Source organism: Eumetopias jubatus, unplaced genomic scaffold, assembly GCF_037043125.1.
Source record: "Eumetopias jubatus isolate StellerSeaLion01/CBP00866 unplaced genomic scaffold, mEumJub1_p1.0 scaffold_9, whole genome shotgun sequence".
Classification (NCBI taxonomy): Eukaryota; Metazoa; Chordata; class Mammalia; order Carnivora; family Otariidae; genus Eumetopias; species Eumetopias jubatus.
In genome coordinates, this window is record NW_028274815.1 from 113,904,190 (window position 1) to 114,044,580 (window position 140,391).

The 140,391-nt window shown below is 50.2% G+C and overlaps 4 protein-coding genes and 1 pseudogene across 10 annotated transcripts; 4 read left to right on the forward strand and 1 right to left on the reverse strand.

Annotated features, from left to right (window-relative positions):
• The first annotated feature begins 9,038 nt into the window (after positions 1 to 9,038).
• On the forward strand, positions 9,039 to 9,132 carry LOC114220856 (U6 spliceosomal RNA; annotated as a pseudogene).
• A 4,945-nt stretch (positions 9,133 to 14,077) lies between these two features.
• DEFB124 (defensin beta 124) lies at positions 14,078 to 17,392 on the reverse strand. The gene is made up of 2 exons (XM_028118517.2): positions 17,335 to 17,392; positions 14,078 to 14,232 (listed from the first exon to the last, which is right to left on the reverse strand). Exons 1-2 carry the CDS (start codon positions 17,390 to 17,392, stop codon positions 14,078 to 14,080), a joined length of 213 nt encoding a protein of 70 aa, XP_027974318.2.
• A 2,649-nt stretch (positions 17,393 to 20,041) lies between these two features.
• REM1 (RRAD and GEM like GTPase 1) lies at positions 20,042 to 27,150 on the forward strand. Of its 2 annotated transcripts, XM_088026261.1 has the most exons (5): positions 20,042 to 20,381; positions 21,456 to 21,538; positions 23,826 to 23,873; positions 25,443 to 25,644; positions 26,879 to 27,150. In XM_088026261.1, exons 1-5 carry the CDS (start codon positions 20,042 to 20,044, stop codon positions 27,148 to 27,150), a joined length of 945 nt encoding a protein of 314 aa, XP_087882387.1. The 2 variants fall into 2 exon arrangements, with proteins under 2 accessions (XP_087882387.1, XP_027974754.1); XM_028118953.2 differs by lacking the exon at positions 23,826 to 23,873.
• Positions 27,151 to 49,194: 22,044 nt separating this feature from the next.
• Positions 49,195 to 88,817, forward strand: HM13 (histocompatibility minor 13). 6 transcript variants are annotated; one of them, XR_003611599.2, is made up of 13 exons: positions 49,195 to 49,489; positions 59,068 to 59,166; positions 64,124 to 64,206; positions 69,222 to 69,310; positions 70,998 to 71,137; positions 71,234 to 71,359; positions 72,589 to 72,646; positions 75,857 to 75,940; positions 78,969 to 79,005; positions 80,986 to 81,088; positions 85,456 to 85,541; positions 87,300 to 87,502; positions 88,362 to 88,446. XR_003611599.2 is itself a non-coding variant. In XM_028118573.2 (13 exons), the coding sequence occupies exons 1-13, from the start codon at positions 49,307 to 49,309 to the stop codon at positions 88,462 to 88,464; spliced, it is 1,284 nt and encodes a 427-aa protein (XP_027974374.1). In that variant the 5' UTR covers positions 49,196 to 49,306; the 3' UTR covers positions 88,465 to 88,817. The 6 variants fall into 6 exon arrangements, 4 of the variants coding, with proteins under 4 accessions (XP_027974373.1, XP_027974374.1, XP_027974371.1 ...); XR_003611600.2 differs by having other exon boundaries at positions 49,196 to 49,489; positions 71,052 to 71,137; XM_028118573.2 differs by having other exon boundaries at positions 49,196 to 49,489; positions 71,052 to 71,137; positions 87,300 to 87,446; positions 88,362 to 88,817.
• A 26,368-nt stretch (positions 88,818 to 115,185) lies between these two features.
• ID1 (inhibitor of DNA binding 1) lies at positions 115,186 to 116,343 on the forward strand. Its single transcript, XM_028118883.2, has 2 exons — positions 115,186 to 115,712; positions 115,949 to 116,343. The coding sequence occupies exons 1-2, from the start codon at positions 115,290 to 115,292 to the stop codon at positions 115,988 to 115,990; spliced, it is 465 nt and encodes a 154-aa protein (XP_027974684.1). The 5' UTR covers positions 115,186 to 115,289; the 3' UTR covers positions 115,991 to 116,343.
• The last annotated feature ends 24,048 nt before the right edge of the window (positions 116,344 to 140,391 follow it).

The following is a 140,391-nucleotide window of genomic DNA, read 5'->3' on the forward strand; positions in this document are numbered from 1 at the left end:
TTTTAAAAATCATTACTTTGAAATTCCAAAATGTTCCTTTGTACCTGTGTGCAAACCCAAGGAGAGCGAAGAACACTTTATTACCTTGGTTTGCAGAGGCTATACACTCCCTGAGTGAAAACAACACTTACTCTACACTCCGCAGGTCTTTCAAATACAATTTCTAGCACACAATTGAAAAATATTAAAAGACCTTCACAAAGGAAGGAAAATAAGATCCATAACCAAGAATAAAAATCATGGGTGCCTGGGTGGCTCAGTTGGCTAAGCGACTGCCTTCGGCTCAGGTCATGATCCTGGGGTCCCGGGATCGAGTTCCGCATCGGGCTCCCTGCTCAGCAGGGAGTCTGCTTCTCCCTCTGACCCTCCCCCATCTCATGCTCTCTTTTTTTCTCATTCTCTCTCTCAAATAAATAAATAAATAAATAATTTTTTTAAAAAGTCAATAGCAGCAAATCCAAACATGGCACAGGTGTTGGATTTCACAAACAACTTTAAAATAACTATTATAGGGACACCTGGGTGGCTCAGTCATTAAGCGTCTGCCTTCGGCTCAGGTCATGATCCCAGGGTCCTGGGATCGAGCCCTGCATCGGGCTCCCTGCTCAGGGGGAAGCCTGCTTCTCCCTCTCCCATTCCACCTGCTTGTGTTCCCTCTCTCACTGTCTCTCTCTGTCAAATAAATAAATAAAAATCTTAAAAAAAATAAAATAACGATTATAAATATGTTACAGAAATTAGAGGGAAAGATTGAAAGGATGAATAATTTAAACCAATATACAGAAAAATACTCTATCAGTTTTCTATTGCTACATGACAAATCACTCCAAAACTTAGTGGATTAAAATAACAACTATTCATTAATTCTCAGATTTCTGTGTGTGAATTGAGTGGTTCTTCTGATATTCTCACCTGGGGTCACACATATGACTGCATCTCTGTCCATGTGACCCTTCCGTTTCAAGGAAGTTAAAGCTAGGTCTAAGAGGGTAAGCCCCAGTATGCATCATTTTCAAACTTCTGTTATCATGCTTTCTTAAATCCCATTGGCCAAAGCAACATTTGCTTTTTAATTTAAATTTTAGTTAGTTAACATACAGCGCAATATTGGTTTCAGGAGTAGAATTTAGAGATTCATCACTAATATATAATACCCAGTGCTCATCACAAGTGCCCTCCTTAATGCTCAACCTCATTTAGCTCATTCCCCCCACCGCCCACCTCACCTCCATCAATCTTCAGTTTGTTCTCTATCGTTAAGAGTCTCTATGGTTTGTTTCCCTCTCTCCTTTTTTTCCTTTCCCATTCCCATATGTTCTCTGTTTTCTTTTTAAATTCCACATTTGAGTGGGATCATATAGTAATTGTCTTTCTCTGACTGACTTGTTTCACTTAGCATAATACACCCTAGCTCCATCCATGTCATTGCAAATAGCAAGTTTTCTTTCTTTTTTTTTTTGATGGCCGAGTAAATTCCATTATATATATATATACCACACCTTTATCCATTCATCAGTCGATTGGCCAAAGCAATATGACCCGCAGTCAGTATGAAAAAGGACTACACGAAGGCATGAATACTGGAGACATGATTCATAGGGATCATCAATGTATCGGTCTACCACAAATGGAATCTCTTAAGAATAAATTTGACACTCTAAATTGAAAAATACAAAATCTAAAGTTAGGAATTTATTGGATGGGCTTAACAGCAGACTAGGCTGAGTGGAAGAAAGAATCAGGAAACTCAAAGACAAATCAATAGGAAATAAAATCAAAGCACAGGGAGAAAAAGTATGCAGAACAAACAGAACAGAGAATAAGAGAGTTATGGGACAGTTTCACATGTTCTAACATATATCTAATTAGGAGTCTTAGAAGGAGAAAAGAGAGGAAACGGGGAAGAAGAAATATTTTTTAAAGTATTGGCTGAAAACTTTCCAAAATTGTTGAAAGACATCAATTCACAGACTCAAGAAGCTTAATGAACTCCCTGCAGAATAGACATGAAGAAAATCAAGTTTAAGCATAGCATAGTCAAACTGCTAACAAACAAAAGAAAACACACTTCCCAATACCTGTGAATATTTCAAACAAAATACGTTCAATAATTTTATGGAGAAAATTAGAAGCCCTTATTGAAAGACAATATAGAAAGCCTAAATTTATAGAGACATACCATGTTTATGAATTAGAAGACTCAATGTCTTAAAGACATCAATTCTACACGAAGTGTTTCCCAGATTCAATGATATTCCAGTCAAAATCTTAACCAAACCTTTTCCAAAACTTGATCAAAATTGTGCACTTATTAACAAATGTTTTATTAGGGGTATAGACATAGATGATGAAATGAGCAGTAAAGCACATATTGAGGGTAATGGTCAACTCTAAGTATAGGAATTGGAAGGGGTAATGCTAATACTCTATTATTTTATCTGGAGGGTAGGCATGGAGATATTTGTTGTCTTATCATTTTTACACTTTTATATATTTTTAAATATTCTTTTGACTTCTCAATCTATAATAAAAATCAAGTTTTTCAAAAAGAGATAAAATCCATGAACATTAAGTGTCTCAAAATCTTTAAGCCCAGAAAAAAAGGAAAAGATAAATCAATCATGAAGACCTAGAGAAGAATATATGTGAAAATTACATGGTGGGAACATAAAACAGTGCAACCACTTTGAAAACACTAGACAGTTTCTCAAAAAGTGTAATGTACCATATGATCCAACCATTCACATCTAGGTGTTTACCCAGGAGAAACAAAAGCATATGCCCACACAAAGACTCATAATATAATTGCTCACAGCAGCTTTATTTGTAAAAGCCCAAAACTGGAAACACTCTAAACATCCATCGACAGGTGAACTGACAAACAAGTTGCGGTATATCCATACAATGGGCTCTTACTCAGTAATAAAAAGCAATGAAGTACTGATACATGCTACAACGTGGGCGATTCTTCCAATAATTATGCTGAATGAAAGAAAACAGACAAACCATGAGATATTCTTGGTCCAAAAATGTCTGTGTCATCTGACCTCCGTGCATCCTCCAATTTTGACACATGGCATTTTGGGTCCCTAGTTATTAGAGTCAACTCAGAAACAGCATTGCCTTTCCCAAATATAGAATCACCCTGGTCACGGGGCGGAGCAAGATGGCGGAGGAGTAGGAGACCTAGATTTCGTCTGGTCTCAGGAATTCAGCTGAATAGGGATCAAACCATTCTGAACACCTACGAACTCAACAGGAGATCAAAGAGGAGAGTAGCAACAACTCTCTGAACAGAGAAGCGACCACTTACTGGAAGATCTGTACTTCTGAAGCGAATGACGCAACATATTTTAAGAAAAAAGAAAAAGAAGAAGATAGCAGGAGAGGAAGAATGAAGGGGAGTAAGTCAGAGGGGGAGACGAACCAGAAGAGATGATGGACTCTGAAAAACAAACTCAGGGTTCTAGAGGGGAGGAGGGTGGGGGGATGGGTTCACCTGGTGATGGGTATTGAGGAGGGCACATTCTGCGTGGAGCACTGGGTGTTATGAACAAACAATGAATCATGGAACAGTACACCAAAACAAATTATGTAATATATGGTGATTAACATAACAATAAAAAATTTAAAAAAAAAAAAAGAATCACCCTGGTCAATGGCCACAGGTGCCCTGGCCCAAAGAAAGATTTTCAGTATGTGCTTGTGGTGTTGTTACAGAGTCCTTCCTCAAAGGGACCCAACCCCCACTTCAGGCAAGGGCTTTTGGGTCTATGAATTTAAATGAGAAGACATGGTTCTCCACAGAGGCATCTCAACAAAGGGTTCCCCCCCCCAGGGCAGGAAGTTATCTGTTTTTGTCAGCTGCTGAATCCTCAGTAGTTAGAATAATGCCTGGCACCCCTAGTAGGTAGTCAATAACTGTTAGTTCAATTAATGGAAAACAGAAAAAGTAGAGTGTTGATGCTGGTGAAGTGAAGGTGGGCATCCTGAGCTGAGTATGGTTGAGATGGCAGTGGAAATCATGAGGCACACCCGATCAGGGAATCCTGAGCCTCAACCAGATGCTCACTGGACTGTGGGTTCAAATTAGGGAAAAATGGAGAAAAATTAATGAACATGCACATAATGCTGGAAATATATCATTGAAAACCGTATCTAAATTGTTGTAAAACTAAGGATTTTTTTTACCATGTCTTAGAGCTACTGAACCATAATTCCCATAAAACATAGATCCATTTGTTCATTTAGTCATATAACAAGTACTTTTTTTTAAGATTTTGTTTATTTATTTGACAGAAAAGGAGAGAGCACAGCAGGAGGAGTGGCAGGCAGAGGGAGAGGGAGAAGCAGGCTCGTTGAGCAGGGAGCCGGATGCGGGGCTCTATCCCAGGACCCCGGGATCATGATCTGAGCCGAGGGCAGACGCTTAACGACTGAGCCACCCAGGCGCCCCAACAAGTAGTTATTTTTTTTTAAAGATTTTATCTATTTATTTGACAGAGAGAGACACAGCGAGGGAGGGAGCCCAAGCGGGGGAGTGGGAGAGGAAGAAACAGGCTTCCCGCGGAGCGGGGAGCCCGATGCGGGGCTCAATCCCAGGACCCCGGGATCACGACCCGAGCCAAAGGCAGACGCTTAACAACTGAGCCACCCAGGCGCCCATCAACAAGTACTTATTGATACCTGTTATTTGCCAGATGCCAGGTTAGTCTCTAGCTATAATGTAGTAAGTAAAACAAATACGCACTTTGTCATCGTGGAGCCTACAACCTGTGAAGGAAAAGGCATTAAAGAAATAAATTCATAATTACATATGGTAGCAAGGGCTATGAAGAGTGTAGTGATTGAGAATAGGAGTAGGGGGCTCATGAGGGAGGTGGACCTCCATGTACTGTCGGGGTAGTGCTCTCTGAGGGGGTGGCATTCAACCTGGGATGGGCAGGGTGAGAAGTCATGCTTGCGGAGAGTTGGGAGTGGGTCTGCAGAAGAATATTCCAGGTAGAACAGCATGGGCATGAGACTTTTTTAGGGTCAGGTGGCTTGTTCCAGAGACTGAAAGAATGGCCATATGATTAAAGCCTGGTATGCAAGGGAAGAGACCTTCGGGAGGAGATTTGAGAGGCAGGCAGTGTGATAGGCCGCACAATATTGTGATGTTTGTATTTTTTTTTAAGATTTATTTATTTATTTGAGAGAGGAAGAAATGGGGAGGGGCAGAGGGACAGAGAGAGAGAATCCTCAAGCAGACTCCCTGCTAAGCAGGGAGCCCCACTCAGGGCTCCATCCCAGGACCCGGAGATCATGACCTAAGCAAAAGGCCGATGCTTAAAGGACTGAGCCAGCCAGGTGTCTCGTGCTTGACTTTTACTAAGGCATCTTTTCAGCTTTCATTCCAATTATAAACTGCTTATTCTCTGCATTTCCTAATTCTGTTCCCAAGTTCTTACTGATGCAGTTCGTCATTTTGTACCAACCCACTTCCTAGGTCGCTGGCCAGCCTATAGGATTGGTTGGGCTTGGGGAGGTGCCAACCTCTTGTCTAATCAACTATGTCTGGGGCATGGGGGAGAGTGGTCTCCTGGTCTGCACATGACTGTCAACTTCAGTCAAGGCTGTGAGCAAGGCTACAAGAGTATACATGGATGAGTCATGCAGTGTTCCATGTATTCACATTTCCGTGTATCCTTGCTATAAACTTCTATAGGGAGGAATATGTTCGCTCTTTCTTTGTGAAACACTGAGCCCCTATGCTTAGGGAGAAATAGACATCAGTGAAATGTGGGTGTTCTTGGCGAAATTCTGAGGAAGGGTATTTATGGCCCTTCTCTCTATCCCCGAATGAGGTCCCACTAATCTATTGGTGAGAGCTCGACATTCCCAGGGTCCTATTAGACCCAATGCTCCTTTTTATACTAAATATTTTGCAGGGGCGCCTGGGTGGCTCAGTCGGTTAAGCATCTGCCTTCCACTCAGGTCATGATCCCAGGGTCCTGGAGTGGAGCCCCCACATTGGGCTCCCTGCTCAGCAAGAAGCCTGCTTCTCCCTCTCCCTCTGCTGATCCCTGCCCCCTGGCTTATGCTCTCTCATTCTCCCTCTCTCAAATAAATAAATAAAATCTTTTAAAAAAAATGAATAAACAAATAAATATTTTTGCAGGGCCCCCTCTCTGTCCTAAAATAAAATTCATAAAATTGTAACTTATCTTCTCACATAATTGCAAGAAAAAGATCAAATTAAGTCCTAACCATAATATAAAGGAGAAAAGAGACTATTTTATAAAAATACGTATTTTGATGTGTAAATACACTTAAAGACATAATGAAATATGTCAGATCTTGTACCTATACATAGTATGAGTGCAAGAGCTACAATTGCAGGCTCAAATGTGTGTGCCATATGCACAATTCAAGCACTACCCTAAGGGTCTGCTATCTGTATCCTCACTTTCCAAATGGTAAACAGCTTGGGCAAAGTTCTGACCAAAACAAAGTATAATCATTCCTTAATTTACACAGTAGTTTCATTCCAGGAAAATTCAATATGCAAAAAGCGCTTGCAAAATAGCCTTAGATTTTGGGCTCAGAGAATTATAAATGGGTTTCTCACCTACATAAATGTCTAGCAGGACATTTGAATTTTGTTTGGGAAATGGGTCAATACTTCATTTTCCAGGACAGTCACACACATTGCGTGCCATCTTGCATCCCGAGTCGCCAATCTACTAAATTACAATAAGGACTCCTTTAATTTTGACTATCAAAAGAAAAAGAGAAAAAAAGCCATCAGCAAATTCCAAAAATAACCCCTAGAGGACAGTGTCTTCCCATTGAGAATCATCCATTCGCCATTAACAGAGTCCTTTCTCTTAGGTGCGTCTATTCTTTGTGAGATGAATGGAGCTGCATCATAATCACAGATAACTTACCCAAATTTAACTAAGTGTGCTCAAAAGAAAAGAGATAAGGGAGAAATGAGTTGTTTCAGGTGTTTTTTTTCTTCAATCTTTTTCTTACTTTTTTATTTATTTATTTGAGAGAGCAAGAGTGCGCCCGCGTGTGCATGCATGTAGGAGGGACAGAGGGAGATAATCCTCAAGACGACACCCTGTTGAGTGCAGAGCCTGACAGGGGCTCGATTTCAAGACCCTGAGATCATGACCTGAGCCAAAGGCAAGTGTCAGACACTGTAACCAACTGAGCCACCCAAGCGCCCCCCTTTCTTGCTTTTTAAGTCAACCTAGTTTTGCCTTTCTGAACGTGGTATAAATAGAGTCATTCAGTATGTTCATCTTTGTATATGGCTTCTTTTGCTTAACATAATGTTTTTGAGATTAACTCATGTCATGCATATCAGACTATATTGTTACTGTTGTTTATTGTTTATTGTTGTTAGTATTGTACTGTATGGATATAATTCAATTTATCCAGTTACTTGCTGGGTTGTTTCCAGTTATGGGATATTAGAAATAAAGCTGCTATAAACTTTAATAGAGAAGTCTTTGTATACACATATTTCTATTTAATTTTATAAGTAACTCTTATAAAAGTTATGTACCAACTGTTTTTCCAAAGGGGTTGTCCATGTTACATACCCATCAGCAAGGTATGAGCATTCCCGTTGCTCCATATCTTCACCAACACTCACTTTGGTCCATTTTTTTTTATTTTAATTATTCTGGTGGGTGTGTAATGGTATCCCATTATAGTTTTAATTTGCATTTCCCTGATCCCTGATTATTTTGAACATCTTTTCATGGGCGTATTGGCCGTTTGTATACCTACTTTTGTAAAATGTCTAAAATATTTGCCTACGGGGCGCCTGGGTGGCTCAGTCGGTTAAGCATCTGCCTTTGCCTCAAGTTGTGATCCCAGAGTCCTGGGATCAAGCCCTGCATCAGGCTCCCTGCTCTGCAGGAAGCCTGCTTCTCCCTCTCCCACTCCCCCTGCTTGTGTTCCCTCTCTTGCTATGTCTCTGTCAAATAAATAAATAAAATATTTAAAAAATAAATAAATAAATAATAAAATATTTGCCCACTATATTATTAGATTGTCTTTTTCTTGCTGGTTTATAGGAGCTCTTCATCTATTCTGGAAATGAGTCCTTATGTTCATGCAAATATAAGCAATAGTAGTCCAAATAAACCAGAAGAATCCCTCCTGGAGCCAGCGGCTGTGTGCATGAGAAATGGGAATTGCCTCGATTGCCCTGCAGGAAAAGCACACGACAATGAAGACATCACACTGTGTTGTGTGATGCCACTGTGGAGAGATAATTCTTTTTCATACAAATGGCCCATTGATAAAAGGTGCTGCATACGGTATATAGCCCATGGTATCTTAATAGTGCTGTGGTGAGCACATCATAACCTAGAGAGCTGTCAAATCACTATGTTGTACACCTGAAACTAATGTAACATTGTGTATCAACTATACTTCAGTGAAAATATAAATAACAAGGGGCGCCTGGCTGGCTCAGTCAGTGAAGCAGTGTGCGACTCTTGATCTCGGGGTTGTGGATTTGAGCCCCACACATGAGTAGAGATTACTTTAAAAAAATAAATTATTTTATAAATAAACAAAATACATTTTTTAAAAATAAGTCTATTTTTCTATTTTTTTAAAAAAGAAAAGAATATCCCCTAAACATAACCAATAACTTCCTTTGGTGGATTGCCAGAGAAGCCTGATGTGTTCCACTGATGGAAGAAAGTTCACTCTGTATGTCAGTCTCCAGAAAGGTGCCTTCCTGAGCCTTTGTCAAGGATCATTTGGGCCAACATGTGATTGTTGCCCGGCTCTCAGACTTCGAGGCAGCCCTGGAACAATAAGCAATTCCACTCAACACTCTGCCATGGAAAACCCAGGTGGGGAAGGGAACAGGGAGTCACCAAATCTTATCCCAAACCCCCTACCCTACCTGTCATCATCACCCCCTTGTTCTTTTCCTTTCTTGTAAGCCCAAAGGGATCCACCCATCAGTGAAACAAGAAACTCTTCTAATCTCTAATAGAAGAATCTCTGTGAAAATGCGGATGGTGCTCGCTTTGGCAGCATATATACTAAAATTGGAACGGTACAGAGAAGATTGGCACAGATGACACTCAAATTCGTGAAGCGTTCCATGTTTTTTGCCTGTCGGGTTCCCTGCTCTGTGAGCCTGCTTCTCCCTCTCCCTCTGCCCCTCCCCCCAGCTCGTGTGCGTTCTCTCTTTCTATCTCAAATGGATGAACAAAATCTTTTTTAAAAGTGTAGATATAAGGGGTGCCTGGGTGGCTCAGTTGGTTAAGTGACTGCCTTCGGTTCAGGTCATGAGTTCCAGGATCGAGTCCTGCACCCGGCTTCCCTGCTCAGCGGGGAGTCTGCTTCTCCCTCCGAGCACCCCTCTCATGCACTCTCTCATTCTCTTTCAAATAAATAAATAAAATATTTTTTAAAAAGCGTGTATATATATGAATATAATATATATTATGTATTAATATTATATATATGAATAGTATATACATGACATATAATAGTATATATATACACATACAAACAGGTTTATAACTTTTTAAAAAATATATGGGTATCTCCATCCCGAAAAAATATGTAACAAAAGCTAACGGGGGGAGGGGGGCACCCGGCTGGCTCAGTCAGAGGGGCGTGTGACTCTTGACCTCAGGGTTGTGAGTTCAAACCCCACTCTGGGTGTAGAGATTACTTAAAAATAAAATCTTTAGGGGCGCCTAGGTGGTTCAGTCAGTAAAGCATCCAACTTTTGATTTTTGGCTTGATTTTGGAGAGAGCATGATCTCAGGGATTAAGATTCTCTCTCTCTCCCTCTCCCTCTACTCCCCCTGCTCATGTGCTCACGCGTGCTCTCTCTCTCTCTCTCAAATAAATAAATCTTAAAAACATAAAATAAAAATAAAATCTTTTTTTAAAAAGCTAGCAGAGATTATAAGAATGGTAAATATTTTGAAGCTCATCTATGTTTTATTTTCCTACAATGTGTTCTAACCATTCTACTCAAGTAATAAAAATTGGAAAATTTCAAAGAAATTTTGGGAAGCCTTTTAGTGCTAAAAATCTTGTTTTGGAAGACTAAGCACATATGGAAATGCTCATGATACATTGGTAAGTAAAAAACAAAACAAAGACAAAAAACCCAAAACACCACAAATTTTGTTCAGTTTTATTCCTTTTATTTGCAAATCACACTTTACATATATTTTATTTGTGGGTATTTATGTATAGTGAAAACTGGTGTTGTTTGCTTTCTTATTTGTGCTTCTGTTTTCCAAGTTCTCTCCAATGAACATACATTACTTTTACAATTAGAAAAAAAACGTTATTTTAAAAAACACAAGTAAGGGTGAGTCTGGAAGATAAAATCAAGCACTAGAGGACCAGAGTGGAGGCCCAGCTCCATTTACTAGGTGTATGACCTGGACAATTCACTTCACTAAGAGCTTCAGCTGCCTTCTAGAAAAGGAGGGAATAAGAGTACCATGACTGTGAGAATTAAATGAGCTGAGGTGTGTAAAGCAGTTGGTCCTCACTAATGGCCGACTGACAGTATTGTTATCACTAGCTCAGCCATTCAATGACTCTTTGGGGAATGAATGTTTGTACCCTGAAATAGTACTTCAATACACAGCAAAAATCCCTTCCGTAGCATTGTCCACCCCCCTAGCTCACCTTGCATATGTCCAGCGCCAGGGAGCTCTCTTCCTCCCAAACCTGCCCCTTCACGATGTCCTGTTCTACCAGTGTGTGGTTATTGTTCTGTCTCCAAAGAAGCCTTGACCCGAAGTCCAAAGATTTAAGTCCAAGTCCCGGCTCTGTGCCTCAGGAGCTGTGTGGCTTTGGACAAGTCACTTTCCCTCTCTGAGCTTGGGGGCCTCATCTGTGAAGTATCCTGAGGAACCTTCCACCCTAGAATTGCCTCATCTCCTTGGCCTGTTAGGTGCATCCATGTGACTTAGGAGGTGGGATGTAGGCTTAGATGATGGTCTGTTAGGGTGCTGGGTGGGAAACAGCCCTGCATGTGTGAGGGGTGAGCTTCAGAAAAAACTGTCTAGACTGCTGGGTCTTGGTTCAGCCCCCAGAAGGGTGATGGCTGCCTCCAACATGATGCTCTGAGAGAAACACGGCATCGCTTCTGGAATATTCCTGCCAAAAGTGCATAAGCTGAATTCAGTCATGAGGAAACATCAGACAAACTCAAACTGAGGGAAATTCCACAAAACAACCGGCCTGGACTCCTCAAAGACGTCACTGTCATGAAACACTGAAGAAGTGCTGCAGGTTAAAGGAGATCAAAGAATCTTGACAGCTGGGTGTACTATGTGATCCAGCGGTTTTGTTTCGCTATAAAGGACTTTCTTGGAAGAGCTGGTAAAAGCTGAAGAAGATCTGAAGATTAGACAATAGAATTTTGTCAGTGTGAATGTCCTGAGTTTTATCACTGTACTGGGGTTATATAAGAAAATGCCTTTGTTTTTAGGAAAAACCCACTGAGGTATTTAGGCATAAAGAGAATCATGTCTGATATACAGATAAATACACACACATATATTTATATTTTTTATACACACACAGAGATAGAGAGAAGAAATGATAAGGTAAAAGTGATAAAATGTTAATATTTGGAAAAACTGGGTGAAGGATCTATGGGAATTCTTTGCATTGTCCTTGCAGATTTTCTGAAGTCTGAAATGCGTGAAGAAGGCAGCCAGCAGCGTGCCGCTTGCTCAGGAGAAGAGACAGCTTTACGGAGCCCTTGCAAAGTACCAGAGGATCTCATCTGACCCCACAGGCACCCCATTCAGAGCTAGAATGCCCATTTTGCAGAGGAGGATTCTGACATCAGACGCAGGAAGTGACTTGCCCCGTTCGCACAGCCCGTGGCCCAGACATGGCAGAGCTGGCGTATGAACTTGAATCTGACTCCTCACTCCTCAAGCGCATCACCATCTTCACTGCAACAAGGTCACAGACTCCCTCGCACCGTGTCTGGGACTGAGCAAAGAAAACATAGCTTCCTCACTCTTTGTAGAACAACGCAGAGGGGAGGGGGTGGAGCGCAGAACTAAATTTAGTTCACATGAGTTTAAAACTTGGTCTAATTCAACAACTTAAATATTCTCTGGAGGTTTCTTGAATTCGGAGAGACTCAGTCTCTTTGGTATAATTGCTCAGGCTTCCCGATTCCTCCTCTCCTCCCCTGCTCCTCCCAAATATGACGGCTGAGCTAGGGGTGAGGAGATTCAATGATTGGGTGTTGGCTGGCACCTCCTGGGATCTGGATGTCACTGAAAACATCCACTGGCTTTCTAGCCACAGCTGGCTGCTGGTGAACTGGTCAGGCCTCCTGCTGACTCATCAAGGCCTAGTGGTGATACTGGCTAACGCCACCTCACATTAGCTCGCTGTGGTTCTGTGCCTGGCTCTGGGGTTCTTATCTCGTCCTCTTTCTAGGCCCCCAACACCAAGCCCACCTCATCCCCACCACATCGGGTCCTAAAACAGACCCAGTGGCCATCAGTTCAATGTCTAGATTACCCAGAAATTAAGGGGGGTACAGAGGCAGGGCTGATACTCAGAGGGTATGCTTTGTTATTAAAATAATTCAGTGCTTCCCTCCTGGTTGGTAAAGAGCTGCTGCCCAAGACCCTTCAGTATCCCCTCCTCTACTCCAGCTGCCTCTGGCACATTCCCAGGTCCCTCTCATACCAGAAACTAAAGGGTTATCACCGCAGCTAGTCTCCAAGACTCTGCACCAGCCCAGAGACTCACTCAGCATCCTTCCTGATGTGAAGTATTTTGAGTATCACCACTCTTCTTAGCCAGGCCAAGCAGGGTCCTTTCTCTTACTCCAAGACTGCCCTGGACTTCTCTGAAAAGTCTCAGAGGACAGTGGAAAAGAGCCCCTCTGTCCTAGGCATTCCCCTCAACTTACTTAACATGCCTGCCCCTTTCTGGGCTCTACCCCAGGAGAAGGTGGGCCAACACTGGGGGTCTTCCCCATCTCCGTTCCCCCACCCCCAGGTCTCGTCTACTATCCGGGCAAATACATTCTTCCCAGCCTCCCTGACACCGGGAGTGGCCAGCCATAGCCATATGACAACCCTCTGGCCCATGAAAAGGAGGCAGAAGTCTGCTGAGGATGGTTCCAGGGACAATGTTTGCTTTCCTGGTAAAAGTGAGAAACTAGCTCAATCCAACCCTCCCCCTGCTTCCTGCTTTAAACAATGATGTTGAGCCTGAAGTTTTGGCAGCCATAGGGGACCCAGCAGGATCCCAAGATGCTCGCCCTGATGTGGTTACTGCCTAACTCCAGATAAGCCCCTGCAAGTTGAGCTACCTATTTTTTCAGCCAGACGTAATCCTGATGCAGGGTAATTGGCATGTGAGTCTGTCGGCCTACCTCCCTGACTCTGCTCACATTTTCTCCCTGCCTTCCCGTGCCCACGGTTCCCTGGGTCTGGCCGAGGCCCACTTCTCTCTCTGCTTTCCCTGTGTACATGAAAACTGCCTTCATAAAATCCTGTGGTCTTTTCCACCTGGGCAGGCCCTTGCAATGCTAAAATAGGAGATAAAGGAACATAGAGAAATCCTGTCGCTCTCCAGGGCCTGCCTTTCAAAATGCCAAAGTGTATTAACTCTACCATTATTCAGTCTTACTATAATTAACTCATTATTATTATTAACTCATATTGTTACTATTAATTCTAACCTCCTTTTTGCATTCTTTCTATAAAGTCCAGTTCTCCTGATATTATAATTTATCCCCATTTTATGGATGAGAAGACCCAGAATGCTTACGGAGATTGAGTAATTTTTCCGGAGCTGGAGAGAGTGTAAGGGATATTATAGGCAGGCCTGGAACCATTTACCGAGGTCATTAATACCCACTTGCCCCGGGCGCCTCACCTCCCTCCACCAACCATCCCTCCACCCCTCCCATACCAGGACCTCGTGCTCCCCCATACACTCAGCACGGGGGCGGGCAGGGTGGTGAGCAAGCAGCAAGAGGAGGCAGGTGCAGCAGGTGTTTATTGGAGAGCAAGGGTACCAACCCCAGAACCAGCTACACATATACAGGCTTAGAGGCCAGAGGCCTGGTTCCATAGGCGAGGCAGCACAGAGAGGCATCTGGGCACATGTGCATGTAGATTTCTTGCCTTGTACAGTAAGTCCGGCAGGCCCCCTGGCCCTTCCAGCAGCGCTTAAATTCACTTCTCCCTGTGCAGAGGAAGACCACAGGTCACAGAGCAGCCCATGGGTTGCAAGTTAGACCGCTGTTCACAGCTTTGACCATACATCAAGAGTTAGGCCACAGGTCACAGATAAAACCACTGACCACAAGTTAGGCCACAGGACCCACATTAGATCACAAGTCTGGTCTTTTGTTAGCTCTCCAGTCATTGTGTTGGATGACTGGTCATACAACAGCCCACAGGTCCTAACTTAGGCCAAAGGACACGAACTCTGACCACAGGTCAAGGGGTTAGAGCAGATGGAACAGACTAGACCCCTAGTCACAGATGAGACAACTAGTTACAAATAAGCCTACCAATATCAGCCCGGGTTAGTCCACAGGTCACAGGTTAGACCACTGGTTATAAGTTAAAAACCAATTTCCCTTTTTTTTTTTTAAGATTTTATTTATTTACTTAGAGAGCAAGTGGAGGGAGGGGCAGAGGGAGACAGAGAGAGAATCTCAAGCAGACTCCACACTGAGCTTGCAGTCTGACATGGGGCTCCATCTCACAACCCAGAGATCATGACCTGACCCAGAATCAAGAGTCGGATGCTTAACCAACTGAGACCCAGGTGCCCCTGGAAACTAATTTCTTGTCCAGGTTAACTCACCCCCTGCTCAGGTACACTCTAAGCCCTTTTCATCACAACACTATACAATTATAGTTGGTTTTATTATGATCTCCATAATACAAGGTAAGGAAACTAAGGCACAGAAAGGCTAACAACCTTGCCCAAGATTACAGTCATTAAGGAGCAGAACCAAGATTCAAAGCCAGGTAATCAGACTCTAAAGTCCACACTGGTAACCATGACATAAACTGCTTTGCACACATAGGGACCTGTTTAATGTTAGTGGAGGAATTTCTAGCCCTGGGCCATGGAAAAGGTAGGACTTTGGAAGAACAGGTCTGTACCCCCTCTAAGGGTCTTCCATCACAGCATGAGGCATCTCCTTCATTTATTTCTTCAACAAACATGGCACATTGGAGATACCACAATGAACAAGATGGGCCAAGGTCCATGCCCTCAAGGAGCTTCCAGAAGGAAAGGCAGTTAAAACCCTAGCAAATAAATACAATTAGTAGAGTTGTGGAAAGTGCCCCGAAGGAAACCATCAAGATGTGGTGATGGCCAATTAGGACAGGTATACAAATGTGAGCAGAGAGGCCACTCGGGCAGGCCTGTCTGTTACAGCAATATTTCTAGACATGTGACCCAGATGGGCAGAGAGCAGCCTCTGAAGAACCGGGGCTGAGCGGGAGGTGGAGGGGAAAGGCTTCCCTCCCTCTCCCTGGATTAAAAGAGATCCCTTGCGGGCGTCTGGGTGACTCCATCAGTTGGGCGTCTGACTCTTGATTTTGGCTCAGGTCATGATCCCTGTGTTTGGCTCCAGGCTCAGTGGGGAGTCTGCTTGGGGTTCTCTCTCTGCCTCTCCCTCTGCCCCTCCCCCCATGCTCTCTTACTCTCTCTCTCTAAAATAAATAGAGAAAGAGGGAGAGATCCCATGGAACCCTCACAATGGGCCGACCCATGGATGTTATTCTGCCCTGTCCACCAGCCATCCTTCCATCCTGCCAAGGTAGAGAATCTTAGCCTGAGACAGACCTGGCCTCAAAATCTCTACAAGGCAAAGGATCCACACTCTGAAGAAGGTGTGTGTGTAATGGTTAGCGGCATGCTGTGAACCCAGCTCAGACCACCTTCGTCCAAATCCCAGCTCTGCTATTTCCCAGCTGAGTGACCTTGGCCTCAGATTCCTCCTCTGTGGAACTTCCCCCCTTTCAGGGAGGCAGTTATACAGGCTTTAATCACCCTAGCACAGTGCCTGGCACATAGTAAATACCCAATAAATGGAAAGGGAGATTACTGGAATGACTACACAGAGGGGGGAGCAACCAGGGCTCATTCGCGGCCAAACTTCTCCTTTTATAGCTCAAGAAAGGAAGCAACTTAACCCAGCTTTTCCTAGCCAGTAAGTGGTAGGTTCTGGAACCAGAACCCAAGACCCTGATTCCCAGGTAAGGGCAGTTCCTATAACTCCTCTTAACACATCATCACATTTCGACCTTCTGATGACCCTGAGACCCAGAGTTGCTATTTTCTCCTACGTGATCTGTAACCACCCCCCCCAACCCTCATCTCTTTGACTTCATCTTCTCTCCTGGTGCACCCCCACTCCAGCCATTCTGGCCTCCTCACTGCTCCTCAGACACCATCAGTCACCTTCCTGCCTCCTGGTCCCTGTAAAGATCTTCTTAATATTCTCACTGCAGTTAGATCTCTGCTCACATCAGCCTTATACAAAATAGTTAAGATACCTGAGACTGACTTCACGATAGTTCACTAAAACAAGACTGGTTCCAGTTGACAATTGTTGAGATTGGGTGAAGGTACACGGGGGTTTTTCATACTATTTTTTAATTTATGTTTGACATTTTCTAAAATAAAAAGGTTTCTTTTAAAAACTTACATCATTACATTATTCTCTATGTTTGCAGAAATTTATATTTTTCTACAATAACATGCTTTAAAAAAAAAAAGACTCACCTTGTTCCTTATATTATTCTCTCTACTTTCATGTAAATTTCAAGTTGTTCAAAATAAAAACTTAAAAAACAACCCCTTACACAGGGCCTCCCTTGACCATCCCCATCAGCTCTCCCATCCATCCCTCCCACGTGCACACACCACACTGACCCCGGGTCCTGCTTCTACTCTTCTGAGCACTTATCACCACCTGACATATTGTGTTTATTTGGTTCTTTTCTGTCTAAAATATCAGCACCGTGAAAGCAAGGACCTTGTTTTCTTTCCCTCCTGGTTCCCCGATAGCTGTCATGCTGCTGGCCCACAGTAAGTATTTTTCAAAAAAATATTTGTTGAGTGAATCCCATTTTAAAGATTAAGAAACTGAGGTGCAGACTGATTTAGGAAGTTGCCCTAAGGTGCCCAGCAAGTCAGAGGTGGCACCAGGACACATACACTGGTCTAGGCCTCCTCCATCCTCCAGAACCTGGAAGGCTATTCCTCATTTTACACACACACACACACACACACACACACACACACACGGCTGGTTACCTGGAGGCATATGACCCAGGGCCAGGAGAGCCACAATGAGCAGAAGCAGCTGTGTCATGGCCACAGGGCTTCTAGGGAGGTCACTGGGGAGAACACCAGAGGAGCCAGGCATACTGAGTTCTGCTGCCTGCAGCCCAGCCTTTATCAGGCTGCAGATCAAGGCTGGAGTGTGGGCAGCAGGAGACCTGAGTGGGAGGCGGAGGTTCTGTGATCCCAAGGATGTAGCTCGATCTCAGCCAGCTATGTGGGGGACTGCTCAACCATACAGCAATTGAGCTGCGGAGCTGGGACTGGAAGCTAAGTTGCCTCATTCCCAGACAATGTGTGACATGACACCAGTCACAACCCATCTTGTGGGTAGGAAAGGGATGCCAAGAAGGCCAAACCACAGAAGGAGGCCAGGCGTGAGGGGGTCCAGTGTCTGCCCCCAGCCCTGCGGAGGCTGAACTAATCTACAGGCTACTGTGGGAGTTGCTCTGAGCTGGACACCTGGACCCCCTCAGCCATGACAATGAACCCCACCCACAGGTACAGCCTGGTCTGCAAGGGCCCACATACAAACCCGCCCCGGTCCCTCAAGACCTCAAAGGAAGCATCCTGCCCAAAGAGCCTGGATCCTGGCTCCTTGGATGGCCAAAATCACCAGTTCCCAACTGCCTTACTCAACCAGGATCACAGTGTGTCTCTCCTCCTCCAAGTGCCTAGGAAGGCTTTTTTTTTAAAAGCCATGGGCGGTGATGGAAAGGGACAGTTGGCTAAGAGGCAGAATCCTGAGTCCCAGACCCAGGTAAGCCTCAGTGTAATCAGCCTTTTAGTGTTGTGCTGGGATTAAATGAGCTAATACTCCAGGCAATGTGCTCAAAACATACCAGCCACAGCCCAAATACCCAGTAAATATTTATCAGAGTGGGGACAGCCATTCTTCCAGGCACAGGGCCGCCCCCTGCATAAAGAGTGCTTAACCTAGAATTTGGTAAATGAATGAATGGGATGCCAAAATCAGATATTCAGAAGTCTTCAGTGCAGACTTCCTAGGCTCCCTCCTCCCCTGGAGCCACCTCCCAAAATTAATTCTCCATCCAGAGCTGAGTTTCAAAAAGTGGGGTCCATGAACTCTGCAAGATCATTGGGCACTTGTTTAAAAAGGCAGATTCCGGAAGCCCTCCCCCAGAACGGCTGAATCCTCCGTTCTTGAAGGGTGAGACCTGGGAATCAGCAGTCCACCAGCTCCCCAGGTGGATTCTGCGAGGGCTAAAGTTGGTGCGCCCCGTTGCTGGCGTGGATGCAGAGGGGATGCAGACCCAGGAATTCAGAAATCCCTTCTTTCCTCTCTCTCGCTCCCCACCCCGACACTGCCACCACCACCCCAGGCGAAGACCTTGCGGCAGTGGGTCAACTGAGCTCTGCGAAAAGTCGAAAAGTCATTGGGCGGCCGCGGCCTCGGGGCGGGTACCCCGGGGCTGCCCTGACGGGGCGGGGCTGGACGGGGCGGGGTCGCGGCTCCTCCCCCGGCCCGGGCGGCGGGGCGGGACTGGCCGGAGGGGCTGCGCGGGACTGGCCGGAGGGGCTGCGCGCCGAGGCGGTGGTGCAGCCTGGAGCAACCGGCAGCTACGGCGGCCGGGGACCCTGGACCCCTCCCCACGCGAGGTAAAGGCCCGCGCAGCCCGCCGCCAACTTAGTCAAGTTGGAGCGGAGTTCGCCAGGCGCCTGCATGGGGGGCTCTGCGGCGCAGGCAGGGACGAGGGAGGCCTCGAACCTGCGTCCCGGGGGGAGGGTCCTCAGGCCTGGGGCCTGGTGGGTTGCATAGCCTCGGGCAAGAAGCCCTCCCGGGATCGGGGGACTCACACCCAGCACCCGGGGCGGGGGAAGCTTGGATTCAGACTCCGGGAATGGCACATGCGCCCCCGGGCCCTGTAGGTCCCTTCCCCACCCCCCGCCAGGACCCTGTCCTGTCACCAAAACCGGGGCCCCGCTGTCTCGACACCCCCCCCCCCAACAGCCGCTGGAGGCCGTCGCCCGGCCTCCTGAATTTTTCACGTAGGGGGCGGGCCGGACACGCCGTTCCCATGGCACCAGGGCGCTCGGGTTACAGCCGAGGGAACCCCCAGACTCCCCTCGCCCTTCGGAATACCAACCCGCTCCGTCCTGCCTCTTCCTCCGCCCTCAGGAGATGGGGCAGCGGAAGTGAACCCCCCAGGAGCCCTCAATCCTCCAACCCCAATCTGAACCTTGGGGAAGAGAGCTGTGGGGAAGAGGAGGACTGGGGCAATTCAGGAGCCTTTCAGAACGTGGGTCCCATATCCCAAATGGGGGGGCACGTCTGTGTACACGGGTGTGTGCATGCTTGTATGGACATCCCACCTCGCTGCTGCCCCTCTGTCTGTCTCTGTCCGTGTGTGCTGGGGTATTGGGTCATCCTCAAGGCAGAGGAAGTCACCTGAGGGTGTGCATATGCGTGTGCTCGCAGCTTGCATAGTCACCCCACCCAGCCTGACCCAGGTTTACTCCGCCCCGAAGCCAGGAAGCCCCCACCCCAAGGAACTGAGGTGCCTCCTCCTGTCATTTGAACAAGAGAAGTTTTTGGAGGAAGTCCTCTCAGAAGCTCATCTGGACCCTGCAGAAGGGGCTCACAGGTGCCTGGCTCACTGCCCGTTCTTGCTTCTTGCTTACAGAAGGAAGGAAGGATCAAAGCCCCTCCCCACCAAGGATGACACTAAACACCCAGCAAGAAGCAAAGACCCCCCTGCGTCGGCGAGCCAGCACTCCACTGCCCCTGTCCCCCCGGGGCCACCAGCCTGGCCTCCTGTGTACAGCACCTTCCACAAAATTCCAGCATCCCCGGCTGAGCCAGTCAGCCTCCCTCAATCCTCCCACCCGGCAACCTTCGCCTGCCCCCAATGGTTGGTCCTCTGAATCCAGTGACTCTGAAGGCTCCTGGGAGGCCCTCTACCGCGTGGTACTGCTTGGAGACCCGGGCGTAGGGAAGACCAGCCTGGCCAGCCTCTTTGCAGGGAAGCAAGAGCGGGACCTCCATGAACAGCTGGGAGGTAGGGACCCTGTGGGCTGGGCTGGGATGTGGCCAAAGGAGTGAAAGCCCTGTTGTCAGGGGCACAAGGCTGCCAAGAAGAGTTGTGCAACTCACACACTGCTCAACTCTAAAGGGCATCATTCACATAGACTATGAAGTGAATGATGCCCCCCACCCAGAGTGGTGCAGGGCACAGCCGGCACAACAGTCTACAGGAGGGAAATGCCTTGAATAGTGAGAAAGTTGCCAAGTTCTCATGGATGAGGTATATGATTAATTTCCATGTCATAGGGAAGCAATTCTGAGTTCCACGAGTCTCAAGTGGAAAGAAATGGTAGGCTTCCACCCCACTCAGAAACTCCCAGCCCCAACTTCCCCTGACTCTCAGATCCTCCCAGCTCCAGACAACCATCTAAGGCCACCAACAACCTGCAGCGAAACTAAGATCCTGCCCCAAAAGGAGACTCCCCAATTCCCTTTTTTCCTGAGAGATGCAGTGAGCCAAGAGGGCCAGGGGCCCCAGGATGAGGGGAGGAGACAAGGGCAGGACAGAGGAAATGAAGATGGGTTCCTACAGAACCAGCCGGGAGGACACAGGCTGAGTGCAGTGGGAGGGTGGTTAAAAGCAAAGAGAAAGTGGGGACACTCTGGCCAGGCCCCTTCTCTAGCCTTGACCCCTCTGAGTGTGAGAAGCCTAGATGAAAGGTGTAGATATGTGCACCTGTAGGTGTGACAAGCGGGGAGACTGAGACCCAAAGAGGGTACTGTGACCTGCCCGAAGCATACACTAAGTCAGGGACAGAGCGGGACTGGGAGAATCCCCAGCCCAGCTTTAACCCCACCATCCCACACTCATCAATAAACCAAACTAGCAAAAGCTTTCTCAGCACCTACTATTTGATTCTGGCAGCGGGGGAAACATGGGCTCCTCGTGGAGCTTCTTGAACTATCAGGAGAGACAGACATCAAACAAGGGGGTGAGCACTTCCAGCACAAGTGGAGGGGGCACTGTGACCAGAAAGGGGACTGGGGGGCCACGTCCTCCTCATGCCTGCCCCTCCTCCCTGAGATCTGGCTCTTTCCTCGGTTGCAGAAGATGTGTACGAGAGGACCCTCACAGTAGATGGAGAGGACACAACGCTCGTGGTCATGGACACCTGGGAGGCTGAGAAATGGGTATGGCACCACAAGCAGGACTTGGGGGGAGGGGTGCTGAGCCTGGTACCAGACCTCTGTCTGTCCCCTCCTCGGACACGACACAGCAGGGACATGGCAGAGGCCATCCTCAGCAGCCCTGGAAACCCACAGCTCCCAAGCAGCCTTTGCAACCAAAGGCAGAAGAACCTCATAACCCCGAGTCCTTTTCTCACTCCACTGATTCCCTCTGTAGCCATCTAGAATGTGCTTCTCCCCCTGCAAACCTCCACCTCGTCCTCAGCACCCTCAGCCCACTGCCCCCCCCTGCCCACACACTGTGCAGAGGAAGGAACGCTGCATTTAACACCAAAATGCCTGAGGGTAAACCCGCCACCCCTTTCTTTCCTTACCAGTTGCGTGGCTTTGTGCAACTTGCGTGGCTTTGTGCAACTGACTCACCACCCACCCTGAGATGACTTCAGTTTTCTCACCTGATAGATGGGTTAATCATTACCGCCTTCCTTACCAGCTAGTTTTTAAAAGTTCTTATGCAATTTCCCAGCAGTGAGCACAGTGTGGAGCATGAAATAATGCTGAACATAGGTGAAGAAATGTAAATAATGATCATTCTTATTCCTCATAACCTGGTAGCTAGTAAAGAAGGAAAGCAAAGGATGTCCTTCCCCTACCCCGTTCCAGAATAGGAAGAAAGCAGCAGGCAGGGATATGCCCCTGTTATGCTTTTCTTACCTTGAGTTTTCTTTTTTCTTGCTATACAGATAATACATGTTTATTGTAGAACTTTAAAGAAATACAACCAAGCAGAGAGAAGGACGTAAAAATCACCTGGGAACTTGGCTCAGTAAGGGGGAGGCCCCGCCCACAGGGTGGAGCTTAGGAGGGCACTGTCGGGTGATTGGTAAGAATGACTGACAGCCCCAGTGATAGGCGGGAGGATAGGGATGAAGGAGCTAAGTGGCCAATTCCTTTCCACGAGGATTAAAAGGACACCCAGCTCCAAATGAGCATGATGATGATGATCATGGTCCTCCTAGCAGCAGGGATTTATGGAGTACCCTCTTCCCAAGTGTCAGCCCCTGTGCTAAGCGCTGGATATATATTACGGCGTTCAGTCAAAACAAGTACTATAGGTGAGTATTCTGATTCCCATCCTAGTGACGAGGAAAGCAAAGCTCAGAGAAGTTCAGTAATGCGTCCAAAGTTCTCAGAGATCAAGGGGGATTCAAACCCAGATCTATAAGCCCCTGAGCCTGTAATCTTATGCACTAGGACTGTCGCTCTCCATTCCCACTGGGAACATCACCTTCTGAGCCTTCAGCTGGGGTTTCACTCCTTCACTCATTCATTCACTAAGAAACACTGGCTGGGTATGAATCATGGGCCAGGACACTGAAGACCCAGCAGTGAGTAAGACAGACATGTCCCTTGGCCTCATGGAGCTCACAGGCTGGGGGGGGGGGGGGCACTTTTTGAATACAGTCGAAAATCCAGTGGGGCAGAGTCCAGTGAATTATGAAAAGTGATCAGCCTGGGAGTCCCATTTAGGAGACCGGGGAAGAAGAGTACTGGAACTGGAATTCTGTGCCCACCTGACTGTATGGCCTTGAGAATGTTTTCTCTTCTCTGGCCCTTGGATTTCCTACAAATAAAATGGGGAAACAGAACCAGTTTCCCTGGCTGGTCACGGTGGAGGCAATTTCCACAGAGGGTCCACCCAGTAGCAACGTCACTGGAATAAGCATCCATCCTTTCGGTAGATGGTACCCTTTGGTGTCAGAGAGGCAGGATCTCCCAGAATTGGGTGGACCTTTGGCTCATGCAGTAGTGCCCTAGCTGGCCTGACCATCAGCGTCACCTAGAGAGTATAAAAAAATCAAATATCTGGGGCACCTGGGTGGCTCAGTTTGTTAAGCGCCAGACTCTTGATTTCGGCTCAGGTCATGATCTTATGGGTCGTGATATGGAGCCCTGCATAGGGCTCCGCGCTCAGCGGGGAGTCTGCTAGAGATTCTTTCTTTCCCTCTCCCTCTGCCCTCCCCCCCACTCGCAAGCTCACTCTTTCTCTCTCTCAAATAAATAATCTTTAAAAAAAAAATAAAATTCTCAGGTCTCACCCCAAACCTGATGAATAAGAACCTACAAAAATGGGGTCCTGTAACCTATATTTCTAATCACACCCCCAAGGGGTCCTACCCGCCAATCCATGTTCCAACCGGCTTCTGTGATCCTAACACATACCAAATCCTTCATAAACATTTGTGCAATGAATGAATGAATGCTCAAGCCCCACACTTTCATTCTACAGATGGGGAAACTGAGACCCAGAGGGAAGAAGGAACCTGTCCATAGTAAGGTGAAAAACTCACATGCATCTGACTCAGCCCATGGTTATTTGGCCTGGGGAAGGATCAGAAAGGCTGTTGGGAACTTAATCCCTCTGACAGTGTGTTGACCATCGATCTGATGCTTTCATAGTCATCTATCTTATCGGGTTATCGGAAAATTCTTCTGGGGCGCCTGGGTGGCTCAGTTGGTTAAGCGACTGCCTTAGGCTCAGGTCATGATCCCGGAGTCCTGGGATCGAGTCCCACATCGGGCTCCCGGCTCAGTGGGGAGCCTGCTTCTCCCTCTGACCCTCTCCCCTCTCATGCTGTTTCTCTCTCTCTCCCTCTCTCAAATAAATAAATAAAATCTTAAAAAAAAAAACAAACAGGAAAGTCTTCTGGCTTCTTCCCCTCTCAAAAACAGTGCCTCCACCACACTGGGTATTTCCTCCCCCTGGCCTACTCTCCGCTCCTGTTCATCCTCTCAGACCCCAGTCGCCAGTCCGCTCTTAAGCCCTCCCCGCACTCTGCCTGGCTGAGTTCTTCTGACCTCCTCCCCTCACCCCCCATGGCTCCTCCAGCCACATGCTCCTGCCTCTTAATGGTACTTATGACAGGGCATCAGAACTCTCGACTTCCATAGCATCCCTTCCAGACCATGAGCTTTTGGAAGATAGGAATGGTGTCTTACTAAACACTTGTGAAGTTGTTACCCAGATGGTCCAGTCTCAGCGTGCTGTCCCTGACAAAAGATTGCCACCCAAATGGCCTATCAGAATTGCTCCAGTTCTTCCCTTCCTTGTCAAACAGCTTGCAAAGACTCTGCTTCTTAAAGTGCCCCACCTCTCCACCGCTTCCCTTATACCTCCTACACTCCACAGTTGCTCCTTCACTTCTCTCTTCAGCGCTGGCCTGGAAAATGCCTCCCCTTGAAGTCAGCTCCCTTCTCTCTTCTCTCCCTTCTTTTTGCCTCTCTTTTTAAAAGATTTGTTTATTTATTTCTTTAGAGAGAGAGAGACATAGTGAGTGCGGGAGGGGCAGAGGGAAAGGGAGAGAGAGAATCTCAAGCAGAGTCCACACTGAGCATGGAGCCCGATGCAGGGCTTGATCCCATAATGCTGAGACCATGACTTGAGCCGAAATCGAGTCAGATGCTTAACCCACCGAACCACACAGGCGCCCCGCCCCCATTTTTGTCTCTTAATTGGACTGCAGAAGGCCACAAGAACTGTCTGGCAAGACTGAGCCCTCCTCAGAAACCAGACAAAAGAGCTGAACCCTCCTTAGCAGGAGGGGGAACCAAAGAAATCTTTCATCTCCAGTGCCTGGCCTATAGAAGCAATCAACGGATGAGAAAATGTAGTGAGGTGTTATTAGCCCAGTTTTTCACACAGAGAAACTAAGGCTCGGGGAGGACTGGTGGCTTACCCAAGGTGACACAGAATAATGGCAGAATTTGTCCCCCAAACCTGTCCAAAGTATAAGCCTCAGCTCCAGCCCACCCTTCAGACCATCCCAGCCTTACCTTTCTCAGCCAGGGCCCTCTGGCTGAGAGGTAGGTACCCTTGGAGAACGGGTCTGGGGTCGCTCTGTTGCAGGATGAAAGCTGGAGCCAAGAGTCGTGCCTGCAGGTGGGCAGCGCCTATGTCATTGTGTACTCCATCGCGGACAGAGGCAGCTTCGAGAGTGCCTCTGAGCTCCGCATTCAGCTGCGGCGCACACATCAGGCGGACCACGTGCCCATCATCCTGGTGGGCAACAAGGCCGACCTGGCACGCTGCCGGGAAGTCTCCGTGGAAGGTGAGCCCCCTCTACTCCCCCCTCCTCCTCCAGCTTCCTCTCAACCTGCTGTCACTGCTCCTCCTCCAGTGCTCTCCATCTCAGGGACAGTCACCCCACCCCGCCCTCATCGCGCACCTACATGCCTAAGCCTGAAAGCTAGGAACTATTCTCGTTTCCTCTCCCACTCCCCCAAACCAGCCCCCAAATCCTGTCAGGTCCACCTCCCTTAACCCCACCTGCCCTTCCCCCTATGCCCACAACCTCTGCCCCATCCTGGCATCTCTACCTTAGCCTGGGCCAGCCCCTGTACTTCTCCCTATTCAATCAGTTCTCCTCACCAGCTGGCAGAGTTTTCCAAAACCAGATCTGACCTTGTCACTCCTTTGCTTAAAAATTCCCCTGTGGCTCTCCCATGCCCTCAGTCAGAGACACTTTATCCACTGGGCATCATAGGCCCAGTGCGTACAAGCTTTCCAAGGGCTTACATCTGGGATCTGAAACTATTAGCTCCGAAACACAGTGAGAAAATTGCAAATTAAAATTTCACAAAGTTTGAATCATCCACAAAACACGATATTGTGGCAGCTGACAACTACAAACCAAAACGTTTAGTTATATATAATTTGTATTCAAAGTGGGATAAGGAATATTTCAATACATTTGATAATATCATGTGGGACCCACAAAGATCTCAAAATGGCCCGTCTCAAGGGCAAAATATAAAAATTATGGAAACTGAGAGCCGGAGAGGGTAAGCCAGTTCCACGGGGTCACCAGCCTCTAAGGGCTAGAACCCAGGCCCCTGTCTCCCAGCCCAGTGGCTTCCTGAAGTTGGAAGACCATGCTTTGTGAGCAGACAGCCCCACACTCCCCAACATAATCCCCAGGAGATTTTGTTAAAACACTGGTTCACAGACCTCATCCCAAACCTACCGAATCAGATTTTTTGCTGGTGGGCTCAGGAATTTGCATTTTAACAAGCTCCCCCGGATAATCCTGATGCACAGCTCAGACCCCTTACCTGGCATTCAAGCCCCTTCCCAGCCTCTCTGTCTTCCCAGCCTCGTTCTGCTACCAGTATCAGTCACTAGCCTGTGAACTAACTCCGCAGAGCCAGGTCTCATTTACCGAAGAGTCCCCTGGCACTCAGCACAAGATAAGACCAAAAGAAAAAGCGCTTAGCTTGAGACTCAACACACCTCTTCCCACCTTTATGTCCCCTCTACCGGGCCTGCCTGACCCCGCCCCTCAGAGGGCCGCGCCTGCGCGGTGGTGTTTGACTGCAAGTTCATCGAGACGTCGGCCACGCTGCAGCACAACGTGGCCGAGCTCTTCGAGGGCGTGGTGCGCCAACTGCGCTTGCGCCGCCGAGACAGCGCGGCCCCGGAGCCGGCCGCGCCACGAAGGCGGGCAAGCCTCGGCCAGCGGGCTCGTCACTTCCTGGCCCGCCTGACCGCCCGCAGCGCCCGCCGTCGGGCACTCAAGGCCCGCTCCAAGTCCTGCCACAACCTGGCCGTGCTCTGAAGCCGCCCGCCCCCCTAGGGCTGGCGGAACACTGGGCTGCATTCTGAGCTCCACCGATGCCATCGAGGGGCCACGACGTAGTTGCCCAGTCTGCACGGTGGGCCGTGCCTGCCCGCTGTCCCGAGGGCCAGAGCATCTCCCGGAGCCGCACCTTCAGGGACCCCTCCAACCTGGGGAAGCAGTGGACAGACTATGGGGCCGAAGCCTCAAGCTGCACACAGAGTAGGGTTTTTTGTTTTGTTTTGTTTTGTTTTTTATGCGGTACGAGCCTTTTTGTAAAAATCTTCCTGGTCCCTGGGCTCTGGCAACTCCCCACAATAAACCAGACCAGAAGGGTGTCCAGTCTGAATGCCCAGACCTCTTCTTTTGGGCTCTGCCAGGTATCTCCACCTCCCACCGTCCCATCTACACTGGCTGCAGACCGGGTTAACCTGCTGACCTGGGTGAAGGTCAGTCAATAAAATCGCTGGACCAGTTGTGTGTTCAGGCCTTCTCCCAACCACTGGGCATGGCCCCTAGCGCCGGTCTTTGGGGAAGACCCAGTGGTGCACAGACAACCACAATTCAATGTGATGACCTATTTCTCATAAGCCCATTTTTCAGATTATAGATTCATAAAGTCTTATCTGGAAGGAATCTCAGCATTCATCCTCACAATATAGTAGCTTTTGTTTGTTAAGAGCTATGGTTTAAGCTGTCACAACTAGTGATTAATCTTCACAAACCCTGTATACCTCTATTAGAAAAATAGAGGCACAGGATGGTGATGGTTCATACTCCAGATCATATAGCTACCGGGCGCCTGGGTGTCTCAGTTGTTAAGCGTCTGCCTTCAGCTCAGGTCATGATCCCGGGATCCTGGGATCGAGTCCCGCATCAGGCTCCCTGCTCTGCGGGAGGCCTGCTTCTCCCTCTCCCACTCCCCCTGCTTGTGTTCCTGCTCTCGCTATGTCTCTCTCTCTGTCAAATAAATAAATAAACTCTTAAAAAAAAAAATCATACAGCTACTATAAGTAGTCAGGATTCCAACCCCGGCTTGTCAGGCTAGAGTCTGTGCCCTATCCACAATCCTCTTGGAGAATGTGACAAAAAGCTATAGAGTCCCAGGGAAATGGACTTTCAAACACAAGTTTACTTACAATTTAAAGTGGAGGGGGATGCTTGCCTCCATGAAACTCAATCCACTAATCCCCAAGACAGATACCCGATTTAATCCATCTCATTCATTTTCCTGAATGTGGAAACTGAAGCCCATAGAGGGCAAGTGAGCATCCCAGGGTCACCCAGCCAGTGAGGGTGAGGAGTAGACCCCAGGGCCCAGCCTCCTCCTCTGTCTGTGCGGGAAGGAGGAGGTAGTGAGGCATCCAGCTGTGGGGCTTGGGCTGGGCCTTAGGGGTCAGGTCAGGAGTTTCCAGCTGAAGGGGAAAGGGGTGTCGCGACTTTGAGAGGAGAATAAGATGCAAATGGTTTGGACCATCATGTCCCTGAGGCCTGACACCCCTTCCCCCAACCAGCTGCCTGCCCACATGCTTCAGCCACCAAGAACACAGCGCCAAAGAAGACCGGAGCTTGGGCAGATGAGCCATATCCTCCTTCTTCAAGCCCCCAGTCTTGCCAGCAGGGCACTGATAGCACTTATTTCCCCATCCTAACTCCAGCTTGGGGAAGGGAGGAGGAGGAGGGTCTTCCCCCACCCCAAGCTGGCTCTGGCCTGCGGTCATGGGGGAGGGGCTATAGTTGTGGAAAGTTGGCAGAGGCAGCCGGCAGCGGCCGGAGAGTGGAAAAAATGATATCAAACCCGGAAAAATGCAGGCCGGATGGAGGGCCTGAGTTGGCCCTGGGAGGTGAGAGGGGAGGGAAGGAAGGAGGGAGGCCCACAGGCTGAGAAAGGAAGAGGGGCCAGGGAAAGAGCACAGGAGCTGGCTTTGAGAAAACTGTAGGTAATCGCTGTCATTCCTTTCTTCACCCACAAGTATTTATTGAGGGCCTACTAAGTGCGGGGCACAGTGCCAGGCTCTAGGGAGATAGAAGTGAACAGAAGCAGTAGGATGCTGCTCCCTGGAGCCCCCCCATCTGGTGGGGAAAGCAGACTAGAAAACAAGTGAATAAAATGATTACAAACTGATAAGGGGCTGAAAATCAGGGTGGTCATGGAAGGCCCTGAGGATAATCCAGTGCAATCCTCAAAGTCCACAAATGGGGAAACTGAGAACTGGGGGGGGGGGCTTACCCCAGGCTACTCAGAGTGTGGAAGAAGTCCTTGAGACCAGGACTGGGAATGGAAGGGGAGGAAAGAAAGAAGGAAAGAGCACAGACCCGGGTCAGGGGGAAGGAAGAGCATGCAGCCAGGATGGCAGGACAACGCAGTGGTTGAGGTTGGTCATGGGTCCTGAACCAGAGGGTCTGTGTTCAATGCTCCATCTCTCTGTTTCTTAACTCCCTCATCTGTAAGATAGGATTCATGGCAATTCCCTCCCTCAGGGTTGATGTGAGGATTAAATGACTTAGGATGTTGGGCACCTGGGTGGCTCAGTCTGTTAGGCGTCTGCCTTCGGCTCAGGTCATAATTTCAGGGTCCTGTGATCTAGCCCCGAGTTGGGCTCCCTGCTCAGTGGGGAGTCTGCTTCTCCCTCTCCCTCTCACCATCCCCATGCGCTTTCTCTCTAATAAATAAAATCTATTTTTAAAAATGACTTAAGATGTGTAAAATACTTAAAACAGTTCCTGTGTCTAGAAAGATTCAGTAAATGTTGGTTCCTACTAGCATATCTTAAGACCTTGAGGAAACCAGGCCTTGTTAAGGGTAGGATATTCTGGGACTGTGAAGACTTGCTTGCAAGTCTTTGCCCTGCTATGACACTGGAGGACTTTAGGAAAATCTCTTCCCCTCTTAGGCCTCAGTTTTCCCATCTGTAAAATAAAGGGATTGAATGGGAACTTGTATCATCTATTCATGGACTCACCCATTTACTGTCTATCTCCCGCAGAGGAATAAAAGTCCCATGAAGGTAGGGCCCTCGATGCTGCTCTCTCGCCAGCACCTACAACAGTGCCTGGCTCATAGTAGGTGATCAGTAAATATCTGTTGAATGGATTGATTAACGGACCTGTAAAATGGCCCCTCCAATCCTGACCTCTCTGATTCTAGCAGTCTGTGGATAAGGCATAGCTGGGAAATCATGTGACAAAACCACAATACTCCTCCCAGGGACATGGCCCATTATAGTTAAGAAAGTTCTTTCTCATCCATTAAAACAAAACAAAATAAAACAAAACTGCTGTTTTAGCTCTTTCTATGTGCCAGGTCCCAGGCTACATGCTTGGTACACATTTTCTCATCTAATTATCACCACACCCATCTACTTAATAAGTACCATTTAGCAGATGAGCAGATTAACAGATTGAGGCTAAGAAAACCTGAGAAATCTGTCCTAGAAAGGGTTGTCAGGATTTGCACTCAGGTCAGGTTGTAACTGCTTTCTTCATTGTACAGTTGGGGAAACTGAGGCCCAGAGAAAGGAGAGGAATTGTCCAAAGGCATGTAATAACAGCAAGCAATTACATCACTTCTACTATGTATTGGATGCTGTTCTAAGTGCTCTTCGTATATTAAATCCTCAAGACTGGTCATATTATCACCATGCCAGTTTTCAGATGGAGAACCGTAACTCATAAAGGTCCAGAACCCCTGCCAAGTTTGCACAATTAGCAAATAGCAGAGCCAGGATTCAAACCAGGGATGTCTAGTCCTGTGGCTTGTTAAGGGCTACATTACACCCCCTGTCAGTACAGCAAGTCTGGAGCAGGCTGGTATAGAAGAGAAGGGGACTTCACCCAGCACCCCGCTGCCTGCACTGGGGGCAGGGTGGAAAACAAAAACACATTGAGAGGATCCTCAGCCGCCAGCTGGGACTTTCCACCTTGAAGGGAGAGTACTGCTATGGAAAAAATGATAAAGCTCTGGAAAGATGAATGTCTCCCAAGGGGCCCCCAGTCTCTTCAGAGTCCCTCCTGTGTTGGCCTGATCCAGATGAGATGAAGGCCACCTGGAACCCAGCACACCCCAGCCAGGCTGCTTGATTACTGAGGATCACTGGCCTCGATGGAAAGTTCCAGTTTCTCAGCCAAAGGGCACGAAGCTTCCACTCAGGGACCCCCCCACCCCCTGCCACATAATCAGTTTCAGGCTGACACTGCTTGTCCTTGGATGGTGGGAAATTCCCATCTCCTAGGGGCAGCTCAAGCCTCCCTTTATTCAGCAAACTTTGACAAGGATGTGTACTCTGAAGGAGGGTAAAGAGCATCACAGCTGGCTGCTTTATAAAGACTAAGAATCTCTCAGTTCTGCCACGACCATGTGGCTTTAGGCAAATCAAAATATACAGAGTGAAGGGGTTAGGGTAGAATTCTCCACGTGACTGTCTCTGTCTCAAGAATATTTGAATATTCTAGTTCAACAGCTTGAAAAAATATACAGGTTCAGTTTCAATTTCAGTAGTGTTCCCTTCTGTTCGGATCAGGGTTCAGTTAAAAATAATACTAATAAGGGGCGCCTGGGTGGCTCAGTCATTAAGCGTCAGCCTTCAGCTCAGGTCATGATCCCAGAGTCCGGGGATCAAGCCCCGCATCGGGCTCCCCGCTCAGCGGGAAGCCTGCTTCTCCCTCCCGCACTCTCCCTGCTTGTGTTCCCTCTCTCGCTGTGTCTCTCTTTGTCAAATAAATAAATAAAATCTTTTTAAAAAATAATAATACTAATGATGGGATGGGAGCTCTGGGTTCAGCAATGCATGCAATTTTCCCCAGTTCCATCTGGTTCAAGTTCAAGGCTAGGATAGTCACCGTTCCTGTTACTATGCTGCCTAACGAACCACCCCCAAAGCTTAGTGGCATAAAAACAATCATTTTATTATGCTTCTAGATTTTGTGAGTCAGGAATTCAGGCAGGGCAGAGCAGGTACAGCCCCTCTCTGGGGCCTCAGCTGGGAAACTTGAAGACTAGAGTGACTGGAGTCACCTCACAAGTCTGGAGGTTGATGCTGACAGTGAGCCGGGATCACACCTACCGGTGGCCTGGTGTCTTTCCTTCCTGTTGTTACTGTAACAAATCACCACAAATGTAGCAGCTTAACACAGCACAAACTTATCACCTCACAGTTCTGTATAGTAGAAGTCCAACGTGGGTCTCACTGGGCTAAAATCAAGATGTCAGCAGGGCTGCATTCTTTTCTGGAGGCTCTAGAGGAGAATCTGTTTCCTTGCCTTTCCCAGCTTCTAGAGGCCAACCACTTTCCTTGGCTCATGACCCTCCCTCCATCGTCAAAGCCAACAACTTTCAGGCCAAGTCCATCTCTTGTTTCCATCTCTCTGGTTCTCCCTCGTCTGCCTCCCTCCCCGCCCTTGTGATCACATTCAGCCCACCTGGATAATCCAGGATAGTTTCCCCGGTTTAAAGTCAGCAGATTAGCAAACAATCCCATCTGTGACCTTAATTCCCTACTGCCATATAACATAACATAATCACAGGTTCCAGGGATTCGGACAAGGACATTTTGGGGAACTGGTTTTCTGCCTATCACAGCAGGATAGAATGGAGGATGTGGCAAGGTGGTGGCTGGGTCTGCATTCTCCCCCAACACACACACACACACACACACACACACACACACACACACACACACACACACTCGGTCTTGTTTTAATGAATAAATAGAGAAAACCCTAAATTGAAGGGCTTCCCTTCTATTGGGATGTTTGGGGCAGTAGAACGCTGTTCCTAGAATCTGACCTTGCCTCCCTTCCTCAGGTTAGTGCTTCTCTCCAGGAGCACCAGCTTCTTCAGAACCCCACTGGGCAAATCTCCATCCACCTTTCAGAAAACCTTACTCCTTAGCCACAGATGGAGGTCTTGCCTCAGAATTACCCCTCTCCCCTAGCAGTGCATCTTCAGAAGTCTGGATTAAGACCCCAGGTGACGCAGCAGGGCAGTCAAGGGTGCTCTAAGCTCTTCCGGTCCTACAGAACAGCCTAGAGAACAGCTTACTCTGAATCCGGCCTTCTTCAAGATCTGCCCGTATGTGTGAATGATAGATACCTCGTACATGGCCAGTTGCCTAGAAAGCAGTTGTTGAATCTTACGTACATACACATGCACGTGTGCATTAATCCTAAACCCCAAGCCCAGGGGTCACTAACACAAATGCGCACAGAGTCAGCTAGTGAAATAGACTGGAGAAGCAGACATTAGGGAGCATCAAGATCTGCGGCCCACCGGAAGCACCTGCCTTGCGTAAAGGGAGCAACAGATTGAAGCTGCCAGTTACTACTGTTTGGAAATGAAACCAGCATTGCCTGATATTTCAGTTTTTCCAAGAAAGCCAGCAAGCCAGATTTTATGTGAAGTATCCCAATTCTTAAATACTAAATGCTAATTTTAATTTTTAAAAAACCCTGGACAGGATAAGCAAAACATGTCCACTAACCAGATTCCGACGAGAGGCCCACAGTTTGTAACCTCTGGTCAAACCCAAATAGAGAAATGTATTCCCAGCCATTCCCCCCGTCTGCAAGGTCAACCCTCAGACCATGAAGCTAATACTTCATTATAAGGAACAGCTTGTTCCTTTGTTTAGCTCCTACTCCCCTCCTTTTCAAGAGTGCCTCTTCAAGCCTGTTGGGATACCAAAGGTGCCCAATGCCAAGTAGTATATTTTTTAAACTGAACTTTGAGTTACAAAAATAATGCATCTTAATTATCAGAATAAATCAAAACAACAGAAAATATATGGTAAAAAGTAAAGATGCATTTATCTGTTAAGCTGCCCTCCGCTACACATGACAGAAATCCTTATAAGGTTATTTTCTAACAAGATGTCCAGAGGCCTTAAAAATTCCATGACATGGGGTCTGCGTCTCCATAATTCTCTCAGCATATCCTTCATGGTTGCCATATGGCTGCCACAACTCCAAGCATCACATCTTCACACCAGTATCCCAAGCAAGAGTGGAAAGGGAAAGGTCAGAGAAAGGGTTTCTTTTTATCGAAGGGGAAATCATTCTCCCAGCAGTTTCCCTTCATATCTCCCTGGCCAAACCGCATCCTCATGACCACCACTAGCTGCAGGGGATGCTGAGAAAGCAACTATGTGGAAAGAGGTTGCCACAGCTGGCTTGGGCCAGTCACGATTCATCCCTTTGTTGCCCTAACAAAATGGCTTTTATAAGCAAAGGAGAAGTGGGGAAGGTCGTTGGAGAGGCACCTTTAGGATTTGCTGCCGAACTCCTTTCTCCCCCAGTCCCCCTCCTCTCCCCTGGGGGTTCCCACCATGAGCAGTTTGGGGTATCCCTGTGGATTTTTCAGCATATATATATATGTGTATATATATATATACATACACATATATATATATAGTGGCAGCCATTTGGCCATTTTTCTTTTCTTCCACACTGTGAGAGCCACAATTTTACTTGGTTGTTCTCTTTTCAAATGGATCAAAAATAAATCTCAATTGCACTAAACCAGAGATTGTTTTAAAGATGGACCTACAACCCAGCTATGGCCAATAAGACGTGAAGGAAGTTTTGCTGGAAGGTTCTAGAAAAAAATTGCTCTTAAAAAAGAGCTGGAAAATAAACAAACAGAGCTACAGCAGGAAGAAACCATCCTTTTCCTTCTACTGGTCATTGAAGTGTATGAATGTGATGCCAGGGCCTGTAGCCACATTTCCCAGTTGTGACAGGATCTAATCAGAGGATGACAAGCTAGAAAGATGGGAAGGACCCAAGTCCTTGATGATGAAGTCAAGTCACTGAATCATCCATCACTGAATTAAGCTGTTCCACCTCTAGACTTATTGTTATGTAAGATAATACGTCTTCAGGGGCTCCTGAGTGGCTCAGTCAGTTAAGTGTCTGCCTTCAGCTCAGGTCATGATCCCAGGGTCCTGGGATCAAGGCCCACATTGGGCTCCCTGCTCAGCGGGAAGCCTGCTTCTCCTTCTCCCTCTGCCTGCCACTTTGTCTGCTTGTGCTCTCTCTCTGTCAAATACATAAATAAAATCTCTAAAAAAAAGATAATATGTCTTCAGTGCTGAAGCAAATTATCTTGGGGATTTCTGTACCAAAGTCAAAATCATCCATTTGATCTACATATATATAGGTTTGCTATTTTTCACATAAATGGAATCATAGTTATATGCATTGGCACTAAGTTTGTTTGCAAGGAATGAAACCCAAAATAGCAGTGATGGAAATAAGATAGAAGTATATTTCTCCTTCGTTGTAAAGGAAGTCCAGAAGCAGGCAGTCTCAAGTTGGCATGGCAGCAACGTAGACTCCTTCCATCTTGTGCTTCCACCATCCTCAGTACAGTACGCAGCTCGAGCTGTAACAGTCACATCCACAATCCAGCCAGCAGGAAGTGGGAGGGAGCAAAAAGCGGGGTGGGGGGGGCAGCCACAGCCACTCAGAAGATACACACATGTCTCTGATCACATCTCATTGGCCAGTGCTTAGTCACGTTGCCACATTTGATTGCAAAGGGGTGTAGGAAATGTATTTTATCCTGAATAGTCATGTTTCAGCTCAAAATCAGGGATTCTTTGTTTAAAAGGGGGGAGAATGGACATTGAGAGGCAACAAGCAATCTCTGCCATGATGTGTATATATTAGATATAATTTGCTTTTTTCATTCAATGTGTCCTGGCTTCCTATTGATGCCAGTACATATAAATTTACCTCACAATTTTGAGGTTTATTTTGTTTTTCTTTTTCTAGAGAGAGCCACAAGCAGGGGGAGTGGGAGAGGGAGAAGCAAGCTCTCCACTGAGCCCGATGTGGGGCTCAATCCCAGGACCCTGGGATCATGACCTGAGCCGAAGGCAGATGCTTAACCATCTGAGCCAGCCGGTCACCCCCTTTTCTAGCTTCTTAAGATAGGAAATTACATCATTTATTTGATAACTTTCTTCTTTTCTAATATGAGCATTTAAAGCTATTTTAGAAAAAAACTATATAATTTATATAAAGCTATAGATTTCCCTCTATACACTGCTCTAGATACAGCCCAGAGATTTTAGAGTGTTGTGTTTCCATGATAATTCAGTTCAAAATATTTTCTAACTTCCCCTGTGATTTCTTCTTCCCATAGGTTATTCAAAAGTATGTTGTTTAATTTCCAAATATTTAGGAGGGCTCTACCTATCTTCTTGGTCATTGATTTCTAATTTAATTTGATTGCAAATCTGAGACTTGTTTTGTAGTTCAGCATTTGGTCTATCATGATCCATGTTCCATTGTGCACTTGAAAATAATATTCATTCTGCCATTACTGGGTGTAGTGTTCTAAAATGTCAATTAGGTCAAGGTAACTTACAAATGCTGTTCAAGTATTCCATGTGCTTAGTGATTTTATCCCTCCTGTTTCACCAATTGCTGAGAAAGGCATGTTGAAATCTCTGATTATAATCGTGTTGTCTCTATTCTGCTTTCTGTCTGTCTGTCTGTCTGTTTTGTTTTGTTTTTACCTTGCTCTTTTTCATGGGTATAAAATATTCCACAATATGGATGTACATAGTCTACCCTTTGAAGGACATTATGTTACATTATGTTATGTAAATGTTTTGCCCTTACAAGCAATGTGGCAGTGAATATTTTGGACGAAGAGGAAAAATTACCAAATGCAAATTTACTAGGTCAAAGAACATGCACATTTTATGTTTTGTCAGACGCTGCCAAATTGCCCTCCAAAAGGACTGCTTTTGTTTATATTCAAACTAAAAATGCCCAATTCCCCACACCATGAACCACATTAGATATCACTAGTTTTTTCTCATTTGACATTTTCTTGGGCACAGGATGAGGGAAGGTTGGAAACGAAGATGCCTCATTGCTTACTTTGCATTTCCCTAATTGTAACAAAATTAAACAATATTCCTCTCAATGACTGTGCCCCTTAGCTGCCCAAAACCCCAGTTGAAGCTTTGAAATTACAGTTTGTAAGGGCTGGATTAAAATCTCAGCCAAAGCCATTCTGCTCTTCATTATATGCCTGAAGGGGGGTGTTCTTTCTTCTACTTACCAGAGCCTTGGTTAGAATAGGAAAGCCGGAATGAGTCAGATCTGAGTTTGAATCCCTCTGGCTCAGCCATTTGATATCTGTGACCTTGAACGTGTTACTTAGCTTCTCTGAAACTTTGGACCCTCAGTTTTACAAAGGGGATGACAAGCACTTTGCACAGGTCTTGTATGGATTAGAAATCGGGTACATAAAGCCCCTAACACAGCATCTGGCACCAAGTAGGCTCTGATTGATTAATTAATTAATTAATTAAAAAATAGGTACTCATTGACACTTGCCATGTGCAAAGTGCTGAGCTAAATCCTTTCCTCAGCTTATTTCATTAATCCTCACAACAGTAAGAGAGAACACTATCTACAGATGGGGAAAACTGAGCCTCCAAGATGTTGAGGGTCTTGTCCAAAGTCACACAGTAGCTCATAGTTAGTGAGCTAAGGATTAAATCAGGAATGTCTGACTCCTGGAGCGCCTGGCTGGCTCCGTTGGTAGAGCATGCAACTCTTGATCTAGGGGTTGTGGATTTGAGCCCCATGTTGGGTGTAGAGATTACTTAAAAATAAAATCTAAAAAAAAGCCTGACTCCCAAGCCTGCTTCTCAGGGTAGCTAGCTCATTTCATAGATTAAGAAACTGAGGCCCATGAAGATAAAATGGCATACAGAATTAAGGGGTCAGGAAGCAGCAACCAGTTGACCAAGTATTTCCCCTCCTTCTGGGTCCTGGTGACGGGCTGGAGAGAGTGGAGGCAGGGACAGCTACCCAGCAGAGGAGTCAAGAGTATGGAAAATGTCTCTTTCAGCCAATTTTCCTGAGGAACCCTGGCGGAGGCTCAGGGCTGGGAATAGAAATTGTGCAGGGAGGAGGGAGCAGCCGCATCCATCCGTCCATCCGGAGAAGCTGTTTGCAAAGTCCTGCTGGGAGAGACAAGCGGGCTGGGGGTGCGTGGAGAGGAACAGATCCCAGAGGCCAAGGGTCTGGCATCTGCCCAGGGGCTGGTCTCCTGGGAGAGGAGGGGCAGGTGTTCCCCCCGAGCTCTCTGCTTCCTCCTTGGGCCCCCCTGCTCTGCCATTTCCTGCTGTGCCCTCCCCACTGGTCTGGGCATCAGCCATTCTGGAACTGAGATGCTGGCAGCCCTGGCTCTCCAGGAAGTGTGCACAACCTAGTCAGAATGTGCAGCGAGCCACCAGGAAGAAGGATCAATCCTGCTCTCTGACGAGGGCAGGGCTTAAGAGCCCTCGGCTCCCTCAGTGGCCTGATCTCTATGACATCAGCGTGGTCCCTCTGCTCAGAAAATCTCCCTTCACTACTCACAGTGCCTGTAACTCCACCATTATAGATACAGCAGAGGCTCATGTTCAGCCAGTAGGCGAAGGTATGGCCATACCAGTTGTCAAAATATTTAGGTATTTGCCTACTCATTGTTCATAGCCCCTGCCCTGGGCGCCCTCCATGTACCCCTCAAGCAGACAGGCTGCTCTGGACCCTCCTCTGGGTCTAACCAGCCCTCCCCACTTCTAGCTGCTAAAGGGGTAACACCTACCTGGCAGGGCAGTCCAGGCCTGTGTGGGGAGGTCAGGAAGTGACGGTCATAACAGTTGTTAATACTTTTCATATCATTCCTGGAAACAACCCTTTGGCTTAAAAATTGTCTCTTATGTAAAGGCAAATTGATAGGAATTTAGAGTGAAAAGGGCCCTGGGCAACCTCTTCATCTTCCAGATGTGGAAAAAAGGCCCAGAGAGAAGCAAAGACTTAGCCAAGGTTACACAGCCCGTCAGTAGAAGACAAAGCACGGCAGTGTAGGTCCCTGACTCCTGACACCTCTCTGGCCCCACCAATGCTGAATTTTAGGGGAAATGGAAGGAGGTGACAGGGAGGGAACTGTCTCGAGGCAGAACTGATAGTCATTTGGCTCTTGGACCTTGTGATCATAGTCATGTCAACAGTGTCCTTGGTCACTATCTCTACAGGTTGTCATAGCAACCACCACCTGGGGCCCCAACTTCCTGACACCAAGAGCCTTAAGATAAACCAGAAGCAACTCTGTTCCACCGCACTGACCCAGATCAGAGCTCCAAGGAGCAAAGAGTCTTGCCCAACATCACACAGCAAGTTGATGGTGAAGCCTGGCTTCCTGAGTCCCCAGGCCAAGGATCTCACAGCTGCCCCGCCCTTTGGCTGACACCCCCACCCCTGACCCATTTTTCTGCCTGCCTTGGTGCTTCCCACATTCCTCCAGGCCTCAGTCAGGATCTCCTTCCCACGGCATCTCACCCTTGGCTGCCTGTCAGCCAGATCATCCTCCTGGGAACAGGCTGACATGAGCTTAGTGTAGGACTCATCACAGGGGTTTTCATCATTAGTCGGGGCTCCCTAGAGACCAAAAAGCCTTCAACACCCCTTGCTCCCCAAAGGAAGTGATCTCCAATGACAGAATTTCAGGCACTATTAGAATTGAGGGGCTCTTTTTGGGCGCTCAGACCCTGTTCTCTGTGTAACGCCAAATGGAGTTACTGCCCCACTGTAGAAAGGGCTCTGGGCTGGGAGATCAGCAGCCCAGGTTTTAGCGCAGCTCTGAATCTGATCCCCTGCTTCACTTTTACGAAGTCCCTTCTTCTCTCTGGGACTCTGCATTCCCACCAGAGAGATGGGCACAAAGGATACTGTTCTTCCGGCCTCCTCCGGCACCACCATCATCATAAGGCTGCTGGAGACCAGACGCAATCCAGTGTTTTAGTATTACCAGAGAATGACATGGTTTAAAGACCTGGCCTCCCTTCCCAGTTTCTCCTTTTAGAAGAATGGAATCTCAGGATTGGAAAGATGGTCCCCGCACAAGGAAGAGCTTGAGCCAAAGCAGGGAGGCTGAAAGAATCTAGGGGCTTAAGAGTGGTTGGTATGTTGAAGTGTAGGTATAATGCTGGGAACAAAGAGAGAAGAGGCTAGATGGAGAGGCCAGATGTGACTAAAAATGATCAATCACCAGTTCTAAGGTGAGGACATTGCCTCAGGGACTCCCTGACACAGTGTCCTGCCTGGGTCTGACCCAAGTACTTCCGACATTGTGGGACACAGCTGTGTAGGATGAGGGAAAGCCAGGGGGCCAACAAGAGCACGCCAGGAATCAGTCCCTCATCCATTCATTCATGAATACTTACTAGGCATGACCCAGGCTGTGTGACCTAGGGCAAATTAGTCTTTCTGTACCTGAGATTCCTCACATGTAAATGAGGACAATGAAGATGCCCGCCCATAGGGTGGCGTGAGGATCAAACGGGTTAGTTATATTATATATAAATGTGAAGTAGGTACCCCCTGAGTGTGCGTTATAATTACCAGGATGATGATTGAGCATCTACTATATGCCTGATGCTCTCTAGACAGTGGATGTGCAGGGTGAACACTGGTGAACACTGTACATCATTCTGCCATCAAGGGGCTCACAGTCTAAAGCAAGAGACAAACGAAAAAAGAAAACTTCATAAAAGCAGAAATAATAAAAAAAAAATTACAGACTGTTGCATCAGATCTAAATCTTAACCCCCAAACTCAAGCGTGCAAGAAATACTCATTTCTTTATTTTCTCAAAAACCGAATTAATTTTAGGGCGTCTGACTGGCTCAGTTGGAAGAATATGCGACCCTTGATCTCCGGGGTTTTGAGTTTGAGCCCCATGTTGGGGGTAGAGATTAGTTAAAAAAAAGAAGAAGAAGGGGTGACTGGGTGGCTCAGTTAAGCGTCTGCCTTTGGCTCAGGTCATGATCCCGGCGTCCTGGGATCAAGCCCTGCGTCGGGCTCCCTGCTCAGTGGGGAGTCTGCTTCTCCCTCTCCCTCTACCTGCCACTTCGCCTGCTTGTGCTCTCTCTCTCTCTGTCAAATACATAAATAAAATCTCAAAAAAAAAAAAAGATAGTATGTCTTCAGTGCAGAAGAAGATTATCTTGGGGACTTCTGTAGCTTTGTGTCTCCCGCTGTCCTTACCCTCAGAAGAAATGAGTTACTCTCCCTACAACAAGACTTTACACACTCAACAATAAAAAAAAGTGTGGAGCTTGGTAACTAGAGAACACATGTCCTACCTAGAGCAGGCAGCTCATCTCAGCCCACAAAACTGCTATCAGGCAGCATGGTCTAATGGTTAGGAGCCCACATTCTAGAGTTTGCTGCCTGGGTTCACTTCTGGTGCTACTGGTAACTGCCTATGAGTTCTCGGGCAAGCCACTTAACCACTCTGTGCCTGCTTCTGTAGCCACGAAAAAGAATAATACTTGTCCCTAGCTGGATGACAACCTCACCGGAGAAAGCACTTTGAACAGGGCCTGCCATCAGCAGGTAGTCAATAAATATTAGTGCCCATCTCATGCAAATGCAAACCCGAGATTGCCAGATCCTCTAACTGTCCAAGAGAAGCCAAATATCCAAATTTCTATTTTGAAATTGCTCTATGTTTTAACTTTGGCCACAGAGTGAAAACAGGTGTTGAACCTGTGAAGGTAAAGGTCATACAAAACACATCTGTGAGCAGGACTGGACCTAGGGAGCTGACAGTTTCCCTATCCGTTCCACCCACCTGTTCCCTATCTGTTCCACCATAAACGTATAGAGAATGGAAGCCAGAAAGGAAGGAGTCTTGGAGGCAACTTCTGCTTTGAACTCTATGAGCAAAGCTTCCCTAGGCAAGAAATACAGAAAGGGAAGGAGAAAATATAGACAAAAAACACAAATTGATTTATCAAATTATCCTGGTACTTAGCACATTGCACACTACAGTGTTATGTGCTATGAGGATTTTTTTTTAAGACACTGAGAAAAAGAATTTAAGGTAACATTTAAGCTAAGACCCGTGAGAAGGAGCTAAAAAATCCAGGAGAGTGCACCTGGGTGGCTCAGTCAGTGAAGCATCTGCCTCCAGCTCAGGTCGTGATCCCAGGGTCCTGGGATCGAGCCCACATCGGGCTCCCTGCTCAGCGGGGAGCCTGCTTCTCCCTCTCCCTCTGCCCCTCCCCCCTGCTCGTGCTCTCACTCTCTCTCTCAAATAAATAAAATCTTAAAAAAAAAAAAAAAGAAAATCCAGGAGAGAGGGGCGCCTGGGTGGCTCAGTTAAGTGTCTAACTCTTGATCTCAGCTTAGTTCGCGAGTTCAAGCCCTGCGTTGGGCTCTGTGCTGGGCATGGAACCTACTTTTTAAAAAGAAAGAAGGAAAGAAAATTGGGGAGAAAGAAGACGAGGAAGGGAGAAACAGCTTATGCAAAGGACCTGTGGCAGAAAAGAGCTAGATGCAAAAGAAGGAAGCAATAAGGGATGGAGCTAAACATCTTGGCGGGGGCAGTGTATGCAGGGCCTTGAAGGCCATGGTGAGGAGCATGAGATTACCATGAGGGCAGGGGGACACTTAAGGGGTTTCAAGCAAAGATACAAGATGCAGAGGGGTCTCCAGGAGATGAATTATGTGTTGTTTTTTTTTTATTTTTTTATTGTTATGTTAATCACCATATATTACATAATTTGTTTTGGTGTACTGTTCCATGATTCATTGTTTGTTCATAACACCCAGTGCTCCATGCAGAACGTGCCCTCCTCAATACCCATCACCAGGCTAACCCATCCCCCCACCCTCCTCCCCTCCAGAAACCTCAGTTTGTTTTTCAGAGTCCATCATCTCTCCTGGTTCGTCTCCCCCTCTGACTTACTCCCCTTCATTCTTCCTCCAGGAGATGAATTAGAAAGCTATTGAAATAGCCTGGAAAAGATGATGCGGCCCTGAATTGTCCAGCAGCCTTGGACATGGACAGCCCCCAGATTTCTGTGTCGGGATTGGCCTCAAAGTCAAAGACTGGATTTAAGCCTCAGAGAAGACCTACTTCTTTTCCATAAGCCAGACAACCGCGTTTCCATAGCCAGTGTCCCTAGGACCATCTGGGCTATCCCGGTACCGCCCACTCTGTGCCTGTTCATTGGCCTAGGCTGCCCTCTGCTGGCAGGAGAGGCCATTAGTGCAAGGGAAGCCGCAGCCTCCCACAGAAACAGAATACCGAATTGAAAGAGAAAGATAGAGGACGCCTGGCCCCCCAAAATCTTCCCTCTCTCCGTTAATGGCATCTTTATCATCCAGTAGCTCAGTTCAGAAATGCAGGACTCAGTTTCTCCTCCTCCCTTACACCCCATCAGGGAGTCTTGTTGATTCTATTTTCTAAATGAAATCCTAATTCAGAAATTTCCTGAGTGTAAAACTTAATCACACCCGCTTGTCTCCATCTCCACCAGCCCCGCCTAGCCAAAGCCACTACCATCTCTTCTTTGGTCTATTTCTCTTGTTCTGGCCAATCCATTTCCCACTCAGCTGCCAGAACTCTCATGATATCCTCTGATTCCAAAAGTCTTTCTCCTCAGTTGGTAGCCCCTCACTCCATTCGGTGTTGAGCCCAGCAGGAATTTCCCCCCTCTCTCCACATGGTGTCTCAGACTCAGGCCATTTTGCAGGCTCCTATCCTTCTTCCAACCTCCCCTTCATTTCTGTTTATCTCTTTCTCTCCCTCCTGTTCATTTCTAACGCAAAACAGATTTGCTGTTTCTGTTTCTTCTGCACTTGCCATCCAGGGTTCTTAGGGTCTCACATTCACCTCATGCAGATTGTCAAGCTATCTTCCCATACTCAACATATACACTGTGCCCTCCCTAGGGAAAGTACCAATGCCAAGACAATAACGCTTTCACCCTGAGCACATTGGGATGCTAACATCCTGTGACCCTTAACATTTCATCACTCCAACATCCCATGGCTTTGCCCGTGATTACGGAAATCCTCACTGACCCCCAACTCAGATTGTTGTATTGGAAGTCTCACCCACCCCAGAGGCCTTTTGATGGTGGAGCTGGACATCATGACAACACTGAACCAAGAGGGTTCATGAACCCAGGAGCCTCCGGGTTCCTGAGGCAAATCATTACATGTTAAGTCAGCTCGTGGTACCATTTGTGGCACACGGGTTTGCTATGAAGGAGAATAAAGACAGTACACAGAGATGAGCAGAGAGAATTCAGCAGCATGGATGCCCTGGTTGCTGGAGGTAACTGAGGCCCAGCTCTGTCCCTGCGGGTCCTGTCCAGCAGTCCAGTGGTTCAGTTACTTACAATTTCCTTGGAGTTCAAGAGCCAAACAGTCCCACCTTTGCCCAAAGTGCTTCCAGCCAGGCCTTTAGCTCTTGTAAACCAAAGAACCCGACCCACTGTCAGAGGGGCACTTGTCATTCCTTTTGCAAATCCAGCCTCTGTCCCCAACCCAACAAAGAACAAAGAGAACTCTGACATGACAGCTTTTTCTTAAAGTCTTCAAAGATCTTGTATTTTCTTTTTTCTCTCTCTCTCTTTTCAGTGGGCTCCAAGCCCAACGTGGGGCTTGAACTCACGACCCAGAGATCAAGAGTCACATGCTCTACCAACTGAGGCAGTCAGGTGCCCCATGTATTTTCTTTTTTGAATCTCAGAAGCAGAGGGATGAGTTCATCGCACTCATTCCTTCAGGGCAGACTATCTTCACCATTTTCTGGCAAAGCCCCTGTTTTATTTTACTTACACACATTTTGTTGCTGCTGTTGTTTAAAGTTTATTTATTTTTAGTAATCTCCGCACCCAACATGGGGCTCGAAGTCATGGCCCCGAGATCAAGGTTGCGTACTCTACCGACCAAGCCAGCCAGGTGCCCCTGTTGTTTTAATCCCCAGTTCCCACTCTCATTCCCATCCCTCTATAGGGAACCATTCTAATAGGCTTGATGTATATTCTTTAATACGTAAATATTCTTGTTAGATTTTCAATGTTGCTATGCAATACTTACTTTTATGCAATCATATCACACATTTCTTAATGCTCAGTTCCACATTTTAGAGTTCTATACATGTTCTTGAGGTTAGGGGGATTATAAGGAAGGCATTTGGTGCCCCACCCACATCCTCTTTACCAGACATAGTGGCCCAACCCCCAGCTGTTGAGAGTGTTGACTGAAAGCCGCTCACAACGGCCACCTTCTCTGGAGCATTGCCCTTGGTCACACAGGAGCCAGCTAGCCAGGGTACCTCAGCCCTGGACTCCTACACTGTGGCCAGTGACTGACAGGTACAGGGTACAGGAGGCCTGGTCTCAGAGCAGGAACAATTCTGTGGTGTGGTCTGTGCCCCAGAGCTCTCCTTGGGGTCACAGTGAAAGGAGTCTCTGGCCAAGACCCGCTCCTCACTTAGCCTTTTATCGCCTGCATGCCCTCATACCCTTCCTCCCAAGAACACTCCCCCTCAGAATTGCTTAAACAAGAATCCTCATCTCAGGCTCTGCTTCTACTTGACCCATGAAAGTGACCAAACATTATCATGCCAACTGGTACCCTTTTGAGAGTGCAAGGGATTCTATTAATAATCAGGCCAGGGCAAAGGGCATATAGCCTAACTGTCCTCCCCAAACCAGGAGGCAGCATCACCCCAGCTGAGCGTGCTCAGAGATTATTGCTTCTTGCTGCTGCCCAGCATCCCAGAGTATACATCCAATACATCTTGTCAATCCCTTTCCCAGCGACACACACCTGGGTTTGCTCCCACTTCCTGCTACCAAGAAAAATAACAAACACTGCTGGAAATCCTTGGATATGTCCCCTCATAGACATGTGTGAGAATTTCTCTAGGATGGTGGAGCTGAAAATAATTCACATGAGCAGTTTAGGCCTCCAAAAAGATTTTCCCAAAAGAGGATTCCAGCCCTAAGGCAAGGCGGTATGGAGGCACCAAAAGTGTTTCTCCCTGTTTCTTTTTTTTTTTTTAAGATTTTATTTATTTATTTGAGAGAGAGAATAAGAGATAGAGAGCACGAGAGGGAAGAGGGTCAGAGGGAGAAGGAGACTCCCTGCTGAGCAGGGAGCCCGGTGTGGGGCTCAATCCCGGGACTCCAGGATCATGACCTGAGCCGAAGGCAGTCGCTTAACCAACTGAGCCACCCAGGCACCCTCTCCCTGTTTCTTTGATCTTAGTAAAATCCCTGGGGCACTCATGCCCGCCACACCCTGCTAGAAATATAGGGGTTCCTTGGGGTTCCCCGACATTGGAACCCGACATGGAGCTGACATTCGACTCAAGCTCTGAGGGATTGTGAGGTGAGAAAGTGAAGGTTAGGTGGAGAGAACAATATATTCGTTCATTCATATACAAAGAGTTGTTGAGCACATATATGTGAGGGCTCTATGGTCTTGGCAGATAATAAGAACAGTAAATATTTATACAGTTTTACCGCTTGCCGGCCCATTCTCTCACAATGATCAAGAACATGAGGTTACCTGGGCCCTGAGGCAGACACATACCACCCTCGAATAAGGAGCTTCTCCTACACCAGCATGTCTCAGACTAAGTGTGCGTGTGGATCAGCTGGAGATCCAGTAGCTCTGGGGTGGAGCGGAGATTCTGCGTTGCTTCCAGGCTCCCAGGTGATGCTGATGGGGCTAACCACACCTTGATTAGCAAGGTCCTGCAGTAACAATACAATCAAGCCCAAACAATCCATATTCAAATTTCCCCATTCATCTGAAAATTTTCTTTACAGCCTATTTAAAAAGGTTGTGACCCAGAATCCAATCACAGATGGTACTTTACACTTGTCTCCTTTCATCCGTAACAATCCCCATGGAGTTTTTGGGTTGTTTTTTTTCACGGCGCTGACATTTTTGAAGAGACCAGGCTAGTTGTCTTGTAGAATATTCCACGGTCTATATCTTTTCTGACTTTTTCTGATGTTCCTTCCTGAGTAGATGTGGGTCAAACATGTTTCGCAAGAAGACTGCACAGATGATGTGTCCAGCACATCACAGCACAGCCTGTCATGTTATCTCATCCCATCCCATTTTGCCACTCCATCATAAAGGAAACTTCTTCCTTTTGTAATTAGTAGGTAATCTGTGGGGTGACGCTCTCAGACTGTATGGATATCCTGTTCCTCAACCTTACAACAGTTTCAGCATCCATTCGTGATCTTTGCTTTTTATTTTCAGAAGTAATTAAACATTTAATAGTATGTGTAAGTATGGGTGAGTGTGTGTGTGAGCATATATGAGAAAAAAGTTGGAAAATCTGAAATCCATTCACAGGGACTGGATACAGGAACAAGTGAACAGGAGAATGGGGCCGCATCCTTCTCTGGAACAAATATTTGGTAATTTAACTATCCCAGGCTCTAAACAAGCTCTGTTCTTGACCTCCAGTTCAGATAGCCTCTTGGAAAGTAACCCCATATAGGAGGCTTCAGCGGATAAAGCCTCAGGGCACCCATCTGCAGACTGTCTCATCCCTGTTTTCAGACAATATCAAGACAGGTCTGCTCCAAGCCAGAAATCCAACCCTCCAGAAGCCTTGACAGGATCTTTCTGAACGTGGGTCACCCCCTTAGTTCCCTGGGTCATATTCACAATCTCCCACTCTGCAGTGTAAAGAGAGATGGCCAGATCTGCCCTAGAACACACTAAATCAAATGTTCAGCCTAGGGGGAAGCAGAAGTGTCTCCAATTTCCAATCATGTACTCTCAGATGAGGAGGCATAGAGCCATGAAGCCTGGTTGCTGGGCAAATCCTGTGGCCTGAATTACTGATGGATGAATTCATCAGGCAAACTGCCTTCATCCATCCATTCAGGTCATGTTCGGCTTATTGAAAAACACAGCCTGAAACTGTACACCATCTGCCCAGAACTAAGTTATTCTGGTCCAAACTCCTTAGCCTCCTGTGTAGCTGGAATGTTGCAAAGAGCAAAGGCTTTGGAGTCCCACAGACCTGAGTTCAAGAGTCTCCTGTTCCACTTCTGGCTGTGTCACCTGGCCTGGCTAGTTTAGCTTACCTCTATGAGGCTCAGTTTCCTCAACTGTAAAATGGAACCAATCATCTCTTACTAGTGTTATGGAAATAAAACACACACACACACACACACACACACACACACACCCCTACGCACACATGTTACTAGTTCAGTGCCTGGCACATACCAGGCAAACAATTCTTTTTTTTTTTTTAATGTAGGCTCAACAACCACCATGGAGCTCAATGCAGGGCTTGAACTCACAATCCTGAGATTGAGACCTGATGAGATCAAGAGTCAGACACTTAACCGACAGAGCCACTCAGGTGCCCCAAAACAACCCTGTTATTCAAACTCTTATAGTCTGGGGCACCCGAGCTCAGTCGGTTAAGCGAGTCGACTCTTGATTTCAGCTCAGGTCACGATCTCAGGGTTGTGAGATCGAGCGCTGCACAGAGGCCCGCCTGGGGCGCCTTGCTGGGTGTGGAGCCTGCTTAAGATTCTCACTCTCCCTCTCCCTCTGTCCCCGCCCTCTAAAAACAAATACAAACAAAACAAAAAAACTCTTGTAGTCTGAGTCCTTACCTTTGTCTGCCCTCACCATGAACCCCATGCTCCAACCCCACCTCACCACCTGTCAAGCTTGGACCAGGCTATGGGATTTTATACCGTCTGTGTCATTCATCAACTTATTGCTTCTCAGCTCTAAATCCAGTCTTTTTGCCTGCTCTGTACTAATGGAGTTGGGCCTTCTAAGTATTTCTCCTTTTCCAGATGACACAGTTAAGCTTTTTCACTACCGTGTACTAAAGGGACATTGGAGGGGAATGGATCTTCCTTTCCTGGTTTCAGGTTGGCTTACTTCCTGGGGTTCCTGGAGAGCATGCTAAGAGTTATCTCTTAGTTATCATGATGAGGACTTGTGGGGAGCAGAACAGCCTGGGATTGAGGAAGTCGGCTGGGACTGGCGCATGTGATCCTCAGGTCTCCCTCGGGATGGATGCCCAGCACAGTGGTTCAGTGTTCCCTTCCCGACCAGTCACGAGTTGCTTAGCAACTGGTCGCCCGGCCCTCCGCTACCATTAGAGGGCGCGCGGGCGGGGAGACGTGAACGCGCACGCGTGCGCGGCGCGGACCGGCAAGGGCAGCACGTCACTTCCTGTTTCTTTAAGGGAACGTGGCTTTTCCCGCAGCGCCCGTCTTCCCGTCTTGCGTCTCTGCTGCGGCGGCGGGAGCTGGAGTCGGACCCGGAGCGCAGCGTCGCCATGGACTCGGCCCTCAGCGACCCGCACAACGGCAGCGCCGAGGCAGGCGGCGCAGCCAACGGCACGACGCGGCCGCCTTCCACGCCCGAGGGCATCGCGCTGGCCTACGGCAGCCTCCTGCTCATGGCGCTACTGCCCATCTTCTTCGGCGCCCTGCGCTCGGTGCGCTGCGCCCGCGGCAAGGTAGGGTCGGAGGCAAAACCGCGCGCGCTTCCCACCTCCCACCCGTGACGTGACTGACGAGGACCCTCCTCCCGCCCGCGCTGACACCTCCTCTCCCCAGACGCTGACCCTTCCCGGCAGGGATCACCACCGCTTCCCCACCCCGAGCCCACATCCGGGAGCTGGCCTTAGGTGCTCTGGGATCTGACACCTTCTCTTATAGGGGCCGGCTTCTATCCCCACTCGGAACCTGACACATTGTTCTCTCTGTGTGTCATGCTGCAAGCACTGTCAGCCTCACATTGCGATTCGGTCAGTGTATTGTTCTGAGCCTACTGGACCCAGCCAGACCGGCCCCACCCGCTGCTCTGGCTGCTCATCCCATATGGGCCACCTCTTCCTGGGCTCCGGGTCAGCCCCCATCTGTACCTGATGGGGTGCTGGTCCTGACAACTGAATGGTACAATCCCCTGTCATTCCTCCGTTGGGAACCCTGCCTCATCCACCCTAGGGCAAATTCTAGCATCCAGACCCATTCTGAAACTGTGACACTTGTCTAACTGGAATCTGTGACCCGTAGTGTGCTCTTCTAGAACCTCCAGAACAGGCCCTTGTGCCACCTCAAAAAAATTAATCCAAGGATATAGCCCCAGTTCAGGCGCCAGTTCTTTGCTTCACTTCTCAGACCAGTTTCACTCAGCCAGTCCCTCAGAATCTGGCACCGTAGTGCCTCTCTTTTTAACCAAGCATAGACTCCTTCTTTTGCTGGTTTGCCCTCCCTGGCTGGTAGACACTCCCAGTCGTGGACCTGTCCTAGCCTGAGCCCAGGCCCTGTTGCCAACTCCTCACCCTGTTCCCACCCCAGACCCCAACCCTACCTCAAAGTAGCTTTTCTCCCTGTGCTCCCTAAGACAGGCCCTCCACCAAATTGGACTTACCTGCTGAGCAGCTGAGCTGCTGTTGGCCTCTCTTAGGAGAGCAGGCCAGACCCATTCCTGACCTTCCTCAACATATGTCCCATTGGACACCTAGGAGGAACCCCATCATCTCCCCCCACCCTCCCTCTTCTTTCCTATTAAGCCCTCTCCAGCCCCTTGGACCAGTGGTTTCTCACTTCCTGGCACCCTCTCCCCTCCTAATCTGTAGCTCCTCCCCCACCCAAACCTGAAATTGAACTTAAGCGGAAGCTTTCTTACTCAAAGAGGGCAGGTCCACAAAGCAGTTGCCACTTTTGAAACTGCTCGAGTACGGGTTTTCAAAACATTACCCAACTTGAGGTCTGCCACCTTCTTTACCCAAGATCAGAGAACTCTCTGTTGGCTCCTTCTATGGGCAGACACAAAGGGAAATAGGCAGGGCTTAGATGGCCCTATTTGCCTTTCTAGGCAGAGTTCAGGTGGCCTTCAACTTCCCTGCCATCCCTTTTTGGCAAACACTTGGTGCAGGGGAAGGTTCTGAAATAGACTAGGGCAAAGGAGGTAAAAATACCGTGGCATGAACTGGGCAGCTTGATCTGAGGGGCTCCTAAAACTGAGTAATTCTCCTTGATGTCTTCTACACAAGGATCACTAGTCTCTTAAGAAAGCATTTTACCAACAACAGAATTTCCTGAACCTCCACTGTTGACCAGGGGGGTGAGGGAGGATGCAAAAATGAGTGGGTCAGAGCCCTGTCACCAAGGACTTTAGGTGCCTGGACAGAGGAGGAATAACTAGCTATGTGATTGCAGTACAGTAGTGCTGTGGGGTTCAGGGAGAAAGTTTGAGGCACCTCAACACCTGAGGAAGGGCAGAGAGGCTTTGTGCTGGAGATGGGCTTGAGCCTTGATGCAGAGGTAGAATTTCAGCCAGAAGACATTCCAGGCAGAGGAAACCAGGTAAGCAGCGGTACAAGACAGTTTAGGAGAGGGGCGCCTGGATGGCACAGTCGGTTAAGCATCTGACTTTTGGTTTCTGCTGAGATCATCACGTGATCTCGGGATTGTGAGATCGAGCCCTGCATCCAGCTTTGCACTGAGTATGGAGTCTGTTTGGGATTCTCTCCCTCTCTGCCCCTCCCGCTCATACTCGTGCACTTTCTCTCTTTCTCAAATAAATGAATCTTAAAAAAAGAAAAAAGACAGTTTAGGAGTTGGCAGAAGGTCTGGTGTGGCAGGAACAGAGGGTATGCATAGAAGAGAGCTTTGAATCCACCGTAGCCTCTAAATACCACCCTCACCATCTCCTGCAGGTTGCATGAAATTGCAGATGGCCAGACCCACCACCAATAACCAGGATATTCTGAAATTTACAAAGCCTTCACCGTCTTTGCTTCTCCCAGTAACTGAATGTTACAGATGGAACCAGTTTTATTTTCCTGTCATACAGAGAAAGAAACAGGGTCAAAGAAATGACTGCTTACAATCCCTCTGCCAGTAAGGGGCACAACTAGGTGTTGCTAGACCTAGTCCAGGGCTGTCCTTGATACAGATGACTCTATAGACCCACACAAGTGGCATTTGGGCCTAGGGAAAAAATAAACAACTCCCTTTTTCTACCCTGAGTCATGTTTCCCTGGTCATGTGGCAAGGAGAGAGAAAAGTTAGTGTGGGGGCCCAGGAGTTTTGATTTCCCACCAGTGTTAGACCTTAAAGCCAGCTGAGAGAGGGCATGTGGGGACAGAATTCTCCCTGGAGCCAAGTTGTCCATAACAGGCAGAGCAGATTGTGAAATCATGGGGAGAAGAAGGTGAGCATCCAGGAGTGTGTTGGGAAGAAGTAGCCATGGGAGGAGCAGTCTTAGAGGGGTGCCCATCCCTGTCCGAGACCTGTGTTCCCAGAAGGGAGCAAATCCCAGCCCAAGTAATAGCTGGGGATCAGGTTACTTCAAAGGCCCTTGGCCTGTAAACTCAGAGGAGCCCCTCAGCCAGCTGGACTGGGCTTCTGCTCTATGCCAGACCCTGGGCTGGGTACCAGGGGTGCTGGGACAACGAAGGCCAGGCCCTGCCCTCCCAGAGCTCAGTGCCCCACAGAGAAACAGATGTGTGAGCAGTCAACTAAACCGAATCCTGATACACCTTCCAGAGGAGGCCGCAGCTGCCTTTGCATGGATGGGCGAAAGTTCAGGCAGAACAGGAGAGAGGGAGGCATGGCACTGCGGGGTGCACTCAGGGAGGCAGCGAGCAGTGTGATGTGAGCCCCGGGGCAGGGCCTTGGAGGCCATAACAAGATGTTCAGGCAGCCTGCAGCCTTTCTGCATGACAGAATCCTGAAGGCAACACAGTAGTTCATCTTCATAGTTACAAAATGACCGTACACTTGCACCTGTAAAAAAAAAAAAAAAAAAATCCAAGCCATGCAGAAGTATAAAGGAAAAGCCTCCTCAGTACCACTCCTTGAAGGAACCCATGTAGCTCTTTGGTTTGTAACCTTCCAGAACTTTTTCTTTGTATATATAAATGTGTGTGCCTGTGTGTATACACAAATGTAAATTTACATTTATAACAGTGGGATTTTACAGTACATACTGCTCTGCAATTTGATTTTTTTTTTCTTTAACACTGTGTCTTGGTCATTTTCCTGTCAGTACCTGCAGATCTGCCTCATTATTTTATGGCAGGGATGGTCAGTAATGCATGCCTGTGGTATAGAATTCCAAAGGTGCAGAGGGCATCATGAAAGCCTCTGTCCTACCCAGCTACCCAGTTTCCCTCCCCAGAGGCAGCCCCTTTTTCTTCGATATCCATCCAAGAAATTCGGTGCCTTTACAAATAAATAAGCATATGCTTTCTCCCTGTTTTTGTAGTATAACTGATATTTTGTTATAAATACACTTTTTTGCACCTTGCTTTTTTCACCAAATATATGTTGGAGATCAAATACATCAGTACATATGGAGCAGTCTTGTTCTTCTGTGACAACTGCATGGTGTCCTACCAGTATCCCACAGTTTGTTTAGAGCACTGGTTCTCAAAGTGTGATTGCTGGACCAGCAGCAGCAGCAATAGCCTCACCTGGGAACTTGTTAGAAATGCAGATTCTGGGGGCGCCTGGGTGGCTCAGTCGTTAGGCATCTGCCTTCGGCTCAGGTCATGATCCCAGGGTCCTGGGATCGAGCCCCACATCGGGCTCCCTGCTCCGTGGGAGGCCTGCTTCTCCCTCTCCCACTTGCCCTGCTTGTTTCCTCTCTTGCTGTGTCTCTCTCTGTCAAGTAATAAATAAAATCTTTTAAAAAAAATGCAGATTCTGGGCACCTGGGTGGCTCCGTCGTTAGTCGTCTGCCTTTGGCTCAGGTCATGATCCCAGGGTCCTGGGTTCGAGCCCCACATCGGCTTCCTTCTCAGCAGAAGGCCTGCTTCTCCCTCTCCCACTCCCCCTGCTGTGTTCCCTCTCCGCTGTGTCTCTCTCTGTCAAATAAATAAATAAAATCTTAAAAAAAAAAGAAATGCAGATTCTGAATTAGAAACTCAAGGTGGACCTGGCAGTCTGTTTTCACAAGCCCTCCTGACAATTTTTCTCTGTGCTCATGTGAGAACCTCTGATTTAGAGTCCTCCACAGGTTGTTTAGACGCGTGTCAGTCTTTTACAAACCATGCTGAAATTAATCTCCTTATATGTTTGTTACTTCACATTTGTCTACATGTGTAGGATTTTTTTTTTTTTTGAAATTGGTTTGCTGGGTCAAGGGCTATGTGCGTGTCTGATATAGATGGATCTTACCAAATTATGCACCCTAGAGGTTGTATAAGTTTATACCCCCACTAGCAGTGACCTCAATTCCTGTGTAATGGCTACGCAATAGTCCAGTCTCCAGGGCTTTCTGAGCCAGGTGTGTGATACAGTCAGGTAGGCTTCAGAAAGAGCTCCTGGCAGAGTCAGTGATGGGCGGGAGGGAGAACAGGAAGGAGGCTGGTGAGGTGGTCGCGGTGAAGATTGCAGGGGGGCACAGGATTGGAGTGGGAGGGTGAGTTCTAGAAATGCTTAGGAAACAGAGTCATGGTGAGGTAGGTGAGTGAGTGAATGTGGTGGAAAGAAGAGGAGACCCTGGGGTCTCCAGCTGGGGTGACAGAGTAACAGAATGGTCCACAAGTCCCAGATCATTTCTAGGGCATGGCCTGGAAGCAACCCTCCCAGAGCTCGGGCCGAGCCAATGACTTGAGGCCGGGCATCTGTCTTCCCTTGCGGCTTTTGCTTCCGCCCTGATAACTGAACGTCCAGAATGTCACTGGAAGCTAAATTTATTTCTGCTATTTGTGTCAGCTTCACACACACACACACACACACACACACACACACACACACACACTGATTATGTTTTGTGTTTTGGGAGCTATTGCATTTGCCTAAGAGCATCCAGTTTGAAAATCCACATTGAGGGGCACCTGGGTGGCTCAGATGGTTAAGCATCTGCCTTCCACTCAGGTCATGATCCCAGGGTGCTGGGATCGAGCCCCACATCGGGCTCCTGGCTCAGCAGGGAGCCTGCTTCTTCGTCTCCCTCTGCCTCTCCCCCTGCTCATGTTCTCTCTCTTTCTCTGTATCTCTGTGTCTCAAATGAATAAATAACATTTTTTTTAAAAATGCTTTAAAAAAAATCCACATTGAATTGGTAGAGAATCCTAACAACTTTTTGTATTTTTGTAACGACAAGAGTTAACTGTTCTGGATTTGTTTGTTTTGTCGGGGGAGGAGCAGAGCGAGAGCAAGAGAGAGAGAGAGAATCTTAAGAGGCTCCATGCCCAGTGTAGAGCCCGACATGGGGCTCCATCTCACAACCTTGAGATCATGACCTGAGCCGAAGTCAAGAGTTGGATGCTTAATCAAATGAGTCACCCAGGTGCCCCAAAGGTTAACTGTTTCATTGTCACAGCCTCCCTGAGCATCTTGTCACAACTTGCCAGCAGAAATTTCCAGGTAGGAAAGGTAGAGGTCATCTAGGAAGTAGTGGCTAAGAGTTGGGACACTGGAACCAGACTGCCTCTGTTTGAATCCTCACTCCACCACTCACCAGCTGTGTGACCTTAAGCAAGTTACTTCACCTCCCTGAACCTCAGTTTCCTCATCTGTAAAATGGAGCTCTTAAAAATAGCTGCTGCTTAGAGGATGAAATCATGTATAGCACCTAGAATAGGGCTTGGCACATAGAACGCTCTTCGTAAATGTTGTTCTTATTACTGTAACTGTCAGATTTCCAGTCTCCCATTCTGACACAACGTTGCAGCATGGATATTTACACAGTATCCACGGAGGAGACCAGAGCCCTCTGTGTAGTGGGACATGTCTCCAACCTTGGCTTGTCATCAAGTAATTTTAAGCCTTTTCCCACCTAGGACACAGGGCTAAAATAAAAGGAATATGTGGAAATGAGCCATAACACTGGTTTGTAGGTGAGTCCCATGTGCTCTGCACCTGCAGGTCCCTCTACCTCATGTTTCCCTTCCTTGTACACAGAGCAAATTCCTCAACTGAGTGTGTTTCTGGCTCCTACCCCCTACCAGCACCTGGGCTTAACCTTCAAGCCTTTGCCTAAGTGCTGTCTGCTTTCTTGTGATTCCCTAATATGTACTACTACTATTATAATAAGAGTCTAGGGCGCCTGGGTGGCTCAGTTGGTTAAGCGACTGCCTTCGGCTCAGGTCATGATCCTGGAGTCCCGGGATCGAGTCCCACATCGGGCTCCCTGCTCAGCAGGGAGTCTGCTTCTCCCTCTGACCCTCTTCTCTCTCGTGCTCTCTCTCTCTCATTCTCTCTCTCAAATAAATAAAATCTTTAAAAAAAAAAAGAGTCTAGACAGCTCGTGTGACAGCTCAAGGCACAACACTAAGTATTTCCATGCAAAAGTCATAGAATCCTGGGATGGCTGGGTGGCTTAGTTGGTTAAGCATCTGTCTTCAGCTCAGGTCATGACCTCAGGGTCTTGGGATCAAGCCCCGCATCAGGCTCCCACCTAGCAGTAAGTCTGCTGCTCCCTCACCCTCTGTCTCTCCCTCCCCCGCCCCTGCTTGTGCATGTGTACTCTCTCTCTCTCAATTAAATAAAATCTTCAAAAAAAAAAAAAAAGTCAAAGAATCCTGAAATTCATCGTACAGCTGAGGAGATGGAGGCTCTGAGAGAGAGAATAACATTCCCAGGCCCCACAGCTGGGAAGAGGCAGAGCTGGAAGTCGGGCTGGGCTTTCTGACATCAGGGCCATCTCCCGCCCATTTGGCACTCGTATTGGGTACCACAGCAGTATGTGTCTTGTTTTGTCACGGGTCACGCTATATCGTGATATTCTGCTTACGTGTCAGGGTCTTGGCCTGCCTGCCTGTGGACTCTGAGATTAACAGCTGTCTGATTTACGTTTGTGCCTCCGCTCTTGCTACACAGGACATATATTGAGTTTGTGGAGGTGCACAGAGGGGTGGAGAAGTTTTCCCCAGCTCCACAGCACACTGCTGCCCAAAGCAGACACCCAGGGCTGGGGAAGGAGGGAGAGAACCCTGCCTCTGTGTGTCAGTACTGCTCACTGCCCCACCCCTTCCTCCCAGCAGAGCTGCCCCTGGATGTTCCAGAAAGGAGGGTGTCCCTTCCAGCCACCTCAGTCAGGCATATGTTGGGGTTTGGTGAAGTGCCTCCCCACTCCCCTCTCTCTGACAATCCCAGCTCCTCATACAGTCACGGTACTTTACCATTTGCCAGGCTCTTTCACATCCCGTATCTCATTTGGTTCAAGTCTCTTGGCCCTTTTAGAGGTAAGTAAAGCCTAGAGATTGTGATCCTGTTTGACAGATGAGTAAACTGAAACTTAGCCAAGGATTTGCCTCAGTCACCCAGCAAGCCATTAATAGAGCACTGAATACCTTGATTGTACTTTACATGTATCATTTGCACATGTGTGAATTTTATCTGTAGGAAAAATTCCCTGAAGTGGAATTGCTTGGTCAATGCACTTGTGATTTTGACAAATACTGTCAGAGTGCTCTCTACAGGAAGACCAGTTTACCCTCCTGAAGGTACCAAGGGTCAGCACCTGTTTCCCCACAGCCTCACCAGCTCAGTCTGTTCTCCAGCCATTCTGATAGATGAAAACTGGAATCTCAAGTGTACTTCAACTGGAGCTTCTCTTATTAAAAAGTGAGGATGAAAAGGAAAAAGTGAGGATGAACATTTTTTCCTGTGAATAAGAGCTTTTTATGGTTCCTGCTCTGTGAACCTTCTCTGTGTTCTTGGGCATGTGCAAATTACAATTTGATGCACCTGCTGAATTGCCCTCCCCAAAAGGCTAGACCAGTTTGTACTAAAACCAACAGTGTGTGCACATCCCAGCTCCCCAGCCCAGCTCCATTTCGTGACTATTCCATGGGCTTACTGCTCTCTGCCCCCATCTCCTTCCCTTTCTGCAATTTTCCTTCCATCATTGAGCAGAAGGTCTGCCTGACCCAAAATCTGCCCTCTGCAGGCAGCCTCCCTTTTAGCATGTTTTGTCCTCTTGATTTGTAAGAGGCAGCTGTGAGCCAAAAAAATTAATGAGACTCTGCAGCTGAAGATGATCCCCTGTCCCAGGGGTGCTGGTACCTTATTCACAGGATGGACATGGTGATGGTGGAATCTCAGGCATTGTGATGAGCCTGTGGAGAGCACTTCACTTTGACTTTAGCAGAAGTCTCATCCAGGAGCTCTGGTAGCTAGGATATAAAATAGAATAGACACATAAAATGCAGGGGAAATTGCAGTGAGAGAGTAGGCTTAGCCCAGTGGGAAATCTGGGGATGCTTCATGGCAGTGACATTGGCCAGGTCCTTGACAGGATTCTGCTAGCAGAGAGGGCATGAGGAGAACATGCTGAACTTGAAAGCTTTCAACTCTATGTTTTTTAATATAAATTTAAACCAGAATTATACTACCATTGATGGATTCTCATTAGAAAGATTTCTGGCAGGAATTCTGTGAAGTTGATAAAATCCCTATGCTGTGCTGTTGCTACACTCTCAGGTTTTTCCTTGTTTAAAGTACTGAAATTATTTTGACTACATTCAGGTTTTTTCGTGTAAATATTTATCCTCTGTCATGTCTTTACCCAAAGCACATTGTCGCCAACTATAGCATCTGCCATTGTATATTTAATTGTGGCTTTTACTCTTACCAGATTCAGTTTTCCCAGATTTCTTAAGTGTAAGTTTTGTCAAGATTTGCTTCTCCTTGTAGTTGGCATCTTCCCACGTACAGTTTCATTTGCTGTCAGTTTTATCTGTTGTTGGTTTATTTCTACTCATACCTATTGGATAACAAATTCATCATGTTTACCTGGTAGCTAATCCATAAGGAGACTGGGAATAGTTCTCATGAGGCCTAGGACTACTCTATTGTCACAGTTTCCAGGGTTTTCTCTCAGTTATTACATGCCGTAACTGCCTCTGCCATCGCTCTTCTCCCCAGATTATGCCCCACGTGCACTGTCAGGGTCCAGATCACCCCAGTGGCAAAACAGTGGGGTGGAGCATCTTGCCCCAGCATGGGCAGAGGGAACCGTGTTGCCAAAGCCTGAGGTCGGGAAGTGGTGGAGGGGGAGATGAATGAGCTCTGGGCCCCAGAGGCCAGAACTGCACCCCATACTCACAGGCACCTTTCTTGTCTGCTCTAGAACGCCTCAGACATGCCCGAGACTATCACCAGCCGGGACGCCGCCCGGTTCCCCATCATCGCCAGCTGCACGCTCTTGGGGCTCTATCTCTTTTTCAAAGTAAGTCCTTTGCCACCTGTTGTGTCATTTGGTTTAAATAACTGTGTTTTGTTTTGTTTTTCCCATCACAGGAGATATGCATGTTCATTTGTAGAAAATAAACAGCAAGGGGGAAAAAAAAGTCCTAATAATTCACCTCTAGACCGACTACACAGAGATAACCACGGATGGCGTTTAGGACTCTTTCCCATAGTCATTATTTCTTTTCTCTGTGTGGCTTTTTTGGGTTTCTTTTCGTGATACCATTTTTGTTGCATTGTACTGTTTATGCTGGGAACGGGGTATAGCTTGGGTCTCCGATGCGCCTCTACCATACTAATTGCCTTTTTTTTTTTTTTTAATTTACCGAGGTTTATTTTCCCAATAAAAGTTACACAGGCTCAGTGTTGAAAACGTGGAAAACACAGAAAAGTAAAAAGGGGAAAACAGCAGTCATCCAAAACCCCACTACCAGAGACAATCACAGATTCCCTTTGGAGGTGTGTCCTTGCGCTGTTTTCCTGGTGCATGGTTTCTCCGTAGCTGTGGCCACGTGGCGTACTCAGTTTTGTAGCTGCGCTTTCACTCCCCATTAATAACATCAAAGCATTCTCTCATGTTACTGCAAACTCTTCTGAAGCTTTTCTTTTTTTTTTTTTAATATAACACGTACTATTTTCTGATTATGAAAGTAAGATATGCAGAAAACTTAGTGGGGGAAAAATACACAGAGGTAACAACCACTATTAACGTTTGGACGTGTCTCCTTTCAGGCTTTTAATAAGCATGCTTTTCACATAATCATAACCCTACCCTAGCTGTAGTGTTGTGTCTTGTTTTTGCAGTCGTGCCTCCCAAGTGCTTTTTCCCTGGTCACTGAAAAGCCCTCAAGGACGACTTTTAATTCACATGTTAAAAACACAGGTAGATGGCGAAAAAAATGTTCTCAATCTACGGGAAGGTGTAAATCAGCCATAATCTTCTCCCCAGTATAGTTTCTTGTGAATCTTACGCATAGGTCTACATTTTTGTTAAAATATAAAAACAAATATATGTATGAGATACAGGATTTTTACTGTAGAGATCTTTTTATTATCAACACAGTCACATCTACCTTATTCTTCTTAACACCTCCCTGTGGCTCTGTTTTATGGCTGTGCCCCTGAGGGATGTCTAGTGCTGGGATATCGCAGCAGTGCTGCTGTGGGCACTGGGCACGTACTTTCAAGTATTTCTGCAGTAGGAGGACCCAGTCACGTAACCTCTGCATTTGTAAGTTGAACAGATAGTACCAAATCCCCACAAAAGATGGCACCCATTTACATTTCCCCTGATAGTTAGGAGTGTGCTGGCTCCCCTATACTCTCACCAGCATTGAGTAGCATCAAAATTCCTTATCTTTACCAGTCTGTGAGTGAGTCAACAATGTAAGTTTTACATCCGTTTCCTGTCCCATCGCCCCCTCGTTGTTGGATCAGAACTACGCTTTTTTTTTCTCAGTGGTTTCACAATGCCCCCCCAGGCCAGATTCACCACAGCTCACCTCCAGCATCCCCCTCACTTTAAACAGAAAAAGTCATCTCAGTTTTTACTCTTACAAATAAGAGTGCATCAAATAACATTAGGTATTCACTGATTTTTTTCCCCTGGACCTTGGGTGAAGAGTTGAATTTATTCCATGCTTTGGTTCATAGCACACCATCATCAGTCCATGCCAGGCTCCCCCTTCACCCCTAGTGCCCGCCTCCATTTCCCACCTTCATTTCCCTCCACAAGAAGCACCTGCTCTGATGCGTTTGCTTTGTCTTCAGATGTGTGTCTCCTTATAAAACGTATGGTGTCAGTATATCTGTGTCTATTGAGAGTCCAGCTTCCATAAATAGAGTGCAGTACATCTCCCTCTGTTTGCTTTTTCTCTCCCCTGTACTTTTGAGATCTCTCTGAGGCTGTCTGTACATCTAGCCCATTGCCTCCAACTTGGCTTTTGGCAGGTATTTCTCAGGTCTCTGCTGTGCTGAGTGCCAGTGATATATACCCAGGCCCTTGCCTCAAGACCTTCTAACATTTTTAGTAGTTAGGATTCTTTCCTTCAGCTCGGTTCCCTCAGAAAGAAATTTCTGGCAGTGGAGGGTATGAGCGTTTTTCTTTAAGTCACTGGATGCTCAGCCTGTTTCCCTCTCCAGGCGGGTAAGCCCCAGCCTGCCTTGCGCCAGAGGACATAGCATAGCTCTTGCCCATGTCTCTAGAGGGTTCACACTGAGATTTTTGAGAAGCAGCTGCCTGGACAACACAGCCAACAGATTGCTCCCAAACTCCAGGCTGGCGGCTTGTTCTTAATTGGTTTGCCGAACGGCAGTATCCCTCAGCCCCTTTGCTCCTCTCCACCCCCCGGGGCGGGGGGGCATTTCTCAACATCCTAAAATTTACCTTATCCCACTTCATTTAAAACTGCTTTGAGGCAGCGTATAAATAAAAATTATACGCTGCCTCAAAGCAATCAGCAGCATAAGTAAAAGAAGTAAAGGAAGAAATTTGGGTAAGGAGAAAATTAAAATAGGATAAAATGAAGCCTTAGGTGAGGACCATACCCTGAACCCAGGCTCTACACTTGAAAGACATGTACTCTTGTCAGAGTGAGTCTAATACGGGTGTGGCTCTGAATTTCTAGCAGCTAAAGCACAAAGAAAGCCAGACTTGAGACTTGGTGCACAATTCATAGGCCACACAGCCAAGCCAACTGGTGGCTATAAGTTGTAGCCAGAGACATTTTCCCAAGGGCCCACGTGGAAGGAACACTACTGAGGGGTATACCACGTCTTCATAAAACATGGCCCACATGCCTGTGAGATAGTTCATGGGGCTCTTTCTTATGGTAGTCACGTTCTAGGTCACTGCCTTGCTCATCCATTCATTCTGCAAACACTTACTGAGTGCCTGCTGTGTACAAGGCCCAGAGTGAGAAAAACGACTGACCGTCCCTGCCCTCAAGGAGTTTCTTGTTAATTGGTGGAGATGGACACCAGTCAGTCACATCGATACATGTGAAGTTACAGTCCTGGGAAGTGCCGCAGAGGCAACGTGTGGCACCAGGAAAGCAAAGAAGAGCCCCCCTGTCAGCTAGCATGGACCTCTACTCCTGCCCCACCCGCACCTCTGACAGCAGCACCTCCATCTACCTCACTGCTCGGCCAGCCGCAAACCCCGGGAGCCGTCCTCCCTGCTCTTCCTGTCTTCCAGCCGAGGCACCATCCTCTATCTGCCAGACTCTGCACTACCCTCCTCACGGGGCTGTCTGCTTCCCCCCTCACCCTGTGGAGTCTGTCTTCCACACAGCAGCACAGGGTACTTCTCAGGCCCTCCAGTCACGTCACAGCCCTGCCCTCAGCCTCCAATACCGACCTGGCTCACACAGAGGAATCCAGTTTTTCTCATGGCACTGTAGGGTCTCCCTGCCTCTTAACCTTCCCAGCTTCATCTCCTGACACCATCCTATTACTCTCTCAGCTCTAGACTCACAGGCCCTGACTGTTCCCCACACACGTAAGCAACATACCCACTCCAGGACCTTTGCACTCACCCTTCCATCTGCCTCCGATGCTCTCCCCCTCGAATACCCTCACAGTGGCTCCGTTACTTCGTTTAGGTTCTATACCTGAATGAGGTGAGTATCTTCCCATTGGGAGGCTTTCACTGGCCATCTGTCTGAAAGAGCAGCTCTCCTCTCTTCTCTCTGTCTCCTTGCCTTGCTTTGCTTTTTATCTGAGCATCCATCACCACTTGACAATATATTGCATATCTGTTTCCTTTGAGATTCTGTCTTTCTCACTGGCACATGAACTCCATGAGGGCAGGGACTTTTATGCCTTATTCCTTGCCGTATCCTCGGTGGTTCACATGATGCCGTGCACGTAGTAGGCAGTCAGTACCTGTGAGCTAAATTAACGAGGGGTGGTTGTATCAAGGAGAGCTGCTCTGAGCTGAGGGTTGAAGAAAGAAGGGTGGCCTAGCTGAGGAGAGGAGAATGTCCCGGGCAGAAGAGCACGTGTACAGGCCACCTGTCTATGGCGGGGCTGTGGTACAGATAGGGCCCCACAGAAAGGCCAGGGTGGCCACAGCTGAGAAGGTCTGCTGAGGCCCAGGTGAGGGTGTGGGCCTGGAGCTTGTGAAAGCGGGGCATTAGGCAGGGGAGCCACGCGGGCAGACAGGCATTTAAACAGATTCTGTAACAGCCTCCTTGAGAGTGCCCAGTGCCCCTGTGCCCCATACCACAGCACATCATCCCCTCCCAGCCGGAGACCCTCAGGAAAACAAACTCAGGAAAGGATGAATGGGAGGGAGATGGCAGAGCCTTCCCCAGAGTCCAGAATTCACAGCAGTGACATGTGGCTTTGGAGTACCATGAAAGGGAATATTTCCCAGTTTTCACCTGACACACTGAGAAGCAAAAGGCAGGGCCTGCTGTCACAGCTTCCAGCCATCACCATGGGAAGAGTCCTCCAGGAGAGCGTCGTGTAGACGTTGGCACAAGGCACAAGCGACTTATAAGTAGCGTGCTTGGGGCCTTGGTGGCCACCGTAGGGGGCCCCCTAGATTTTTGGGCAGGGAGAAGGAAACGTGGAAGAGTGCATTCTGAGGTTCAGATGGCTCCCTTGGGGCGCTGCACTCAGGACTGTCCTCCCCTGTGTTTCCATGCCAGGACTCTGAGCACAGACAAAATATTGCCTGTCTCCAGATAATGGAGCCACCAGGCACAAATATACAGACTCCTTTGGTTGTGCATCTGGGGGCCTGAGGGTCCTCCCTTTTTTTCTATAGCCACAGAAGCTAGAAGGCCCCTAGCACTGTCTAGATTCTTCCTGCCACCGTTCCCAAGTTCCAGAGGGGTGAGACCAACCTCCAGAAGAGAACCGGGGATTCTGGTTTCATCATAGCCATTGGCAACCCTGATTTCCTGTTTCTTTTTTTATTTCTGCCTCAGATATTCTCCCAGGAGTACATCAACCTCTTGCTGTCCATGTATTTCTTCGTGTTGGGGATCCTGGCCCTGTCCCACACCATCAGGTCAGAAGGCATCTCTGCAACATTTGAAGCAGCTTTCTCAGGAGCCAGTACAGGGTCCTGGATGAGAACATGACCTTTGGCGTCATTCAGAGCCAGGTTTGAATCCTGGCTGTAAAATCCGAGGGCAGCTTTCCCTTGGGGTACACCGTGGATGACCTAGAATAAGAACGATAACCTCTGTGGGACACAGTTTCCTTACAAGGACTGATAAGAGTATCCAGTGGGTGTTTCCCACCACCACAGTTGTTGGGAAAGTTATTTGTGAACAGTAACATGATGTTACTTGTCACGGCACTGAGATGGGTAATACCAGCACCACTTGCCAGGTGTTGTAGCCTGCCCTGCACCAGGCGCTAAGCCCAGCTTCTCACACATGATCTTATTTCCTAATGAGAGAGAGGCAGTATAGTGAGAACTTAGGAGTGCAGCCTCTGGAATTTGATTACCTGAATTTGAATCCAGACTCTGCTACTTAATAGCCCTATGACTTTGGGCAAGTTACTTAATCTCTCTGGCCTCAATTTCCTCAGCTGAATGTGGAGGAAAATAATCGAACCTTCCTTATGGGTCATGGGAAAGCTTTTAGCCGAGTATCTGGCACTTAATGTGTCCAGTAACTGTTAACTGTCATTGTTACTATTACTTCCTGTGCTAACCTGCCAGGTAACTTTATGAGGTTAGCTTTTGCTTTTAATCCTCTGTTATCTTTGGAAACTGAAGCTCAAAGAGATTAAGAAATTTGCTAGGATCACACAATAGATAAGCAGCAGAGCCAAGATTCAAACCCAGGTCTGAGTGGCCCCAGAGCCACCTTCCCACTGCCACCCTGCTCAGACGGCCACGTGCTTGTGTCTGTTCAGTGGGGATGAAGGACCTAGGCCGGGGACCTCGGGGTGCTGCTGTTAGTGTCGTGGACAGGCCAGTTCTCCATGTGTTGTAAACATTTGGCATTCCCTAGCCCTGCTTACTAAATGGGAGTTGTGTCCCCAGTCCACCCCCTAGCTTGTGACTACAGAAGCGTCCCCAGTGTTTCCATCTGGCCCCTTGAGGTGGTACAGTGTCAGGTTGAGACCCACTGACCATGAGGTGGCCAGCAGACCAGGCAGGGTCCCAGAAGGACGGAACACAGCTTAAAGTCAGCTTTGAAGGGTGGGAAACCTGGAAGAGGCGCGAAGGAGAAAGGGAAGCTAGGAGCTAGTGAAGGCATAGTCGGGATCTTTCTGCAGTAGTCAGAGAGAAAGCTGGGGAGGAAGTGCTGGGCCTGCTCACAAGAGGCATTGAAAGCGGGGTGAGTTTGGCCTTGTTCCTGTAGGCACGCTGTCAGGACAGTGTGGTACTCAAGAGCGTGGGTTCAGGAGACAGTTGGCCCTGGGACCAAGGCCTGGCTCTGCCAGCTCTATAATTTGTGTAAGCTTCTCACGCCCTCTGAGCATGAGTTTCTAGAAAACGGAGACACCATGAGCACCTCCTCACTGGGGCATGGGAAGGATCAAGTGAACCACAGCTATAACATGGCTAGAGCACAGTGCCAAGTGCACTGTGAGTTGTGCTTCTTGTCCAGGGTCACACAGCTGGGACTGGAATTCTGGTCTTTTGACTGAGTTCAGTGTTGACTTCAACTATACCTGCACTTTACCCATAAAATCTTGTTCCAGCCATCTTACAAGAATTTTAGTCCAGTCCCCTATCCTAGAAAATGAAGGTGCAGAGAACCTACCTCAGTGACTGGGACCTAGCAGAATGGTGGCAGACCCAGCCTCAAAGGGCAGAGCTCTCTATCTGATGGGTCTGGGGTGGGGTGGGGTGGGGGTAGTCACCTCCAGGCACTGGAACCCCTCCTTCCCCATGTTGATCAGGATCCCCCTAATTCTCATCCATCCCACCCCTGCATCTGTGAGAGGCTTGAGATTCCTAGGCCTCCCAGTGGCCCAACCACCACCTCAGAGAACCCAGTGTGTTTTGTCTGTCTGTCTTTTAACTAATTAATAATTTTGACTGGTAAAAATTATTGACAGAACCAACAGCAACCGAAACTGCACGTGGTGAAATATATTGGTGACTAAAACTTAACAGAAGAATCATTTTCTTGATAAAATTAGAGCACAATATTTGACCTGGGAAAATCAGACCTCATAAACACAATTGATGACCATGGGCAGGAGGGATGCTCACCACACAGTGTCAGAACTGTCCTGTGAAAAATTTTATATGGACCAAAAATGGAGGGATGAGAGAAATTGCTTTGAAAAATTTACATGGAAAAGAACTGAATCAGATGCACATAATTTTAGCAAAAAGGGGGGAAGGCATAATTTAATCATGTTATTTAGAAAGCTGAGCCAAAAATTAAATTTATTTTTCTCCTTCAGTTAAATTGAGTTTTCTGAAATACTTTTTCAAAGAAAGTCTATGATGTAGTCAGAATTTCCATGAGCTGTTTATATCCACAAACTTAGAGTCAGACCTCCGTCAGAATCTAAACCAGAGGGTCTGAAGGTGGGATTCAGGGAAGGTGAGTCTCTGAGTGGTTGTGTGACCGCTAGGATTCACAGCGGGTAGGGGCAGAGGGGGTTTTGAGCCCAGGTCTGTCTCACTTCACGGCCCATATTCTTCCCAGTTGGCAAGAGTGGAGGGGAAACAGAGATGTAGAGAGTGGGCTGGCCACCCCCTCTCGGCAGTCCTGCGACAGTCCCCGGAGGACTGGGGGGACAGACCTGCCGGAGGGCTGGGAGAGCCCGGCCCCGAGCCAGCTCAGCCCCCGGTGGGGATTCTTGTGGGTCCTTCCACGCCTGCCGCCACCCCCCCAGCCTGCCACCTCCCTTCACCTTGCCAGCCACCAAGACTTGCAAGACCATGCCAGAACCCTTCCTGCCAAGGGAACCTCAGCTTATTTTTTATCATCTCTGAGCTCACACCCCATCCAGCTGACTTTAGAGGGAAAAGGGCCCATAAGGCCAAAATCTGCCACCCCAGGAAGAAAAGGTCAGTTTTATCGACCCTTGTTTTCCACTCCCAGGGGAGAAGGGCACCAGGATGTGGTTTCCCAGCAGGAAGCAGCGACCTTTAGGTTTGATGTGAGCCATTGAGGGCTGGAAAATCTCTGCCTGCTACAGAAGTTTGCATTCAGAGGCGTTCAGCAACCATTTACCAGCTGCCTCCTAGGCACCAGGCCTGCCATGGGTGGGGTGAAGGTGATGAGACAGGACCCCTACTCTCAAGTTCAGGCTCGCCAGCCAGGTTGCTTGACTCTTGCTCTCTGTTATCCAGCAGCGCTTCTTTGCCTGGGATAACCAAGTCATCAGTCTGGAGACTTCTTACTTGAAGTCAAGGTGGCAGTTAAGCTTACAGGCTGGGCTGCCAAGCATTCATTGAATCCTCTTAGTAACTAAGAGAAAGATAACTAGTGCAGTGTTCCAAATGAGGAAACAGTTGCACAGAACAGTTAAGTAACTTTCCCAAGATCACACAGCTAATCAGTGGCAGAGTCAGGATTTGAATCCAGGAAGTCTGGCTCCAGCATCCGTGCCCTGAGCCACCGCGCTCTGCTGGTTCAGAAGCTAAGTATCAAGCTCCTGAGCAAGAGACCAGCCTACAGTGAGGGGCTTAGCTCCTCGGGCCTTTTCTCTGCCTCTGCCCACACACTCTGGCTTCAGGCTCTCCCAAAAGTGATTCCGTGAACTGAGCTGAAAGTAGCTTCCAGCCTCATCTGTCCCAGCTTCTGCCCCCCACTTCTTCAGAGCCCTCCTGTGGAAGCCCACTCCCAGTTCCATCCTTGTGCCTGCCACACTTGTGTTCACAAAGCTCTCTCGTTCATGCCACAGCCCTGCAGACAGGGAAGCTGTTTGACAAGTGGGGAAACAGGCCCTGAAATAGTTCTTAACTCCACATCCTCTTTCTCCAACCCCCAGGGTCTTAGAAAGGGAGCTCCCTTTCCCTGCCTTTACTGCTGTGCCCTGGGTACCTCTTGGCCTGCCTCTTTTTGGGAACACCATTCTGGATTTGCCCACCTCATCAGTCATTGTCAGTCTGATCCAGTATTGCCAAATGCTTCTGAGGTCAGGTTCTGGACAGGTGCCAACGCTGAAGGAAGCTCAAGAGTTCTTATATCCCTGTTGTGGGTCCAGAGGTGGGCTAAGCCTCTCTCCTGCCTTCTCGCTTATCTTCACAGCAACCGTTTGAGACACGTGGTATTGTTATCCCCACATACAGCTGAGGAGATGAGCCACTGAAGTGACTCGCCCAAAGCCACACAGCTGGGGTGTGGCCGCATAGTCTTCTGGGCTGAGCTGCCCCAAGGGCCAGGCTGGGCCGGGAGGCCCTGATGTGCACATCTTTTTCTGAAGGTGATCCAGAAAAGAAAGTTTCTGTTCCCTGCCTGGCCAAGGCATAGAGTATGCTGGGTGATCAGAGACCATTTTTCCAGAGATGAGGCTGAGCCCATCCTGAACAACAGAGGCCTCATGGAAAGAGTGAATGTGAGGTGCTCCTCCCCCCTCCACCCTGAGGCTGTGATTCATCTAGCTGATTGAGTCCAGCTGAGTTTATAAAAAACCTAGGCCTGACAAGTCATGGAGTTGGGGGGTAGGCAGTAGCCATCAGGTCATCTGACTTAATAGGTCTGGAAGAGAGTCGAGGAATACGCCTTCCCGACCAGGGACTCTCATAGTGCACGGACCAGCTTTGGCATCAGTTCCTGTTCTAAAACTGCATTTTACATGGAAGTCTGGCCCTGCTTTGTGTTTCTTGGGCAATAACCAAGAGGCAGTGCAGAAGCAGTAGGATTCCAGAGACCTATGTTTGAGTCTCAGCTCAGATGGGGAGTAAACCCTGGGCAGTGACTTAGTCTGGGGGCCTCTGTTTCCATCTGGGGAATAGGGCTGATAAGTCTTCCCCATCAGGGCCGCTATGACGGTGCTGGGAGGAAAGAGCTGTGAATGGATGTTTCTGGGATGGTGTTGGGGCTGCGACTGTCCATGGGGGCCCTGTGTGCCGACCTGCTTTGTCTTTCCTTCCAGCCCCTTCATGAATAAGTTTTTTCCAGCCAGCTTCCCAAATCGACAGTACCAGCTGCTCTTCACGCAGGGCTCTGGGGAGAACAAGGAAGGTCAGTGCTGCCCGCTTTCCCTTGCCTTGGGGCTCCCTCACCTCCGTTCCCCTTTGTCTCCAATATAGGGTCTCTCCAGTAGAACAAGGGATGGAAAAGGTGGGCTCTGGAAGGAATCACATTGCCTGGGTTCCCACCCCTGCTCTGCCACTGCCTACACAGGGGACTCTGGGTGAATGCCTTTTACCTCTCCGAGCCTTGGGTGTTTTCGATTTTGTTTCATCTGTGAAATGAAAATGATACATCTAGTACCTCCCTCATAGGCGTGTTGTTAGGACTGGGAGTCAGCGATTAGGGGAGCACTCAGCACACGGCCTGGCTTACGGTAGCACTCACTAATGTTGGCTAGCGTAGCTCCTTGTATCATACCTGTTTTTAATGTGATGACTCTCCCACCTAAGACTTAGAAAGGGGGTTCTTTGTTTAAAAAAAAAAAATGAGAACTCTGTCACCTTGGAGAAATCCTGGGCTTTGGGGGTTTGTTTGGATATGAGTTCTAGTGCTATAACAGGGTTGGCAGTGGCTTGACCAAATGAAAAGTATTTCTTGCATAAAAGCCTGAGCTTGTGAATGCCACTCTCTCTCTTACGGGTGTCTGCCACATTCTGCCTTATTCCTAGAGAATGGTGACTTAAAGTCATTCCTTTTTGCATCTCGAGTGCGTCTGTGCCCAAGAGATGATTGTTGAATTTAAAAAAGATAAAAAAGGCTAAGCTTGCACCACAAAGTCTTTGGGGTCCAAGGTTCCATCTGTCTGGTGCTCTGCCACCGGGTGGCCCTTTAGGCCCAGGATGGTGTACCGTTACCATATATCATGGGCCCATTTAGCTACAGGGCAAGCCAGAAGATGTGGCCATGAGCTGATTGGCTTCATGTCCAATTTAAAAATCACCAAGATGCTTCCTGAAACCAATACTATACTATATGTTAACTAATTTCAAATAAAACCAAAAAAAAAATTCCCCAGGGTGCTGTTACCACAAAGGAGAGAACAAAAATTGCGGCCAACCAGCAGGCTGTTCCACTCTGGAACCTGAGAGAGATGGCTACGCTCTGTAACCTTGGGCAAGCCCCACCACCTTCCTGGGCTTCCTCACTAGGAAACTTGGAAGTGATGGAGAATGGCTAAGAGGAGTGTCTACCACAGGGCCCCCCTCAGGAGCACACAGGGACTCCCTCCTGCGTTTTCTCCAGGCCTCCAGCTCTTACCTTCTTCCTCTTCCTCTTCCTCCTTTGCTGGTGATGTAGGGCTGCCAGCAACCTTCCTGGTTTCTGTTGATGGCAAAGTAGGAAGATTCCTGAATGGACTGGGAGCTGGCTAAAGACCTGGGCTCAGTAGCAGCTGCCATTGATTGAGCACCCACTGTGTGCCAGGCACTGTGCTGAGTGCTTTGTGAGGACCATCTCACTTGCTCCCCAGAGCAGCCCTATCGGGGAGGTGCTGCCGTCCCCTTTTTACAGAGGAAGAGACTGAAGCTCAGAGAGGGAACTGCCTCCCCCAAGGTCACCTGGCTATAAATGCAGAGTCTGTGCTTCCAACACCAAGGACCACCTCCCACTGACCCTGTGCCAGGCCTTTGTTCTCTCTGGGCCTCCAGTCCCTCCTCTAGGAAATTGGGGGGGGTGGTTGCTGGGGAGGCTCTGACAGTGCCCACAGCCATGCCCTCCTCCGTCCAGGGGCTGACAGGTGGGAGGGGCAGCCCCGCCCCGGGGAGTGGACTTACCCGGCCTCTCTGCCCAGAGATCATCAATTATGAGTTTGACGCCAAGGACCTGGTATGCCTGGGCCTGAGCAGCATCGTTGGCGTCTGGTACCTGCTGAGGAAGGTAAGGAGCCAGAGCCTGGGGCGGGATGAGGGGAGCATGGGAGGGGGCGCGGGGCAGGGTAGCCAAATAGACCATCTCACTCCCACCTTCCCCCAGCACTGGATTGCCAACAACCTCTTTGGCCTGGCCTTCTCCCTTAATGGGGTGGAGCTCCTGCACCTAAACAACGTCAGCACCGGCTGCATCCTGCTAGGCGGGCTCTTCATCTACGATGTCTTCTGGGTGAGTCGGGCTGGGACCCAAAGGGCCCCTTGGCAGTTGCCTGGGTGCCTCAGTTGGTTAAGCATCTGCCTTTGGCTCAGGTCATGATCCTGGGGTCCTGGGACCCAGCCCTCTATCAAACTCCCTGTTCAGCGAGGAGTCTGCTTCTCCCTCTGTGCTCTCTCTACCTTTCTCAAATAAATAAATAAATAAATAATCTTTTTTTTTTTTTTTTTTTTTTTTTTTTAAAGGGGGCCTTGCCTCCTCCATCCCTGTCTCACGGCAGTCATCTGATGGCCTGGAGATTGAGACCCCAGAGCAGGTTCTCTCTGGGTCCACTTGCCCTCATCTATGAAACAAATGAGAGAGCAGATTCCCCACATGGCTTAGAGCCCACCCTGTGCCCCAGGCCTTCCAGCCACCTCACTTCTTCCTCCCGGTGGTCCCAGCAGAGCTGTTCCTTTCCTGTGTCTTCCCAGCAGTCAAGTTGAGACTCCCGAGAAGTTCAGGCAGGGGTGGTTAATGCTGATGAATGGGCCCAGCGAGGGCACCAGTCTCAGGACAGAGGCTGCTGTTGGCAGCACGCTCTGGCACACACCAGCCCTGGGCTGCCACGCTCACTCCTGACAGGCATCACTGAGGGATCAAGGTCAGCCTGACTTAGGCACCTTTCCCTGGCTTCAGGCAGCCTCTTTCCCCCTTAAGTGGGTGGTGCTAGAGGACTTTATGTCCTAGGAGGGGCAGAGCCCTGAACAAACAGGACACCTGGCCTGGGCCATCAGAGGCCCTTTTCCAGCTCCTTCAAATTGCCCTGTTTATTGCCCAGAACCAGGAGTCCCATGAGGTGTCCATATGACCAGTATCAGTAGCCACCTAATCTCAGCTTCACATCTGCTCTGGAGCACCTCCTCACTCCCTGCCCCTGTCCCTGTGGATCTCAGGCAACATTGCATCAGGAGTCCCTGGGACAGGGCACCAGGGTGGCTCAGTCAGTTAACCATCTGACTCTTAGTTTCTGCTCAGGTCATGATCTCAGGGCCTTGAGATCGAGCCCTGCATCAGGCTCCAAGCTTAGAGAGGAGTCTGCTGGAGTTTCTTTCTCTCTCTCTCCCTCTGCCCGTCCCCACATGCGCTCTCTCTCTAAAAAAGTCTAAAAAAAAAAAAAATAGGAAAGAAAAGGAGTTCCTAAAACAGTGTTCCTTTCCCACCTGGCCCTCACCTCCCTCCAGACTCCTGTCTTCTCCTCCTAGGTATTTGGCACCAATGTGATGGTGACAGTGGCCAAGTCCTTTGAGGCACCAATAAAATGTAAGTGACCACATCCACCGTGGGGAGCCCCTCTGCTTCTACCTCGTGGCCCTTCCCCCTCGTGGTCCCTCTTTTGGTTGGTCCCTCTCCCTTGGCTCTTCCCCACACATCTCTTCCTCCTCCAGGCCGTCCCGTGTCTCCAGCCTGGTTTCCTTCCCCTCCTTGATAGATTCATCTGGCTGTGTTCACATGCAGTCAGCCTCTGCCCAGGTCCTGGTGTCCCGCCTCTTGGCCCCAGTGTAGTGTGATACGGGATGAGCCAGAGGAGAGCAGGCACAGAGGAGGGTGTCTAACATAGCCTGCAGCGGGGCATGCGGGGGCTCTCCAGGAAAGGGGACTCCACACTGAGGCCCAAAGCCTCTCACTGGGTGCCTTTAGCTGGCGCGGTCTGTCCCACGCCCCTCACGTGGCTCAGGTTTTGTTCTTCCATGTAGCTACCCCATTGTTGGTAAAGATGAGATAATCCAGCGGCCGGCATGTGGGCGTCAGTAAGCAATGCAGAAGTGTTGTCATCTCACTCTGTAGCAGGCCCGTGGCAGAGCGCCTCAGCAGCGCCTTACCCTCACCAAGTGCCGTCACCGAGAGCTGGCTGTCCACCCCACTATCTTCCACATGCCCACCTGTCCCTTCAGCTCATCACCTCGTGGTCCCAAGCTGGCTGCCACAGCTCCCAGTACTGACTCCTTACCCAGCCATGTCCAGAGGCAGAGGGAGGGAACTTTGCATCTGTCTCATTAGAGAAGGAGGTCTTTCCCCACAGGCCCAAATCCAAACTGGTCATCAGCAGAGGGGGTGGGAAAGCCTGATTAGCTTTGAGTGGAAGGCTCAGACACCCAGGAGCCCCCTCCTGGGATCGCGGGACCCGAAGAAGAGGGTGGAATGAGTCAAGCTGGTAGCAGGGAAGAAGGGGAGAGTCCTGTTGGGAAGGCCTTGGTCTTGGGAAGCAAAGCACCATGGGCACTGGGCAGCCAGGGTGAAGCTGGCCCCAGAGAAACAAGAAATAACTGTCCTCCTCAAAGTCTTGCTCTCCACTGCTGCAGACAGGCCTCCATGAGCCGGACAGACACTCCTGGCTACACACAGCTCCCAGGTGCTATGGTCCCAGCTCAGTGACCCCGGGGGAAACAAGTTTCTGCCAGCTTTGGTTTGAATAAACCAATGGGCCCATGAGGCAGGCCCTCCTGCTGGGGAGACAGAGGATCACGATGGACAGGCCTGGGTCACTGCCCTCCCCAGTGTCTGGGAACAGAGTATTTGAGTTGGCAGCCCCCCGGAACCAAGGGTGTAAAGCAAGACAGTTCTGCAGCAGGAGAACAGATGCTGGGCCAGCTAGAGCAGCAGCTATTCCCCACATGCCATGATAGATGGAGCCAGCCAGCGTGCCAGGAAAGCTTTCCTGCAGGATGAACACGTGTTTACCAAGGAAGCAGGGGCCGGGTGGGCCTTTGAAAGAGAGAGCAGGGCTTCAGTAAAGGGCAGAGGCAGGGAAATGCACAGAGGGCCCTAGGAGCAGAGAATCAGGGAGGGAACGTGGCTGAGTTTAGGGGAGCAGCAGAAAAGAGACCAGATTTGGGAAGCCAAGAGTATCATGCCAGGAAGCTTGGACTGCCCAGTGGGCAGTGAATGAGCCACTGGAAGGCTCTGAAGAAGACAGTGACACGATCATACTTGGGTTCTGGTGTGGGGAGAAGGCCCATCGCCCTCCACTGCTAGGCGTAGAGCTCAGGCAGGATAGCAGAGCCCTGTCAGGCTGCCTGGACCCAGATCTGACACTAGCTGGTTGGGTGACCTTAGGCAAGAGACTTCATTCACCTCTCTGGGCCCTGGTTTTCACATCCACCTCTCAGAATTGAATGGTGCTAGGATTGGGAAGATCGAATGCCGAGAACTGTAAATCACTGTGACTATGCATTCGGGGTGGGAAGAAGTAGGTGGGGAAGGGCATCTGTGTGTTCATTAGGGAGGCATAAGCTCACCTAGAACCCCCAGTGTACCTCTGCTTACAAAGCATTGGCCAGAGCTGGGTCATGTGGCCACCCCTAGCTGGAAGGGAAGTCGGGAATTCAGGGACCAGGGTTGTCCAGATTGTCCCAGCCTTGTGCCACTTGATCCATTCCCTGGGAAGGCTGCCCCACCCAGAGTCAGAACTGGGTTAGTAAAGAAGGCATAGGGTGACAGTTAACGATGTGCAAATCATCTCATTCTCACCACAGCTCTATGGGGTCAGTTCTGTTATACCCATTCACAGGTGAGAAAACTAAGGCACAGAGCAGCTAAGTAACCTGTGCAAAGTCACAGAGCAGAGCCAAGATTCAGACCCATGCAGTCTCACCTTGAAGCCCACACCTAACTGCCCTTCTGCTTATAAGGCGCTATGGAGGAGCTCCTGGGTCACTCAGTTGGTTAAGCGTCTGCATTCAGCTCAGGTCATGATCTCAGGGTCCTGGGATAAAGTCCGCATCAGGCTTCCTGCTCAGCAGGAAGGGAGCCTACTTCTCCCTCTTCCTCTGCCCCTCCACCTTCCCCCCCCCCCCGCTTGTATTCTCGCTCTCTCAAATAAATAAAATATTAAAAAGAAAAAAAACAAGGCGCTATGGATGAGATCCAATTACAGTCACCTCTTGCCATAACTAGACACAGAGGAGGCATTTCTTTCCATCTGTGTTTATCTAAACAAGTCGGTCAGCATGATTTTTGAGTGAAGGCCTTCAAGTAAGGAGTTTGTAGGAGTGTGGCCTTTTTCCCTTTGGCACATCCAGGAAGGGCCTCCAGCCCAGGCTACCCCTGCTGCAGAGCAAGGGCCACCAGCTGCCCCTACCCTTGCTGTAGTGAAACGGAAAGCCTATTAGATGTCAGCACTGCGTGGGCTCTTTGGTCTCTTTCATCCATGTGGCTTTTGGGTCAATCCCACTTCACCAGAGGGTTCCATAGCTACCGGAGAGCACTGAAATGGTGTGCTGTGTGAGTTCTAGCTCAGTAAAGGCAGGCAACCTTTGATCTCGATGATCCTAGATTCTTCCCCCTCTAACCCGCTGTGGTTCCAGATGGAGACTTTGCCCTTCAACCTGTCACCATCCTCGTGCCTCTCTGCTCGCCACCCCCCCCCCTTTATATGCAGGTGTGTGAGTTTCATGCAACAGAGCTAGGGGGCTGGGAGGCCATCTGAACCTGCCTCTCACCGATGCCTTGCACCCCTGTCTCCCCCCACAGTGGTGTTCCCCCAGGACCTACTGGAGAAGGGCCTCGAAGCGGACAACTTTGCCATGCTGGGACTCGGAGATATCGTCATTCCAGGTGAGCAGGCCAGGGCGGGGGCCGCAGTGCAAGTGGTGGAGGGTCCTGAGAGGAGGAGGAAGACGAGTACTGTGATGCAGCCTCGCCACTGGGAACGGGGAAGGGAGAGGCCAGGCGATTCCAGACACCCAGCCCTGGGTCAGCCCAGGGTCGAGCACAGTCATGTACCAGGCCCTGAGCCAGGCAGCGGGGGGCACAGCAGTGAGCAAGACTGTCCTCACAGAGCTTCTGGTCTGACTGAACAGACATTACTCCAGAACAGCAAAACAGGATGTCTGTGACAGACTGAAATACATGCTGTGAGAAGCGTATCTCGTGAGCCTTCGCACGCACGCCTGCCCCTTGCCGGTGTTTACGGGTGGTCCCGGTGTGCCCAAAGTGCCAGGATCCCCGTGGTTCTCCTCCCCCAGTCCCAGGGAGAACACGGCTGTGTGTGTGGACACGGGCGCACCGTGAGTGTGCGCGCCTGTACTCTCGGCAGAGGGACGTGTGGTACACACCTGCCCGTCCACATGAGCGGACCTCGGGACCGTCTGCATGTGGGTGCTAGTCAGTGCACCTGGGCTCTGGGCACACAGCCCTGGGGGCCCGCAACCTTGCCTGGCCTTGGGGCATCAGCAGCCTAAACTGCTGGTCCAAAGCCTCAGGGCAAAGCCAGGCTGCTGCTCTGTGGGTCACTGCCATGGCTGAGCCTCGGATGTGTATACCGGCAGATCCAGGCCTGGTGACAGGTATCCAAAGGGCACACTTGTTCCTGTAGTCCAGAGGCTCAGAGTCCAAGGATGAGAAGTACCCCTGGTACTTGCTTGAAAGAAGAAAGTGTGGAACAAATGAAAAGCCAACCTATTTTCCACTCTAAGAAATGATGGTAGTTCTAATATCCTGGGATGGTACAGGCACTTCCATTGTGACACTTCGATTTTGTGTGGCAGTGCAGGAGAGGTTTTCTCTTTTACCAGCGAGGAAACTGAGGCTCAGAAGTGAAGGGACTTTTACAACTTCATACACCGGTAAAGCCCAAGGCCAGGCCCCAGCCCAGGTCTTCCGTCTGCAGAAAAAGCCTTCCCTGTCAGAAATGGGCCATAACAATAATGACAATAAGAAGATGATGATCACCCCAGCCGCCACGGGTCAGGCGCCTGCTGGGTGCCTGCCACCGTGCTGGCTGCTTCTCCCACGTTGTCACTTTGCTGCTCCTAGCAGCCCAGTGAGGTAAAGGGTATTTCCCTTTTACAGACGAGTAACTGAGGCTCCAGTTCCCAGGCACATGGGGGTATGGCCTTGAACCCGAGACTTTCCGTAACTTGCAGTGCTGTGTGGCGGGGAGACGCAGCTCCATCAGACTGAAGAAATCGCGTCCCCGCAAGCAACCAGCTCACTGTGCAGGGCATGGGCTGCCCCAGGCTCCCCCCACCCCCCAGACTTTCCCAGTATCCTTGGCGGTCATAGTTCTGGGCTTGGGGTGTGCATAGGACACCCCTGCATGTACCTGCATATCTAAGTCTTTAAACAGTTTCAGTAGTTGAAAGTCCATTGCACCCTCGGAGCGCCCCAGTGATATTCCTCAAAGAATAGGCTGCTGCAGACCATTGTTTTGAGGACCAGATGCATGATTAGCGGTGAAAGCTCTTAGCAGAGCTCTGAGCCCCGGATGAGTTGGAGAACAGTTGTAGAATTCGGCCGCCAGGGGGATGCTGAGTTCCCAGCTTTGTTTCCAGAAAGGCAGCATTTGTCTTCTCTCTCACCCACCCACTCCCTACTCCCACACAGTCTCAACGTCTTTGGGGAGGACTAACTCCTTTCCCGATTTAAAATCAGTCATATATTGAGGCGCCTGGCTGGCTCATCAGTGGAGCATGCAACTCTTGATCTCGGGGTTGTGGGTTCAAGCTCCACATTGGGTGTACAGATTGCTTAAGGATGGAATATTTAGAAATAAATAAATAATAAGATAAAATTAGCCCTATGCTGCCAGTCAGTGCTTCTGATCAGCTAAATGAGATTCAGCCCTTACCCTGTCTGAGCCCAGAGACCAATGAGGGAGACAGACACAGATGGTTGTGGTGTGTGAGCAACATGCAGAGGCTGGCCTGGCTGTCTGTGTCTCGGGGAGTCTTGGGCTTCTGGGGTGTCTGGGCTGGGATTTGAAGTGCCAGTAGGAGTGCAGTGGGTGGACAGAGTTAATCTGCGCTCCCGCAGAGCCTCCTGATGGTCTGCTTGGTCCTACGCCTCCCTCTAACCAAGCAATCGCCACACGTGTGTTCAGAATCTGTTTAGGGTGTGTTCCCTTACTCAGGGTAGAGACCCAGTTCCTCCTTGTGCCCCACGGCCCAGCATGGCTGGTCCATCCCCTTCATCTCCTGCTCTGGGCTGCAACCTTCCCGGCTCCTTGACCCATGCCACACCCAAGCCCCTCTTCCCTCAGGAGCTTTGCATGCGCTTTTCCCTCTGCCTGGCAAGTGTCACTTCCTAAAGAAGCGCTTATTCCTCTTCCCTTCCACTCCCCCTAGTCTGGCATATCCCCGGATATACCTTCCCATGACACACAAAGCACCCTTTCACAGTTAGGATCTTATATTGAGTTTTGTTCCTGTTTGATCAGCATGTCTGCCTCCTTTCGCCTTGGTTGAGCTCTGTGGGTGCAGTGATTTTGCTCCCTGTTGTCTACAGTGCCTGGTACTTAGACACACTGGGCCCAGTGTGACACAGTATGGTGCTGTGAGGTGCCAGGTCAATGTTGGTCCCAGACCAAAGCAAACTCCTGGGAGCTTCTCATTGTTCTCAAAGCAAACTCCTGGGAGCTTCTCATTGTTCTCATTGTTCAGGGAGGCCTGATGGTAGAGAGGCGGGATTTCTTCTGGCAGTTGGCTGTGTTGGCCTCCAGTGATTGCTCCATGACTGGGAACACCAGGTTGCATGTTAGTTCACTACCCCGCCCCTCCCTGTCCCAGGCAGGGGACTCCATCCCCAGGCCTTCCTGAGGTGCTGGCTTCCCTGCCACCGTCTAACCCTGGCTCTCTGCCCACAGGGATCTTCATTGCCTTGCTGCTACGTTTTGACATCAGGTAAGCTACTTGGAAACTCTGGCCCTCAAGCTCCATGAGTGAGGAGCCTTCCCTGGGCAGGGTACTCCAGGGGTTCCTTGGTGGCTTTCAGGAGCCCAAAGGAGGTGACCTGTGATCAGACCCTCCACCTCTGCAGCAGCCAGTGCAATTCTGATTTATCTGCACTTTGAAGTTCTGAGTGTTCAAAGACCCTGTGGCCAAAAGGAAAAAGGGATCACACTCCCAAGAGATTTAAACCCAGAAGGTCCTAGTGGTACTCAGTGCTTTCTCACTGCGTGACCTTGGCAAGTGATCTGACCTTTCTGGGCTAAGGTTTTTTGTTCTTCACTTTGTGGTAAACAAGAGCTCCGACCTCGGCATTACCAAGAAAACCTGGAGGGAGCGCTGAGCACAGGGCCGCAGGGAGACCCAGCCGCAGTCCAGTCGTCATCATGCATTATCAGCCCGGGCTCAGGTCACTGTGTCCCAGCTGCTCTGGCTGCTCCCCGCGTTCCCCTCACTCAGATTTGTGCAGTCCACTGTGGAACGTAAGCACAGGGAGGGAAGGGGGCCAGCTTGAGTCACCACTTCCGACAGAAAAGGTTGCACTGTTAGCGTAGCTGAGTGTGCCACCAGCAGGTGGCGCTGTCTTCCCAGTGGAAGGTTCGCAGTAAGTGCACTGAATTTTTTTTAATTTTTTATTAATGTTAATCACCATACATTACATCATTAGTTTTTAATAAGTGCACTGAATTTAAAGGTGGTTTGTGAGCTTTTCTTAATCTCCTTGTGCCCAATAATCGCAAAAGCAGTAATAGTGTTGACAGTGATAACAAGAAACTGTACCAGTGTCCGTGAACTCGAGTTTGCCTGTGAAACTTGCCCCTGTTCACGTACATGTGGGGTATTTGTATAGTACCACTCAGACCTCACATCCACGGGCTTCCAGACAGCCTTTGGGAGGGACCTGGCCAGTCTGTAAGTAGAGGCAGGTCTGTGCCAGCTGGCTGTACTCCTGGCTGTTCAGAGGTGACACAGAGAGAACCCCATGAGCGTCCCTGGACCACTTGCTAGTGACACAGATTCACGTTTGGCTGCCGGCACCCTTAGAAGCAGAATCTCATTCCTAGCCTGGATGGGCAGGATCCGCCTGCCTTTCAGAGCTGGTTCCAGAATCCGTGCAGCGTGCCCACAGCGGTCAGCTTCACCGTCAGCCCACAGCAGCGGGCCCCCAGTGCACTCGCAGCTCCCGGCTCAGCAGCATGCGGGGCAGGGAGAAAGGGGGTCGCGAGTACTCCTTCGGTCCACAGATGGCGCTGGGCACTGTTCTGGGTGCTGGGGACACGCAGAGGTCATGGAGCTGAGGTCGCAAAGGGAAGTCCTGTAACGGCAGTGTGATTCAGTCCTGAGGCTGCTCTCGGATGGCTCGCCTCCAGGAAGCCACTGGCACTTTATCCACATAGTCAGCAGGTCACGGAACTGTCACGTCCACTGCAGTGAAGAGTAAGTCAGCTTTGCAGCTTCTGCATCAGTGTCGCCCAAAGCATGACTCACCCAGATCAGATTCACCTGGGTGGTTTCTCAAAATGCAGATGCCTGGACTTTGCCCCAGACCTAGTCAGTCAGACTCCCCGGGAATTGGACCTGGAAGTCTGTTATTTTTTGTTTTGGGGGTTTTTTTGCAAGTTTTCTAGGTGATTTGTATGCTGGCTAAAGTCTTAAAGCCGCTGTTCTGGGTTAGGCACTCGATATTCACAACCACTGAGCAGATGGATCGTGGTTTTCCCATTTTGCAGATGAATAAACTGAGGCCTAAGGAAGGAAAGTGAATTGTCCAAAGACCTATAGCTGGGACAGTACCAGAACGCACGCCCAGTGCCAGCCTCTCAGCCATCCCACACAGCCTCCCGGGTCTTCCCCAGCTCCCCCCTCAGAAGAGATGGTGCTGCTCCCATGCCTGCAACTAACCCCCCTCCTCTTTCTCCCCACACCTTCCTGAAGCTTAAAGAAGAACACCCACACCTACTTCTACACCAGCTTTGCAGCCTACATCTTTGGCCTGGGCCTCACCATCTTCATCATGCACATCTTCAAGCATGCCCAGGTGAGTGGGACTGTACTCCGTACGTGGGGAGTGCTCCCACTGGGGGTAGCAGGGACTCCCAAACATAGGGCTTACTTGTCACATACCCATGCAATCCAGAGGTAGGTGCTCCCCAGCAGTGTCAGAGTGGGCATGTCTGTGACCCTTGGCCTTTTGCCTACGGCTGTTGCAGAACGCCACCAGCTGCTCCAGGCAGCACAGTCTGTGCTTGTTGCCTTCATCAGGAAGGCAAAACCTTTCCCAGAACCCTCTTGGCAGATTGCTGCTCACATCTCAGGGGCCAGATCAGTGTCACATGGCCCCCACTGCAGGGAGCCTAGGAAAGAGGGGCTGTGGCTTCTGAGCCTCTGTAGTGGGGCAGACAGAATAGTATTGGGGTGGGTGTTGGGTGTTTCAGCCCGGTGCCCACCTTACCAGATGAGTGATAAGGTGTCAGGGGCTCTCTCCTCTGACTCCCCAAGCAGGCCAGCCTCTGCTTCCTCCTCCCACCAAGGTGGGTACTGAGCTGCCACAAAGCGAATCAGGGTGAGGTGAAGGCTGAGAGTTGTCGCTGTGGCCTGAAGAAGGTAAGACCAGGAGGGAACAGCCAGCAGACAGGATTACTCTCTACTGGACATCAGAGCACTTCCCGTGTGCCGGGCTCTGCTGAGTTCTTCATGCGGATCCTCATGAGCAGATGAGGGGACTGGAGGTCAGGTGCCACACGGCCAGCGGGTGGTAGAGCCAGAGTCCAAACCTGTGTCACCTGGCATCCAAGCCCAGGCTCTGAACCCCTGGCAGTGGGAGAGGCCGGGGGGATGAAAGCTGAGGGGGCGCGGGTGGGAGGAAGCCCACACTCCTCCATCTGTTCGCGGCGGGGCTCTGGGCAGATCGTTGAAGTTACGCTTGATTTCCCTCAGTGATTAACTAAAAAAAAAAAAAAAAAAAAAAAATTGGGATAAGTAATAGTAGCCAGCTTGGAGCTTTTTGAGAATGAAATGAGTTAGTGTAAGGAGAGTGTTCAGAATTTCGCCTGGCCCAGGTGGTATTAGCTGTCATTGTTGTCACTGTCCTCTCCATCCTCCACTCCCCCTGGCCTCCTCCTACCCCCTCCCCAGGGCACACTAAACTCTTTTGCTCATTAACTCATTTAGTCCCTACAGTACCTCTGATAGTTATGAAGTAGATAGTAGTATTCTCATTCTACAGAAGGTCCAAGGTCCAGGGTCCCCTAGCCTGGGGAGAAACCAAGAACCGGTGAGGAACCACCTCTCATTCATTTCTACTCCAGATGGCCTTGGGAGCTGTGTCGGCCGAGAGTGACACTTGACAAGGAGGTCACCAAGAGTGATTGGACCTGGCTTGGGGGACTAGCTTAGAGGCCTCTGGGAAGTCTCTGTTCCCAGCCCCGTTATGTTCCAATCTGAGAGCCATTCCCCCAGAGGCCACCAGGTGGCAGCCTTGCCTTCTGCCTGGGCTAGACTCCAAGGATCCCATTGGGAGCTCCCACACTGGCTGGAGAAGCGGTCCTCTGTGTGGGGACACTGTAGCCTAGAGAGAAAAGGAGTCTTCCTGGGTCACGCAGCAAGTCGAGGTAGGCCCCAGCTGGAGCCCTGGACTCCTCACCCTTGGCCCCAAGCCTGTGCTACTCCCCAGCGGCAGCGCAGCCATTGTCCCATCATCCACTTGGGCATCTCCCTGGAAATCTTGGAAAGAGGATGCAGGACACAAGGGGAACCTGTTCCTTGAGGACCCTCTTCCTTTCCAAGACCCAGGCAGTCCCAGTGCCAGCAATTCCGTAGGTGGAAGTCACCACTGGTTATGTGATCTTCAACTCATGGAGCCTCTATCAAAAACCCACTCCAGGGGCACCTGGGTGGCACAGTCGGTTAAGTGTCCTACTCTCGGTTTTGTCTCAGGTTGTGATCTTAGGGTCATGAGATCGAGCCCCGCATTGGGTTCCGCGCTCAACGTGGAGTCTTTTAAGACTCTCTCTCCCTCTCCTGCCCCTCCCCATGCACTTGTACTCGCATGCGCTCTCTCGCTCTCTATCTCCTTCTCAAATAAATAAATCTTGTTTTAAAAAACCCACTCCAAGCCAGAGGTCTGGCAGTCTTCTAGAAAGGCCCTTCAAGATGATCAGGTGTCCTCATTGTACAGAGATTGGGAAGCAGTTTAGTCAGGGTCACAGAGCCGAGCCAAGGCTGGGTGGAAAGCCAGGAACCCTGACGCCCACGTTGCTGTCCCAAGCTGTACGTCCCAGCCTCTCCACAGCACTGACTTTGGAGAGGTCCCCTGGTTCCTTGAGAGGAAAGAAAAGAACTTATAGTCCTCTGATAATAGCAACCTCGCTGCCTCCCACAGCAGCCCTTCAGTGGTTCCTGGCTCTCAAGGCAGGCCTTGGGGGAGCTAAACATGTACCATCATTCCCCTCACCCGCCTCGGGAAGCCCTCTACTTTGCCTGGTCTGGTCTTGATGAGGACTTAGAGACGGACGCACCAAGACCCCACATCCTGGCCAACTCTGTGGGGGAGGACAGTCCTTTGCCTCTTCTGATTTTCAGTCTCTTCATCTGTAAAGTGGGTATGAGGAGGCCTTTTGAGAAATTAAATTCTAACAAGTTTATATTTGTTTCATTTCTGTTCTGTTTCATCAGTCTCTGCTTTTGCCGTTATTATTTTCTTTCTGCTTTTTGGTGTCATTCTTTTTCTGGCTTCTTAGGTTGAAAGCTGAGATTATTTCAAGTCTTTTTCTAATAAATGCACCTAGAGTTATGTTATAAATTTCCCTCTGAGTACTCCTTTGACTGCCACTCACATGTTTGGGGTAGACTTTTGTCATTGTCCTTTCTATCGCCCTCCAAAAGACCTAAAGCCTGACTTAACCCAAAGCCTAACTCATAGCAAATACCTGTTACAGCGGGAGAAGCTCAGCCACTTTTACATGCCGCATGTGACCTTGGGCGATTCCTTTCTCCCTATCTAAACCTCGGGAGCATCATCGTAGAACTCAGATTGTGTTTTTAGCTTCGAGGGTAGTATGTATGAAGTGGTGTGGTTCACAGGCCACACGTGGCAGGTGCCAAGAAATGGTCGGAAGGTCAGGCTTGGTGAGCTCTGGAGCCCTGTTCTCTGACCTCATTCGCCTTAGGAGTGAGGTCTCCTCACCCTTACTCTAGTCATCTCCCAGACACCCTCTTAACTTTGTGAGCACCCATGAAGAAGCCATTTGCTTAGTATTGACCAGGCCCTCTTCGGAATGCCAGGAATAGAGCAGTGACCAAGACAGCCATGGACCCTGCCCTCATGAAGTTCACAGCCTAGCAGCAGAGAGACTGAAGTCTATAATGGCAGAGCGATGTCCCGCTCCAGATTGCTGGCGAATGCTGCCGGGGATGGCAGGGGGCCCCGAGAGTAGGCAGCAAGAGGGCCTGGCTCCCTGCCAGGGAAGGCTTCCCTACAGAAGTAACAGCAGAGCAGAGACCCAAAGGAGGAGGAGTCTAGGCAGAGATGGGAAGAGCATGACAAGCAGCAGAAACTGCACGTGCAGAGGTCCTGTGGCTAGAGGTGACAAGGAGGACCAAAACAAGGTCCTCCAGAGTAGGACAAGAAGGAAGCAGGGTTCCATCTCATGGGGACTTCAGGCCACTGGGACATTGGGGGTCATGGAGGGTTGAACAGTAATGTCCAGCTTTCAGATGCTGCAGGGAAAGGAATAGCTTTAGAGTCCGATATGCCTGAGATCCAGTCCCCAGTTGACCATTTAGATATCTGAGGCCTGCGCTGTCCCCTCTCCTCCCAGAGCAGCAGCCTTCCTCCTGTGAACAAGGAGAATGGTCACAGGGGATATAGAGATGGACGGAAGTTCTCAGGAGGCTGAGCTCAGGGTAGTGTATGCAGCAGGTGCACCATCTTGTCCTCCAAACCCAGCTTCACCAGGAGGCTCCACTCGGGCTCTAGAGCCAGACTGCCTAGGTCGTCCTATTGTAACGGCATCTAACAGCATCTCCTGGAGCGTTCGTTAAAGGTGCCAACTTTCACCCCCAGGCTAGGGAAGCAGAATCTCTGGGGATAGGACTGACCCAGGAGGTTGCTTGTGTGAACCTGAAGTCCCAGGGGATTAGGGTACTGCCAGCCAGACTCCGGGGTATCCTTAAAGCCCTGCATGCTTGACTTTGTTTGGGTTCCTTGCGTTCCCTCCCAGGGAGGAGCAGCCCTGCTCAGGGAGTCAGGAGCCCCAGGTGTGGGCCCAGGCACCCACTGACTTGCTCTGGGAACCTGGGCAATCATTATCGGTCAGTCACACCCTGGAGAGGGTTGGAGTGATGGGCATGGCCCTGAGCAGGTGCGCTGCCCAGGAGTTGGTCACCAGCTCTGTTCTCTCACAGCCTGCCCTTCTGTACCTGGTCCCCGCCTGCATCGGCTTTCCTGTCCTGGTGGCACTGGCCAAGGGGGAAGTGACAGAGATGTTCAGGTAAGGCAGGGCAGGGGGCAGACATCTGCATGGCACAGGTGCACCTGCGGGCAGCTCGTGGAGCCTGCCAGGGCTGCTTGTGCACGTCTCCGGGGGAACATTGTTCCCGCCACCAGCCCCACCCCTTGTCCTTTCTGCCAGCACGTGGGTGCCTGGCCTGTGGCACCAGCAGGAACCTTTCTGCAGGTCTGGGAGCCAGGGGAGGGCAGCCCCCACATCCAGATGCCTGCTGGGTCTTTGGAAGGGACTGGCCAGTGTAGTTCCCTCCCACCCCAGGCTGCCCCACTGTCAGGAGCCCTGGGTTCCCAGCCTGACTGTGCCGCCATGTGACTTCAGGCAAGTCTTTCCCTTTCCCAGCCACAGCTTTCCCATGTGAGTAATAGGGAGGATCCTAGTGCGGTGGGAGGTGCTCCAGATTGGAAATCAAGGGTCAGTCCCTGTTGAGCCACCTCAGTGGCTCTAACCCATAGCTCTGTCTCAGAGCGAGTGTCTCACTTGCACTCATACCCCTTCCCCACGGCCACATGCACAGCTGCCACACTCTGTGCACAGCCCCACCCATACCCCAAGGCCTGCGTGACTCCGACAGGTGTCTGCTCCCCGGCACCACTGACCCCGCCCGCCAGGGACCCAGAAATAGCCTCCAGCTGCGATTGAAGCTGCCCACTCGGAGGCCTTCCGTCCCGCTCCCCCTGCCTGGCCCCCGGTTGGCCCTCGAGTGCCTGCCAGGGCTGTCTGTGCACCTGGCTGCCTGCGGGGAACCTGTGACTCACCCCTCCCCCGTCCCTGCCTCTGCCCTCCCTGCCTTGCCTAGAAGCCCCAGGCTCCCAAGCTGCCTGCCCATATCTCCTGGCTGGCAAAGCCCTGTGGACTCTGCGGCCAGGCTGGGGGATGAACTTGGGGGCAGATCTGGGGACAGGGGTGGTATCTGATCCCTGAGCTCAGCACCTACCCTCACCCTCTGGCTCATCCATTCTCAGCCACCCCCCTGCCTTGGGGTAACCATCTCCCCCTTCAACCCCAGTCCTGTTAGGTCCACATTGGGTCAAGCTCTGCCCCTCCAGAGCCCGGGCACCCGCTCAGTGCTTGCTTTCCTTAAATGTTCTACACTTAGGGACTCTGCGCCCCTTTCTGGCCCTGCCCCCAGGAGGTTCTCGGGTTGAGGTGAAAAATCAGGTTGGTCTCTCTCTTCATCTCTCTCCCTAATTCTCCACCTTACCTTTTGTTTTACTTTTCCCTTGAGAGGTGCTCTCTTTTTTTTTTTTTTTTTTTTTTAATTCCCTTGGCTTACGTACTCACATGGCTCAAAATTTCATAGCCGGGAGAGGGAAGACCCCCTCACGCCCCAGCCACCCCGGAGCTTGGTCACACATTCAGAGACGGCTTTGCTCCCAACAGCACACGTGCGCGTGCATGTTCCTGCACAGATGGAGGCACTCTCAGAACATTCTGCATCTGGATTTTTCACACAAACAGTAGATCTCAGAGATGTTTCTGCAGCAGCACCTGTACATTAGAACATCCTTGTTCTTTTGCACAGCTGCATAGTGTCCCTTTGTACAGGTGCATCTTTTTTATCCACCAGTAAGTCCGGCTGCTTTGCCACTGTGTCTGAAAATGCAGAGGAATATAAAAAGAAGACACAGCTCTGCGCCCTGCTCCTTGCAAGAGAAGTCTCTGTCCCTGCTCCCCCCAGTCCCCTCCCCCAGTCTTTTCCTCTCCATCTCTTTTTTTTCTGTCTCTCTGTCTCTCACACAGCTACGAGTCCTCGGCGGAAATCCTGCCTCACACCCCGAGGCTCACCCACTTCCCCACAGTCTCGGGCTCCCCAGCCAGCCTGGCCGACTCCATGCAACAGAAGCTAGCTGGCCCTCGCCGCCGGCGCCCGCAGAATCCCAGCGCCATGTAATGCCCGGCAGGTGCCCACCTGCCTGCTTCCCCCCACTGCCCCAGGGCCCAAGGTAGGGCAGACACCCCAGCTCCAGTGGACGGGGCAGGGAGCATTGCTAGGGGCAGGCAGCAAGTGGTGCCTCCTCCATGGTCACCAGGCAGTCACTGCACCCCGCCTCAGGGCCGGGAGCAGGGCTCTAGAACCTCGTTGTCCTCACCAGTGGTGTGGGGTTCATGTGAGAGAGCAGATAGCAACAGCCCTTGTTATCCGGGAGTAGATACTCTTACTGCTGGCCTCTCTATAAAACCCTGGACAGATCACTTTCCTCTTCCGGAGCCTCTCTCTGTTCGCCTGAGTGGGCACATTCCTGCCTCTTGGGGTTGACCTGGGGAAGAGATACGGGTACCATCCTTGGTGTGAACTCAGTTGCTCAATAAACGGGGCCCATAGCAAGAGCTAAGCCAGGGTAGCAGCCTTCTAGATTGGCACCTTGCCACTTGCCAAGTAGAACAACCCCCTGCCTGCCTGCACCCTTGGGGCTGAGTTGTTTGACTCCTGCCATGCACCCTGGGAAGCAGCCCCTCTCCCGTAGCTTCGACCTGGCTGCCGCGTTTTCTTCACTCTCTCCAGTGGAAGGTGCACGAAGCTTAAAGTTAATCCACCCCAGCCCAACCTCTCCTCCATCTGCCGCTGCCCTTTACCACCTCTTGGCACCACCAGGCACAAAGAAAGGAGAGCAACCTGTCTGAAAACGGCATACAGTGGGGCCGGGGCCAAGTCCTGGAAGACGCTGGGCCGTGAATGCCAGGCTGGTGTTCCTCGTGTGCCCAGGGATCTTCCTGGGATGGCGGGGAGGCGGGGCCTGGAAGTTCTGCTCTCCCGCTCCTCTAAAGGTGTTGTTCTTATTGTTTTGTTTTTTCTTTGGTCAGTTATGAGGAGTCAAATCCTAAGGACGCAGCAGCAGTGACAGAGGGATCCAAAGAGGGAACAGAGGCCTCGGCATCAAAGGGGCTGGAGAAGAAGGAGAAATGATACGGCTGGGGCCTGACCCTCTGAGGGCCAGGCCAGGCAGGCGGGGGCAGGCCAGCACAGGCCTGCGCGGGCAGAGGCATTGGAGGCCAAGGGTGCGGGAGGCCGGGCAGCTTCGGGAGAGGGACGGGGGCAACAGGATCCCTCCAGCGGGGCTTCCCATGGCCTGGTCCCTTCGTCGTCCTTCCCTGGCCTTCCTCTGCCCCTTCCCATCCCCTGCAGGCAGCAGCAGCCCCAACTTCCCTCACCCTCCCAGATGCCAGGCGGGAAAAGTGGATCTGATTTTTAGATTTTTGTATTGTGGACTGACTTTGCCTTACATTAAAAATTCATCCCAGGGGTGCCTGGGTGGCTCAGTCGGTTAAGTGTCCGACTCTTGATCTCAGGATTGTGAGTTTAAGCCCCGTGGTTGGGGCTTGAACTCCATGCCCAGTGTGGAGCCCACTTAAAAAAAAAAAAAAAAAACAGTCATCCCATTCTTCAGGCAGGCCACTGTGCCCCTGGAGAGGTTCTGTGCACCCGGCATCTTTCATTGCCTTTACTGGCTCTCACTCTCCCACTCAGAAACTTCCTGGAAGCCCCTTCCTGGGGACTGTGAACTCACAACCTCGGGGAGAGGCCCTGACCTCCATCCAGGTCCTTCCATCCTCGTGGATGCCAACCTAGTGGCTGACTGGCTCTGCACTCCAGGGCTGCCTCTAGCCAGCAGAGGGGGCCCACGAGCCCTCCTTCATTTCCCCCTTCCTCCCCATTCAGCTTTCTTCACATTCCTCCCAACACTTGGGGGCGGTGAGGCAGTTTGACAGGTGCTCCATGTATCATCCACCTACCCCAGCGCGGCAAGGCGGGGTACCAAAAAGCTGACCTGATTCAGCAGGGGGACCAGTATCTGTAAAGCTAGAGAAATGGGCAGGACCTCATGGATCCCAGGGAAGAATTTAGATTTTATTCCCAGGCTGGCAGGAGCCAGGTCTTTATGGCTTCAGCTGGAGAGCACATGGACTCTGGGTGACCCTGGAGATCAAAGCCCTGTCATTCCTATTCTGCTTATTCCCATGGTTCTTCCCAAAATGACTATGCAAGACCGGAAGGATACTGATGCTAGAAGCCACCCCCTCCACACACTGAGGCCAGTCACAGCACAAGGGCCAGGGCCTCTGAGGCTGGAGTGGGAAGGGATGGGGCCCAGAGCAAGTTTGCTGGAGACAGCAAGCAGCCCTGGCCTGCAGGAGAATCCCCAGTGGACCAGGCGAGGTGTGGGCACAGCCCTCATCCACCTGCCTGGTGTGGGGTCACTGGGTGGAGAAACAGGTGGGAGGGGATGACCACCAGTCTGGGACTCAGGCCTCCAGCTCCCAACCCAGGGCTCTCTCCTGCCCAAGCTTCAGGTTCAAAGGCTGAAAATAACAGTGGTTTCCAGACAGTTTGGAGGTGGCCAAAAGACAAGTCTGAGCAGAGAATGGGAAGTATCCGTGTAATAATCTCACTAGGTATTAAATTGTTCCCAAGCACCTCAGTAGAGGATTTCACCTCATTTCAGTCTTAGGCTCCAGGTGCCGGTATGAGCCCCATTGTGCAAATGAGACAGTTGAGGTGGGTTGCCGCAGCTGTGGATCTGACCTCAAGCAATCCACGTTGAATTCTCAAGTTCCTAAGGACTGTGCAGCTCCCCTCTAGACCCCTGGGCCTGAGTCACTGGCTGGTGTTCTGGACACCTTTGAGACAGCCACCCAACGTCTCTGGGCCTATGGAGAAGGAAGGGAAGGGTAGGAAAATTCAAAGGTTTCTCCCAGCCAGGGGGGGGGTCCCTTTCAGGGGCTTCTCGGATCTCCGCCGCCTCCGGAGGGGAGGCCGTGTGGTCCTGGAACAAGGCCCCTCTGAGGGCAGCAGATGGGGCAGGCAGCCCAGGCACACAGCATGGTTGGCTCTGCGGCCCAGGGCCCACAAAGGCTTCATTGAGTCACCGCCGGCCCCCGGCGGAGGCTGAGGTGGCAGTGGCGCCGGGCGCCTGCCACCTAATGACCGGCCCGGCCCGGCCAGATGTTCCACAGACCTCGGCAGCGGCCATCCAGGGCCCGCCCGGCCAGCCAGCACCGCAGAGGCCACTCTAATTCCAATTAACCAGCTTCAGCTGAGCAAACAGCGGGCAGCGGTGGCCCAGCCCGGGCGGTAGGCCCGGCCCGCAGAGCCTCCGAGTCTAGACTCCAGATGTGAACCGCCACCGCCAGAGTCCCATGGAAAAATGGCACCAGGCCGGGCACGGATTGGGCCTGCACGCCGGAGAGGTGGGGGTGGGTGGCTGGGCAGGGCTCTGGGTGGGCCTAGTGCCAGCCTCACCCCGGGGTGGGGGTGGATTCTTGGGAAACCGCTCCAAAATCCCCAAGCTCTGCCCCTGATTTGTTAGGTGTTCCTCTCTGGCCTCAATCTCCCCTGACTCCAGGAGGTGGAAGGGGGCTGCAAGGGGGAAGACCAGCCCTGCTGAGAGCCCTAATACAACTTCATTTGTATTTAACATGTTTCTAGCAATATGTATTTTAGAAATATTTATTCAGTCGTTACAAAAACCCCGTAAGGTAGTACCATCATTTTTACACATAAGGGAAACTGCAGCAGAGAGAATTAAGTGCCGGGGGCGGGGGGGTGGGATTTGAACCCAGGATGCCTGGCTTCCAAGCCCACGATGTTCACCACAGGTGCTGTTTGGCATAAGTGAGGCTGCTGGATTCCGGGTTCCCTCTCTCGGGAGCAGCGCGGGAGAACAGGGTCAGCGTCTGGCTGAGCAGGGCCGGCTTGCCGCACTGTGACTGGAGGGGCCTGCCCGCTCTGTCCTGTTTCCTCCGCTGTGAAATGGGTAAGACCCTCCCAGCGCGGCTCCAACTTCTCCGGGTAAAGCCTCGAGATACACCCTTTCAGGCCTCAACACCAGGAATGAGTTGGGCACCGGTCAAGTCGCTGGGCAGAGCGGGGAACACAGGTCAAGCGCGCTCTCCCGATTGAAACAGTGAGGGGAAAACAGACTTGAAACGGCTGAATAAGTGAAAAATGTCAACACTTGGGGCAGGAGTGGTGCCTCCGGGTTCCACAGTCTGGTTTGGGGGTCCCTGGGAGGCAAGGCGAAAGCTTGCGAGATCCAGGAGGTCAGAGCTCATCTGTCATTGCACAGTTGGGAAGACTGAGCACCCCCCAAAAAAAGGGCGAGCCTTGCCCAGGGTCTCACAAGGAGTGGATACGGGGGGCTGCTCCGACCCATCAGGCTTTCCCACCGCTGGGATTCCCTCCGCGACTCCAGGCCGGGTCTTGGGAGGCGGAGGCTGCATCCTGCCCGGGTGCGTCAGGAAGGGCCGAGCGGGAAGGAAGGCACCACCCCCACCCCCGCCGCGGCCACACCTGGGCTCTCCCGGCGGGCGGGGGGCGCGGGCCGGCGCCTGGCTCCAGCGAGTCTGGGCCGCCTCCCCGCGCCGCCCCGTGGGGGCCGCCAGATGGGCCGGCCGCCCGCCCAGCGACGCAGGCAGGAAACGGCCGCCGGGGCTGCCAGGAACGCGGCCGCGAGCGCCGGGGGCGGGGCCCGACCTGGGGCCGGCCCCTATGGGGAGGGGCCAAGCGGGCCCTACGGGGACGTCCAGCCTGTGAGAGCCCTGACTCCCGGATCCGCCACCGCTAGTTGGGTTCCCTTGAGAAAGGCCCTCCCCTTCTCTGTGCCCCAATTTCCCCACCAGTGAAGCGGGTCTGTCCTAGCTCTTTTTTTTTTTTAAGACGTTTATTTATTTTAGAGTGAGCAGGGGGAAGGGCAGAAAGAGAGGGAGACTAGCCGACTCCCCAGTGGGCAGAGAGCCCATATGGGTCTCCATACCAGGACCCTGAGATCATGACCTGAGCCGAAATCAAGAGTCACACGCCTAACTTACTGAGCCACCCAGGCGCCCCCTCCTCCCTCTTTTCTTCCCACCTTATGACTCAGCAGTTTCTTGCCCTTCTGTTCCTTGGTTTCCTTACCCGGAAGTTGGGTGACAGCGACGAGCCATCTCCACTGGAATACCCTCCCCACTGTTGTAACCCAACACCAGGCCCAGTGACCAAAAAATGAGGGCACTCAGTATTTGTTGAATGTCCCAGGTCTGGGACAATCCTAGGGGCCTGCCACATAGCAGGCACTTAATAAACGGACACACATTATCTTGGGTCTACTGCTCACCAGAGGTACAGCTTCAAGCAAGTGTCTTCTCGTCTCTGAGCCTGTTTCCCCGTCTACCTCATGGGTGGCTGTGAGTATTAAGTGAAATAACCATGGGAAGCACACATAGGAGGTCCGCAATAGATGATATTTACTGAAGTGTCTACCAGACGTGTAAAAAGAGATACTATTTGGGTATATTTGAGGGCAAGAAAGGTAAAAAGGAATCAGCTTAGGAGGAAATTTCTGTTGTATATGTATCCTTTTGTATATTTTGTGATTTTTTAAAAAAATTTTATTTATTTATTTGATAGAGACACAGCGAGAGAGGGAACACAAGCAGGGGGCGTGGGAGTGGGAGAAGCAGGTTTCCCGCTGAGCAGGGAGCCCGATGTGGGGCTTGATCCCATGACCCTGGGATCATGACCTGAGCCGAAGGCAGACGCTTAACGACTGAGCCATCCAGGCGCTCCTATCTTGTAATTTTTAAAAGATTTTATTTATGTATTTGACAGAGAGAGCATAAGCAGGGGGAGAGGGAGAGGGAGAAGCGGGCTCCCTGCTGATGTGGGGCTCGATCACAGGACCCTGGGATCATGACCTGAGTCAGAGGCAGACACTTAACAGACTGAGCCACTCAGGCGCCCCTGTATATTTCGTATTTTTTAAAATTTTGAGCCAGGTGAACATATTTTTCCCAAAAACAAATACAATCGAAACAATACAGATACAACTAAGAATAAAAAGAAATCTAGCCCAGGGCGCCTGGGTGGCTCAGTCGTTAAGCATCTGCCTTCGGCTCAGGTCATGATCTCAGGGTCCTGGAATCGAGACCCCGCATCGGGCTCCCTGCTCGGCGGGAAGCCTGCTTCTCCCTCTCCCGCGCCCCCTGCTTGTGTTTTCTCTCTCTCTCTCTCTCTGTCAAATAAATAAATAAAATCTTTTTCAAAAAATTAAAAAAAAAAATCTAGCCCTAGCAGAAAGAAATATTAACTATTACTTCCATGTGGCAAAGGAGGCATCTAAAACTCAGAGGGGTTCTGAAACCGCGCAGGGTCACAAAGAGCTAGGAAATGGGAAGGATGCACTTTGAATGGCAATTTGTTGGACTCCAAATTAAATACACAAAGGAGGGATCACCGCTTCCGGGAGGGATCCCAGGCTGAATAGAGGGGGAAGGCCAGCAGAGTAAGAAAGAGTGAGAGAAGAGGGAAGGTGAGCAGGTCCAATAGGCCAGGCCAAGGAGTGTAGGCTTTATTTTGGAGGCAGTGGGGAGCCAAGGAAGGATTCTACGCAGGGTGACATAGTCCTTTCTAAGCATTAGAAATGGAGGTCAGGAAGCCAGGAGTGGGGCTACAGGCCCCAGATGGTGATGTTCTGCGTGATAAAAGGGCAAGGGCCATGGATGTGAGTGGACAAGAGAGACTGGGAAGTCCGAGCCAGCCAGAGATGGACCCACAGCCATCCAGATGTCCCTCTGCAGCATGGCAGGGCCACAAACCCAGACGTCCCAACTCTCCTTTTTCCTGGAGGTTATTCAACCCATACCTGTCTCACTCTTAAAAATGTCCTAAGACCCCTGAAGCAGCCCTGGGCCTGGTGAGGTGCCAGAAAGATCCTAGGTTTCTAGGCGCCTGGGTGGCTCGGTCAGTTAAGCATCTACCTTCCGCTCAAGTCATGATCCCAGGGTCCTGGGATCCAGTCCCACGTCAGGCTCCCTGCTCAGCAGGGAGTCTGCTTCTCCCTCTGCCCCTCCTCCCACTCGTTCTCTCAATCTCTCTCTCTCCCTCTGTCAAATGATAAATAAAATCTTAAAAAAAAAGCCTAGATTTCCAGCGGTTTGAACTGACAGGACCCAGGACCAGAGTGCAGGACAGGGTGAATTGAGATGGTGTCAGCATCTCCCACCAAGAGGCTCTGGGCCAAAGACCTGGCTCCTGTTTGCATACACTTGTGCATGTAGCTGATGCCCCACACTTTGGGGGGACCTTTATGCGAGCGAACCTGCATGTGCGGTCAGCCTAGGGGGACTGGGGCAAACCCTTCCCTGCAGGCACCCAGGAGGCGTGCAGTCCCTACTGGGCAGTATAAACAGAAACCTGCACTGGAAGATGAAGAAGAGCAGCTATCCTTGGGGCGAAATGGGTGGTTCAGTGGGTTGTGTCTGCTTCGGCTCAGGTCATGATCCCGGAGGAGTCCCAGGATCGAGCCCCAAGACGGGCTCCCTGCTCAGCCGAGAGTCTGCTTCTCCTTCTCCCTCTGCCTCTCCGCTTGCTCACGTTCTGGCTCCCTCAAATAAATAAAATCTTTTTTTTTTTAAGATTTTATTTATTTGACAGAGAGAGACACAGCGAGAGAGGGAACACAAGCAGGAGGAGTGGGAGAGGGAGAAGCAGGCTTCCCGCAGAGCAAGGAGCCCGATGTGGGGCTCGATCCCAGGACCCAGGGACCATGACCTGAGCCGAAGGCAGACGGTTAACGACTGAGCCACCCAGGTGCCCCATAAATAAAATCTTAAAAAAAAAAAAAGGTGCAGCTACCTTTATTGAGCACTTACTGTGTGCCAAGCACCACTCCAAGTGTTTACATGCATTACATCCTTAAAGCTCACGTCACCCTCCACATGACAAGTCTCCATTCCACAGATAAGGAAATAAAGGCCCAGAGAAGGGACCTGCTCACACAGCGATCAAGAGCCTGCCCAGGCTCTGGGCTCACGTGTGGCCACCCCCTCGTCATTTTTTATATCATTAAATAATCATTTACAAAAACCTTTCATTATCCAGAAGCTGTTTCCATGCCTTGGAGAAGATTAGAATATGTGTTAAAAAAAAAAAAAAAAATGGGGGAAAAAAAGCGGTATATTCCTGTCACCCAGAGATTATTGCAATTGACACTTTAACATACACTTAAGATTTTTTTTAATGCTTATTATGTCTTTTTTTGTAACGCAAATTATATCTACTGCGCATCTATTTTGACATCTATTTTGTTTCCACAGTTAACAACCTTCCCCTTCCCATTTTGGTCAGTGGTCCTCTCATCTAATACCCTGACTGCATCCAACCCTTTTGTCATTTAAAGGCAGACCAGGTGAGACAAACAGGCTATCTGCATGTGAAGGCAGACCCCTGCGTGGCGGATGAGGCCCGCTGGGCTCTGCGGTGAGCCCTTCCTCCCCTCCGCGCCCTGCCCGCCCCAGAGCTGTGGAGTGGGGGGGCCGGCCCTGTGCCCGCCTGGCAGCAGCCCAGCGTGGGGAGGAGAGGGGGACCGAGAAGAATGAGCCCCTTGGCTCTGCATTCAAGGCCTCCACGTGCCTGTCCCTCGCAGGGAAGGGACCTGCTCACACAGCGATCAAGAGCCTGTCCAAGCTCTGGGCTCACGTGTGGCCAACCCCTCGTCATTTTTTATGTCGTTAAATAATCATTTACAAAACCTTTCATTATCCAGAAGTGCATGCAAGAGCTGCTGAGAGCTGGGTGCCCACCGCTTCTCCGGCTCCCCCAGGGTCCAGTGAGGGCCCTGGAATAGGGGGAGGGGAGGTGGAGGCACCTGAGACCCTCGCGTCACGGATGTGGGGGGGGTAGAGAAGACCCCAGGGGCCAAGGCTGGGAAGTGGGAGGGCGGGGAGGGGCCGAGCCCCTGTCTGCCTGACCCAGGTGCTTTCTGCAGGAGAGGTCCTCTGCGCTTCTCTGGGGTATGTGTGTGTGCGCGCGAGAGGGAGACAGAATGTGTTCTTGGGAGAATCCCTGCCTGCCCGGGTCTGGACAAGCGTGCAGGAAGCATGAGGGTGCTGACATCTTCTGTGGAACAGTGTTGTGCATGTGTCCCCTCCTGGTTGCGTGGACGTGTACTTGTGTGTTTAAGAGTGTGTGTCTGTGAGGACACTGTGAGCAAAGCAAATAACTGCATTGGTGTGCGTGTGAGAGAGAGCAAGATCATGCGTGGCTGGGAGAGTGTCTGGCTTGTAAAAGGGTTTTTGGAAAGGCTCGGCGCAGAGGAGCTTCTACAACCCCCTTCCTGTCCATGCGTGTGTGAGTCCGTGTTCCAGGTCTCATTCTCTGGTCCCCGCTCCCCTATGCACGGGTCACTCCGAAGCCTCGGTTCCCTCATCCGTGAGATGCAGATCCTTAGTCACTGGACATCGTTGTTCTGATCACTCCTACTCTCTCGCCACGGCCTGCCTCCTTTCCAAACTCTGGCCAGTCCTTTCTGCTGCAGCCAAACTGATGACATCTTTGTTTCTGAAGCCTAAAACCTGCTTTTCCCAATTTGCTCACCAACTATTGGCTAATCCCCCTGGATTTACCTAGGACAGATTTTACAGGAATGAAAGAGCCATTCAGGGAAGAACAGACTGGAAAATGCCCCCACAGAGCTGCTGATCGGGGCCGCATGCCGCACAAGGCTCGGACTTCAACTGTTCAGGCCCAAATGTGCACGCTATCAACGGGAAGGGGAAAAAAAGAGGGTTTTGTCCTTTAAAAAAATCTTTTTGTTTTCAGCCTGTGTCTCTCTCAAGCCCCACAGGATGGAGATGTCCTAAAATAAGAAATTAAACAAGAGGGGAAATCCCATTATCTAGGTTTTTGTGATGAGTCCCTTAGGATTCCACGGGGACCCCCTTCCCAGCTGCTGTGTGGTCCAGGCCTGAGAACGCCAAGCCCCCCCGCCCTGGGGCCCACGCCCACCCACCACCCAGCCCTAGCGGCAGTTTCCCAGGATTCACATGGTAATGAAGGCATCCATCTCCCAGACACACACTGGGCCCTCCGACCCTCCCAGGCCCCCCGCACAATGGCCCCCAGTGCCTCGGCCTGCCACCTGTTGGACTTTCCCAGGGAAGGGAGGGAGAGGGTGGAGAAGAGCCCCTTCCTCCCAGCCCCCAGCCCCATTTGCCCCTGGTCCTGGGAGTCAGACAGGGAGAGCGCCCTTGTCCTCAACTGCCCGCCCTGCTCAGCAGTCTAAGCCCTCAGTTTCCTCATCTGCAAAATGGAAGTGAGGGTCCCTGGGTCCCAGTGTGGCTGGAAGGATTCCTGGGGTAATGGCGCTAAGAGCCAGGCTCCAGGAAGCATGGACTGTGGACAGCGGAGGGCCTGACAGATGACAAGCTGTTAGTAATCACTGCGTCCTTGTCACTGTGTGTCCCCACCACAGCCCTTCAGAGTGGCGCCGCTAGGATCCCGTTTGTAGAAGAGGACACGGAGGCCCAAGGAAGATGGGCGGAGTGCCCCAAGCACCACCATCCCCCAAAGAAGCAGAGCCACAGTTGGAATCCAGTTTTGCCTCACCCCAGAGCCTGAAGTCTTAACCACATTAGATCATTACCATCATTATTACCATCACAATTACTGAGTTAGATAATGATCCTGGAAAAGGTCACAGAAAGTCCTTCAAGAAGCTAGGAAGGGAAGAAGGCCAACATGTTACTCATCTCTGTCTCCCCAGGACTTGGCCAGAGAGCCTGACACACAGTAGGTGCCTAATAACTGAGGCCTGAATGGGGGAGGTAACTGAGAAATGAAGCAGAAGCCTATTCTCTGGGTAGTGGAGCCGGCTTCCTCATCTCCCCCACTCTGCTGAGCATCTCCCGCATGCCGGGCCCTTTGCCCTGCCTGGTTTCCCAAACTCTCCACGTTGCTTACTCTTTGAGTGAGACTAGCAGTGTTATCCCTATTTGGTTTCCACCCCCAGGAACTCAAATGCTCCTGAATAAATGATTCTGCCTTGCGACAAGTTACAGAGACGAGAGTGGGGCTACAGGGGGAGAGCATTCCCAGCAGGTCTCCAGGAGGAGGGAAGAGTTACCAGTTACAGCAAGCAAGAGAAAGTCAAAATCACTGCCTCTTTATTTTTTTATTTTTTTCACTGCCTCTTTATTTATTTTTATTTTTTTAAAGATTTTATTTATTTATTTGACAGAGAGAGACACAGCAAGAGAGGGAACACAAGCAGGGGGAGCGGGAGAGGGAGAAGCAGGCCTCCCGCCAAGCGGGGAGCCCGATGCGGGGCTCAATCCCAGGACCTGGGGATCATGACCTGAGCCGAAGGCAGATGCTTAACAACTGAACCACCGAGGCGCCCCTTCATTGCCTCTTAATTAATTAATTAATTTATTTATTTATTTATTTATTTATTTTTAAAGACTTTATTTATTTATTCATGAGAGACAGAGAGAGAGAGAGAGGCAGAGGGAGAAGCAGGCTCCCAAGAGGCAGGGGGCCCGATGCGGGATTCGATCTCCTGGGATCATGACCTGAGCCAAAGGCAGACGCTTAACCATCTGAGCCACCCAGGCGCCCTTCACTGCCTCTTTAAATGGAGTCTTGGGGGCACCCAGCTGGCTCAGTCCTTTAGAGCACGTGACTCTTCATCTCAGGATCCTGAGTTCAAGCCCCACACTGGGCGTAGAGCTGACTTAAAAATAAATAAATAAATAAAGATATTACCTATTCGAATAAATACATAATAAATAAATGGAGCCTTGGGAATCGCTGGATTCTGCCCCCACCACCCCTGCTGCTCCCCAGTGGAGAAATTGCCTTCCTGCAACTTGCCCCAGTCCAGCACCCCAGGCACACATTTGAATATTCAGAGGTTTTCTCTCTGCATTTATGAGTGCAAGAATAGGATTAAGGATGATTTTAATTTTGTTTAGAGTTGATCTATATTTCCAAATTCTCTATAATGAGTATGTGTTATCATTTTAATCAGCTTTTATACAAAGAATACATTAGTATGAGAAAGCAGATCATACAGAAGTACACACAATGAAAAGGAAAGGTCCACCTTCAATCTGGGACCTCCGAGTCCCCCGCTTATATGAAGTATCCAGAATAGGCAAATCTAGAGACAGAAAGTAGATAGTAAGGGGGTGCCTGGATGGCTCAGTCGGTTAAGCGTCTGCCTTCGGCTCAGGTCGTCCTGGGATCGAACCCCGCGTGGGGCTCCCTGCTCAGCCGCGGGTCTGCCTCTCCCTCTTGCTCTGCCCATCTGTGCTCTCTATCTCTCTGTCAAATAAATAAAATATTTAAAAATAAGTAAATAAATAAATAGATAGAAAAAAGAAAGTAGATATAGGTTAGTGGCTGCCAGGGGCTGAGAGGTTGGGGTAAATGGAGCGTGACTGCTAAGAGAGTGGGGTTGCTTTTTCTTTAGAACATCTTGATGAAGGGACGCCTGGGTGGCTCAGTCGCTAAGCGTCTGCCTTCGGGTTCAGGTCGTGATCCCAGGGTCCTGGGATCGAGCCGCTCATCGAGCCCCGCCCACATCGAGCTCCGCATCGAGCTCCGCCTCAAGCTCCGCATCGGGCTCCCTGCTCCGGGGGAGGCCTGCTTCTCCCTCTTCCACTCCCCCTGTTTGTGTTCCCGCTCTCGCTGTCTCTCTCAATGTCAGATAAATAAAATCTAAAAAAAAAAAGAACATTTTGATGAAAATGTCCTACAATTAATTGTCATGAAGTTGTACAAATCCATGATAGACTGAGAACCACTGAGTTGTACACTTGAAGTGGGTACATTGTATGATATGTGAATTGAAATTCAATAAAGCTGTTAAAGAAAAAAAGGAAATTCTAGAGAGGCCCTTGTCTCTGGGCCCTTAGCCTAGAAACATGGGGGGATCGTTCACTACCTCCAAGCGCCACCCCCTTCTGGGTCCCACTTCCAGGTGGTTCTGATTCTCAGGTGCGTTTCTCGTACTCAGTGTTCCCAGGTGTCTCCAAACCACACAGTCCCTCCTGGGATACAGCGCTAGCACTCTCCTTTCATCTTGTCTGGGTCTAGACCTCTCCCCTTTACGTTTTCATTTCATTTTTGAATACATAATACAAGCTTACAGTACAACACTTTAAAAGTGTAAACATCTCACTTTTCCTCCTCAGAGGCAGAGACGGTGATCAGTCTCAAAGTGAGATACAAGTAAACTTGAAACAGGTGTATGTTGTATGTTGTTCTTTTCTTTTTCTTCTTTTAATTATTTGTTTATATTTTTTAAAGATTTTATTTATTTATCTGAGAGAGAGCGCGTGCCCAAGTGGGGGAGGGGCAGAGGGACAAGGACAAGCAGACTCCCTCCTGAGCAGGGAGCTCCATATGGGGCTCACTCAACCCCAGAACCCCAGGATCATGACTTGAGCCGAAGGCAGACACTTAACCGCTTAACTGACTCAGCCACCCAGGAGCCCTTCTTTGAATTTTAAAATATTTTTTTCTTTTTAAAATATAAATGGTGGCAGTCTATGCATACTGTGCAACTCATTTCGTTTGGGGTTTATTTCCACTTAACAATGTACCTTGGAGATCTTAGCAGATGCAGATAGGAGGCAGCTTCCTCCTCTTTTACAGCTGCTTGTATTCCGTTATATGGGGAGAACATCCTTAATTCAAGCAGTCCCCTAGTGATGAACATATGGGTTTTTTCCAATTGTCTGTTCTTCCTGTACATACATCATTTCCCACATCGGAGTGTGTCCTTAGTATAAATTCCTGAAAGTGGAAGTGCTGTCTCATGATTTCCCAGGGCCACATGGTATTTCATAGTTTATTTAACCATTCTCCTTTTGATGAACACTTAGATTGTTTCCAATTGGTTGCTCTTATGAACAAATCTGCTATGAACACTTTAGACAGCCCTCCCAGACCCCTCTGGCAATGTGTTAGAAGCTGTGGATCCTTCCCCACACACACACCGGAAAAAAAATGCATCAAATTCACCCAACTTTGGGGTGCCTGGGTGGCTCAGTCGTTAAGCATCTGCCTTCGGCTCAGGTCATAATCCCAGGGTCCTGGGATCGAGCCCCACATCAGGCTCCATGCTCAGCAGGAGGCCTGCTTCTCCCTCTCCCACTCCCCTTACTTGTGTTCCCTCTCTCACTCTCTCTGTCAAATAAATAAATTTTAAAAATCTTAAAAAAAAAAAAGAATCCCACCCAACTTTGACCTACCCAGAAGCATCAAAGTGAAGAAACTCTGATCTAAACCAAGGGCTGTCATCATTCAAATGGAGAAACATAAGGCCCCAGGTGGGCAGGGCCATGCCTCACACAGTGGGGAGAGAAACCTTGCAGCGGTAGCATCAGAGCTGAGATTCAGCACAGAGTCAGGTCACTGTCCTCTCTGCTCAAAACCTGCCCATGGCTCCTGCCTCACCCAGAGTAAAAGCCAGAGTCCTCACTGGGGCCTACATGATGCAGCTATGGCCACCACCCACTCCCTCATATTTCCTTGACCTCACTTCCTAGCACCCTCCTCCTTGCTCGGTCAGCTAAAGTCACACTGGCTTCCTGAGCACACCAGCACAGTTCTTAGTCTTAGCCTCAGGACCTTTGCACTGGTTGTGACTTCTGCATGGAATGTTTTTCCCCTGACAGCGGAAGGATGTGAGAGAACAACTTCTTTACTGAAATATCACCTTCTCAGAGAGGACTTTGCCGACACCGCCCCGCCAAACCTCAGCCCTCCCTATCCCCTACTTCCCTGACTTACTTTTCTCCACAATATTTATCACCAGATAAGATATACTGCACTGACCCTGTCCACTGTGTTCCTCCCTCTCCCAAATACAGGCTCCCCAGGACAGGGACTTGTGTCTGTTGTGTTCACGACAATACCCCGGCGCTGGCTCAGAGCCAGGCATGCAGTAGATGCTCCACGGACACTAGACGATGGAGCGAAAGAAGGAGGTTCCTAAAGCACTTAGCCCACAGGAAGAGAAAAGAGGTGTGGTATCCAGGAACCCACATGCTCTGAGAATCCTGAACGCCAACCCTAGCCCTGCCACAAAATTGCTGGGACCTTCCCCGAGTCACTTATCTACTTCAGGACCTCCATGTTCATCCTCCCCCAACTGGAAGCGGTACTTAGCGCAACTTCTGCACGGGAGCGGGGTGGGGGGGGGGGGGTTGGTGGTGACTGTGACAACTTAAATAAGGAAATGATTTAAAGCCCGATAAATGCTTAATAAATGCCCGCCAGCATTGCTGCTATGACGGCGACGGTGGTGTAGCCCCGGGGGTGCGCACGGACACCTCCACCTGTCCACCTGCAGGCGGCCGCTCCAGGACCCGAGGCTGGCGGGGGTAGGGCGGAGGGGCAGGGCGCTCCGCCCAGATTCCTCTCTGGCGCTTCACAACCGAAGAGTGGGACGGTTGAGGGCGGGGCCAGAAGTAAACTACTTTTCGCGAGAAGCCCTTAAACGCCCGCCCCCGTCTCCCCCTTCCTGGTCGCCCCCGGCGGTGGACACCCCAGCCGCACCTTGCTCGCGGCACGCCCTCGGCCGCCGCAGGGGGAGGACGGCGGGAGAGCAAGCTGGGTTTTCCCAGGCTCCCCCCATCCCGCGAATATCTGGCCGCGAACATCTGGCCGCGAACATCTGCCCCGAGCCTTTGTCGCACGGCCCCAGGCCGGCCTCGCACCCATCTGCCGGCGCCCGCGGCCCCCGCCCCCATCTGCACGCGCCCCCCCACCCCACCCCCGGCCCCCGGGGCGGTTCCCGGCGCCCTCGCCCCCGCCCGCCAGGCTCGGTTCCCACGGGTCGAGCGCGGGAAGCCGGGCGGCCCATCTGCCCGGCGCGGCGGGTCCAGCCGCCAGGCGTCCCCAAGGGGCGGGGCGCCGTGCCCAGGAATGCCTTTCAGGCGGGTGCGCGCCCCGAAACAAAGCCCGGGGTGCGGGGCCCCGGCTGCCCGGCTGGGCCCCCAGTCCCCGCCCCAGGCTGCCCGGCCAAAGAGCGGCCGGCGCTAGCCCCCCCCCCCCCCCCCCCCGCCTCCCTCTCTTCCCGCTGGGCCCGTTTGCCAACCTGCCCGCCAGGCGCCCGCCCCCACCACCACCACCACCTCTGCTGCCCGCAGCCAACCGTCCGGGTGCCGCTGCCCTTTTCTCCGAGACTTTTTGCCACCTCCTCCCCAGCTAGCACCATGACCGGGCATGTTCCCTTATACTTTTACTGCACATAAATGTGTTAGCGTTGCTTGTGTGTGTGTTTCTCTGTTTATGCTTTTTAAAGAATCGTTCTGCATGTTCCCTAAGCAACATCAGATTTTGCGTGTATCCAGGAGAATACACACGGGGCTCATTCATTCCCACGAACTGCTGTCTGTCGACGTGCCACCCCCGTTTTATGTGCCCATTCTGTGGTGGGACGCTTGGAGGGGGAGGTTTCCATTTGCTGCTACTCTAGACACAGCCGCAGTGTTTCATGCCCATGTCTTTGGTGTCTTGGGCGCAGGACTTCGAGGGGAATGTCCGTGGGAGTGCATTGCTGGGTCAGAGGGTGCTCCCGTGTTCACTTTTACTCAGTATTGCCAAACTGAGCTCTGAAGTGATCCTACCAGTTTATGAACTCACCAGCAGGGGATGGGAGTAGTTTTCCCACATCCTCACCACATTTTATATTATCAGACTTCCAAGCTTTTGCAGTTTGATGTGGCAGCTGGGTCCCTTGCACATCCCTGATGTGCAAATGCTGGGACTCAGGGGCATCTGCCTGGTCCTTCCTCCCCTTCTCTCTTCTCAGCTGGGGTAGGGATACTGCCTCCTCCTCCAAGAAGGCCCTCCCTGACCTCCCTTGGTGAACTGAGGCCTCTCCCCGGCCACACTTCCCCGGCCCCTTGTGCGTCCCCATCACAGAACTGGGGATTGGCAAGTGGCCGGCTCCCCCACCGGACTGGGAGCTCCCCGGGCAGGCCCAGATTTGCAGGGCCCCCGAGCAGGCTGTGTGCAAGGAGCACGAAGAGGTGACAGAGAGTGCCCTTGGGAAGGCTTCATCTACTCAAAATAAAGGGCTTCTCTTTCTAATTCCTACAAAGTGCCCCCTTGGGCTGGCAGCAGCCCACATTTCAGGGGCATCCATGTCCCCAGCACGTGGACTCAGCTGCCAGGAACCAACCACCTGGTCAGTGCCGTTCATTTCCACTTGGTCACTCCCAGGTGAACACGGCTGGCTCCCTGAAAAGCGTGAACCCACATCGTGTTCTTTCACTGCTATGCCTAGTACCCAGTGGTGCGCGCTAATGGTTTATGGGATGAATGGTTGGCACTTAACGATTCTGAAGTTTTGTAATTCTGTGGTGGAGCATATACCCAATTGCTTAACAGGGGTTACCTGGAGGAGAGGCAGAAGAGTTACAGCTCTAATAACAACTAGAGTCGGAGCACCTGGCGGGCTCAGTTGGTGGAGCACGTGACTCTTAATCTCAGGGTCATGAGTTCAAGCCCAATGTTGGGCAAGGAGCCTACTTTAAAAGGAGGGGGGCAGTAATAACAACTAGAATCTATTGAAGGTTGACTTTGCCAGGCACTGTTCTAAGCTCTTTGTGTGACTTAACTCTTTTAAGCCTCATAGATATGGGAGCTCATACCACACTCACGTTCATAGATGGGGGCAGGAGGCCATGAAGTGACTTGCGGTCCCACAGCTCAGCCAGCAGTCTTCAGGATGTCACCCCAGGCTCTTTGGCTCTCTGAGAGACCTCACACTTGCAGTCTTCTAGGAAAAGGGTCCCTTTCTTCCGTGTTTCTGAAATGTCACTTCCTTTTAACCAGGACAGCTCTGCTTTTGCATCAGCAGAAAATAATAAGCCTTTTTAAAGACTTCAGAGATTGTCATGAGTCATAGTATTTGAGGAGTATAACCACTCCTGTGACCTGAGGCAAGGGTGCAGCTGGAGGTGCCACCCCCTAGTGACAGGGTACTTAGGGTTGGGGTGAGCTGAGAGGGTGGGGACCGCTCCAGGCTCTTCTGGGTGGGCAGGGAACAGGGCTGGTCCTGAGAGGCGCAGCCTCCTCCGGTTCCAGGTTCCAGGTTCCGGGCCCTCAGGCAGCAGGAAGAGCCAGGTGGAAGGCAGGTGAGTCAGGGGAGGGCTTGGCTGGGCACCTGGCAGGAGAGGTGGGAGAGGTGCTACTTCTGGGAGGGGGGGCCTCTGGGGCCTCCTGCCCATCCCCCGGACGGCACGGGGGGAAGCCACTGAACGCCCCCGGAGGCCTCTTGCCCAGTCTCCCCCATCCCACCTGTAGCCCTGCATGAGCCTTACAGCAGGGCCAGTGATCTCTGCCGGGCTCTGCCGGGCTCTGCAGGGCCCCCGACTTGGGGCGCTTCTGGCTGGTGGCATCAGCTTCTGGCTGCCACGGTCAGACCAGGTCCCACACCTCTGGCCTGGACAAGACTTAGGCCTGCACTCCCTGGCCTGAGTTCCCTGGGGTCTGGAGGGGTATGTTGGAGTGGTGTGTATCCTCGGGGTTTCTGCAGGATTCTGAATTGTGTGTGTGTGTGTGTGTGTGTGTGTGTGTGTGTGTTGTGGGGGGGGGTGATGTCTACACCTAAAAAGCCTGAGGTGGGAGGAGGCAGTATGGGGGCTTGAACTGGGGAAGGTGCGTGTGGGCCGGTGTGTGCATTGTGGGGAGGAGGTGCGTAGCAGAGGCTGTTTTGTTGATTTGCAGAGGGTTGTTTGCTCTGAGGCTGTGGGCATGGTCTGTCAGCACTGTGGTGCGAGCGCTCATTGTGTTTGGTGAGTGCGCGTTGCAGAGTAGGGGGTGTGCGTCTGTGTGCTGTGTGTGTTGAGGGTATCGGGGTGGTGTGTTGCTTTACTGTGTCTCTGTGTTGCCTTCTTAGTCCCTGTGTGTTCACTGGTGTGGGTGTGTGGGTGGTGCAGATTTTGATGGTCAGCGTGTTGGTCGTATGCACGGTGTGTAGCCATGTCGTGTGCATTGGCAGGTTGTGCATAGTGAGGTGCTGCTGTCGATGGACGTGGCAGTTTGCACACATGTGCTGTGTAGGTTGTGTAGATGTGTGCCTGTTTCGCTCTGTCGGTGTGGGTGTGGGTCGCATGTGTTTGTGTAGCCCTGCGGGTTTGGCTTGTGCTGAGTGACCTAAGATGGGGGCTCCCTGGGCCCCAACTGCCCTTCCTCTCGGCCCCTGAGACCCCAGGACAGCAGTGGTCCTTTGTCAGGCCACAGGAAGGCCCCACCCCCCTCCATCTGCAGGGGACCCAGGGAGGGGCCCAGACTGGCGGGCTCCAGCCTCCCTGGCCATTGTTCTGGGGCCTCTTTGGAAAACAGGATGAGAGGCAAAAGGTGGACCTAAACCTGGACCCCTCTCCTCTCTGAAATGACCCAGGAGTCCAGCAAAGAACCCCTGGGGAGGAGGGTCAGCAGCAGATGGGGAAACCAAGGTCCAGCATGAGAAAGGAACTTGGCAGAGGTTTCACAGCTGTTAAGGACAGAGAACTTGAAGCCTCCACACCCTCATGTGCCCATCCATGGCCCCTGCTGGGTTTGGGGGACAGAGAAATGAAACCCCTGGAAGGACACACAACTGTGTTCTGGTTCCCATTTCTGAGTGCTTACCATGTGCTGAGGACTGACTCTGTCATAACTGTAGGTTAAGTTGAAATTTTGTCCCCATTTTGTACATGAGGAAACCGAGGGCCATAAGGTAATAATTCATTGGTTCAACAGATAGTACTCTAAATATTACTCTATTCTACGTACCATGCTGTGTGACTTTGACATCACTGATAATTAGTGCAATTTCACACCTGTTTTTTGTTTTTTTGTTTTCAAACTCACAACCCTGAGATCAAGAATTACATGCTCTACCAACTGAGCCAGCCAGGTACCTCCTGTGCTGTGTGACTTTCAACAAGTCACTTACCCTCTCTGGGCCAGGCCCTGCGCTTAGCTCTAGGGACATAGCACTGACCAAAGGAACCATGGTTCCTGCCCTCCTAGAGCTCACAGCCTGGGGAGAGCATGGGGTGGAAGAAGATGAACAATACCCAAGAAAACAAAGATCATTTCAGGTGGAGATAAATTCTATGAAATATTAAGACCATGAGAATGTGCAAGAAAATGAATACCCAAGGCAGGTTCTGAGAAGGCCTCTGAGGAGGTGACATTTAACCTGAGACTTGAAGAAGGAGAAGTCTTGTGAAGATCGGGATGAGTGTTCTAGGGAGAGGGAGGAGCAAGGGCAAAGGCCCTGAGGTAGGACCTGCTCGGTAGTAAAGGAGGCCTGAGGCCTGCGAGAGAAAGGGCAGGCCAGGCACTGAGGTCTGTAGCGGTGGGCAGGGGCTGCAGGCTGGGGAGGGGTTTGGATTTTATTCTCAGTGTGATGGGCAGAGAGGCAGTGTTGGCAGAGACATGGTTCTGGGGGAAGAGTTGGGGGGGGGGCTTGTCGTCTCTCGTTACAAGGGAGGGGGTGGGGACAGTCAGAGCCAAAGGTCTCTCCCCCGCAGCTCCGGCAGTCCCAGCCCAGAGGCGCCGGCCTGGCGGCTGGAAGACCATGCTGTGGGCACATCTGGGGAGCAGCTGCCGGGCCGGGGCCAGGTCACGTGGCACAGGCAGGCCCGCCCTGGAGCCTACAAGGCCAAGACTCCGGGGCGGTGGGGGGGGGGGCAGTGGTGAACGTGCCGGACATGAACCCGCGTCAGAAAGGATGCACTCTGCAGTGTAGACACGCATGCATGCAAGTCCCTCAGCCCCACACAGCCCCTGCCTTGGGAGCCAGACCCCCTAGATTCAGGGTCACATCCCAGCTGTGTGATCTGAAGCAAATTGCTCAACTGCTCTGGGCCTCAGTGGCCTCAGTGGTAAAGGGAACATGATATCACTACATAGGTCATGGGTTGTTTTTCCTTCGTTCGACAAATATTCCCTGGGTACCTCCTGGGTGCCAGGTGCTCTACCGGGCCCCGGGTGACAGCAGGGAAGATGACAGTGTGGTCCCTGCCCTCCTGAGCTCACTGTCTTTGGTTAAAACTTGTACTCATGCCTGATACAGAATGAGCACTTAGAAAATGGGAGTCCCTGAGCCCTGGAGGCCACAAGAGGGAACTTGAAGGCAGAAAAGGAGATGTGGAACCGGAGAAATAATGTCCCTTCTCAGCATAGCTTATTCACTCCCCCAGCCACTGTGCCAAAAGGGCTAAGCATAATCTCCATTTCACAGATGAGGAAACGGGTACAGCCTGCTCCCAGTAGAGGAGCCAGGATGTGAAGGTGTAAAGGGCCGGTGGTCCCTCTTCCTCTCCGGCCCCAGTCTTCCCATCTGTGAAATGGCACGTGAGTAACAGAGCTGCTGCCAGGCCCCGGGGAGGAGCTGGGGAAATCAGATGGTGCCAGGGATGTGTAAAGGGCTTCCAAAGAGACCACGGCCACGAACCCTGGGTTGGGACCACGGGGGTTCTTTTAATGAGTCCTCCAAATTTCCTGGCCATCAAAAGACTAGTCTGTTTTCCTCAGCTGACCTGGTACGTAGGACTGGGAGAAGAATGCCCCCCCCAGGGGACACCCCCAGGGAGAGGGCAGGAAAAATGCCCATTTGGCAACCAGATAAACAGGCAGTCTTTATTTAAACTCCTTGTCAGGCCTTAAAAATGTAAGAGATGATAACCAATGTCTGGGAGTACTGAACATTTTCGGGAAAGGAATGAAGCCAACTTTTCCCCGTGGGCCTGGGATGAGTGTGAGTACAGGAGGGTGTCACTATTTCAGTTGGGAAGTCTGAAGGCAGCACAGTGAAGAGAACATTTCAGGGGGCTCTGGAAGCCCATCTCAGAGCTCCCTCAAAACCCCTGGAAGTAACCAGATGGGTCCTAGCGGCCTGGCCTGGAACTGGCCAGTTGCTACTCCCATCCACTGTTTAGTAAGCACCTACTCTGTACCAAGACTGTGGCAGGCACTTTACCAGCCTAATCTCAGTGACTCCTCACAGTAACCCAGGGAGGTGGGAGCTTCTGTCATTTTGCCAGTGGGGAAGCAGAGGCTCAGAGAGGTGAAGGGTGTTCCTCCAGGTCACACAGTATAATAAGGATTTGAAGCCTGACCTGATGGACCCTGAGCCCCAGCCCTTTCCACTTTTCCACAGCCAGGTGTCTCTCCTCAAATTGTCAAAGTTTGTCCAGACACCAGTGCCCCCACCTGTCTTCATTCAGGCCATTTCTCCTTGTGCTTTTCCTACATAGAATGCCCAGAGGATGAGTCACCTCCTCTAGGGAGCCTCCCTGATTTCCTCCAAGGTAGAACTCTTCCTTTCTTTGTGTTTCTAAGGCACCTAGCAGGAAACTTTCATAATATAGTCTTGATGTGAGAATAATTCCTTTCTAGAGCCCTGCGGCCAGCACCGGACCTGGCAGGAGGCAGGTGTTCATGAATGTTAAGTGCATTTAACTACTGGGGGTCCCAATTGTCCCTTGACTTCCTTTCCTATTTGTCTGCAAAGTGTCATTGACATTCAGTCTCATCCTGACCAGCAGTCAGGCTAGAAGGAGGTACACTAAACATTGAGAGCTGGCTTTTTATTACACAAAGTAGTACATGAATACATTTTTGTTTAAAAATATATTCAAGAGGGGTGCCTGGGTGTCTCAGTTGGTTAAGTGTCTGCCTTCAGCTCAGGTCATGATCCCAGGGTCCTGGGATCAAGCCCCACGTCGGGCTCCCTGCTTATCGGGGAGCCTGCTTCTCTCTCTCCCTCCAACCCTCCCCACTGCTCATGCTCACTTGCTCTCTCTCTCAAATAAATAAATTAAGTGAAATATGTATATATTCAAGAAATGCCCATGTGGGGCACCTGGGTGGCTCAGTTGGTTAAGCGACTGCCTTCGGCTCAGGTCATGATCCTGGAGTCCTGGGATCGAGTCCCGCATCGGGCTCCCTGCTCGGCAGGGAGTCTGCTTCTCGCTCTGACCCTCTTCCCTCTCGTGCTCTCTATCTCTCATTCTCTCTCTCTCAAAATCAATCAATCAATCAATCAATCAATCAATCTTTAAAAAAAAGAAATGCCCATGTGTAATCGATCATAGACTAAAATGTAAAACCTAACACTATAAAACGTCTGGAAAATATAGGAGGATATTGTGATATTGAGTGAGGCAGCGATTTCTTAGATATGACACGAAAAGCGTGAGCTATAAAATAAAAAATTGATACACTGGATTTTATCAGAATTTAAAACTTCTGTTCTTCAAAAGATACTATTAAGAGGATGCAAAGGACAGACACAGACTGGAGAAAATAGTTGCAAATCCTATGTCTGGGGATTTTTGTCCAAAATAAATATTTTTATTTTTTTATTTTTATTTATTTATTTGAGAGAGAGAGAATGAGGGATAGAGAGCACGAGAGGGAAGAGGGTCAGAGGGAGAAGCAGACTCCCTGCCGAGCACGGAGCCCGATGTGGGACTCGATCCCGGGACTCCAGGATCATGACCTGAGCCGAAGGCAGTCGCCCAACCAACTGAGCCACCCAGGCGCCCTATCCAAAATATATAAAGAACTTATAACTCAATAAGAAGAAAACAAACAAATGAAAAGAAACGGGCAAAAGATTGGCAGGTAGCACAAGGGACCTCTGTGATGGAATTGTTATTCTGTGTCTTCACTATGGCGGTGGTCACGTGGATCGGCATGTGTGATAACATCGCATAGAACTAAACACACGCAAATGAATACGCTTAGTAAAGCTGGTGAAATGCAGTTGGAATATTGTACTGCCAGAAGCTGCCATTGGGGGAACTGGGTGAAGGCTATAAGGGATCTCTTTGTATTATTTCCTTTTTTTTTTTCCTTAGATTTTATTTATTTATTTATTTGAGAGAGTGAGAAAGAGAGAGAGAGAGAGCACATGAGAGGGGGTCGGGTCAGAGGAAGAAGCAGACTCCCTGCTAAGCAGGGAGCCCGATGTGGGACTGGATCCCAATGTGGGACTGGATCCCGATGCGGGACTCGATCATCATGGCCTCAGCTGAAGGCAGTCGCTTAACCAACTGAGCCACCCAGGCGCCCCTCTGTATTATTTCTTATGACTACATGTGATTCTACAATTATCTAATGTTTTTTTTTTTTTAACGAACAAGTGAATGACCCTTCACCTAAGAAGATATATGGATGACATATAAACACATGAAAAGAAGCTCAACATCTTTGAGTCATTAGAAAAATGCAGATTAGGGGTACCTGGGGGGTTCAGTCATTAAGCGTCTGCCTTCTGCTCAGGTCATGGTCCCAGGGTCCTGGGATCGAGCCCCATATCAGGCTCCCTGCTCGGCGGGGAGTCTGCTTCACCCTCTCCCACTCCCCCTGCTTGTGTCCCTGTTCTCTCTCTCTCTGTCAAATAAATAAAATCTTTATATTAAAAAAAAAGCTGAGGAAGTATATGTTAATGTTCTTGATTGTGGTGATGGTTCATGGGTATATATGCATGTCAAAAGTTATCAAATTGTACACCTTAAATATATGCAGTTAGCGTGTGTCAATTACACTTCAATAACACTGTTTAAGGGAAAAACGTAAGAATGAAATACCTATGTGAAGATAAGAGTGAAGGTCCTACTTCATATTGTTCTTCCCTGTCTTCACAGTGGTGAGTGATATCAGGAATTTGATGTTTATCTTTTTTTTTTTGCTTTCTAATATTTTTTGTTGAATGTAATTTATTTATTTATTTTAATTTTTTAAAAGTAATCTCTACACCCAACGTGGGGTTTGAACTCACAGCCCTGAGATCAAGAGTCCCATGCTTCACCGACTAAGCCAGCCAGGCACTCCTATTGAGGTGCAATTTAAATACAAATGTGCAAAAGTATATAATCCACTGTGTTTTGACTAATTCATGCACTGTGTACCACACACCTCATCATCATATAGAACATTTCCATCATTCCAGAAGGTTCCCTCACACCCCTTCCCTGGCAAGCAACCACCATTCTGATTTCTTTCACCAAAGATCAGTTGTGCCTATTCTAGAACTTCATATAGGAGACATCACACAGTACTGTGTTTGAAATTTTTCCCACAGCTTGATTGCCTCTCTTTTTAAAAAATTTATTTACAGATACACTTGTACTTGGGAGCAGTATGTTTGCTGTTTTACATGTAAAAGGTCCTACCTTGACCCCCAGTCTAACACTTGGTCTCTCCACCAACAGTAGAATCTAGATATCTCTCAGTCCCACTTCCCACCTGCTACATAGACATTCCACAGCATGGATGTTCCATTCATAGTGCATATGTTTCATTCATAGTTCATATAATGCCCCTGTTGAAGGACATTTAGGTTACTCTGACTTCCCCTCTTGAAAATAGGGAACCTCAGTGAACATCCTTGGGCAGACATCTTTGTGTCTATGTGTGTAGGTTTCTCTGGAATTGATGCCAGCAACTAGAATTGCTGGGTCAATTAATAAACACTGGGTAATGAATTAATATTCTAATTTCCTCTGGCTGGTCATTGTCTTTCCAATTCTTTAGCAATAGTTTTGCACAGGAAAATGTTCTCTCCAGTCATTAGAAGATTACTAAACAAGGCTTAGGGAGTTTGGAGAGTTTGGGGGGTGTGGTAAAGGGGATGAGGAGTCCAGTTAATTAATTAATAATGTTTCTCCCCTTTGAAGCTGATCTCACTGATCAGTTTTCCTGGTTCCCCCACGTGGAGGCAGAGGCCAGGTTTACTGGCCCTTGCCTCAGACTTCTGTGGGAAAAGGAAACCTGCTGATACCCAGTGAATTAATTGCTGGGGGGTGGGGAGGAGGAGGAGGGACCATAAGCATAGTATCAACTCACTCCTTGGTGGGCACAGTATTTTAGTCCTGCTAGAGCTGTGTGCCCTCGGGTGGCTATTCTAAACCTCGGTGTCCCCCGCTTTAGCCAATCTAGGGCTCTGGAGGCAGACTGCCCACCCTGGCAGGAAGAGATTGCATTACAATACAGTGTCCCTGTTATAATAATGCAGCCATTACAATAGCTATGGCTCTTGGGAGGCTTTTTGAGCCTCAGTTTCCTCCTTTGCATGAAGAAACCAAAGAACTGGGCACCTGGGTGGCTCAGGTGGTTAAGCGTCTGCCTTCGGCTCCGGTCGTGATCCCAGGGTCCTGGAATGGAGCCCCGCATTGGGCTCCCTGCTCAGTGGGGGGCCTGCTTCTCCCTCTGACCCTCCTTCCTCTCCTGCTTTTTCTCTCTCTCAAATAAAATCTTAAAGAAAGAAAGAAAGAAAAGAAAGAGAAAGAAAGAAAGAAAGAAAAAAGAAAGAAAGAAGGAAGGAAGGAAAGAAGGAAAGAAGGAAAGAAAGAAGGAAAAAAGAAAGAAAGAAAAAGAAAGAAAGAAAAAGAAAGAGAAAGAAAGAAACCAAAGAGCTCCCCTCTAGAGCTGTGGTCAGGGTTACAGATGATAAAGGCAAAGGCTTCACACACAGTGAAGTACACAGTGCCTTGCAAGAACTAAGAGATCGATAAACCACTTCTGCCATTATTATCAAAATACCAGGCAAATACTGTATGAGGAATCAGAGAGGGTCGGAGACAACTAACTTCACCCAGCAGCAGAGTTGGGATCAGAACTCTCCCCCAGCGGAAGGGGGAACCTAGGGGTGCGGCGGAGGAGGTGAAGAAACGTCCCAGTGGTCTGAGGTGTGAGCCTGGGGGGGCGAGTCCCAGGTGTGGAGCCCGGGAGGTAAGGTGACCCTTGCCCAGCGACCGCGCCCGCGAGGAGCGCATTCCCAGCTTCCCGCCAGAGGTCCGCAGGTGACTGGTCGAGCGCGGCGCAGTGGGGGAGCGCTCTAGCCGGGTTTGCCGTCTCCATGGCGACCGCCCGCGCGGCGCCAGCCTGACAGCCCGTCCCGGTTTTATGAATGGGTGACGTCACGGGCCTGGCGTCTAACGGTCTGAGCCGCTTGTTCAGACGCTGACACAGACCCGCCCGGGAGGTGTGGGGGGGAGACTCGAGCTCCGCAGCTGCCGCGCCGTGGGAGGGAGACCCTGATCGGAGGTCTTTGGGGGGAGGGGGGGGGGAGGGACAGGAAACAGCCAAAAAAGGGAGAAAAATTCTAAAATCACTAGGTGATGCGGATTTGGGGAATTTTTGCAGGGGATGCAAATTCAGGATAGCATAAGGGGGTGCAGCTCCTCTCTGGGCGCCTTCTATCCAGTTCATGTCCCAGAGGATCCGCCCCCAATCCCAGAGGAAGACTTTCCGGAATTAGTTGCTCCCACCCCGAGGGGCCTGGGTAAAGCCTCCCTGGTTCCAGAAACATTAACCAGCAACTTTCTCTGGGAATTGAGGAGCAGAGTGTAAAGGAGGGCCCGCTTTAAGTTTCGGCCCAAAGAGCCGGGAGGTCAGGCTCCCAGAAGCCCAGGCTCTAGTCCTGCACTCTCTAGATAACCCAGAGCTAGCCGCTTCCCCAACCGAGCCTCAGTTTCTCTCATCTGTAAAATGGGGCTGGAGAGGTGAGAAAATGAACCTGAGAAAAGTGATTCTTGAAGTCTTTTCGTTGTCCGCAATGCCTCCTTTGCGAGAAGCCCAAGGTAGCCCTCGCCTCCACTAGCCACCCCGCCCCGTGCCCTCCCACTCTCTATTCTTGAGACTCGGGTTCCCTTTCCAAGGCCGGGAGGGTGCACTAGTAGAGCGGGAGGCGGGACCCAGAGGCACCGGAGGCCACGCCTCAAGACCGCCCATTGGCTGCTTTTTGAACCTCTGAGCCCGCCTCTGGCGGCTGGGGCTGTGGGCGGGGTGGGCGGGGGGGAGCTGCGGCGTCTCTATAAGAACGGCTGCGGGTCTCGGCCTTCGCATTCGTACAACCGTCTTCTTTCCACTCTGAGGTTTTTGCTCTCGCCCGGCGTCCGCGTTCTCCGTGCGCTTCGCCTCCCTCCTCTTACTCCGACGCCAGAATCATGAAGGTCGCCAGTGGCAGTGCCGCGGCCGCCGCGGGCCCCAGCTGCGCGCTGAAGGCCGGCAAGACGGCAGGCGGTGCGGGCGAGGTGGTGCGCTGTCTGTCCGAGCAGAGCGTGGCCATCTCGCGCTGCGCGGGGGGCGCCGGGGCGCGCCTGCCCGCCCTGCTCGACGAGCAGCAGGTGAACGTGCTGCTCTACGATATGAATGGCTGCTACTCGCGCCTCAAGGAGCTGGTGCCCACCCTGCCCCAGAACCGCAAAGTGAGCCGGGTGGAGATCCTCCAGCACGTCATCGACTACATCTGGGACCTGGAGTTGGAGCTGAACTCGGAATCTCAAGTCGGGACCCCTGGAGGCCGGGGGCTCCCTGCCCGGGCTCCGCTCAGCACCCTCAACGGCGAGATCAGTGCCCTGGCGGCCGAGGTGAGATCCGAACTGGAGCGCGGGAACATTTTCTTTCTACAGATGGGTAAACTGAGGCCCAAAGGGAGGCGGTTGGGGGGGGTATTTGGCTCTGCGTCCGTCCCATCCTTTCGGGTACCTGGCTATGCAAGGATGCCCAAGGAGATCGGAAAGAGCGCTCTCTTAAAGTGTCTCCTGGGGAAGGGCTTGCAGCTTTGTCCCCTCCGACCCGCCTGTCTCACCTCTCTCTTTCACAGGCGGCATGTGTCCCGGCGGACGATCGCATCTTGTGTCGCTGAAGCGCCTCTCTCAAGGACTGGCGGACCCCAGCCCTCCAGGGGGCGAGAAGAATTCATGCTCTCTGATCCTGCCGAGCGCCTTGCCGGAGCTGGGGAGGAACAAGATTGAAATCAGCGACCGTGGGGCGCTTGCTGGATCCAGCCCAGGGCCGGGGGACTGACGAGGGCAGGCCGACCCTCCCTCCACACCTACCAGATACCAGAGACTTGGGGGACCCCCAGTGTGTTTCTATTTTTTGAAAAGCAGACATTTTAAAAAATGGTCACGTTTGGTGCTTCTCAGATTTCTGAGGAAATTAATTGCTTTGTATTGTATATTACAATGATCACCGAGAATATTGTTTTACAATAGTTCTGTGGGGTGGTTTTTTTGTTGTTGTTGTTGTTATTAAACAAATACTTTAGACTGCGGTAAAGTTGCAGTGATTTCTTGGATTGAGGGGAGGGCCTTGGGATGCGGGTGACCCCTGACCCTTTTCGCAGCTGGTGCTGGGGAGGGGGGAGGGGGACTAGAAGGCCACATCTGGACTGTCGCTTTTACCGACCTGAACTGAGCGTTTTCCGGTGTCTTTAAAGTCCATTCTTTCCCCATCACTGGCCATTTCCCTGCTCTCCGGTGCCATAAAATTAAATCCTCTAGACCTCTAGGGTCTCTCCAAGTGGTCTTGGGCCATCTGGGCCACCTGGGGAGGTTGTTAAAATGCAGATCAACCTGCCAAGTTCCCCTCTCGGTTGAGTATTCCACAGGCTATGTGTAAGTTGGAGAACCAGGTGACTGAGCCGCCTCCATCTTTGCCAAGATAGGGGAAGGGGAGACCTAGAGGAAAGGCTTGCCCAGAGTTTATCTGAGGCAGGACTTCTGTCGCCCCATTCCCCAGTAGGAGGTGCTTCCCCTGTTGGGCTATCTAGCCCTGGATTGTAGCAGGCAGCCCCGGGGCTCCCAGCTTGTCCAAGTGGGTGAGCAAGTTGGCAGGGCCATCCTGGGCACAGCTGCTGGGCCACCTGCTCTGGGTCCAGGCTCGGCCCCCTCATCCTGGCCTGGGTATGCGAACAGCTCACACAGACCTCTCTCCCCCAGGGTTCCCGTGTGGGCTGAGGAGGAATGGGAGTCAGTCCCCAGCTCTTGAGCAGGAGAAAGATGTCATTGGCAAGGGACTATCTGCCTGGACATGTGCGAGTTGGTACACGGGGGAGTGCCTATGAGTGTCTGGGCCTGTGTTAGTGACATAAGTGACTGGCAGATCCCCCCTTTGGGGCTGGGTCATCTGCTGGTATACAGGCCTAGGGGTGTGGGTAAGGATAGGCATGGGGGTGTATGCAGAAGGGCAAATGCGAGCACATGTGTTCTGCAGATAAGTGCAACCTCCAGCTGTTTGGGCTTGTGTGTTCTGCCTCAATGCATTATGGGCATCTCTGCATGGGTTTGGCTTGATGGATGGGTCTGTGTGTCCGGGAGCTTCCGAACCACACTATGGGTTTCTAAGTGTGTGATTGTTCTGTAAGTTGGCTGGCGTTCCTGGGTCTCTGCTGGTCTGGAGGTGGGGGCAGCTGTGTTCAGGCAAACCCTCCCTCAGAAGTTCAAGTACCAACCCTCTTGAGCAATTGTTAGGCCCTGGGGACACCACCCCTCAAGTATCCCTACCACCTCAGTTCCCATGTAGTACCCAGGGAAAAACCGAGCCCCAGCAAGGGCAAAGGTCTTATCCCAGAGAGGGCAGGGACCCTTAATGCATTTTGCCAATAAACAGAATAAACTAGCACCTAGCACCACCAGCCGGATCCATGCTCAACTCTTTACATAGGGGATCCCACGGATCCCTGCGGGGCTAAAGGCAGGATTCTGATCCCAGGTTTACAACAAGAAACCGAGGCTTGTAAGAGATGAACAGCATCAGGGACAAATGCAAGATCATCACCTGCTGAGCACTAGCACTGAGCCAGGTGCCACTCCACCCCAAGCACGTTATGGACTTAACACAGTATATGGAGGTAAATTATGCCCCTTGCTACTCCCCACTCAACGCCCCACCCCGCTGCTGTTTTGCAGCATTCACCTCTCCGAATTGTAGAGAATAAACGGAGTGAAGCATTTAGCACACAGCGTTGGATAGTTACAAATTATCATTATTAACTGTCGCCTGTGTGTCCTTGGAGTGTCCTCAGAGGGACACGTGCGCACCCATTCCCTCCCGGGGCGGCCCGGCTGCGAGCCCACCCACGGGCACGTAGGCGTGTCCCCCGCGCGTCCTCCCACACGCGGCAGGGCCTCGTTCCAGGAGAGGAAGGGGCTGTGGCGGGGGCCTCGGCCACCTCCCCCCCACCCCCCCGCCGTTCAGGCGCACTCTGGCTTCCACGTTTCCCTCTTTTCCCCTTTGGCCGGGGCCCAGCCCATCTGGAGGCCGGCTCGGCGGCGGCCTGGGAGCGTTTCCATCAGCTGGGCCCGAGGAATGCGGAGCTATTTAACCTGAGCATCCCCAGGTGTACGGAGGCGCCTGGCTGTCTGGGGCCCGCCGCCTTTGGCACGGCCGCGCTAGACAAACAGCGCCGCCCCCGCCCTGCCCCTCCGCCCGCAGCTGCAGCCGGGCCTGGGAACGGGCGGGCGCTGGGCTTGCATCAGGCTCGCCTCGCGGGGTGGGGGTGGGGGGCACAAGGGGCGGCGTGACAGTGTAGTGTGTGTGGGGGGGGGGGGCACGCACGACCCTGCTGTGTATGGAGTATGCAAAACTCTTAATGTGTGTGTAGCACCCAAACCTCTGCTGCGTGTGTGTGTGTATCATGCAAAGCCCTGCTCTGTGCGTGTGTGTATCATGCAAAGCCCTGCTCTGTGCGTGTGTAGCACACAAAACCCCCGGGGAGGGCTGTGTGTGTGTGTGTGTGTGTGTGTGTGTGTGTGTGTGTGTGTTGCAAAGCCCTGCTCCTTTCAGTGCTACTTGGGAAATCATTAACTCCTTAACCCCTCCTGAGCAGGGTGCAGGGAGGAGCTAGGGCAGAGGCCACGGAAACCCCAGGTTTTCTTGAAACAGGGTTTTTTTCAGGAAACAGGGTTTCTTGGGCCTTGGACCCTGCTTGCCCAGGGCTGTGGGCCTAAAACCTGAAATATTTTTTTATTTTCTTTAACAAACACTTATGGAGCACTTATTATGTGCCAGGTATCATACTAAGCTCTTTTAAAACTTAATTCATTTAAGCCTCCTCACAGCTGTACAAGACTGATGCTGTCATTCTCGTTTCAATAAAAATAACCAGAGCAACAACGGTAATAATAGGTTCACGCTTCAGTCAGGAGGCCACCAGAACACAGCCTCTGGATCAGCCTTGATGCTCATCCCTTCACCTGTTTCCACCTCCGTTTTCTCATCCGAGAAATGGGACCCAGAACCGTGGCTCCACGGATCAACTGAACCAGTGGCGCATAAAAAGTTTAGCACCATGGGACGCCTCAGTGGCTCTGTGGTTGAACGTCCAATTCCTGATTTCGGCTCAGGACATGATCTCAGGGACCCAGGATCGAGCCCTGCCTCCAGCTTCGTGCTGAGCAGAGCCTGCTTGGGATTCTCTCTCCCTCTCCCCTTCCCTCCACTCTAAAAAAAAGAAGAAGAAAAAAAAAAAAGCTTAGCACCGTGAGTGGCTCATAGTGGACACTTCGTGTACCTCGGTGTAAAATGTTCTAAGCCCTTACTGTGGGGACTGACTCAGGCCTGTAGGCCATTGCTAGTTCTGCTTTTCAGCTCTTCACCTTCAGAGAGGTGAGGTGACCCACTGAACGCCACACTGGGACACCGACTTAGAGGGCTTTTCAGAAATCAGGTTGGTCTGATCAAGGCTTATGAGGGGCTTCAGGTTCTCATAGGACATCCAGCTGAGCTGTTTCATCATATTTCCAATTGAAATCATACCTGGTCAGTCTATATTTTTGTTTTAAATGCATTAGCTGGAAAAATGCAAGACACATAATACCTATCAAAATTTTTGCAACCCACGTTTTGGCATTTCTTTAAAAAAAAAAAAATCTAACTACAGCCTCAAAAGATGGAAATGGCCGAGGCTCTGTTGACCTCTGAGAGGTGCTGGGCCAGGTTCTGTGTGACTGGGTAATGAGAAGCAGGTCACACAGCTAGACACGGGTCTTGAATCGGGTAGCGACCAACCAAATGGTGGAAATGTCTACTTCTGTCCCAGAGGCTGAGGGGTCACCGGGCCGCCACTTCTCCATGCACACCCTCCCCTCCATAGGGGTAAGGGTGCTTCACATGCAACCAACCTTATACCTGCCTGTTTGAGTCACCCAGAGCTCAGAGTTGGCTTAATAAGGAGATGCCCTGGCGCCCCCCACATTTTGTCTCCTGAGACTAAGTCTCAGCCATATAACCTTTACCCGTGCCAGCTACTCATGCTGAGCTCCAGGAACTCCTGGCCAGATAGGGCTATCCTCAGCACAGGGTCACACAGCAAGGCTTTCCTGGGACAGGCGGGCCTACGATCCCAGCCAGGCTGCCAGAGGGAAAGGGAGGTGAGTCATGGCCAGGCCAGGGTCCGGGAAAGGGAAGGGAAGGGAAGAGAGGAAACCAGAAGGCCTGGAGGCACACGTGGTTGGAGGGGGAGCCCTTATCTTCCCAGACCCGCCCTGGCTGGTGCTTCCTGCCCCAGCTCTTGCAAAATCTTTTTCCCAGCGCTGCCCCCAAGGTGGGCGCCTTGGGCTAATACATAGTTGCATCAGGGGCTTGTGCAAGGGGCAGCTGGAGAGTGGGGGGTGGGGAGGCAGTAGCTGCAGGCCAAGAGGGGCAAGAAAAGGCAGACTTGGCTTCTAGTCCCAGTGCCACTTCTCATTGGGCACTTGCTTCACCTTCCAGACCCTTGGCATACTCAGCTTTAAAATGGGTGTTATGGTCACTGTTCTGAGCCTTCAAGTGAGATCATCCTGATCCCATCCACTCGTCAAAAGTCTCGGTTGAGTGACTGCCTTTGGCTCAGGTCATGATCCCAGGGTCCTGGGATCAGTCTGGCATCGGGCTCCTTGCTCAGTGGGGAGCCTGCTTCCCCTGTTTGTGCGCGCTCTCTCTCTGACAAGTAAATGAAATCTTAAAAAAAAAAAAAAGCCCCAGGCTTGGCCATTGTCATCTCTACCTGGAAAACTGTGCCAGCCCCAAGTGGTTTATTCAACAAATAGTCATAAATCTTCTCCCATGTGCTAGGAACTAATGGGGTTGCAGGAGCTAAAAATTTAGGTAAAAATCCTTGCCCTCTTGAAACTTACATTCAACTGGAAGAAGACCTACAGTAAATAAACATGCACACGTGGAATCAGAGGCGTATTTACCCTGCAATGACTGAAGCTTAAACTTCAAGCCTTCTCGTCTGGAAAGAGTCTTAGCAACAAGAGTTTTTCTATGCAATTTTGTAAAATTTTGTAAAATTGGGAAACCATTGTGTCCAGGTTGCAAAAATCTAGTTTCCACAAAACCTAGATTCTCCTCTGTATATCCAAAGGGGGTGGTGTGACAGGATCCAAGCTTGAAGGCTGCAGGAGGCGCAGCAGAATCAAGTCTACGGGTGTTATTCGTTTCTTCAGCTTGAGACCCCAAGCTCCCCGAATGGCAGGGAAAACCGGGTAGATTATTATTATTTTAATAAAAAATATTTTATTTATTTATTTGACAGAGAGACACAGCAAGAGAGGAAACACAAGCAGAGGGAGAGGGAGAAGCAGGCTTCCCACCCAGCAGGGAGCCCCACGCGGGGCTCGATCCCAAGACCTCAGGATCATGACCCCAGCCGAAGGCAGACGCTCAACGACTGAGACACCCAGGCGCCCCAAAGCCGGGTAGATTAAAACACTCCAGCGCATAGCTGAACTCGCTCGCGCACCAGCAAACGTGGGCGCCCCGTCCGCTTCGGCTTTCTTCGGGTCACTGGCGCCCTCTCCCGGAAAGATCCAGAAGTGCGCCGGCGCGGGCGAGAAACGCTGCCAGGGGCCTGTGGGCGGCCAAAGTTGGTGCCTTGGCGGCCTCTCGCGGACAATCTGGGAACTGCAGCTGGAGCTGTGCGTGCGTTGGAAGAGCATTTCTGTGTCTCCTATGTGGTGTGTCTGCCTTCTTGTACACAGCGAGCGACCAATCTAGAAATCTCCGCCCTCAGCCCTTGCTTTTATCAGGGCATTAGCTACCCTTTCGCCCACTATCTCATCCTCTTTGTTCTCCCTTGCTGTGTGACAGCCCCCTCTGAGACTTCATTACCTCATCCATAAGAACAAGAGATCTCGAGGGCGCCTGGGTGGCTCAGTTGGTTAAGCGTCTACCTTTGGCTCAGATCATGATCCCAGGGTCCTGGGTTCCAGTCCCACATTGGGCTTCTTGCTCCCCCTGCTTGTGTTCTCTTTCTCTGGCAAATAAATAAAACCTTTAAAAAAAGGGAAAAAAAGAGCAAGAGATCTTGGGCAAATCCCTGAACTTTTTTAAACAATTGTGAAATGTATATATACAGAAGAGCAGATACTGCTGATGTATACAATTTAAAGGTAATAATAAAAGGAACACTCAGGGACCAGCCACCCAGCTTAAGAAATGAAATATTAGTTATTTTGAGGCCCCTGTGTGCCCCTCTGGATAAAATCCCCACCCTCCCGGCAATATATCTCGCCAGTCTTCAACTTTGTGATGATCAATCATTTGTTCTTTTATTTTTTTCCACATACGTACCAGTATGCATTCTTAAATAAGAATTGTTGCTTAAGGGCGCCTGGGTGGCTCAGTTGGTTGAGCGACTGCCTTCGGCTCAGGTCATGATCCTGGAGTCCCGGGATCGAGTCCCGCATCGGGCTCCCTGCTCGGCGGGGAGTCTGCTTCTCCCTCTGACCCTCTTCCCTCTCGTGCTCTCTCTCTCTCATTCTCTCTCTCTCAAATAAATAAATAAAATCTTTAAAAAAAAAAAAGAATTGTTGCTTAATTTTACCTGCTTTTGCCTTTTATATAAAGAGAATCAGGGGCGCCTGGGTGGCTCAGTTGGTTAAGCGACTGCCTTCGGCTCAGGTCATGATCCTGGAGTCCCGGGATCGAGTCCCGCATCGGGCTCCCTGCTCGGCGGGGAGTCTGCTTCTCCCTCTGACCCTCTTCCCTCTCGTGCTCTCTCTCTCTCATTCTCTCTCTCTCAAATAAATAAATAAAATCTTTAAAAAAAATAAAATAAATAGAATCATACTCTGTGCAATTTTCTGTCCCTTGTTTTTCTCATGCAATGTGAATGACATGAGGGTCATCCATGGTGATGTGTGTAGCCTTAGTTCACCACTTCCACTGCTGTATCGTATTCCACAATGTGATTTACTTACCCAGTCTCTTGTTGGTGAACCTTCGGGTTGTTGCATGAGTTTTGCTATTATCAGTGGTGCTGCTCTGAATGTCCTTGTGCACGTCTCCTGGTGAATGTGTGTGAGAAGGATGGGCATGTCCAGTTTAAATGTTACTAGGTTGGACTGGAGTCTGACTAAAGTCAGAACTGGGAGGTCCCTAAGGCATCACTTTACCCAACACACCTATTGTAGTGATAAAGAAAGGGAAACCCAGAGAGGTGAAGTGACTTGCCCAAAGTCCCACAGCTTTGGTGTCCTGGGCTAAAGTCATGCCCAGGAATAATTTGGGGGATATTTCCTTCCCATTTTGAGGATTAACAAGATTATTTTACATTTATTTTGTTTGTTTGTTTTAAAGTTTATTTATTTAAGTAATCTCTATACCCCACGTGGGGCTCGAACTCATGACCTGGAGAACAAGAGTCACGTGCGCTTCTCACTGAGCCAGCCAGGAGCGCCTATTTTACCTTTAAAATTTTCCTCTGGGCTGGTTTTAGAATTCTGGACAAAGTAGAAACACAGACTGCTCCTTGGACACCGTCCCACGGGCAAACACACACACTCATCCAGTCTCCAAGTCCTGCCAATTTTTTCTTATTTTTATTTTATTTTATTTATTTATTTTTAAAATTTATTTATTTATTTATTTGAGAGAGAGAGAATGAGAGACAGAGAGCACGAGAGGGAAGAGGGTCAGAGGGAGAAGCAGACCCCCTGCTGAGCAGGGAGCCCGATGTGGGACTCGATCCCGGGACTCCAGGATCATGACCTGAGCCGAAGGCAGTCGCTTAATCAACTGAGCCACCCAGGTGCCCTCTTATTTTTATTTTTTAAAGTTTTTTTTTTTTAAAGATTTTATTTGTTTGACAGAGAGAGACACAGCGAGAGAGGGAACACAAACAGGGGGAGTGGGAGAGGGAGAAGCAGGTTCCCTGAGGAACACTCCATCCCAGGACCCTGGGATCATGACCTGAGCCGACAACTGAGCCACCCAGGTGCCCCTATTTTTATTTTTAAAGATTTTATTCATTCGGTGATTAACATAACAATAAAAAATTAAAAAAAGATTTTATTCATTCATTTGAGACAGAGATACAGAGACAGAGCACAAGCAGAGGGAGAGGGAGAAGCAGACTCCCCGCTGAGCAGGGAGCCCTACATGGGGCTCGATCCCAGGACCCTGGGATCATGACCTGAGCCGAAGGCAGTTGCTTAACTGACTGAGCCACCCAGGCGCCCCTCCTTGTGGAAGTTTTTTTAAAAATAACCACACACACACACACACACACACACACACACACACACAAACCCACAAATTCTTTGACACTCCTTCCCATCAAAAGGAGGCTCTATATCCCCTCCCCATGAGCCTGGATGGGCTTTTGTGACTGCTTTGACCAACCGATGACAGCCAAAGTGATGCTACCTGTCTTCCAAGGCCAGATCATGAAAAGCCATTCAGCTTCTGCCTGGTTTTCCTGGGGTGCTCACTCTGGGGCAAGCAGCCACCCTGTAAGCCTGCCATGAGACTGTCACCTTGGCAAGGCCCTGTGTAGGCTCCGGAGGACACTTCCAGCTGAGCTCGCCTTCCGGTCACTCACGTCTGAGTGAAGCTATATTGGATCCTCCAGACCAGCCTGTCCGTCAGCAGAGTCCCACTGAGAGATTCCGGTTGATGCCACAGGGAACAAAAGAATCACCCAACCAACCCCTGCCAGAATTTCTGACCCACAGAATCTCTGAGATATAATAAAATGGCTGTTGTTTTAAGTCATTACGTTTGGGGGTAGTTGGTTGCAGAACAGTATATAACCAGAACAATCCTGTTTGCTTCCTCATTTATCCTATCTCCTTTCTCTAGAATAGGTGCTCCATGAGATGCTTTGTTCTCTGCTGTATGCCCACCGTCTAGCACAGAGCCTGGCACACAGTTGGTGCTCAATAACTACTTGGGGAATAAATGAGACAATGAGTGAATAGATGTATGCACACCACACTAGGGTCCAGCTCCATTCACCCTGCAGGGTAGAGTTTCTGGGATAATCCTGCAGATACCTTGGCCTTGGGAAAACTAGCTTCTGCCATCCCCTGGCAGTCCAGTCCCTAACCCTGGAAGGGGGTACTGAGAGTAGCTTTGTTCACTAAAAGTCACGGTGGCATCATTTCTCCCCACTAAGCACCACCTGCCATGGCCTCTTTTTGGTGTTCCAGCCTCCAGTCTTCACCTAAGGAGGCCTCCTTTATCTGAGGTCACCTGCTCCAGAAAGCTAGTCAAGTTTGGGAACTCTCCCAAGCTCCTTCTGGCTTCTAGAAACCCTACTCCCCCTGCCCAGCTTCCTGATCACAGACAATTGCTGGGATTCGTCTAAGATCATCCCCACCCAGGGCCTTCAGAGCATGTCATTGCCCCATGTTGCCACCTCCCAAGCTGCACGTAGAGCCCTCTCTTCCACAGTTCAGCCCTCCAACAATGACAGTCCCATCCCAAGATACCTACTATGTGTCATGCCCTGTGCTGGCTATTTTGCTGCCAGTACCTCATTTCAACATCTCCACACCCCAGTGGGAACAGATTCATAATTACCCCATTTTACTTATTTATTTTTTTAAATTTTATTTTTTTTAAGTAATCCTGACACCCAACGCAGGGCTTGAGCTCAGCCTCGAAATCAAGAGTTGCACATTCCACCTACTGAGCCAGCCAGGCACCCCAACCCCATTTTATGAGTGAGAAAGCTGAAGCTTCAAGAGGAAAAACTAGTTCCGGGTCATGTCATGACTGGCAGGTGCTCTTCTGGGATCCAATTCATCATGATCATCATCATCATCATGACTGAGGCTCTTTTTTTTTTTTTTTTTTTTTTGGTAAGTTCTACACCCAACATGGGGCTTGAACTCACAACCCCAAGGTCAAGAGTCATATGCTCTTCCACTGAGCCAGCCAGGCCCCCATGACTGTAAAGAGAATGATCCACTACAGGATGCTAAATTTAATGGGTTAAACTTGAAGTGGACACAGGATATTTTCATAATTTCAAAGTATCTCCCTTAATACATTTAATAATTACAAAGAGTAAAACAGTAATTTTATAGTAGAGAAATCCAGCAGATAACACCTCAGCCAAGTGGTCAAGGTGAACATCACCAGTTAAACACGTCAAACTCAGGGACCCCCAGTGGAGGGAAAGAGAAAGGCATGACATCAAGTCTGGGGTATTTTCCCCGACAGTGCATAACCTCAACCTGATCGTGAGAAAAACTTCAGACAAACCCAAACTGACAGACATTCTACAAAATAGCTGGCTTGTCCTCTTCAAAAGTGTCAAGGTCATGAAAAAGAAGGAGAAACTAAGGAACTGTCACCGACCGGAGGAGCCTAAGGAGACATGAGGACTAAATGTAATATGAGATCCTGGATCGAATCTCAGAACAGAAAAAGGACGCACACTGATAAAATCCAAATAACTTCTGTACTTTAGTTAGTAGTAATGTACCGAGGTTAATTTCTGAGTTTTGATAAGCGTTCTCTCATGTGCGACGCTGATAAAAGGAAAAACCGGGTGAAGGGCATACAGGAACTCTCAGTAACTTTTTTATTTTTCTAACTGCTGTAAGTTTAAAAATTATCTCAAAAGGAGGGGCGCCTGGCTGGCTTGGCCGGTGGGGCACACAATGCTTGATCTCGGGGTCATGAGTTCAAGCCCCACTTTGGGGACAAAGATGACCTAAAAATAAAATCTTAAATAAATAAATAAATTTATCTCGAAGGGGAAAAAAAGACATTTAAAATTAAGAAAGAGGGGGAAATAATAAAGACTAAAGCAGAACCAGGAAACTAAGCAGGAGCAATCCTACTACAGCCTATCTCTCCACAGATTACAACTGAAAACCCAACAAATACAAAAAGCAGTTACTGAAAGAAGAACTCTGTAAAGTAATAATAGAGAACAGATTGGGGTGAAAGGTCAAAATGTGAAGAACAACTAGTGTGGCAGCAGTGAGTTTCCTGGTAAATTTTTTTCTTGTGGGAGCCTGGGTGGCTCAGGCCATAATCCCAGGGTCCTGTTTTCGAGCCCCCCCACCCTGCCACATCAGGCTCCCTGCCCCTCGGGAAGCCTGCTTCTCCCTCTCCCACTCCCCCTGCTTGTGTTCCCTTTCTCTCTATCTCTCTCTGTTGAATAAATAAATAAAATCTTTAAAAAAATTTTTTTCTTGTGTCTTCTTGCTTTGACCTAGGGTGCTCTGAATCAGGAAACTGCGTGGTTAAGCAGGGCAGCAAAAATGCCAAGCCTGACGTTCTGGCCAGAGAACCAGGAAACTACCCCATCCTGCCCCCAGGAAGCTGGAGGGTGAGGGGAGTCCTAGTCACGATTTGTATTTAATCTTGGTTGCCATCTGGTCCTGCCCCAGGGCAGCCCCAGTCTGCTCTGCTGTTCCCAGTCCTGTTGACAGAAAACCCACCCTCTAGAAGAAAGAACAGGGAGATGGGTTCCTTGGGATGTGAGTAGTATGGGAATCCTCCAAACGCAGGCCCAGCAGCTAGGAATTGGGAGACAGCTAGCAGTTACAACTCCAAGAGAACTTCATTTTTTTTTAAGATTTTTTTTTTTTTTGAGGGTGGGAGAACCAGAGGGAGAGGGAGAGAATCTTAAGCAGGTTCCACCCCCAGCACAGAGCCTGATGCAGGGCTTGATCCCACAACCCTAGGATCATGACCTGAGCCGAAATCAAGAGTCAGACAACTGACTGAGCCACCCAAGTGCCCCAAAGGTTTTATTTTTAAGTAATCTCCACACCCAGCATGGGGCTTGAACTCACAACCCCAAGATCAAGAGTGGCTTGTTCTGCAAGCTAAGCCAGCCAGGTGCCCAGAGAACTTCATATTTTTGACCAGAGGACCAGTAAAAGGGGACCCTGGGAACAGAGAACATCCAGAAAATCTTGGAGAGGAGAAAGCAGATAAAGGGAACCCTGTAACTCTCTGTAGGAACCAACACAAATCCTGGGCTCAACCTCAAGCTGTGCCTGTGTGGAACACACCCCAAGAAGGATGACAAAGGCTTTGCATACTGAGTCACCATCGAAACCACTGCCCAAGTCCCAGACTAAGCCCTGCACCAGGGTTTTGAAAAGAAAATGGATATTAGAATCACTGCCCCCAGAAGGTGACATAGAACATGAAGTCTGAACCTAACTAGGTTTGCCTGCTAAGAAAAAAATTAAGTTCTCCAGAGGTTTTTTTTTTAAGATTTTATTTATTTATTCATGAGAGACAGAGGAGGAGAGAGAGAGGGAGAGAGAGAGAGAGAAGCAGAGGGAGAAGCAGGCTCCCAAGGAGCAGGGAGCCCGATGCGGGACTCGATCCCAAGACCCTGGGATCATGACCTGAGCCGAAGGCAGACGCTTAACCATCTGAGCCACCCAGGCGCCCTCTCCAGAGGTTTTTAACAGTACCCAGAGTCACACAAGATAATATTTAAAATATCCAGGATACAATGCAAGGTTATTCAATAAGGAATACCCAACTGATTCTCAAAGAAAAAGACAATCCATAGTCACCAACCATGAAGAGACCCAGATGTTGGAATTGTCAAAGACATTTGTAATCATTCTCCATGAGGGAAAGATGAGTGCTTGAGAAATGAATGAAAGAACAGGTATTCTCAGCAGAGAAATAGAAATTATTATTATTTGTTAAGATTTTATTTATTTATTTATTTATTTGACAGAGAGAGAGACAGTGAGAGAGGGAACACAAGTAGGGGGAGTGGGAGAGGGAAAAGCAGTCTTCCTGCTGAGCAGGGAGCCCGATGTGGGGCTCGATCCCAGGACCCTGGGATCATGACCTGAGCCAAGGGCAGATGCTTAACTGACTGAGCCACCCAGGTGCCCCGGGGAAAACATTTTTAAAAGATTTTATTTATTTATTTTTATTTTGAAAAAATAAAATAAAAAAAAAGAGAACCCTTTATGGGTGCCTGGCTGGCTCAGTTGGAAGAGCATGTGACTCTCGATCTCAGGTTGTAAGCTCAAGCCCCACGTTGGGTATAGAGATTACTTAAAAACAAAATCTTTAGAGAGAGAGAGAAAGAAAAAAACCACTTTACAAATAAGTTAACAATCATTCGAATTACTATATATTTCTCATCAGAAACCATGGAGGCCAGGGGTCTGCTCAGGTCAGTGATCTCAGGGTCCTGAGATTAAGCCGTGCTTCCAGCTCTGAGCCCTGTGTTCGGAGCTCAGCTCAGAGTCTGCTTGTCTTTCTCCCTGCTCCTTCCCTCTTACATTTGAGTTGTTTCTCTCTCTTTCTCTCAAATAAATAAAAAAAAACACCTCAAAAATAAGAAAGAAAGAAAGAAAGAAAGAAAGAAAGAAAGAAAGAAAGAAAGAAAGAAAGAAAGAAAGAAAGAAAAAGGAAAGAAAGAAAGACAGAAAGAAAGAAAGGAAGGAAGAAAAAAGAAAGAAACCACGGAGGCCAGAAGACAGTGGAACAACCTCTTTAAAGTGGTGAAAGGAAAAGAATGGTCAACCCACAATTCTACATCTGGTAAAAATATTCATTCGGGAATGAAAGCAAAATAAAGACCTTGTCAATGAAGGAAACTAAGAGAATTTATCATCAGTGAGTTTTTTCTAAAAGAATGGTAAAGGAAATTCTTCAGGCCAAAAGGATATGATTTCAGAGGGAAACTTGGAACTTTAGGAATTAAAAAAAAAAGCAACAATTTATTTATTTATTTATTCATGAGAGACAGAGAGAAAGAGAGAGAGAGAGGCAGAGGGAGAAGCAGGCTCCCAAGGAGCAGGGAGCCCGATGCGGGACTCGAACCCAGGACTCTGGGATCATGACCTGAGCCGAAGGCAGACGCTTAACCATCTGAGCCACCCAGGCGCCCCTTTCTTTTTTTATTATTATTATTTTTTTTAGTAGGCTCCACACTCAGTGTGGATGGAGTCCAATGTGGGGCTTGAACTCAAGACCCTGAGATCAAGACCTGGGCTGAGATCAAGAGTAAGGTGCTTAACCGACTGAGCCACCCAAGCACCTGTCATGTCAGATTCTTGAAAATATATATGCCTTAAAAAAAATATATATATATGCCTATGCCTTGCAAGCGCAAATCGGCATTTTCTGGGGTGTTTCAGTGAATGTAGATGTAAGACATATGAGAGCTGAAACATGAAGGGAGAAGGTAAAGGCACCCATGTGGTTGTAAAGCTTCTTTGTTTTACCTGAAGTGGTTAATTATTAGCACTAAATAGACTGTCAAAAGTTAAGTAGGTATAGGGGCCTGGCTGGCTCAGTCAGTGGAGTGTGGGACTTCTGATCTTGGGGTTGTGAGTTCGAGCTCCACATTGGGTGTAGAGACTACTTAAAAATAAAATCTGAAAAAAAAAGAATAATAACCTAGCAGACCTAAATTTGCACTTCAATAATTACATAAACATACTAATTATTACATAAATGCACCAATTAAAAGCCAGCAATCGTTGGATTAAAGTTAAAAAAAAAAGCAAGACCCAACTATATTCTGCCTACACAAAGCCCACTTTATTATTTTTTTAAAAGATTTTATTTATTTATTTAATTGACAGAGAGAGACAGCGTGAGAGGGAACATAAGCAGGGGGAGTGGGAGAGGGAGAAGCAGGCTTCTGGCTGAGCAGGGAGCCCGATGTGGGGCTCGATCCCAGGACCCCGGGATCATGACCTGAGCCGAAGGCAGTTGCTTAACCAACTGAGCCACCCAGGCACCCCCAAAGCCCACTTTAAATATAATTATATGGGTAGATTAAAAGAAGGATGGAGAAAATATACCATGGAACCACAAAAAAAAAAAAAAAAGTTGAAGTGGCTATATTAATAACAGACAAAGCAGAATTCAAGACAAGAAAAATCACCAGGGATAAAGAGGGACATTATATAATGATTAAAGGGTTAATTCACCATGAAGACATGACAATCCTGAGTGTGTCTATGCTTATCAACAAAACTCCTAAATATGTAAGGCAAAAACCGATAGATCTGAAAAAAGAGGGGCACCTGGGTGGCTCAGTTGATTAAGCGTCTGACTTCAGCTCAGGTCATAATCCCAGGACCCTGGGATCAAGGGCTCCTTGCTTAGTGGGGTGGGGGTGGGGGGAGGTGGTATCTGTTTCTCCCTGGCCCTCTGTCCCTCCTCCCTGCTTGTGCTCTCTCTCTCTCTCAAATAAATAAATAAAATCTTTAAAAAAAGATCTGAAAAAAGACATAAAGTCACAGTTATACTTGTGAATATCAACACTCCTTGCAGTCACTGATAAAACAGTAATTTAGCAAAAATATGAAGGATCTGAACAACACTTTTAGTGAACTTGACCTAATTGACATTTATAGAGAACTCGACCTAATAGCACAGAACACATTCTTTTCAAGGACACATGGAACGTTCACCAAGATAGACCATATTCTGGGCCTTTTTTTTTTTAATTTTTTTTAAGATTTATTTATTTATTTGAGAGGGAGAGAGAGAGAATGAGATCATGACCAGAGCAGGGAGGAGCAGAGGAGAGGGAGAAGCATCCCCACTGAGCAGGGAGCTCTGGGCCTTCTATATTGAACAAATGTTTAAAACTGTAAATGATACAAAATATGTTCTCTGATCATAGAGCAATTTAAATTAGGAATCAGGAACTGAAAGATATCTGGAAAAAAACCCAAATATTTGGAAACTGAACAACACACTTCTAAATAACCCGTGGGTCAGAAAAGTTTCCAGAGAAGTTGAAAAATGTTTTGAGCCAAATTAAAATGAAAATGTAACATAACAAAATTTGTGAGAGGCAGCTAAAATAGAGAATTTTATGGCATTAAATACTTATATATCAAATCAATAATACAAGCTTCCATCTTCAGAAACCACAAAAAGAAAAAGCAAATTAAGCCCACCCAAATAGAAAGAAATGAAGAGCAGAAATCAATGATAAAGGACACAGATAAACGATGAAACCAAAAGCTGGTTCTTGGAAAGATCAGTGTGACTGGTCTCCTTATAAAAAGGGGAAATTTGGACACAGAGACACTCCTAGACAATATTAAGAGGCACTGGAAGAAGACAACAAGCCATAAACCAAGGAGGTCTCTCTTCACAGATGCCGGAAGGAAGAAAAGCTGCAGACACCTTGACTTTGGACTTCTAGCTCCCAGCACTGTGAGACAATACATTTCTCCTGTTTGAACTACCCAGTCTGTGGTACTTTGTTATGGCAGCCCCAGCAAACTACTACAACCAATGAATGAATTTTACAGGGTCAGAGGATCTAATGTCAACATACAAAAGTCAATTGCATTTCTATATAATAGCAGTGAACAACTATAAATTGGAAAAGTTTTATTTTATTTATTTTTTTAAAAGATTTTATTTATTGGGCGCCTGGGTGGCTCAGTTGGTTAAGCGACTGCCTCCGGCTCAGGTCATGATCCTGGAGTCCTGGGATCGAGTCCCGCATCGGGCTCCCTGCTCGGCAGGGAGTCTGCTTCTCCCTCTGACCCTCTTCCCTCTCGTGCTCTCTATCTCTCATTCTCTCTCTCTCTCAAATAAATAAATAAATATTTTATTTATTTATTTGACACAGAGAGACACAGTGAGAGAGGGAACACAAGCAGGGGGCATGGGAGAGGGAGAAGCAGGCTTCCGGCGGAGCAGGGAGCCCGATGCGGGGCTCGATGCGGGGCTCGATGCGGGGCTCGATCCAGACCCTGGGATCATGACCTGAGCCGAAGGCAGACGCTTAACGACTGAGCCACCCAGGCGCCCCGACAGTTGGCTTCTTAATTGCAACCCCACAGGGCAGAGGGGAAGAGGAAATTCTCTGGGATCTCTTTTGTAAGGGTCCTAAACCCTTTCATGAGGGTTCCACCCTCATGACTAATCACCTCCCAAAGGCTTCACCTCCAAATGCCATCACATTGGGAATGTGATTAGCATATGAATTTTGAGGGGACCCAAACATTCAGTCATGGCACCACGAGATCCCACTTCATCCCCGTCCAAGAAGTGGAGGGACATGAGGGAACAGGCCTGGTATATAAAGCATGCAGGCCACTAATGCTGCGAGTTTCTGTGTGCACTTTTGGGAAACAAGACGTGCTGGGAAGAAAATAGATGTAGACTGATGAGGAAGGGCACTTTCCATAATGTCAGGGACAGTCTCTCGGAGGTGGTGTTTGCGCTGAAACTTAGAAGAAAATGGTTGGGTTTGGGGTGTCAATACTTAACATCCTCTTTCTTGCTTAAGTTCTGAAACAACTGCGTCACATGAGGGGTCAGGTACATGGAAATCAAAATAACATTCGATTCCTGTTGCGGTTACTGTTGCACATAACCAACCACCTGAGGGGCGCCTGGCTGGCTCAGTTAGAGGAGTGTGGGACTCTTGAACTCAGGGTCGTGAGTTCCAGCCCCACGTTGGGTACAGAGATTACTTGAATAAGTAAGTATTTTTATAAAACAAAACAAAACCACCTGAAAACTCAGTCTGTAAAGCTGTGTCTGATGCTGATGGATCCTGTGGGCAGGAATTGAGAAAGGTCACAGCAGAGATGACTTGTCTCTGCGTCAGTGTTTGGGGCTTCAGCTGGGAAGACTTGGCAGCTGAGGGAGCCTGTGATGGCTGGGGGCTGACATCATCTGGAGATGTACATGACTAGAAGGTGAGGCTGGCTGTGGGTTGGCATCGAAGCTGGTCTGCCAGCCAGAACACCTACAGATGACCTCTCCATATGTTCTCTCCATGTGGGCTAATTTGGCTTCTTCACAGCATGGCTGCGTTTGAAAATCGTGTCCCACATCAGGACATGGCACTTTTAGGATCTAGCTTTAGAGGTCACAGAGCATCATTTTCACTATGTTCTGTGTTTAAGGCCATCGCAAAGGTACACCCAGGTTTGAGGAATGGGGACATAGATCCCACCACCTGACAGCAGGAGTGTCAAGGTCACATTGTAAAGAGTCATTTGGAACTGGAGCTATTGTTGAGGCCACAAGTACTGACAGACTTGTTTGTGGAGCATAACTTAGTCTGTGGGTGTTGGGCCAGTAAAGCTTTCTCAGATGGAAACATGAGAGTGGAAATAAACGAGTCTTGCTCTTGAGAGAAGAGCATGTCAGCAGAGGGGAGAGCAATTACAAAGGCACTGCTGCGGGCAAGAGCAGAGTGTGTTCCAAGAGCTAAGGGGCAGCATGGCATGGGCAGGGTAGGAGAGGAGAGGTTGATGGGGGAACTGCATTTGGAGAGCTTGGCAGGGGGACCTTGAACATCAGGCTAAGGAGCGTATTGGGAGGCCAGTGGGTGCTAATGAAGGTTCAAGGAGGCCATGAGGCTGTCCCCACAAATGCCTGGGCCACATCAGGGGGCCTTATGACCATGCCCATGAGCCCCCCAGAGAAGACAAGAGCCCAGGTCTTGGGGTTTGGCCAGGTCCCTCCCCCTGCTCTGTGCGCCCTGTTTGGCCTGTGGTACAGAAGGCGCTGGGAGACCCGGAGCAGAAGCTGCAAACCGTTCTAGGTTAGTGTGGGGCCCCAGAGCAGGATCTGCAGGGATCTGTGCCTACCCCAGGACTGGTCTGAGCCCCCAACTCCGCCCCACCCTTTGCCAAGTTGGACTATTTCCTGGTGGTGATGCTGCTGCTCTGCTCTGAGGTGGTACCCACCCCACCCACAGCTCCATCCATAGCTTGGCTGATATGTCACTGGTGTGGGCGCCTCTGCGACAATCCCTGCTCAGACCATGCATGGCATTCTCCCTCACAGCCCATAAGCAGAGCTTAGGTTTGACTGACATTGTGAAGATGTGGAAACCGAGGCCATGGGGGGAGTGGTGGGGAGGGAGCGGGGAAGAGGGACTGAAACCAGCAGAGGATGGAGCTGAGACTAGAATCCTAGACGTGGGCCTCCCAGGGGCCCAGCTTCACCGCCCCAGGTATTAGTTAGGGGGTCGTTTGCCTGGCGTTTGTATATATCTGCCCAGGTGAGGGGGCGGTGATGGGGACCCAGACCCCGGGGTTTCATTGCAGCAAGTTCTGACAAACCCTCACCCCCTTCTCCGGCTGGTGGCGAGCGGCCGCTCCGCTCTCTCACCGCGGTCAGAGCCAGCCCTGCCGTGGGACCGCCTCCGACTCCTCCGCCGCTGCAGCCGCCTTCCCCGGCTTCCCTACTGACCGCCACGCGGGACCTGAGCTGGCCGGGGGGCGGGGCTCGGGGGATGGACAGGGCGAGGCTGGAGCTGGCGCCGGCCGGAGAAGACAGAGGAGTGACTGTCCGCTAGAGCCTCCGGGGGCGGGTCCGGGGTGTGTGACTGTCCGCTAGAGCCTCCGGGGGCGGGTCCGGGTGTGTGTGTGTGTGGTGTGTGTGTGTGTGGCCGGGGTGTGTGTGTGGGGTGTGTGTGTGTGTGTGTGTGTGTGTGTGGTGTGTGTGGTGTGTGTGTGTGTGTGGCCGGGGTGTGTGTGTGTGGGGTGTGTGTGTGTGTGTGTGTGGTGTGTGTGTGGTGTGTGTGTGTGTGTGGCCGGGGTGTGTGTGTGGGGTGTGTGTGTGTGTGTGTGTGGTGTGTGTGTGTGTGTGGCCGGGGTGTGTGTGTGTGTGTGGCCGGGGTGTGTGTGTGTGGGGGGTGTGTGTGTGTGGGGTGTGTGTGTGTGTGTGTGTGTGTGTGTGTGTGTGTGGTGTGTGTGGTGTGTGTGTGTGTGTGGCCGGGGTGTGTGTGTGGGGTGTGTGTGTGTGTGTGTGTGTGGTGTGTGTGTGTGGTGTGTGTGGTGTGTGTGTGTGTGTGGCCGGGGTGTGTGTGTGGGGTGTGTGTGTGTGTGTGTGTGTGTGTGTGTGTGTGGCCGGGGCGTTAGGCGGCGAGCAGGATGACAGCTGGGCAGGGCAAGGGAGTGGAGGCGGTCGCCGTGGGGGGCCAGAGAGGACTGAGAGAGCAGGGCTGAGGCCAAGGGCAAGGGTTTAGCGTGGCTGGTGAAGCAGGGCCGGACGCACTGACAGGGCCCAGGCGGCCCGCGGCTGAGGGATGGAGGAGGAGCTTGTCACGGTAGGGGCGAGGCCAGCGACCCGGTAAGCCCGGAAGGCCCGCCCGGCTGGGCGGGGCCGGCAATGACGGACAGGACAGGGTCGGGCGGGAGATGGCCGCGCGCTGGGCTGCCGGGTGGAGCCCAGCAGGAAGGGGGCACAAAGATTGTCCGAGGGCCTGGGTAGGGATGACCCGCAAGCTTGAGGTCGGGAAAAGAGGGAGGAGACGAGGGACGTAGGTGGCGTAGTATCAGTGACAAGGCAGGTGGCGAGACCTGGAAGAAGGACCGCTTGTGGGCGGGGCGGGAGGACTGACGCCTCTGGGGCGGGGCTAAGGCGCCTTGAGTGACAGGCAGAGGGGTCCGCCCCAAACATATCTCCGGCTGCTCGGCAAAAAATTCCCCTTCCGCTGAACGCGGCGAGTTTCGCGCATTTCGTGTGCCAGGTGGGGGACCAGTCGCCGTTGCTGCCTGGCTGCCACCAGCCGGACCCCACCCTCAGCCCCGCCGCCTCCTTCAGGGGGCTTCGGCCCTGGGGCCGGAGCGGTGCAGAGAGGTCAGACCCGCCTGAAGGAGGTTTCCTCCGCCTGCCAGGCCAACGGTCCCTTCCCGTCCCAGCGAAATCCACCCAAGGCGTCGTTCCCAGGGCCGAGATACCCGCCATTAGAGGCCTTCTCCGTGGCAGCCCTGCTTCGGCGTTGGTTATGACCCGGCCCGCCTGCCCACAGTTGCGGAAGCGCTTTCTGGACTGGCCCCTGGAGCTGTGGGTCTTCGCGTGACGTTCTCCGAGCCCGCGCTGCAGCCTGGGCATCGTCATGCTGGCGCAGCCCGTCTCCCCGCAGGCCTCAAGGTTGGGGAATCTCAGGCCCATGCACTTAGCCCGCCTTCCTGCGGGAGACCTGCATAGGCCTCGCCCTCCAATCCTGACCATGCCTTCTCTGTTCACCCACCCGTCCAACTAGCCCCAACCGCTTTGTGCCTCCGTTTCCCTGCCGTTCCCGGGCCCAGTTCTTACACTGCAGTCCCCGCACCTAAGGATGTCGCTCACCCTCGCTTCCCCCGCCCCCCCCCCCCCCCCCGCTCCTCTGTCCTAGACTCGGCCTATCCTACCTCTCTGGCCCCGCCCCTCCTGTACCAGACCTCCCCTTATTCAACAGGCTCCTAGGGCTCCTGAGAGGTGAGGGTAGGGGTCCCCGACGTTTTGTCCAACACCTTTTCTACTTTCGCCTTCGGGTCCTGCGTGAGGCCTAGGTCTTCCTCAGTATTCCCTCTGGGTTGGGGGCCCGGAGGTGGGTCCTGTCCGAAGCCTGAATAGGCTGGGGGGAAGTGGGGGTCGGGGGTCCTACCAGCAGGATGCTGAGGCCGTGGCTCAGGTCTTTGTCTTGGCAGAATCTCCGGGCCTCCCTGGATCTGATAAAATGAGTGAGAGCTGCCCCTTTCTATAGCCTCCCACTGAAGGGTCAGAGCAGCGGGGCCGGTGGGGAAGGGACAGATTCCTTTCACCTCCCCTCCCTGCTGTTTATGCAGCCTCAACCTGCATTTCCATGTAGGGGCCATCGCAGTAGCTAGCCTGTAATGTACCATCGGGAGCCCCTCCCTTCTAGTGCCCTCCAAGGTTCCCAGGGGAGACTCCTGCTCCTCAGCCAGGGCCCCCTGAGTGACCTGCCTTATGAGGGAGCCTGACTATTCCCAGGTTCCGGACCATTGCCCTGCAGGCGGTTGTGCTGCCCCATATCCATCTTGAGCCGCCTGAGGCCTGCCTCCCTCTCCTCATCCTCAGCCCTGGGACTGGCTTCTCCTACAGATGTTCTTCATCATAGCATCACCCAGCATCTGGGGCCTAGAGTTCCGACAGAAGCGGGGGATGGGGGGAGCGGGCAGGGCAGAACAGAGGGTCACATTCCCCAAATGCCTTTTCGTGTAAAGCCCTGTGAGGGATGGGGAAACTGAGGCCCAGAAATGATGCAGCTTGGCCACCAGCATAGCAGCATCAGAGCCTACACATCAGCCACTCACTCCAGTGCAGCTAGTGCTAGCCTACACCCTGGAAAGGTCTGACAAGACTTACGGCGTGCTGTCCCCAGGTTGTCTGAAGGAGGGTCTTCCTTTGTCCTTGGTCCATAGGGCTACTCTTCAGGACACCCTGGTTATCATCCAAGAGGTAAGGTGGTCCCCTTGGGGGGGTCTCTCAACTCGAAATTCTCTTGGTCATGGGGAAGAGGGAGGAGCAGCTCCCAGGAGTAACCATGGCCAGTCCTGGGAGCTGAGGGTTTCATGTCGTGGAGAGCCAGGAGCCTCCCACACTGCCTTCCCATGGCTTTGTGCCTGTTGCTGCTGAAGTTCAGAATGGAGACGCACATCCTGCCCACCCTAGGGTCTCCCTAGCACCTTCCCTGAGTCCCTGCCCTTCTAGGCTCATCTACCCCCTGGGGATTAAGCCCCTCCATCCAGACACTGGCTAGAGTGGGTCCCTGTAGCCAGTGAGGCCACAGGGACCCTGATGGACAGGTGGGCACTGACCCATCTTGTAGGCCCAGAGCTGGCAGACATAGAAAGCTCTGGACCCAGGCCACAGAAGGGACCCACAGCCTTCACTCATCAGTCCACCATTAGTATTCTAACAATCGCACAACACATTTCCTGAACTCATGCTCTGTTCCATTTTACCATATCACTTCCAACTTACCTCTGGTGGCCTCCCATCTTTAAAATAAAATCTAAGGGGCATCTGGGTGGCTCAGTTGGTTAAGTGTCTGCCTTCAGCTCAGGTCATGATCCTGGGGTCCTGAGATTGAGTCCCACGGTGGGCTCCTTGTTCCGTGGGGAGCCTGCTGCTCCCTCTGCCTGCCTCTCCCCCTGCTCTGACGAATAAATAAATAAAATCCTTTAAAATAAAATAAAATAAAATAAAATAAAATAAAATAAAATAAAATAAAATCTAGGATCCATACCACGGCCTATGAGGTCTAGCCCCTCTCCAACCCTTTTCTTTGCCTATCACACTCAGGCCAAGATGGACTCTCTCTGTTTTTTGAAAACACCTGTGTTTTTCTGCCTCTGGGCCTTTGCACAGGACTTTCTCACTGCTTGGAACTGGATTGTGAGCCCTAAAAGTTCAGGGACTGTTTTTAGTTTTGTTTGGCTCTATATCCCCAAGCACTTAACTTGGTAAACAACAGACACTCAAAATGCCAGTAATAAGTCTTAATAAATAAATCTTGGGTTAATGTGCCTGATGCTGTTCTGTTGACTTATTTAATCTTTACAACAGCTATGTCAGGTAGGTACTATCATTAGCTTCCTTTTCTAGAAAATAAAACAGGAGCTCAGAAGTTAGGCCATTTGGGACACCTGGGTGGCTCAGTCGGTTAATCCTCTGCCTTTGGCTCAGGTCATGATCCCAGGGTCCTGGGATCCAGTCCTGCATCGGGCTCCCTGCTCAGCGGGGAGCCTGCTTCTCCCTCTGCCTGAAGCTCTCCCTGCTTGTGCTCTCCCTCTCTCTCTGACAAATAAATAAAATCCTATAAAAAGAAGAAGAAGGAGAAGGAGAAAGAAGAAGAAGTTAGGCCATTTGTTGAGGGCCACACAGCTAAGATTTGAACACCAGAGGGAGGCTTTTTTCACCTCCTCTGGGTATATGGAGGCATGGGAGCAAGGTGATACGCTACAGACCAGCTCCCAGGTTCTAGATGCTTGTGGGCTTCCTGGAGCAGGAGGTGTTGAGCCTGGGCTGGAAAGTTGGCCACACTTGGGTCTGCAAAGTCCCTAAGAGAGCATTCCAAGCGCAAAGAACAGCAATGAACAAAGGTGTGGAGGCAGGATGATCCAGCTCCTCGGACTACCAGACTCAGGGCTGGGCCGGCCCAGGACACACCGCCAGCAAAGTCCCAGGCGCTGTTGGCGGGAGGTCTCTAGAGACAGGACGCCCGTGGGCGGAGAAATTGAGGCGGAGAGTCACTTCGCAGTGCCCCTCCCCAGGCTGGGGGCCGGGGCGCCGCTCCCAGGGCGGGCCGAGGCA

Bases quoted from the DNA above. Each gene is read 5' to 3' on its own strand.
- DEFB124 (XM_028118517.2), bottom strand. From the start codon at position 17,392: ATGACACAGCTGCTTCTGCTCATTGTGGCTCTCCTGGCCCTGGGTCAT. The intron at 14,233-17,334 runs GTAACCAGCCGT...TCCTCTGCACAG, and splicing joins CCTGGGTCATATGCCTCCAG to GGAGAAGTGAATTTAAGCGC.
- REM1 (XM_088026261.1), top strand. From the start codon at position 20,042: ATGACACTAAACACCCAGCAAGAAGCAAAGACCCCCCTGCGTCGGCGA. The intron at 21,539-23,825 runs GTATGGCACCAC...TTCATTCTACAG, and splicing joins CCTGGGAGGCTGAGAAATGG to ATGGGGAAACTGAGACCCAG. The intron at 25,645-26,878 runs GTGAGCCCCCTC...CCCGCCCCTCAG, and splicing joins CCGGGAAGTCTCCGTGGAAG to AGGGCCGCGCCTGCGCGGTG.
- HM13 (XM_028118573.2), top strand. From the start codon at position 49,307: ATGGACTCGGCCCTCAGCGACCCGCACAACGGCAGCGCCGAGGCAGGC. The intron at 75,941-78,968 runs GTGAGCAGGCCA...CTCTGCCCACAG, and splicing joins CGGAGATATCGTCATTCCAG to GGATCTTCATTGCCTTGCTG. The intron at 85,542-87,299 runs GTAAGGCAGGGC...TCTCTCACACAG, and splicing joins GAAGTGACAGAGATGTTCAG to CTACGAGTCCTCGGCGGAAA.
- ID1 (XM_028118883.2), top strand. From the start codon at position 115,290: ATGAAGGTCGCCAGTGGCAGTGCCGCGGCCGCCGCGGGCCCCAGCTGC. The intron at 115,713-115,948 runs GTGAGATCCGAA...TCTCTTTCACAG, and splicing joins TCAGTGCCCTGGCGGCCGAG to GCGGCATGTGTCCCGGCGGA.